The 127,854-nt window shown below is 43.0% G+C and overlaps 2 protein-coding genes across 2 annotated transcripts; one reads left to right on the top strand and one right to left on the bottom strand.

Annotated features, from left to right (window-relative positions):
• Positions 1-6,174: 6,174 nt before the first annotated feature.
• On the top strand, positions 6,175-77,004 carry rlf (RLF zinc finger). The gene is made up of 8 exons (XM_059949273.1): positions 6,175-6,359; positions 52,421-52,575; positions 53,568-53,649; positions 60,200-60,335; positions 62,941-63,143; positions 65,313-65,449; positions 66,693-66,834; positions 67,936-77,004. Exons 1-8 carry the CDS (start codon positions 6,231-6,233, stop codon positions 73,555-73,557), a joined length of 6,606 nt encoding a protein of 2,201 aa, XP_059805256.1. The 5' UTR covers positions 6,175-6,230; the 3' UTR covers positions 73,558-77,004.
• Positions 77,005-88,904: 11,900 nt separating this feature from the next.
• On the bottom strand, positions 88,905-107,257 carry LOC132380461 (dynein light chain Tctex-type 1). Its single transcript, XM_059949272.1, has 5 exons — positions 106,807-107,257; positions 105,302-105,343; positions 105,087-105,210; positions 97,647-97,724; positions 88,905-89,124 (listed from the first exon to the last, which is right to left on the bottom strand). The coding sequence occupies exons 1-5, from the start codon at positions 106,831-106,833 to the stop codon at positions 89,054-89,056; spliced, it is 342 nt and encodes a 113-aa protein (XP_059805255.1). The 5' UTR covers positions 106,834-107,257; the 3' UTR covers positions 88,905-89,053.
• Positions 107,258-127,854: the final 20,597 nt, after the last annotated feature.

The raw sequence follows: 127,854 nt of genomic DNA, 5'->3' as shown, positions 1-127,854 counted from the left end.
ATTTCTACCAAATCTAAAAATTGGATTGTGGTGTCCTGACCCACTAATCTCCCTCCTGGTACGTATCCCTGAAAGTGAGAGAAATGCTACACCTGCCCATTCAATTTTTCCCTCACCCAGACAGTCTTTCCAAGTAGGGCATCTGCTGGGGTCATCTATCCAGTGCTCCCAGTGTAGCCTCCTCTACACTGGTGAGCCCTGACAGACATTGGGGGATTGCTTCATTGGGTAGCTCCACTCCATCCACCAAAAACGCAACTTCCTGGTTGTCAACCATTTTAATTCTTATTCCCAATTCCCATTCCAACATGTTGGTCTGTGGCCTGCTCTTGTGCCAAGATGATGCCACCTTCAGGGTCGAGGAGCAACACATCATATTCCGCCTAGGTAGCCTCCAACCTGATGGCATGAATATCGGTTTCTTCTTAAGGTATTTTTTTCTCTTTTTTCTTCTTTAACCCTCTCCCTTCCCTTTTCTTCAATTGCCCACTCTGCTTCTTACCCCTTCTCCTCACCCTGGTGTCCCCTTCATCCTTTTTCCCTTTCTCCTCTGGCCAACCCTCCTCTCCTGTCAGATTCCTTCTTCTCCAGCGCTTTACCTTTCCCACCCACCTGGCTTTACCTATCATCTTCTAGTTTATCCTCCATTCCCGTCGACTGTTTATTCATTTCTATAAATGCTGCCTGACCTGAGATCCTCCTGTGTTTGAGTATGTTGTTGCGGTATGCAATGATCTTGTTAGTAATAATACTTACATATTATTCTGCTTGCAGAGCAGAAGTGTTTTGCCATTGCCTTGTTCTGGGCAGTGTCTTTACAAGATAGGTAACCCCAGCCATTCAGAGATTGTTTGCTTGGCGTCAGTGGTCGCATAACCAGGACTTGTGATATGCACCGGCTGCTCATTCGAGCATCAACCACCTGCTCCCATGATCACGTGACCCTGATCGGGGGCTAAGCAGGTGCTACACCTTGACCAAGGGTGACCTGCAGGCTAGCGGAGGGAAGGAGCCCCTTACACCTCCTTTGGTAGAGGTGCATCTCCACACCACCAACCAAATACTAGTATACTATTTTTAAATATACGTTCAGATGAATGTAAAAGACTTTTATGAGTTGCCTTGTTGTTCCAGCATCGGCAGAATCTCCTGGGTTTATGCCTTGCATTTGTTTTTTTCAAGATTTCTTTTTCAATCCTACACTAACAGTGCAGACACTGAAGTTAATGATCTTATACAGTGCCTATTCATGCCCCCCCAACTTGAAGGTTTTCATGTTTTATTGTTTTACAACATTGAATCACAGTGGATTTAATTTGGCTTTTTCTGACACTGATCAACAAAAAAAAGACTTCTGTGTCAAAGTGAAAGCAGATCTCTACAATGATCTAAATTAATTACAAATATAAAATGCAAAATAATTAATTGCTTAAATATTCACCCCCCCCCCCCTTTAATATGACATTCCAAATTGTCACTGGTGCAGCCAATTACTTTTCAAAGTCTTGTTATTAGTTAAATGGAGATCACCTGTGTGCAGTCAAGGTATTTCAACCGACTGTTACATCAAGAAGACAAAAGAACACTCCAAGCAACTCTATGAAAAGGTTATTGAAAAACACAAGTCAGGAGATAGATACAATAACATCCCCTTGGTGTACAGTTAATCATCAAGAAATGGAAAGAATATGGCACAACTGTAAATCTACCTAGAACAGACTGTCCTCAAAAAACTGAGTGAGCATGCAAGAAGGAGAGTAGTAAGGGAGGCCACCACGAGACCTATGACAACTCTGGAGGCACTATAAGCTTAAGTGGCTGAGATGGGAGAGACTGCACATATAACAACTGTTGCCTGGGTGCTTCACCAGTTGCAAGCTTTATGGGAGAGTGGCAAAGAGAAAGCCACTGTTGAAAAACATTCACATGAATTCTTGGCTAGAGTTTTCCAGAAGGCATATGGGAAACTCTGAAATCAGCAGGAAGAAGGTTCTATGGTCTGATGAAACCAAATTGAGCTTTTTGGCCATCAGACTAAATGGTATGTTTGGCATAAGCAAAACACCACACATCATCAAAAACATACCATCCCTGCCGTGAAGCATGGTGGTGGCTGTATCATGCTGCAGGGATGCTTCCCTGCAGCAGCCCTGGAAAGCTTGTGTAGAGGGTAAAATGAGTTCAGCAAAATACAGGGAAATCTTGGAGGAAAATCTGATGCGGTCTGCAAGAGAACTGTGACTTAGGAAAGATTTGTTTTCTGGCAAGACAATGACCCCTAGCATAAAGCCAAAGCTCCACAGGAATGGCTTAAAAACAGCAAAACCCATGTACTGGAGTGGCCAAGTCAGAGTCCAGACCTCAATCCAATTGAGAATTTGTGGCTGGACTTGAAAAGGGCTGTTCACTCACAATCCCCGTGCAATCTGACAGATCTTGGGCAGTTTGGTAAAGAAGAATGGGGGGAAAATTGCAGTGTCCAGATGTGCAAAGCTGCTAAAGACCTATCCACACAGACTCAAGGATGGAATTACTGCCAAAGGTACATCTACTAAATACTGACCTGAAGGGGGTGAATAATTATGCAATTATTTTGTGTTTCATAATTGTAATAAATTTAGACCAATTTGTAGAAGTTTGTTTTCGCTTTGACATGAAAGAGTCTTTTCTGTTGATCAGTGTCAAAAAAGCCAAATCCACTGTGATTCAGTGTTGTAAAACAATAAAACACAAAAACTTCCAAGGGACATGTAAAACTTTTTATAGGCACTATATTATCATAATTTGCATTGAATGAAATGCATCTTTTAAATTTATCAGAAACAGGTTTCAATGTACATGGGGCAAATAAATGAATCAGTTGTCACAGACACTTTTGCTATCCTAAGGAAAGCAATGCTTCACTATCCATTTACGTGTGTGTGTATGTGTGGAACAAAACAAAAATCAAAATAATTGCCACAGCCTGCTACCCTAGGGAGCTGTTATACTTGCATGACGCACACCCTGCTCCAATGATTGCTCCAAAAGGTGAATCCTTTATTAGTAACTCATTGTTTATCTCCACGGACTGTGGTGCATCAGGCTGCAAACTTTGCCGTTTCCTCAGCATTTGCCTGTCTTTTTAATGAGGCCAAGTTGCCAGCTCAACACTCATCCCACATGGATAGGAATCGTGCAAGGAGACAGCCAGATTCGAACTGGGGACCACTCTCCTTGAAGTCTGGAGCGCATGTCTCTACACCATCGACCAGCGAATTAGCAATGAGCAAACATACAATCTCGAAGTGATGGAGCTTAATTGTACCCAAGTGTAATCTAAGCGTAATTGAGCGATCAGCAAAAGATATGACATCCTCTGGTCCCACGCAGCAAACTATGACAAAGGCTGAATACGTGACTTATTCCCTTCACTTTTACCACGCCCCCACTCATGTGACTAGTTACCGTAATAAACATAATAAACGCACAATGCAATACAATGCAGATAGTGAATTGATCCATAGCTCCTACAGTACATATAGTGGATGGTAAAACCACATATAGTTCTCTAAGGACCAATCATACAACAGCTGTGTCTGAGAAGGTTTCTTTCAAAATAATTTTCAATCCCTTTGGTCGAGGTTTGTCTTTCTCAATGTGAAGGATGTATTCCATCTCCTGCAACGCTCACTAAAAGTAACGCTATAGGAGATAGCAAGTTCATCTCCACTGGCATTGTTGTTCAGGACCACTTGTGGTTTTACAGTGAGATGGCGTGGGAGGACAAGGGATGATTGGAAAGGCAAGGTGGTGTAATTGATTCCTTGACTTTAACCTCATATTTTGGTTTCACCTGTAGTGAAAAGACAACCATTACAGTAGTTCAGAAAGCAGAAAGATCAAGTTGGTTGGAGCAAATGGCTTTATTGTAGTGGGAGGAGTGATATCTCGCTCTCTCCCTCGTTAAGGAGAGTGAGGGAGCCAGTGGGACGTGGAAGTGTTGGGTTGAGCAGTAGTTTTGATGGACTCTAGATCATCTAGATAGTGGGGGGGTGTTGATGCTTTTGCTGCTGCTTGTGCATGGGAGAAGGGAGGAGGGCTCTCAGGTTCTAACATTTTCCTGTCATTTATTATTTGTTTTTTTTCTGTTTCATTGATGTCGGTGAAGAATAAGTATTTCAGGTTGTTTGCATGCACTGATATTCAATGGAACCATTGAACTATTGCAGTAATTAGTGGCTATCACTAATGACTGGTGACTAGGATAGGTTTTTATATGGATGGGATTTCAACTTGTCCTTCTGGGTCTTAAGTCTTGGCAGATGGATTACTAGTACAGTAACCTAACTGTACATCCCCTGATCAAGTTCACCAAGAAATAAGATTATATATCAGAATCAGGTTTAAAATCATCAGCCTATATCGTGAAATTTGTTAATTTTGTGGCTGCAGTACAATACAATACATAACAGAGAAAGAATAGAAATAAAAAAGTAGTCAAGTAGTGTTCATGGGTTCAATGTCCATTCAGAAATCTGATGGCAGAGGAGAAGAAGCTGTTTCTGAATCATTAAGCCTGGGCCTTCAGGCTTCTGTATCTCCTTCCAGTTGATAGCAATGAGAAGAGGGCATCCCTGGGTGATGGGGTCCTGAATGATGGATGCCACCTTTTTGAGACATTGCTCTTTAGCATCAGGAGGCAATACAGGATGGAAACAGGCCCTTTGGCCCAACTCAGCTATGCTAACCACAGTGCCCACTAAACTAGCTCCATTTGCCTCCTATCCATCTACTTATCTAAATGTTATTTATTGTAACTGCCTCAGTCACTTCCTCTGGCAACTCACTCAATAAAAGCAACAGCCTTTGTATGAAGAAGTTGCCTCTCTGGTCTCATTAAATTCTTAATCAAGAGAAAATTTGCAGATGCTGGAAATCCGGGCACTTTCACCTTTTACCTTAGACTTATACCCTCTAGATTTTGGTTTTCCATTTCCTCAGGAAAAAAGAAGCAAGCTTCCTGATTTTTTGTTTATGTCTGTACATCTTATGTTCCAAACAGCGCAGTCCCAGCCTGCCCTATGTCTCAGACTGGCAGCAGCTCTGTAAGTCTGAGCAACATTCTTTCCAATTTAATAATCTATTTCTTACCAAATCCCCCAAGATACTACCAATGGTTGCGAGAGGTGATGTAGAGGGCCAAGTTCGCTACTCAGCAACTTCTTATATTCTCATGCATTTGAATTGCTATATCCAAGCAGAGACGTTCAACAGTACATGCAATGACATTTGTTAGAGTGTTCAGAGATGCCAAACCTTTTAAAAAAGTAGATATGCTGACATGTGATTGCATTTTGGTGCTGAGCCTAGTAGTGGTCAATCATTGCATTAATGCCCCGTAAGTTTAAAGCTGCCTTAATTCTGGTTTAATTCCAATTCCCGTTCTGACGTGTCGGCCCATGGCTTCGTCTTGTGCCAAGATGAGGCTACCCTCCAATTGGAGGAGCAACACGTTATATTTCATCTGGGTAGCTTCTAACCTGATGGCATGAATATCAATTTCTCCTTCCTGTAAAACAATGCCCCTCTTCCCTCTTCTTCTATTCCCCACTCTGACTTTTTACATCTTCTTACCTGCCCTTCAACCCCCTCCTCCTAGTGTCCACTGTCTTCTCCTGTCAGATTTCTTCTTCTCCAGCTCTTACTCTTATCCAACCACCTTCTAACTTGACCTCCTTCCCCTTCCCTTTTTATTCTGGCGATTTCCCACTTAATTTCCAGTCCTGATGAAGGGTCTCAGCCCAAAACGAAGAATCTTCTCTAGATTTTGCAAAAAGAAATTCTACTTTCAATTGTTGCAGCGGAAAGTTGTAGGTGCTATGCAAATTCAAGTCCTCGTCCATGGATTTTGCAAAAAAAAATTGCGGCATATTAATTTCTAATTCCAACCGATGCAGCCTCAGGTATGCAAAGGCAAGTTGTCTTGGCAGCATTTTAAGTTTTAATTACAAATGGAATTCCGCCCTTGACGAACGTGCACCGGGTCTGACCCTGGGGGTCACCCAGGTTTGCTGAGGGGCATTGTGACGTCATAGGGGCGCGGGGGCGTTGCCGTACGTGTCGATGACGTCACAGGGGACGCATCCTTCCGCTCGGCGGGGGGGTGGTTGGGGAGAGAGAGAGAGAGAGGAGAGGTGAGGCGGGCTGGTCACGTGAGCAGTGTCTACGCGCAACAGTGGAGAGCGAAGATGGCGGACGGAGAGAGCGAGCAGGCCCCCGAGCCCTTAACCGAGCGGCTGCGGCTCCTCCACGGCGAGCTGCGGAGGTGCGGCGTGTCCCAGGAGTCTTCTGCGCACTACTGCCAGCGCTTCTGCGAGGTGAGCGGCTGCCTGCAGGGTGGGCGTGGGTGGGGAAGGGGGAGAGGGTGGTCGGAGGGGGTTTGCACAGAGGCTCGGCTCCGAGGAGGAGGGGATGTAGTGTGGTGGAGGGGGGCCTCCTGTCCTCGCTCTCTGCCTACTGCCCGTATCCCGGCCCTCGGCCTTCCGATCCTCAGCCGCCAGTCTGCAGCAACAGCCCTCCCTCGTTCCCGTCCCTCGCCATTTCCGATCCTGCTTTTTGCAAACTATAATCTGCGGGAAAACATCGCGCTGCAAAAGTTAACCGTTAAGTCAGCGCTTGTTTGCTGTGAGCTCTCGAGTACTAAATAGTTAAACGTGTTTTATTCCACCACCCCCCTCCTCCTCCTCCTTGCCCAGTGTTGCCTCCGTACTGAACAATAGCCTAAGCAATCAGGGGATAGTAGGGTGAAAAACAAGCAGTTAGAATTTTTACATTGGTTCTCTTTCGCCACTAGAACGAAACACTCGATTATCTAGAATGTTTTCCTTGTGTAGTATTCCAAGTGTAATAATTTAATATTGCAGGAATTGTGAAAATACTTGGTAGTTTTGCTGCAGCGACTGATCCCTTTTCTCACTGCTATCTGTTTAGGTCGGCAATTGATAGTATTTTCGGCGGCTGCAAATACAACATATCTGTTTAAATTTCAGTGGATTTTTTTTTGCTTCTGTATAATTGAACTTTTGGTAAATTGAGTATTTTTAAGTGTTTTTTTATATATAAAGCTTTCTTGAAAATGACAAAGCTGCAGTAGTTTGTTGATATTCTGTGGGGATAATGGTTGTGCGGTTTTGTATGTTGCTTGTTTAAGTGTTGTAAGACCTTGTGAAATCGCTCAAAATAAGCCTAAGATTTCTAATTAAAAGAAAATACAATTGTGACTTTTTATACCCCTTGTAACTTTTAAAATATAGATAAAAATACTTATCTGATGATTTGCATTTTCAGTACAATTTTTCTTTATAATTTCAGTGGACTGTCATGTTTCCTGCTAATGGAAGTTTAAGTATGCTTAAGTTTGAATATTAAGTATGGATCTGATATTGAATTTAGCTAGGTAGAAGCCACATCCTTCCTCATTGATCTTAATTGTTCTTTGGTAGAAATGCGAAGGTGATTAGTAGTATTGCTTTTTTAGCAAGGATAAAGCATTCCACCAGTGCAGTAGCTGTGTATGCTATGGTAGAATATAAGTGTAGTGATACTTTAATCAGAATCAGCTTTATTATTATCAGCATATGTCGTGAAATTTGTTGACTTTGCGACAGCGGCACAATGCAATATATAATATAGTGAAAAAACTGAATAACAGTCAGTATATATTAAATATTTAAATTAAATAAATAATGCAAAATTAGAAATAAAACGTGTGGTGAGGTCATTCATGGGTTCAGTGTCCGTTCGGAAATCAGATGGGAGAAGCAGCTGATCCTGAATCATTGAGTGTGCCTCCTTCCTGATGCTGGCAATGAGAACAGGGCATGACTTGGGTGATGAGGGTACATAATGATAGATACTGCCTTTTTGAGGCATTGCTCCTTGAAGATATCCTGGGTACTACAGAGGCTAATACCTAAGATGGAGCTGACAACTTTATAACTTACTGCAGTTTATTTTGATCCTGTACAGTAGCCCCCCCCCCCCCCCCCCCCAATACCGGATGGTGGCGCAGCCAGTTAGAATGCTCTCTATAGTGCATTTGTAGAAAACTTCAAATGTTTTTGGGAGACATACCCTATCTTCTCAAACTCTTAATGAAATATCGCCATTGTTGTATCGCCTTCTTTGTAGCTGCAGTGATATGTTGGGTCCAGGTTAGATCCTCAGAGGTACTGACACCTTGTAACTTGAAATTACTCACTCACTCCACTTCTGGTCCCTCTGTATTGTTGAGCTTTTGGAATGTCATATAGTGCATAATGTGACATTATATATGTCTTATTTTGCATATTTAAAAACCTTGCAAATACTATTCAACTCCAAGTAGCTTAATTTAGGTAACCATTTTGTTTTAAAAATTCCATGCAGTCTTTGGGCCCTCTGCTCTGGGATATGGGTTCAGTGAGCTCTCGGGAGCTTAGGATCTTATTTGGTCTGTTGTTTAAAAAAATACACATAATGTTGTAGATTAGTGGCATTCAACAGTGCTTGATCATGTTTTAATGAATTAATTTAGTTCACATTTAGTTAATGCTTCACCTGTGTTTAACACATATTTTATCCATTATTGTTTCCTATTCTGTTATGTCACCTTTCTCAAAGAAATTTCACAAAATTTTTATAGTTTCAGGTTGTATATTGAATTTTATTACAAATAAATACATGATAAGGTAACAGCTGTTTGCAAGCAATGAAAGGAATGCTTTACCCTCAGGGTGAAAAAGCACAAGCTTATATTCTGTCTGGGGAGCCTCCAACCTGATGGTATGAACATCAAACTTGGGTAATTGCTCATCCCACACCCATCATCACCATCAGTATTCCTCTCTTCACCTTATCTCCTTACCAGCCCATCATGGCCTTCTGTCCTATCAGATTCCCATTCTCCAGCCCTTTATCTCTTTCACCATCCAATTTCCGAGCTCTTAACTTCATCCCTTTCCCTCTCCCAGTTTCACCTATCACCTACTACCTTGTACTTCCTCTACTTCTCCCTCCCCCCCACCTTACTCTGACTTCTCGTCTCTCTTTTCCAGTCTTGATGAAGAGTCTCGGATTGAAACGTCAATTGTTTACTCTTTTCCATAGATGCTGCCTGGCCTGCTGAGTTCCTCCAGCATTTTTGTGTGTATTTGAACCTTTTGAGTTGTTTTGTAGAATGATTTCAACCTGAGGTTTTTGTTTGAGTAATTTGGTGCCTTTACAGTATTTTTAAGGTAGGACAAACCTGGTTATTGTGTTATGAGAAATGAGATCAGGCAACAATAATTACATATGATACAGCACTCTAATAAACTTGCTCTCCATGCTCTTTGAAAGTAAACATTGGTGTTTGAATGCTTTGGTCCCAATCAGATAAAAGTTTTGGTTGAATAATTGATTTCATCACAAAGCATGGTTTATCTCAATGATTTCCCATGTTCCAATGTCTCTTTCTCCAAAGGTTGTTTGTGAGGGATAATGCAGTTGTCTGCATAATTTCTGCTGGTGTTTCCTTTGTGGTTGCTTGGGAAATGTGTGATAAATTGTGTCTGATGTCACAGTGGTTGTCATGGTTCCTGGTGAATTGGAGAGGGAGTCGGGCAGAAAGGTGTTGAGTATTAGATGTTCAAACAGTGCAGATTTGTTTGGTCATTGATTTGTCATGCTTGGTTGAAAACAAACACACCAGATTCACTGAGCACCTTGGATTGTTAATGTATTTCACAAATGATATACAGATATCACAATATCTGATGCACCTCATGTCAAACCTTACTGTCACCTTTACTTGCTCTTGATTTTCTACCCAGCCTGACTGTCAAGTGTTTGGAAGATCAAAGCCATTTTCTTCAGTTTCCAAAATAGTCTGAACTTTGTTTCCATTGTGGTCCATTCTACCAACTCAGACTAACCAATACCGTTCACAACTGTGAAGTGAACTTTATCAAAATCTGCCACCAGAACTGCCTCCTTATAATATTCTCTGCAACTCTCACTCTGGATCTTTGTTATGGTTGGACTCTACTATTTCATTGCTTGCCTTGTTGACCTTCCTCCATCTCCCACCCCATACCTTATTTCCATACTCCATAATTTTCCTGAAGAACGGTCTCAGCCCAGAACTTCAACTGTTTATTCATTTCTGACTTGCTGAGTTCCTCCAGCATTTTGTCTGTGTGTGTTGTAACTACAATCATAAAGAATTAAATTCTCTTCTGACCTCTTGTGCTTCCTTGGTTTTATTTGCTTCACACGTGGCTACAGTGCATTCAGCTTCCTTGATCGCAGGATTGGGAATTACCTGCTACAAAACCCCTCTCTATTCTATTCTTTTATGATTCTGTTGAAAGCTTTCCCCATTGACTGAACGTTTCTGATTGTTGAATTCATTTTATTGTGTCCAGGTGTCTATTGTTAGATGGCTTCATTATTCTGTGTTCGAGGCAGCACACAAATGAATTTTGCTATTGCAATGCCATGGGAGTGGTGCCAATCCACAACTTGGTGCAGACTTACCTGTTTCAAAATGCCAGTGAAAGCATTGGGTTATTTCTTTTGCTTTGAAATTTAAAAGCATTGATAGAGTTTGCAAATCTATGTTTGGAACAAAATGTGTTATACAAGCTAGGAAAGGAAATCTAGTCAGGGTAACAGATCAGGATAGATGAAAGAAGATTGGCATCAAAGCCTTTTCTAATAACACAAAAAACCTGTACGTATAAAAGCACAAATTACATTTTGCAGTTGTGTTTGCATCTTGAAGTAGTAATCATTGGACTATCTTGATTTTAAAAAATAGCTTTTTGAATGGAAGATAATTTTTACTGTACTATTCGGGTAAGAGCTCACTGTCTCTCATGGCAAGACATGGTGTTTGTCATTTAATTGCCAGAATGTAATTGGTGTGGTTACGTGAAAATGATCAGTTGTGTGATGTCAAGTACAGACATTGAAATACTGAATGGGTTCTTTGTGACACAACTCATTTATCCAACGTTCTGCCTAGTGGCATGTCTTCAGTTCTAGTGTCCAAAAAGGTAACATCTTCTGTAAGCACACTAATGGCACTCACCTCTCTGCTATCTCTACAGACTGAATTGTCAGATTATTTTTCTTCCCTCCAAAAATGTATCCAAGCTACTGACTTGCTAACAACAGCTTGAGACTGAACCAAATAGTTTGCATGGTGGTGTCTGAACTGCCTTGCTAATACATGACACTCAATTTCTATCCCTCTAGTATTGTCTGTCTTTAGTGAGCATTATCAGAGGTGAAATCCTCTTTTAACATTGTACACCCAGCCTTCACAGGTCTGGTACATTCTTACCTGGCCAATTTCATCCTGCCTCTGAAGTGGATCAGCCAAACTGCAGGTGCTTTTGTTTGAAATAACTAATCAGAATTGGGTTTAATATCACAGGTATAGGTCTTGAAATTTGTGTCAGCAGTACATTGCAATATATAATAATAGAGAAAGCAGTATACTGTAAGTCATGGGTTTAATGTATATATTAAATAATTAGTGCAAAAATGGAAATAAAGTAGTGAGATAGTGTTCCTGGGTTCAATGTCCATTCAGAAATCAGATGGCAGAGGGGAAGGAGTTGTTCCTGAATCATTGAGTGTGTTTCTTCAGACTTCTGTGCCTCCTCCCTGATGGTTGCAATGAAAACAAGGCATGTCCTGGGTGTTGGCCACTTATTACTCCTTCAGCTCCTGGTTAAACATTCGTTTTAAGTTAACCTTATTTTCAAATGCCCTTTACAATCTCTAGCTCTGTGGTAATGTTTCTCCAGTTCTGGACATGTATCATCTTCCCGATTATTTTTTTTTCCTTTTAAGTTCTCCATCATTTGTAGCCACTCCATAAGCTGTCAAGGTCCTGTGGACTTCTGCTTGTTTCCTTAATAATTTCATTTGAATGTCATATTCTTTTGAATGTCAAATTTTGTTTGGTAATATCCCTGCAAAATATGTTAGTAGATTAAAGCAATGCAGGTGAAACTATTGAGGGTTTCAAGTACGTGCTAGCTTCCACTTCCTTCATTTGATGTGAAATTATCAAAAAGTTGGAATTAATTAGCCATCTATTGCAAGGATATTAATTAACACTGTTAACTCGTCTGCTCTTCAGATTGATGCACTAGAAACTCACTCACTGTAACAACCAACCAGTCTTTTTTCCATGTGGTCATTCTCTGCGATTGAATTGAAAATGTAGATTTTACATGTGGACACCATAACGAATATTGATCCGTAGCGTATTTTAATCTGTTAGTCAATGTTGCACTTGTTCCCTGGCAGAGGAGAAGCATATGAACTCATCAGTCATCTAGGACAACACGTGTTTTTTTAAATTCTTCTAACAAAGGATTACATAATGTGTTTCTATGTCTTTGCACAGAAGTCCACTTTACATAAAGACTGGTCGGCAGCAGCTTTTTTTTTTAACTCATTTTATCCACTCCCTCAATAAAATAGTTAGACTTTTTGTTGGAACATTGCTTCAGATATTCCTTTTAAATCATGTTAACTGTGAACGTCTTTGCTGGTTATATCTTTTCAAGACTGTAAAGAATAAGCATGCTCTGTTTCTCCTCATTGTCTGGTAAGATACCTCCATTAAGTGGTGACTCATTATGTACAGTTCCAACAGGAATCATCAAATATTTCTGTTTAGGGCTACAGCTGAAATCCACAGACACAGTTACTTCAGTAAGCAGAATTGTTTTAAGAAGTTTAAAAAAAATATCTATTGATACTCAAGATCAGTGAACCTTGGGCAGCAGACTCAATTTGAGAGTGCAGTTCCCTTTAAGAAAACAGAAGCACTTACAGGACTGCTTTGAGTCAGTGGATTGGGCAATATTCAGGGACTCATCTTCAATTCTGAATGAATACGCCACATATGTCATTGACTTCATCAAAACCTGTGCTTTCGAGAACTTACCGGATGTTCTCAAACCAAAAGCCATGGATAAACCAGGTGATTCATATTTTGCTGAGGGCTTAATCTGTGACATTCAAGGTCTTTGGTCCAGAACTATACAAGAAGTCCAGCTATGATTACGGAAAGCTACTTTAAGAGCAAAAAAACAATTCTGATTGAGGTTAGAGACAGAATTGGATGCATGTCAGCTCTGGCAGGGCTTGCAGGCCATTACTTCTTACAAAGCAAAACGTAATATGAATGTCTGTGATGTTTTCCTCTCAGATGAGCTTTTATGCATGCTTTGAAAGGGAGAATAAAACTAAACCTGTGTGAATCCCTGCAGCATTTGGAAACCCTGTGATCTCTGTCTCGGAGGCTACCATCAGATTATCTTTCAAAAGGGATGGATCCTTGCATGGCATCGGGCCCTGATGTTGTAACTGATAAGACTCTGAAAACTGTGCTAACCAATTGGAGGGAGCGCTCCAAGGATCTCTTCAATCTTTTGCTGTTACAGTTGGAGGTTCCCACCTCCTTCAAAAGGGAGACAATTGTACCAGTGCCCAAAAAGAAGAGGGTGAGCTGGTTGAGACTATTACCCAATGGCACTCACATCTGCTGTGAAGTGCTTTGAGAGCTTGGTCATAGCTAGAATCAACTCTTGCCTAAGCAAGGATTTGGATCTGCTGCAACTTGTCCGTCACCACATTAGGTCCACTATGGATGCAATCTCACTGGTGTTCCACTCAGTCTTGGATCATTAGACGTAGTAATACTTAATGCTGTTTATTAACTGCAGCACAGATTTCAACACAACTATACCCTCAGATCAAGCTCCAAAGCCCAGGCCTCTACCTCTATCTGCAGCTGGATATTTGACTTCCTGTAGTGCACCTCAGGGATGCGTGCTTGGCCCACTGCTCTCTTCTCTGCATCCAGGGTTGTGTGACTGGGCACAGCTCAAATGGCATCTATAAATTTGCCAATGACACATCTATTGTTGGCAGAATATCAGATGGTGATGAGAAGGCCTACAGGAGCAAGATAGATCAGCTGGTTGAATGGTGTCGCAGCAATAACCTTGTACTCAACATCAGTAAGACCAAATAATTGATTTGAGGACTTCAGGAAGGGGAAATTGTGGGAACACACATTGAAAGATCAGCAGTGGAAAGGATGAGCAATTTCAAGTTTCTGGATGTCAGCATCTCTGATTTATCTTGGGCTCAACATGTTGATCCAATTTCACATGACCTTATTTGATTTTGAGGAGATGCTCGCAGATTTCTTAGATATACTGTGTAGAACATTCTAACTGGTTGCATTAGTGTCTGATATGGAGGATTCACAGCATAGACAGGACACCTTCAAAAGACAGTGCCTCAAAATGACAGGAACTTGCCTTAACATTTCAGGAACAGCTTCTTCCCTCTGCCATCAGATTTCTGATTGAACAATGAACCTGTGTACTCTACCTCACTATTTTTTCTCCTTTCTGCTCTAATTTATTTATTATACTTTTTAGTTTTTATTATGTATTGCAATGTACTGTATGCCCATAAGAAAATGAATCTTAGTATTGTATATGGTCTCACACCACCAGGTTCAGGAACAGTTACTACCCTTCTACCATCAGGTTCTTGAACAAAAGGGGATAAGTAAATTTACTCAACTTCACTTGCTCCATCACTGTTGTTCCCACAACCTATGTACTCGCTTCCAAGGACTCTTCACCACAGGTCCTCTATTTGTTTATTATTTCTTTTTGTATTTGCAGTTTGTTGTCTTTTGCAGACAGGTTGAATGCCCAAGTTGGTGCGGTCTTTCATTGATTTCAATGATTATTCAATGGATTGAAGATGCCTGCAAGAAAATGAATTTCAGGATTCTATATGGTGACATGTGTGTACTTTAAACTTTGACACACATATATTTTGATAATAAATTGACTTTGAACTTTGACATAATTGTATTTTGACAATAAATTAGCTTTGAACTTTGACATAAATGTATTTTGGCAATAAATTTACTTTGAACATTGAACTTTTGAACCTCACACTGAAGTTCATTCATTCCAGCTATTTTCAGTACTTCTGGAGTTGAAACCCTGCTTAGAATCCTGATGACAGGACCTGGACTCAAATATGGACTTGATTTATTTAACCTGAACTATGAGGTAGAGTTTCTGTTTTAACTAGATAGATTATTCACAATTATATCCATTGATTTTGGTTTGAAGAAGTTGGACATATTGTGCTCATCCTTTGCTATTTTGCTGCTAGTCACATTGACTTCCTCTGTGAAGAATGAATTTCACAGTCAAGCTTCTATTTTTTAAATGTTGTATCAAAGTCATTTTATAGATCATCTGCACCTATCCTCACTGAGATGTATTTGGAAATTGCTTTTAGATACTTTGAAATTTACAGAATTAGTAATATTGATTGTTAACAGTGGAAATCCCACCATCATGGTGATCTGCACTTCTTTCCCTCTTCTGCTTCATTAATGTTTTTTAACATCTGTTAATTTCATATCTGTATCCCTGATGCTATCTTGAATTCCCCAATAATTTATTCTTTAGAAGCCTATTATGTGGATCATTGAAATTTTAAAGAAGTCATGCCAGCCTGGTAGTGGAATTCTGACTGATCCATTCACCATACTGGAGGAATCTGTTGTTCCGAAGCCAGTTTTATTTTCTTATTATTGTTTTAGTTAATTGAAGGGTGCTATTATTCATCAAGCTTTTGCAGGAATTCCAGGGTGCTAGAACTGTGCCTCTGGTATAACAAAAATGAGGAAGTGCTTCTAGTCTTGGATAGACATTGGAGGTTGAGTGGGGAAAAAAAAATCTGATGCTTTAAAGGTGAAGAGACTTAGTTTCAAAGAAAGAGTTTGAAGTTGCTGAAGGTTCTGTTTACCAGCACTCAGGTTAAATCTATGTTGTTTAAAAGGCAGTAGTGATAGAGTTCTGGGAGAGGTTCTCCTGATGTAGAGTTTCGATCTGAAATGTCTCCTCCGGCATTTGCTGCTGAAAGAGATGTTTGCTGTCAAGGTAGGTTGAGGCTTTTAGAGTTGATGATTTTAGATTTAATATTTTGGGATGAGGAGGGGTGGAAGTCCTTTGCAGAAGCAAAGAAGTAGGATTAATTTCCCCATAGTATTTGCTGCAGGGCCAGATATAAATGTGAGGTCACCAAGGGGGACTTGCTGAAATTGAGTCTGTCCTTCACTATTTTTCTGATTTCTATTCTTGTTGCAAGTCTCACTAATTTGGAGATGAGTGACTTTGAATTGTTCAGTGTTTTATGAGAAATCAAAATTGGGTTTAAAAACTACTCTGGTTTATATTGCAAATTAGTCAAAACATTAGTCTGCTTAACACTCAATAAATCGGTTGGCATAAATAATTTTTAAAATGTAATTACTAATTGTGACTGGGGTTTGATTCCAAGTTTTAATTCACATCTGAAGGTGTTGTGTCAAAAACCCAGGTTATCGTGAATTTGCTAAAACTAGAATGTGCATAATTGAACTGTGGAGAATTAGTGTTATCACTCTTTGAAATACCACACTGAAGTATGTTAGATTTATTAGTTACAATGATTTCATGTATACCATGGGATTGAAATATTGTCCGTAGACTTAGGGACGTTATTAGGGCACTTGGCTCATTGAGTCTTCTCAACCATTTGATCAGAGCTGTTTTATTGTCCTTCTCAACCCCATTTTCATGCTTTCTCCCTGTAACCTTTTGTTGTCCTTACTGCTCAAGAACTTATCAACTGTCACTAAGTATACACAATGACTGGGCCACCACAGCCATCTGTAGCAATGAAATTCACAGATTCACCACCCTTTGGCTAAAGATGTTCCTACTCAGCTCTATTCTAAAGGGAAACCATATTCTGAGGCTGTGCCCTAGACTCTCCCGCTATTGGGAATATCCTCTCTTATGTTCACTTTATCCAAGCCTTTCAATATTTGGTAGTTATGTTTTGTATGTTTTCATTCAAAGGAAAACAAAGGAGTCTAAATAAGAGTTTAACTTTCTATTTGCGTAAATCGAGGCAAATACATGTCATATGGCGGTGTGATGTATGCAATTTAAGTATTTTTACATGTAACCCATAATGAATTATTTAAGAAGGCTTAACATATTTACAATATTAGTCAAATATGAAATTCACAAGTTAGATTTCAATAAGATACTCCCTTAATATTTTGAACTCCAGTGAGTACAGAACAGAATCATCAAATGCTCCTCATGCATTAACCCTTTCATTTCCAGGATCATTCTTGTAAGCTTCGTCTGGACCCTTTCCAATGCCTGCCCCTCCACTTAGCTTTGTATTGTCTGCAAAGGTCAGAATCTGGTTCAGTGTCACTGGCTTATGTTGTGAAATTTGCTGTCTTTGTGGTAGCAGTACATGGTATTAGAAACAATTGTGAATTACAGTAATTATGTTTTTGTGTGTGTGTAAGTGAAAACAGATCTCTACAAAGTGATGTAAATTAATTACATATATAAAACACAAATAATTGCATGAATATTCACCCCCCCCTTAAAATGACAAGCCAAATCATAGGTGCAGCGAATTGGTTTTATAAGTCACATAATTAGTTAAATGGAGATCTGTTTTTGAAGACCTGTGTGCAGTCAAGTTATTTAGTTGTAATAAAAATACACCAGTATCTGGAAGGTCCAACTGTTGGCAAATCAGTATTCTGGCAAAACCTACACTACGAAGACAAAAGAACACTTCAAGCAACTCCATGGAAAAGATACTGAAAAGCACAAGTCAAGAGATAGATAGAAGAAAATTTCCAAGTCACTGGATATCCCATGGAGTACAGTTAAGTCGATCATCAAGAAATGAAAACAATATGACACAGCTGTAAAGCTGGAAGGCTTAAAATGAGTGCAGAAAAATACAGGGAAATCCTGGAGGAAAACCTGATGCATTCTGCAAGAAAACTACAACTTGGGAGAAGATTTGTTTTACAGCATGGCAGTGACAGCAAGCATAAAGCCAAATCTACACAGGAATGGCTTACAAAGAGCAAAGTGAATATACTGCAGTGGCTAAGTTAGAGTCCAGACCTCAGTCCAATTGAGAATTTGTGGCTGGACTTGAAAAGGGCTTGTCATTCATGATCCTCATGCAGTCTGACAGAACTTGAGCAGTTTTGTAAAGGATGGGAAAAATTGCAGTGTCCGAATGTACAAAGCTGATAGAAACCTACCCACACAGACCCAAGGCTGTAATTGCTGCTGAAGGTGTATCTGCTAAATAATGATCTGAAGGGTGTGAGCGGTCAATTATTTTGTATTTAATATTTCTAATTAATTTAGATCACTTTGTATTAATCTCACCTTGTAGAGATCTGTTTTCACTTTGACACAAAGGAGTCTTTTTCTGTTGATTCATGTCAAAGCCAAATTAAATCCACTGTGATTCCTTATTTTGAAACAATGAAACATGATACATTCCAAGGGCAGTGTATACTTTGTAGAGGCACTGTGTGTGTGTGAGAGAATCAAAAGTAGAAATAAAATGAAAAGTCGTGAGGTTGTGTTCATGGGTTCGGTGTCCATTCAGAAATTGGATTGACAGAGGGGAAGACACTTACTGAATTGTAGAGTGTGTGCCTTCAGTACTTCCTTCCTGATGGTAGCAATGTCAGCAAGGCATGATCTGTGTAATGGGGATCCTTGGTGATGGATGCCACCATTTTGAGGTATTGTTCCTTGAAGATGTCCTTGATACTATGGAGGCTAGTGCGTACGATGGAGCTGACTCTGTTTTACAACTCTCTGCTGCTTATTTTGATCCTGTACCATTGTCCCCTTTCTCCCATACCAGGTGACAATGCAGCCAGTTAGAATGCTCTCCATGGTATATCTGTAGAAATTTGAAAAGTTGGCCAGTAGGCTATCAGTTCTGTCACCCAGATCACTAATGTGAAAGGATTCTCAAGGATTCTTGTATACTCTGCAACATTTTTGAATTTATAAAATTTTGCTGAATTGCATGGTTATTTTTGCAAGTTATTTGTTGACAGTGCAATTTTGTTTGTAATATTTTGTTGATCCTTATGGAGAATGTGTATTGTGACCGTCTTCTGGAATAAGAGAATAGATCTTGTATGGGCTTTTTAATCTTTCCCTGATGTATCAAAACTGTATTCTTGAAGATGAATAATCCATTAAATGCCAGCTGAGATGCACCTGTTAAGTTTTCCATCATTGCGCAATTGCTGTAGAGCTTTACAAGGCTTTACTTTTAGAGGAGGAGGGAAGGCAATTTTCTGAACTTATGGTAGTATCTTAATAGGACCAATTTAAATAGAATTTTCCCAAAGTTAAAATTATGAATTTGAACCTTTCCATATACTTTTGTACTTGAAATATGCAACTGGTATGGAAGGTTGAATATGGAGAAGCAAAAGTTGAAAAGTTTTAGCGGGACATGAGAGGAAAGTTCTTCACTCAGAGGGATGTGAGAGTGTGGAACGAGCTGCCAACACAAGTGGTGCATGCAAGCCTGATTTCAACCTTTTCATAGAAGTTTGGATAGTACATGGATAGTAGGAGTAGGGAGAGCTATGGTTCGGATACAACTTGATGGGAGTAGTAGTTTAGATGGTTCAGCAAAGATTAGAAGGGCCTGTTTCTATGCTGTACTTTATGACAAAGTTAGACTGTGGTTTTAAATGTTTGTGAAGTTAGACAATAGGTAGAAAATTAAATGTGCATGCAACCCCTACGTTACTGGAGGAGGGAAAAGATGTGGGCGTTTGCATTCATGGAATCTACACATGTCAAGGAGATGTGGGTTGAGTGAATAAATTTTGATTTTTTTGTCATTTGTAATTTTTTTAGGATAAAATCCCATTATTGAACTATTGTAATACAGGGGGGTCACCTTGTAAGCCTTCTGCAGTTACCTGGTTTTCTACATTAGTCACTCATAAAATGTGGTGTGATCTTTATTTAAGTCACAATAATAGACAGTACTAGAACTAGGGGACATTGTCTTAAGATTCAGGGGAGAAGATTTAGGACGGAGATGAGAAAATGTTTTTCCCAGAGAGTGGTGAATTTGTGGATATCTCTGCCCAGGGAAGCAGTTGAGGCTTATTCACTAAATATTTTTAAGAAACAGGTTTTTACATAGTAAGGGAATTAAGGGTTATGGGGAAAAGGGAGGTAGATGGAACTGAGTTTACAGATCAGCCATGATCTTATTGAATGGCTGGCAGGCTTGATGGGCCAGATGACCTACTCCTGGTCCTATTTATGTTCTTATTTAAACTAACAACACATTGTTTAATCATTCACAGTCCAACAGGAAAAAGTATGTGAACCCTTGTATTTAATAACTGTTAGAACCTCCTTTAGCAGCAATAACCTCCACCAAACATTTCCTGTAACTGCTGATCAGACTTAGACAATGGCGAGGGGGATTTTAGATCATTCCTCCATACAAAACTGTCTCAGTTCATCAATATTTATGGTACCTTGCTTGAACAGCCGCCTTCGGGTCATGCCACTGCATCTCAATTGGGTTAAGAACTAGACTCTGACTTGGCCATTTCAAAACACAATTTTCTTTTTGAACTATTCTGTTGTTGATTTACTCTTGTGTTTTGGATCAATGTCTTGTTGCATCATCCAACTTAGTTGTATCAAATGGTTGCATCATTCAGCTTCGGGTGTCGGATTGCTACACTTGACATTCTTCTGTAAGACATAATGAGGCTGTTAACTTCATTGTTCCCTCAATGAATGCATGCTCTACAGACCCTGAGGCAAAAAGGAGCCCCAAACCATGATGCTCCTTCCACCATACTTCACAGTTGGGATAAGGTTTTGGTGTAAGTGTACAGAGCCTTTTTCCTCCAAACACAGCATGCATTTCTGTCAAAAAATTCAATTTTGTCTCATCTGTCCACAGAATATTGTCTCAGAAATGTTGTGGAACGTCCTTTTACAAGTTTGAGATGTACAACAATGTTTTTTTTTGAAGAGCAGTGATTTCCTCTGTGATGTCCTACCTATTAGCACCATTGTTCAGTGTTTTTCTTATAGTGGACTCATGATCAGAGACTTCAGCAAGTTCTAGAGATTTCTGCAGTTCTTTTGCTGTTACCCTTGGGTCTTTTTTTCACCTCCTTTGGCATTGCACTTTGTGCTCTTGGTCCGATCTTTGCAGGACGCCCACTTCTAAGGAAAGTAACAATAGTACTGAATTTCCTCCATTTGTAGGCAGTTGATTTTTACTATGGACTGATGGACACTTGGGTCTTTAGAAATGGTTTTGCATCTCTACAATTCTAAGATCCTCTGAAAATTGTTTTGATCAAGACATGGTGCATGTAAACAAATCTTTCAGAGAAGAGCAGGCTCTTTCAGTAACCTGACTTTGTATGTCTTTTTTATAGGACAGGGTACCTCAACAACCCACACCTCCAATCTCATCTCATTGATTGGAACACCTGATTCCAAATAGCTTTTGTGGAAGGCATTACTGCAGAGGTTCACATTTTTTTGAACCTAGACTGATTGTTTAAATGGTGTACTCAGTATTGATGAGAAGTACAATTGTTTGTGTGTTATTACTTTAGGTAGATTGTGTTTGCCTGTTATTAAGATTTAGATGAAGATCAGGCCATATTTTATGAGTAATTAATGCAGAAAACCAGTAATTGCAAAGGCTTCACAAACTTTTTCTTGCAACTGTTGATAATTGTAGCAATGCTGCCAGAATGTACCACTAAATGCTTTTTAATAGTACCAGCAATCAGGTCATGAATTCTGTCCTTTTATTTGAAATGAGAATGTTCAAAATATGTTGTGCTATTTCTAAAATGTTTTGTTGACAGGCACATCACCACCATTAAAACACTTCATTTCAACTACATTGCCCAGAATGTTGTTGGGTTTTTGACGTCCAAACCTGATTGCCCTTGAACTGAACAGTTGAATGGGTGCAACTGATCAGTGGGTCTGAAGTCAGAGACAGTACCCTCCTTGTAAGTGCTGATTGTTTGCTGTCCATAAAGGACATTGAATAAGGTGGGTTTCTATGACAATCCAGTGGCTTTGTGAGTTGTATTACTTCATGTAATTAAATATAAAGCTGTCATCTTGGCATTGAAATTCAAGGTCAGTCAATCTTTAACACAACCACACCACAATGGTAGTGCTTTTACCCCTTTCGCATTATGACAGTGATGCCAAGTTAATAAATGCAGAAGATCATCCTTCAAGGAAAGTTAATTTTTTTTTCTTGGTGTTATTTTCTATGACGCTAGAACATGTTTCATTCAATGAGGGTAAGTGTATACAAGACTTTGAAAACAAATTGCAAATCTGGAACACTATTTAGGCTGCAGTTCAACTATTAAGGCTGATACTTAGCACTGCCCTCAGAAAAACTCTGGCTAGGGCCACATATGGAATGTTGCGCGCTGTTCTGGTTGCCCCACCATAGGAAGGATGAAGAGGCTTCAGAGAGGGTGCAGAAGAGGTTTACCAGGATGCTGTGTGGTTTACCATGCATGTGCTATCATGAGAGACTGGATAAATTTGGGTAGTTTTCTCTGGAGTGCCGGAGGCTGAGGGGAAGATCTGGTAGAGGTTTACAAGACCTATGGGCATAGATGAAGTGGACAGAAAGTATCTGTTTCTCAGGTCTAATACCTGAGGACATGCATTGAAGGTGAGAGGGGACACGGTCAAAGGAGGAAGTGAGTGGTGTATTTCTTACTCGGAGTAGTTGATGCCTGGAATGCACTGCCTGGTATGGTGGTAGAGCAAATACATTAGAGGCCTTTAAGAGACATTTGGATACACACATGGATATTGAGGATATTTGGGCATTGTGTAGGTAGGAGGGATTAGTATTTAGGTGTTTCTGATTTGCTTTTTAGCTGGTTTGGTACAATATTATACGCCAAATGACCTGCTCTTGTATGTTGTAAAAAGGGCAAGCCTTTTGAGAAGGTGAAGGGTATTCTGGAGAGTGATACAGAGAAAACATTCTACAGAGCATCCCTTTAGAACAGAGGTGAAAATTTATGAATTTGTTTCCAGTAGCAGATGGGTTAATAGAGTGGCATGCAGTTAAAGAAGTTGACAAAAATTGAAAAGTGTTTTAAGAAGTTGTTTACAATCTGGAATGCACCTCCTGAATGGATGCTTGAAACAGGTTCAGTAATAACTTGCAGATGAGAACTGAATAGATACTTAGAGGAACATTCGGGGCACTATATGAAGTGGTCAGAGGAAAGGATTAATTGATTAAAATTGAAGAGCTAACACAGGCACATTGATCTGCATAACCACTTTTGTAATATTTAATGATTATAGAAATTGTTGTTCAGTGCCATGCAGTGTCTGTCATACTAGTAATTGAGATGCAAGGTTCTCTCCATAAGGACATTTATGGGCTGTGCTTGGCACTTTTATGTCACTCCTCATAGGACTTGGTGGAGATGCTTTTGAGAATTCTTGGAATAGAATTTGGAACAGTCAGTTGCTGTTGCTGTAGTCACTGTGTACATTTTTCACGCTTCTTCGCTGTTTTACTGAATATTGAGTTTGCCGAGATCTGTTGCCGTTGATGCTATTTTTAAGATTTCTGGAGGCAATGGATCTTTTTCAGATGAAATTCCCTTGACATCTGTGTTTATCGTCATTGAGCAAGTTGGCTGCTGAGATTGTACAGAATTCTTGGTGGGTGGGGGAAGGATTTACAGTGCTATTTGTGATTTCTCACCTAGTTTACCTGAGCTGATAGATCGCCCTGTAACCTCTTGGATTGTCCAGAGTAGGGGTTCCCTACCTGGGGTCCATAGACCCCTTACATAATGGTATTGGTCAATGGTATTAAAAAAGTTGGGAACTCCTGCTCTAAATGGCTTTATTGCAGAATCACCTGTGGCCTTAAAATGTTTATTAAATAATAGAACTTGCATACATTTAGAGAGAAGTAGTTTTGTGGCTTCTTGTCAACTATTACACTTGTAAAGAGAATGTGAACTTTAATGTTTGGCTGATCAAATCTTATCTCCTTTGAAACTTCATTGAAGATACTTAAGCCTGAAGAATTCTCCGATTTAATTTTGTATCTCCTTGAAGTTGAGGTACCAGTTTTTTTTTCAGTTTTTCTAGTTTCCTATCAACTGAAACCCAATGATGAGATGCTTTAGATTTCCACAGCATTGTTTTAAAGTTTCATCTGCTAAGAAGCCTTAGGCCATTAGGCTTCTGAGCTCCCTGCCTCATCACATTTGAAGTGTTACCAAATAATACCCTACAAAATTTATGCTCTTTATTTTGTTTCTCTATGCAGAATTCATTTGTAGATTTAATTCTTATTTTCCTAAGTTATTGTGTGTCATGTGTACTGCTGTGCTTTATGCCCTGGTCCAGAGAAATGCCTTGTTTGGCAGTATAGTTAAGGGACAATAAACTTGATTTGTTTCTTGTGTCACCTAATTTGCAGCTCTATCTGCATATTTACTTTTAATTTTTAATTTTGCTTCTCTTGAATGCCTTAAGGTTGACTCCGATATTTTGCCAAAGTGGTTGTTAACATGGTGAATATTACTAAATATTTGGTCACCAAGGTGTTTGGAGGTGGAGAGAAAATCACAAACACATCAACTATTGTCTTGTACATGCTTTCTTTTAGAGTTTGTGTTTGGTAGGAAGAATACAAAGCAGAATACTTTAAAAGGCAAGAAATATGCAACTGTTGGTATACAGGGGATTTGGGTACACTTGTATACAGATTGCTATGTTAATAGAGAACTTAGAATTGCATTGGCAGAAGTATACCGTAGATTGGCATACCCAAATTGTAGTTTTACTGAATTGTGCCATCTTAAGAGTCAAGATAGTTTCTTATTTCTTCCTTGGTTCCTTAGTTGGTCTTAGTAGGTAAGTGTCAGGTAGGACATTTTGCTCTGTTCTCTGAGGCTGGGACATCACTGATATCCATGTTGAGTATTTAATCTGATGAAAGCTGGTATTAACTTCCTGGTTTGCATAGTTCACATTATTACCAGGAGAAACACGTCATAGAAATGCCTGAAATTACATCAGTTGGGTACATCAGAAGGGTGAATGTGTATTTGTTTTGGTTTGAAAGTAGGAGATGTCCCAGTGTGTTCTGTTTCCTTACTTCTGTTAATGGCATATCACTTCTATTATATCTTTGGAGTTCAAACACCAGTATAGCTAAAATTACATTGATGCTTGTATTGAAATTTTTATTGGTAGCAAAAAAGCTTCAACTTGAGGATCTTTTAGTTTGTTATAGGCAGTCATAAAACTGGAATCTTGCAGTAGAAGTATGGGTGTGTAATTAAAACTTTATGTGAGCTGGTCTACAACAAATCTAAACTCAATTCAAGCCCATGGACAAATCTTTTTGGCATCTGACCCAACCTTGGCTTATCACTGGGTCCAGTTGAACTACTTCCTTTGCTGCCTTTCTTCTCTTGGGTATTAGCAGCCAATCAGTGTTTTCTTGGCCACCAGAATATAAGGAATTTAACCAGCTGGAGTCTGCCATCTAGCCCATGAAGCCTAGCGTGAAATTATTCCCTCCTGAAAGTCCTGATCGCAGGAGCTGCTGCCAAAATCAGCAGAGGGGTGCTTTCATCTCTAACCAATTACTTTGTTCCAGCCACATCATACTGTTTAAAATATAACCCTAGTTAGTATCATATCCTTGTAGTTCAGCTACTGTGGTGAGTCATTCTGGTAAATGTCCCTCAAGGTCATTGAATTCTCATTCAAGTTCAGAACTGTCCAGCTATTCTGGGGCTTTGTATAAGTACCAACTTTGCCTGCAATATGTACCTCTCTACCCAAATTTCTGCATTCTGTCAGCAATATTTTTTTGGACTGCAATTATTTCTAGCCTTTCATCATTTAAAGACCAGTTTTAAATATTGAAATCCATTCCTATGTGATGTAATTTAAAACTTTCATCCTTAGCTGTTTACTCTGCTGTGTTATTGACACAGAATTGACTATTGACTATACCTCTACCAAATCTCCTCTCAATCTCCTATGTTCCAATTGAATAATGTCCTAACCTATTCAAACTTTCCATATAACTGAGGTCCTCCAGACCCTGAGGTTTTGGCTTCCATAATCCTGTACACTTTTGCTAAGACTTATTTCAACTTCAATCTGATGCCCTGCTTGAGAAGGGGAAATCTAATAGAGAGTAGAAGACTGTGGAAGAAAGGGAAGGGGGAGAGCCCTCATCCTTCACCATTTCCTCATTCCTTTTTTCCACTCCTACCTCAACTCCTTACCTGTCCACCAATTCCTTCTGCTGCTGCTCCCCTTCCCTTTCTTCCATGGTCTTCTGTGCTTTCCTATCAGATTCCCCTTCTCTGGCCCTTTCAGCAATCAGCTCCCAGTTCTTTTCTTTACCCCTCCCCTTCTCCCAGATTCACCTGTCACCAACTACCTTGTACTACTCAAAATGTACAAAAAAGCTGGATGCACTCAGCAGGTCGGGCAGCATCTGTTGAAAGAAGCAGTCAACGTCTCGGGTCAAGACCCTTTGTCAGGACTGTTTCTTTCAACGGATGCTGCCCCACCGGCTGAGTTCATCCAGCTTTTTTGTATGTATTCATTTGACCACAGCATCTCCAGTGTACTTTGTGTTTACCTTGTACTACTTCCTTCTCTCCCCCCCCACCTTCTTGCTCTAACTTTTTATAGTTTTTTCCGGTCTCGATTTTGTCCCAAAATGTCGACTGTTTACTCTTTTCCATAGATGCTACCTGGCCTGCTGAATTCTTCCAGTGTTTTGTATGTGATTTTTTTTCTCTCTCTTGATAGTGAAAATAAAAGTAAGACAATGCAGAACTGTGTTGCTCTCTGCTGTTTCAAGCGTTCAGGTTTGGAGATCCTAGAAATGGCCAGGAGTGAGAGTTGGGAGCTACAAAGAATTTGAAGGTATTGACAATCATGAATGTTACAATGAAAGTTAAGGTTTGGAGGTTGCAGTCATTGAAAGCATTGTATGAAGGCAGTCTGCTATCTGCACTGATATTATTCATTTAGTTAATCGTAAGGAACACAGCATCAAGTGTTGAGTGGGACATCGATAGGATGCAAAACTGGGCTGAGAAGTGGCAGATGGAGTTCAACCCAGATAAGTGTGAGGTAGTTCATTATGATAGCAGAATGTAATATTAACGGTAAGACTCTTGGCAGTGTGGAGGATCAGAGGGATCTTGGGTCCAAGTCCATAGGACAGTCAAAACCGCTGTGCCGGTTGACTGTGTGGTTAAGAAGGCATATGGTGTGTTAGCCTCCATCAAGCATGGGATTGAGTTCAAGAGCTGAGAGGTAATGTTGCAGCTATGTAGGATCCTGGTCAGACCCCACTTGGAGTACTGTGCTCAGTTTTGGTCACCTCACTATAGGAAGGATGTGGAAACTACAGAAAGGGTGCAGAGGAGATTTACAAGGATATTGCCTGGATTGGGGAGCATGCCTTATGAGAATAAGTTGAGTGAACTTGGCCTTTTCTCTTTGGAGCGACGGAGGATGAGAGGTAACCTGTATAAGATGATGAGAGGCATGATCGTGTAGATAGGCAGAGGCTTTTTCCCCAGGGCTGAAGTGGCTAACACGAGAGGGCACAGTTTTAAGATGCTTGGAAGTAGGTTCAGAGGAGATGTCAGGGGCAAGTTTTTTTACACAGAGTGGTGAGTGCGTGGAATGGGCTGCTGGCAACGTTGGTGGAGGTGGATACGATATGGTCTTTTAAGAGACTCAGATAGGTACATAGAGCTTAGAAAAATAGAGGGCTATGGGTTACCCTAGGTAATTTCTAAAGTAAGTACATGTTCAGCACAGCATTGTAGGCTGAAGGACCTGTATTGTGCTGTATGTAGGTTTTCTATGTTTCTATGAATTCTCCCATCAATAACTTGGGAACCAATACATTTTTTATAGTTCTGTTTGTAGTATTGGTAGTGGTCTAATTTGTTCTGTATTTCATTTTCAAATATGTAATTTGTTACTCAGTTAAACGGTATAGTGGCAAAAACTAATCCAAAATCAAAGTAATTGCCGCTAGCCTGTGACTGCCCTGGGGTTGTTATTCTTGCATGACACACCCTTAGCCCCAATGAACCGATTGTTCCAAAGAGTCGAATTCCTTCCTTTGATCCTTCTTAAGCAATCATACAATCTTGAAGCGATATTGTTATCTCAAGGGTCAGCAAAGATATGAACTCCATTGGCCCCAAGCTACAAACTGTCATGAAATAGGCATAAATAAGTAACTTAGTCCCTTTGTTTTTACCACGCCCCCACTAATGTGACTAGTTACCATAATAAACGTGCATCACAGAATGCAAAGTGGATAGAGAGCAGATCATGGCTCCTATAGGCGTTTTATCTTTTCTTTAGACTTTTTAAACGCTTTTCATGAAAGATTGGCTTATTGGGCCAGAATGTACTGGTCCTGATATGTGCCAATTAACTAGAATCCACTGTATATGTGATAGAGTGACAGCTGGCACGTTCTAGCTTTTTATACTTGTATTTAAAAGATAATATTGCTGAGCTATTGATAGAATCACAAGCAGACTTTACTATGAGATGTCTTGTTTTATAAATAATTACAGCTGTAGACTGCTTTTGTGGGTGGGCTAAGCAGATGACATCTGTGAGTTCCCATCCACTTCCCATCTGAGTCTGTTTCACAGGATTCCCTTGAGACAGTGGTGTATTGTTAGCTCATAACATCTGCATCTATGAGCCTAAATCTATGTTAAACTTGATGCGAATAACCTCAATATCCTTCACTCAGAATGAGACTTGCTCCAAAAGTTGTGAAGAATCCAGGTCATATTGTGGCAAATTCTGATACAATGTACTGGGGGGGGGGGGGCACAGTTGCTGTAGCACAATGCTTTACAGTATCAGCAACACAGGTTCAATTCCCAGCGCTGCTTGTAAGGAGTTTGTACATTCCCCCCCCCACCCCCCCATGACCATGTGGGTTTCCCTTGGGTGTTCCAGTTCCCTCCCACAGTCCAAAGACGTACTGGTTGTCAAGTTAATTAGGTATTATAACTTGTCCCGTGATTAGGCTAGGGTTAAATCAAGATTGCTGGGCGGCACTGCTCAAAAGGCCAATTCTGCGCTGTATTTCAGTAAATAAATTGATTTTTTACAACTAAAAAGCATGTGGGATCCTAGACTTCATAAACAAAGGCTAAAAGGGCAAGGAAGTCATGTTGAACATTTATGAAGCCTCATTTAGAGAATTGTGTTCAATTATTGTCTCCACATTTGGAGATGGAATAGAAGACATATCAAAATGATTCCATGATTAGGTATTTTGGTTATCTGGATAGACTGGTAAAGTTGGAGCTCGTCTTGATACAGAAGTAATCCATAATTAGTTGATGGGGACCTTTAAAATCCTGCAGAGTATAGATAGTGTGAAATAGCTCCTCCTGAACAGGAAGTCAAGACCTTTTTTTTGGTTGGGTTGAATTGTTCTCAGATCTTGACAATTTACTTGCAAATGTTTTATCACCATACAAAGAGACATCATCAGTGTAACAGCACACTGACTATCACTCCTTGTATGGTGACGAAATGTTTGTAAGTAAATTGAAGATTGGAGAACTCAACCTAACCATCAAATACCCAAGCTACACATCTTCCCAATTCTTTCCAATCTTTTTCTTCAGACGGAGGGGTTGTGTCGTAGAATGTAGATGATTGACAGAGATACCAAAGGTGATGTGAATACTTCAGCAATTCTTCAGTGATTCTCCACTTTATAAATACAAAGGATCCTGTATTGGTTCTGAAATCCTACATTAAGAGTTCCTTGCTGCATCTTCAAGCTGAAGTTAGTGGGAGGTAAAGAACAACATGAAAACAGGACATATACGCCCCGCTGAATATCGATGGCTCCTTGGTAGAGATCATAAAGAGCATTAAATTTCTTGGTGTTCACCTGATGGAGAATCTCACCAGGTCCTTCAACACCAGCTCCATAGCAAAGAAAGCCCAGCAGCGTCTCAACTTTTCGCGAAGGCTGAGGAAAGTCCATCTCCCCCCCCCCCCCCCATCCTCATCACATTCTACAGGGGTTGTACTGAGAGTATACTGAGCAGCTGCATCACTGCCTGGTTCGGAAATTGCACTATCTCGGGTCGCAAGACCCTGCAGCGGATAGTGAGGTCAGCTGAGAAGATCATCGGGCTCTCTCTTCCCGCCATCACGGACATTTACACTACACGCTGCATCTGCAAAGCAAACAGCATTATGAAGGACCCCATGCACCCCTCATACAATCTCTTCTCCCTCCTGCTGTCTGGGAAAAGGCTCCGAAGCATTTGGGCCCTCACGACCAGACAATGTAACAGTTTCTTCCCCCAAGCTATCAGACTCCTCAATACCTGAAGCCTGGACTGACACCTTGCCCTACTGTCCTGTATTATTTATTGTAATGCCTGCACTGTTTTTGTGCACTTCATGCAGTCCAGTGTAGGTCTGTAGTCCAGTGTAGCTTTCTCTGTGTTTTTTTTTATTACGCAGTTCAGTCTAGTTTTTTTGTACTGTGTCAAGTAAACCATGGTCCTGAAAAACGTTGTCTCAGTTTTACTATGCACTGTGCCAGCAGTTATGGTCGAAATGACAATAAAAGTTGACTTGACTTGTGTCTACACTGACAATGGACATCTATTTGTATCTTCCAGTACTGGGCCATAGCCTCTGGGCCTAATTGATTCAGGTACTCATCATGACACTTACTAATTGCTGAGAACAACTTGCTTCACCCTTCTCAAGCAGTGTATTCTGGATGGAAACGGTTCAAAGTACATTTTATTAAAGTACATATGTCCCATATACAACCCTCAGATTCATTTTCCAGTGGGCGTACTCTACAAATCTGTAGAATAGTACCTATAACAGGATCAATGAAAGATCAACCAGAGTGTGGTCTACATACTGTGCAAATACAGATATAAATAAATAGCAATAAATAATGAGAACAGGAGATGAGGACTCCTTGAAAGTGAGTCCATTGAATGTGGGAAGATCTCAATGATGGGGCAAGTGAAACTATCCCCATTTGTTCAAGAGCTTGATGATTGAGGGGTAGTAACTGTTCTTGAACCTGGTGGTGTGAGTTCTGGGGCTTTTGTACCTTCCACCTGATGGCAGCAGCAAGAAGACAGCATGAACAAACAAATTTCATATGATATGCCAATGTTATTAAACCTGATTCTGACCTCAGTGGTGGGGATCTCTGATGTACGCTTCCCTCCTATGACAGTTCTTCGTGTAAATGTGCTGAATGTTTTTTTTTGAGGGGGGCTTTACCTATGATGCACTGGGCCAAATCTACTACTTTTTGTTTGATATTCTGTTTAAGTATACTCTCCACTACACATCTTCAGCAGTTTGTCAAAGTTTTAGATGTCATGCTGAATCTCAGCAAACTCCTAAGGAAGTAAAGACACTGCTGCACTTTCTTTGTAATTACACTCCTGTGCTGGGCCCAGGACAGGTCCTCTGAAATGATAACACTGGGAGGAATTTAAATTTGCTGACCCTCTCCACCTCTGATCCTCCAGTGAGGTCTGGCTCATTGACCTGTGGCTTCCCTCTCCTGAAGTCTACAATCAGTTCCTTGGTCTCCCTGAGATTCCCCTTTAAACCCCTTAGCTCTATCCTGCTTGGTGGTGCAATAATATCAGCGCCGGACTCTGGAGCGAAGGTTCCCAAGTTCGAATCCAAGTCGGGTTGAGTGTCGAGCTAGCAACTCAGCCTCGTAAAAACAAGAATAGCTTGCTACGGAAACACCGTCATGACTTCACTGCTGAGTTGTTCTTCTTCTTCCCCTTAGCTCTAATTGATGACCCCTAGTTTTATCTTCCTCTGATATGGGTGGAAAGGTTTTCTGCAGTCTGCCTTATCTGTACTCCCTCAGTTTTTATATACCTCAACTATTTCCTCTTAATCATTCTCTGCTCCAAAGAAAACACAGCCTGCCTTGTGTATTTCTTCATAACTGAAATGCTTCATCCCAGGCAAAGTATACTGGTAAATACGTGCAGATCAGAGACATGAGAGATTCTGAAGATGCTGGAAATCTTGCTCAACAAAATATGCTGGAGGAACTCAGGCAGCATCCATGAATTGAAGTTAACAGTTGACATTGTGGGCCGAGGCACTTCAGTGGGACTGCAAAGTACAAGCTGGCCTTCCCTTCCCCTACCTTATTCTGACTTCAGTGCCTTTCCACCCCCGTGAAGCGTCTCGGCCTGAAATGTCAACTGCTTACTTCTCTCCATAGATGCTGCCTGACTTGCTGTGTGCATCCTGCATTTTGTGTGTTACTCTCTCCAGCAACTCATCGTGCTGTTAAAACACAGAAGCAGGTGCAACTTGAGTTTAAGTAGTAATTTTTATTACCCTGGGATATCCTAAAACACTATAACAGCAATACAGAAAACTGCTGCAGGTTTGTGCTTAGCATCTTTACATCAATAGCAGTTTGACAGTAAACAATCTGGCCTAAGCAGTGTTGATTAAGGAAGGACAAGGTCACTATTTTCTCCTGCTCTTCTTCAAAAATTGTGATGCTGTTTTCTGGGCTTGGAAAGGCCATTTAAAGTCTCAGCTGAAAGTCACAGTACAAGATTGGTTTGAATTTTTGTGCCGGAATCTAATGTGGGCTGAACATTTTGAAAAGATGCATTACATTGCAAGAATGCAGAACTGTTAGCTTGTTTATGATATAAAAAATGCAGTGGAGGGGGAATGACCTTCAGTTAGTATTTCTAAAAATTGAACACAGTTGGTAAAGTAGTCATATTTTTTGGGCTGTTAGAGGAACAGAGAGATCCACATAACAACTACAGAAGGTGAGAAGTTTGTCATTGTGTAAGTTTCCAAAAAAAAGATGCTGTCTATAAAATAGTACCAAAATTTTAAAATTCGAAGTCTGTATTAGCAAAAAGAAAAATACTGAAATTAATAGTTTATTAAAATGGTACTAATCTAGTGTACAATATGAACACCAATGCCCTTGAACAGAAAATCCTGCAGAAAAGTAGTGGATACAGTCCAGTCCATCATGGGAAAGCCCATTGAACAGATCTGCACAAAATGCTCTCACAGGAAACCAGGGAGCCCCACCACCCAGGACATGCTTTCTTCTCACTGCTGCCATCAAGAAGAAGCTACAGGAGCCTCAGAATTCTCACCACCAGGTTCAGGAACAGTTTAACCATCAGGCTCTTGAACTAAAGGGGCTAACTTCACTTGCTCCATCATTTGAAATGTTCCTACAACCTATGGACTAACTTTCAAGGACTGTTCATTTCATGTTCTCTATATTTATTATTTTTTTGTATTTGCACAATTGTCTTTTGAGCATTGGTTGAATGCTCAAGTTAGTATGGTCTTTATCATTGATTCTATTACGATTATCCTGTTTGGCTAAGTATGCTGGCAAGAAAATGAATCTTGAGGTTGTATATGGTGATGTATGTACTTCGATAATAAGTCTGTAGTAAACGTAAAACTTGAGGAAAACCTGGCAAATTTAGTCAATGAAACTTGCATTTGTGTCGACCCTATCATAAAAGAAAATCCCATTGACACTTAAGTGATTTTATTAAAACCTCAAGATACTTGGAATCTTTGGCTATTTCAGAATGCCCAGTTTAAAGTTTCTAACACATTTTAGAAAATATTGAGAAAAAGGCACTGTCCAAGCAATTGTGTTCATTCCAAGTCAGGCAGGTGGAATCAACTAATGTGCATCTTGAATATGGCAAGGCAGGTTGTGACAAGAACAAAGCCATGGGTGACTAGGAGACTTTCCATAGCTCTGTTTTATTAATAAATAGTAGTACAGACAGTAGTCCAGATATGGAGCCAAATATCAATTGTGAAGACTAAACACGGACCCAGTGTGAATTAACAACCCATAGGGTACCTGAAATGTTGTCTTAGTGAGTCAGTTAATGGATCACTTGTTGATGACTTGAATACCATTTGTGCTTAATTCTGGTATATTCAGCTTTGCAAATCAAAATCACTTTCTGAAGGAGAAGCTTTGATTAAAATTGATTCGTGGTCCAAGATTACTAATCTAACATTTTGGAAAGTGCTTATAAATGCTAGAAAATACAAAATCGATTAACTGTAATTCGCATAAAAAATATATATAAATCACTTTAGCCATTGAAGTTTATAAGAATTGCTGACATTTTTCATAATTTAGTCATTTGTGGCATGTGAATGACCTTGGCAATCCCAAGAGTCTTCATCACAAACGCCCTGATTTGAGGAAACAGTTACAAGTCAGTTTCATTGGTAGGCGTGAAGTCATATATAGGTCAGATTACGTAAGCATGGCAGATTTCCTTCCTTGAAGCATGCTAGCAACTTAAAAAGTGACACTCTTTTCTCCCTCTATCTGCAAGATGGAAAGGACCACAGTCTCAGCTTCCATGGTCAGATGAATGATTTCTGAGTTAATTGTGTCAAGTTGATGCATGTTAACTGGTTTGTTGCTGTAACTGATTCTGCCTTTAGCTTGATGTTCATCTATTGATATTAAAGAGCAAACTTCCACACTAGTTTATTGCAGATTCTTCAGTAAAGGCAGCAGCTGGGATTTAGATCTGAACAAGGGCAAAGTGTTCAATTTCACCATTTTGTTTTTTATTACTGGTAACCCGATGGATGTTACAGTGAGAAGCTATCTTTTCACTGAATGTAAAGTAAGATGTAATGAAATCTGTGAGGGGGAAAATATATCTTGTAAAACTTGCAATCAGTAAAACAATCTTCACTGGAACATGATTCAGTGAATGTGATGTATTGTGTAAGTACCGTATTTGAGTTTGACAAAAGTATGAATCAGATTCAATTCTTTGCATTATGGAAGTGTTACGGGTTGTACAGCTTTTTCGCTGACTTGCGAATTTTGAAGAAGTTTGAAGTGTGTCACTCTTGAGTAGGAACAGATGTGAAAGCATATCATGTCCTGTTTCCTCTGTTATTAAACTTAAGATTTGGGAAAATAAGTGTTTTAATTCCTTTCTAAATCCTTTTGGTGTCTACCTTGGATGACGATTGTAATAGGCCAACAGCATTCTGGATCTGTGCTTGTGTGGTAGCAAATGTAGCTTGTTATATTTGCTTTGCACAGGTCATTTGAGTTGAAGATGCAATACAATAACTGAGGCAAAAGTTACTTAAAAATACATTTTCTATACACCTATTTCCATTCTGTCTATAATTTTCCCTATGATGGATAATTCAGTTTAAATAAATGGATCAGAAAAGATCATAAGAATTAGGAACAGAATCAGGCCATTCAGCCTGTTGGCTCTGCTCTGTCATTCCATCATGGTGGATTTGTTATCCCTTTCAGTCCCATTCTCCTGCCTTCTCCCCTGACTGATCAAGATCCAATCAACCTCTGCTTTAAACATACTCAAACATTTGGCCCCACAGCCATCTGACAATGAATTCCACAGACTTACTACCCTCTGGCTAAAGAAATTCCTCTTCATCCCTGTTCTAAGTGGATATCCCTCTATTCTGAGGCTGTGCCCTCTCATCCGAGACTCATCCACTACAAAAACATCCCAGTGCCAGCACATCTTTTAGATAAGGGGCCCGAAGCTGCTCTCAAGACCTCCAAGGAAGCCCTAACCAATGCCTTATAAACCCTCATCATTATGTCCTTGCTTTTATTTTATAAGGGGGGAGCAGGTGGATGTTGTATACTTGGATTTCCAGAAGGTGTTCGATAAGGTGCCGCACAAGAGACTTATAAATAAGATGCGGATGCATGGAGTCAGAATTGTATTGGCATGGATAGTGGATTGGTTAACCAATAGATTTGGTATAAATGGGTGTTTCTCCAGTTGACAGTCTGTGGTGAGTGGGGTGCAGCAGCGGTCAGTGCTGGGCCCGCAGCTGTTTACCATTTACATTGATGATTTGGAAGAGGAGACTGAGTGTAGCGTAGCAAAATTTGCTGATGACACTAAACTGAGTGGAAAAGTGCACTGGACAGAGAATGTGGAGAGTCTGCAGAGGGATATAGATAGGTTAAGTGAGTGGGCCAAGGTCTGGCAGATGGAATACAACATTGGTAAATGCGAGATCATGCACTTTGGAAGGAATAATAGAAGTGCATACTATTTAAATGGTGAAAGATTGTAGCATGCTGTTGTGCAGAAGGACTCGGGAGTGCTTGTGCATGAATTGCAAAAGTTGGCTTGCAGGTGTGACAGGTTATTAAGAAGGCAAACGGAATGTTGGTCTTCATTGTTAGAGGGATCGAATTCAAGAGCAGGGAGGTCATGCTGCAACTATATAGGGTACTGGTGAGGCCGCACCTGGAGTACTGTGTGCAGTTCTGGTCTCCATACTGGGGGATATACTGGCTTTGGAGGCAGTGCAGAGGAGGTTCACCAGGTTGATTCTAAAGCCTGTTACATGCTGTATCTCAATAAATAAATAAATTTGAGAATGTGTTTCTTTTGAATTGCCACTTCATTAATGTTTTGTAATATTGGCTGATTTAAATATTCTGCTAAAAAATTTGTTTGCCATTAGCTCAGTTCTGGATCTGCGATTGGAATGTGAACAACGTCAGTATTCTTGCAACCCAGTAGTGACATTCTTGGCAGTTGACTGCATGAAATATTCTGGATAATGTTTAATTCTGATAAAAGGTTTTGAAGCATTTGTGTATTAGAATGCAGTTTCCCTGAAAATACATGGTACAGATCTTTGCTCTTTCGTGGTATCTCTGTGTCTAGCACCCAGTGAATGACTTGGAAGTTGGAAAACGTGTAAAATTTTATCTGGATGCTGTGCCAAAAGTATGATGGTGAATAGGAAGGAAGTTCAGATCTTGGCTCTGAAGAGAAGTTTGTGCTGCGCACGTATGAACGTACTTGCTAAAATGGCAGCGGGACAATTATTTGGATAAATGTCAATAATATCTGATTTAATATTGATTTTGATAGGAAATTCCTAGCTCTCTTTGAAGTCAGCAGATTAAAAACTTGAAAATTCATCCTTTGGAATTCCAATCCCTCAGGTTAATCTGACAATTTAATTGTATTATTTCAATAGGAGAAATATGAAACTGTTTTCTGGGTTTGTGTTAATATTGTGTTGCAGTTCCAGGAATTTTACCAATTGCATGGATTGTTTATCCATCCTGACATAAAACTTTTACTAAGTGCCCATTACACTGCAGGTGTCTAAGGTAGTAATGAAAGACCTCCATCTCTGTCCTTGGCTACACTCAGATGCAAAGGATTCCTCATTGCTGTTTTTATAAGTTTTGTTTGATCAGTAAGGGTTGTTAGCCCTGAGCTGAACCCCAAACCTGGAGCAGACCAGTGGGCCACTCTTAGTTTGGCCTCTACCCTTTGACCTATTTGGCATGGGTGAGCCCACCAAGAACCAAAGCGTAAAGCCCTGACTCCAGCCAACATAACTCTCCTGGCCATTGAGGCACGTAAGCCTCCAGAGCATGACAAGGCCTTACATAAAAAGATATTCCAGTAATACTCAACAGGAGTTGATTGCCACCTGCAGCTCGCTTGATAGGAATTGCAACAGGATAACAACTACAAATCACAAATTTTAGTCTGCTGCTGGATATCTTTATGATTATTATTATTTCTGACTCAAGCATGCGTCAAGTTTGTTGTCATTTGGTTTCTCCGAACCAGCAAGTAAAGCACAGTAGTACACATAACACATGAAAGTAAGGATAAAATCTACAGATGAATTACACATAAATAGCAGACTGGAGTGCATGAATAAATTATTGTATGATACAGATCAGATTAACTTTGAATGCGATGCAGCAGGGAGTTCAGAAGCCCGATGGCCTGAGGGAAGAAACTGTTTCCCATCCTGACCGATCTTGTCTTTATGCATCAGAGTCTCTAGCTTGATGGTAGAAATTCAAAGAGGATGCTGGATGGGTGGGTGGGATCCTTAATAATACCAAGGGCCCTGTGTATGCCCTGATATATGTCCCTGATGGATGGTAGGGAGATCCCTGTGATCCTCTCAGCTGTTCTCACACTTTTGTAGGCACTTCTGGTCCGATGTTGAGCTCCTTCCATACCAGGTGGAGATGCAGCTTGTCAGGAAGCTCTTAATGATGCTCCTGTAAAACACCTCAATCTCCTCAGGAAGTGGAGGAACTGCTGTGCCAGTTTGTTCAGGGAAGTGATAGTAAAGAACCAGGTGAGGTCATCCATAATGTGAACTCCCTGGAGTTAACTCTCCAGGAATCCTGTTGCTCTGCATGTGGCCCCAGACTAAATCTGCCCGTTTGCCACATTGGTGTATGATGCAGTTTCCTGCAAAATGATCTAGTTCCTCTTAGGCTTTGATTCTGCACAAGAGGTAACCTTTAGACTTGCACAACTTCCTTTGGACAGTGAGAGCAGCAGGGGAATTGGAGAATAACCTGTGTTTTGTGGATATTGAGTGGAAGTCAATTTTCTTGTATGCCTCAGTGGCTTAGAGTTTGACATCTGAATACAGGCATATCCGACCACAGGCTCAGTTAGAGGTTTGGACATCCTGGTTCTGGATGCAGTCGCTGTAGGTTAAAATATTTCTGATTAGCCCTGTAGGTTACTTGGACAAATATTAATTGGTTATTTGCTTTTATTGATTTTAAATGTCATTACACTAAGATAAATGAAATGATTGTAACTTTCATTCAGGCAATGATTTGAAAATTAGTTGGCATTCATTAGGACATCAGTTAGCATTCAACATCAATAGGATAGCTAGGCAACTTGTTAAAAGTAAGGATAGTACTGTGGTTTAAAAAAATTGGGGGAGAAATGTTACCAAGTGGTGATTTGCTATCCACAGAGATTGAGTCTATTTTAGATGCTGTGGTTTAATCTACGTCTTGCACACTATCATAAAGCAAATACGAGATGATCCAGATTTACAGAGTGAATGGCCTTACAGGGGTTAGGGAAAAAAGCTATCTGTGTGTGTGTGTGTGTGTGTGTGTGTGTTGCAGTTCCTTAGATTTATTTTGTTAGATTTTTAGATTGTTAGATTGTTCAGTTTTTTTCCTGGTCAAGTTAGGTGACAAAATGCTAACAGGAATTCTGATTCTACAGCTCAAAGTAAGTGCTCAGTCCATGGTGCATCTGTTTTTAAAAATTCTAATTAGAATTGTTGACTCAGGCTACAAGAAGATTTACGTTAAGTTGTTATTCTTGAACATCTGGTTTGAAACTTGGTGATCCAGGTGGCTTTCTGACATTTGGCTGGTGGAAGACTGTAAGTTATAAGTGTTTACTGAAACACTTCGAAAATCTCTTTAACAAACCATATAATTAATTTTCTATGCTGGATACGTCTTTGGACGAAATGAAAAGTATTGTACGGTGATCAAAAACGAGAAGATCTGCGGATGCTGGAAATCCAAGCAACACACACAAAATGCTGGAGGAACTCAGCAGGCCAGGCAGCATCAATGGAAAAGAGTGAACAGTTGATGTTTCGGCCCAAAACATTGACTATGCTTTTTGCCATAGTTGCTGCATGGCCTGCTGAGTTTCTGCAGCATTTTGTGTGTATGGTACAATAATAATTGATTTTCCATTGTATTTATTGATATATAGCACGGAATAGGCCCTTCTGGCCCTCGAGCCACACTGCCCAGCAACCCCTCAATAGAACTCGAGCTGAATCACAGAAGAATTTACAGAGACCAATTAACCTATGAACTGGTAGATCTTTGGACTGTGGGAGGAAGCTGGAGCACCCAGAGGAAACCCACATGGTCACAGGGAGAATGTGCAAACTCTTTACAGACAGCAGCAGGAATTGTACCGGGGTTGCTGGTACTGTAATAAAGCACTGTGCTAACCATCTCATATTGTGATGGAAATCAGCTTTTTGTAACCTTTGAACACTGTTCTCACTTGTATTATTAGTAGCTGTGGAGACCCGATCATTGAGGGTGTTTAAGGAGGAGATTAATACCCTGACTAATTAGATAGCTATCAAGGAATATGGGAAAAGGCCGGAAATTGGAACTAGATGGGAGAATAGTTTAGCTCATGGTGGAATGGCGGAGCAGACTCAATGGGCCGAATGACCTGCTTCAGCTCCTTTGTCTTGTGATCTAGTCTTCTCCGTTTGCAGTCTTGGTGCTATGTGCTGTAAGATCCGCTCATGAAATGTATTGATTTTGTGTATTCTGTGTACAGATGTTTCTGTGTAAAAGCTCGACAATCACAATTTTGCTCTTAAGTAGTTGTCTATCATCTTTATCATTCCTTCCATTTTGATCCTTAAATATGAGTCCAGTCTCCCTTTCTACTTGGATAAAGAGCTGGTGATCTTTACTTTTATTCCGCTTTGGTACTCTGGGCGTTGTCAGGTTAACTTGAAAATAAACATGCATCCTCTGTGCGATAGAGTGAACCACATTGAATTTTGGCATTCTGACCAAACATGAGAAAACCACATACTGTTTAAGCCAAGCAGCTGCTATTGTTGTCTTGGCTGAAATCTGCTGATAATGAAGAAACACTAGTGTATGTGCCGTAAGCTTTCTGATTTTGTGCATTTATTTTATCCAGAATTTCTGCCCAAGCATTTTCTGCAGCTGAGCATTTCTTGGGGGGGGGGGGGGGGGAGAGAGACCTAATGTGTTTATTGTGCAATTACAATGGAATCTTTTGTTGCTGTGGAGGTGAATGGGTTGATTAATCAGAAACTGGTAGCTGTGTTCTTTTTATAAACATACAAAGCAATGTTTGCAACTTTTAAATCAAGTAATTGTGATTTTTTTTAAAAACTAGAGGATTAATAAATTTAAACAGACTTGTCCCCAGTGTTCTATAATTTTCTGATTTAATTGAAACATCAGTATTAAAGAGCAGTGTTACTGCTCACTCAGCTTACAAATGCACCTCTTACATTTTGTGAGGAAAATGTCATGGGCGAAGTTCATCTGGAATGAAGTATTGAATGCTGATATTAACTGCTTTTCATGCCAGTTTTTATATATACAGTGGATTCCAGTTTGGGACCCATCCGGACCAGTATATTTTGGCCTTATTAAATGGCTGTCCTAATTAGCCAAGGTGGCATGGTAGCATAGTGGTTAGCACAACGCTTTACAGTGCCAGTAACCTGGGTTCAATTCCTGCCACTGCCTGTAAAGAGTTTGTATGTTCTTCCTGTGACTGCGCTTGTTTCCTTTGACTTCCACACTCCCACTGTCCAATATCTACTGGTTAGTAGATTAATTGGTCATCATAAATTATCCAATGATTAATTATCCTAGGATTAATAGACAATAGGTGCAGAAGTTGACCGTTCGGCCCTTCGAGCCTGCACCGCCATTCTGAGATCATGGCTGATCATCTACTATCAATACCCGGTTCCTGCCTTGTCCCCATATCCCTTGATTCCCCTATCGATAAGATACCTAACCAGCTCCTTCTTGAAAGCATCCAGAGAATTGGCTTGCACTGCCTTCTGAGGCAGTGCATTCCAGACCCCCACAACTCTCTGGGAGAAGAAGTTTTTCCTTAACTCTGTCCTAAGTGACCTACCCCTTATTCTCAAACCATGCCCTCTGGTACTGGACTCTCCCAGCATCTGGAACATATTTCCTGCCTCTATCTTGTCCAATCCCTTAATAATCGTATATGTTGCAATCAGATCCCTTCTCAATCTCCTTAATTCCAGCGTGTACAAGCCCAGTCTCTCTAACCCCTCTGCATAAGACAGTCCGGACATCCCAGGAATTAACCTTGTGAATCTATGCTGCACTTCCTCTCAAGCCAGATGTCCTTCCTTAACCCTGGAGATCAAAACTGTACACAATACTCCAGGTGTGGTCTCACCAGGGCTCTGTACAAATGCAAAAGGATTTCCTTGCTCTTGTACTCAATTCCCTTTGTAATAAAGGCCAACATTCTATTAGCCTTCTTCACTGCCTGCTGCACTTGCTCATTCACCTTCAGTGACTGATGAACAAGGACTCCTAGATCTCTTTGTATTTCTCACTTACCTAACTCTACATTGTTCAGATAATAATCTGCCTTCCTGTTCTTACTCCCAAAGTGGATAATCTCACACTTACTCACATTAAACGTCATCTGCCAAGTATATGCCCACTCACTCAGCCCATCCAAGTCACCCTGAATTCTCCTAACATCCTCATCACGTCACACTGCCACCCAGCTTAGTATCATCAGCAAACTTGCTGATGTTATTCTCAATGCCTTCATCTAAATTGTTGATGTAAATTGTAAACAGCTGTGGTCCCAATACCGAGCCCTGTGGCACCCCACTAGTCACCACCTGCCATTCCGAGAAACACCCATTCACCGCTACCATTTGCTTTCTATCTGCCAACCAGTTTTCTATCCATGTCAATATCTTCCCCCTCAATGCCATGAGCTCTGATTTTACCCACCAATCTCCTATGTGGGACCTTATCAAATGCTTTCTGAAAATCGAGTTACACTACATTAATCTCGATTGCTGGGCGGAAGGGCCTATTCAGTGCTGAATCTCGATAAATAAATAATAGTTAAAAAGGTATAGAAAAGACTAATTACCAAATAACTGAGCACCAAATTGTGCATTTCAATCAAAATGCAGGACACATTAGAACAGTGCCAATACTACTGGTGGTTGTAGTTGTATCTGGCGATGACAGGAAACCTGTGTGGGAGAGTTTTTAAAGTGGAAAAGCTGTTGTGCTGGGGCAGTTCCACTCTCAAATCTCAGAGGTCTATGTCCAGTGGGAAGAGTGGCCATTACAACTGGGGCCTTGCCTCACTGCAGTGCCCCATCATGCCCTTTGCTCTCCATGAAGTGCTGTAGATCTCATCAAGTCAGTCTGCTTTGGCTGGCTTTGCTTGATAGGACAGGCATGTCCCTGTCTCACCAGGGTATGAGCCCCGCTGGTTACCCTCATCTGGTTTAGCTTGCCTGTCGAGCAGTGTACCAAGATATGGCCGCAGTCGCATGGAAATATCTGATTGGAGCAACAGTTGAGATTTGAGTACCCAGTGAAGACAAAGTGATTGTTGATACCTTAAAACTCTTCTTTGTAGGTCTTAACTTGTTGAAATAGTGAAATGTTTAATTTTCACTTCTGGCCTATTCTGACATTTCTAAGTCTGAATGCTTGAAACTGCAGTGAGCAAAACAGTCTTGAATTGTCTTACTGCTTATAAACCATCAGTGACAAAAATCACTGTTTTATGAATATGTGCACGCAACTGACACTATTTTAAAAACTTTTCACTCTAGGTACAGTGTATTGTCTAATAGCCAACTGACTTGCATGTGACTGATGCTAGTTGGAAGATGTTCAGAACAGGCTCCATGTCCCATTAAGCAATGTGTTGTCCCAAGTAAACAGCTGTCTTGATTTGACCGATGTTCCAATTATTTGGAATCCACTGTATTATGATCTGCTTGAGTAGTCTAATTAAAGGAGTTAAGTTGAATTTATTATGCACTATCATTTACTTCTGTGACAATTACCCAAGCAGTTTGCTTTCAAGCATGTTAGGTGTATACTGTGTAAGGGACAGAAATGCAAGGTACTGAAAATCTGAAATCAAAACGAAGTATTGGAAATGCTCTGCAGGTCAGGCAGCATCTGTGGAAAGAGTCGAGTAGAGAAAGTAATCTGAAATACAAACAATAAACTATCCAGTTCCTTGGTAATTTCCAGGGGAAATGAGAAGCAATCATGAACTAATCCGTAGTGAGATAACCAAGCTGTCAAAGGAGGCAGTCATGTCACGTGCTTGCCCTCTTTGACAGCTTGGTTATCTCACTGCAGATTAGTTCACGGTTGCTTCCCATTTCCCCCGGAAATTACCGAGGATCTAAATAGTTTGTTGTTTGTTACTTTCTCCATTCAGTAGCTTCTTCCTTACATTGAAAGGAACTATGCCTCTGCTGTCTTGAGCAGTATTTTTAATACACATCTAAGTATTTACAGACATCGCAATGCAGCTGGGAAACATATGATACAAGTGGAAAAGAGACTACAGTAGTGAACAGTGAAAGTGCTGAATCACTTCAATGCCTATAATAACAGCATTTTAAATAATGAACTTGGATAAAAGTATATCTGTCTCTGCTGAAAATGAAGTTAGTTATCCAGTACCAGTTACCAATCCTGCAAATGAGTAAATGTCATGATTACAGTCGTAGAAATCTACATGCTTGCTGTTGACTCTGTCTTATTTATCTGATAGATGCTTGGGGAATGTGAGAATGTGCTCATTGTAATGTTGTATCTTCAGTTTGGAAAATCGTTAGAAATAATCAGTCTTTTTATAATTAGTGCTGTCCAGTTCACTGCAGAGGATACAAGTAACAGTTTGTGTTCAGTTCTGCCGCCTTATTATAGGAAGGACATGGAAGCTTTAGGCAATGGGGAGGAGATCAACCAGGATGCTGCCTGGATGAGAGAGCATGTCTTATGAGGATAGTTTGAATGAGCTAGTGCTTCCTTCTTTGTACTGAGGGAGGATGAGAGGCAAATTGATAGAGGTGTGTAAGATGATAAGAGGCATAGATAGAAGTGGTTAGTGAGATAATTGACATACTGGTTTTAATTTTCCAAAATTCTTAGCTTTGTGGCAGGTCCTATTTGATGGGAGTAACACCTCTATTTGAAAAACAAGGAAGGAAGCAGAAAGCTTACTAAAGCTAGTAAGCATCATGTAGGGAAAATGTTAGAAGGAATTCATAAAGATTTTAATGACACACTGTAATTTCAAGGTGTCGTCTTTGTTTTTGCAAAAGGAAAATTGTTTTGACTAATTTCATGGAGTTCACAGAAGAAGTAAGATGTTGTGTTAATAAGGTGGATACACTATGCTTGGGTTCCCTGAAGTCCTTTTAAAGTATGGAAACCCAGGATTATTGGAAGCAATGAAACCTCATGGTTTAGGGGTAACACATTGGCTTAACTATCCAATTTATTTTCTTGTTGGCAAGACTTAATGGAATCAGTGCTAGGCTCTCAACTTTTGAAGTTTTCTATCAGTGAATTAGATGAAGATGCTGAAACTTAAATTTACTGATGACACAAATAGGTCAGAAAACAATTTTGAGGAGGACGTAAAGAAGCTGTGTTAACTGATGGACAGAGATTGTGGCAGTAGAATATATTGTGGAAAAACTGAACTTGTCCGTTTTGGCAAGAAAGTAACGAGAGATCTCAGAGCTCTTGGGTGCAGAGAGATCCAGAGTCCAGTATGTTATTCACAAAGGTGGTATGTAGGTCAAGCAAGTAATTAGAATCAGTATATCAGTATGATATTTTATTGCAAAGGGAATTGAACACAAGTTAGGAGGGTGTGCTTCCATTATGTAGGTCATTGATGGGAGCTCATCTGAAATAGAGTAGGTTTTGTTGTTGAACAAAACATGTTAAAGTGCTGGAAGTCGTTCAGCTATGACTGTAGGTTTGGAAAGTAAGGGTTGTTCTGAGAATAGTTGGACAGGTTCAGTTTGTGTCCACTCAGGTAGTCAGTAGAAGAGTGAAAAAGTGTATTGTCTCACAGCTTCAGTAATCTGAAGCAGTGTGTATGGGGTTTGCATGCTTTTTTCCCAGATAAAAATATCTTCCACATTAAGACTTAGAGTTGGCAGGAGTTGCAGCAAATAGCCCGTGGTGTATAGGTAGAATCTAGGGGAGGGGGTAAATTGATGTGAATGTGGGGAGGGCAAAATAGGATTAATGTTAATAGGTGTTGGTCAGCATGGACTCAGTGGCCTGTTTTCATGATGTGACTCATGACAAATCTAAATTCAGATCGTCAGAATCCAGTTTAATATCTCTAGCATATGTCGTGAAATTTGTTGTCTTTGCAGCAGCAGTGCATTACAATGCATAATAAAAACGGAATTACAGTAAGTATATCTATAAAATAGTTAAATAAGTGCAAGAAAAGTGTTCACGGGTTCAAAGTCCATTCAGAAATCTGATGGCACAGAGGATGAAGCCGTTCCTCAACAGTTGAGTGTGTGCCTTCAGTTTTATGTACCTACTTCCTGATGATAGCAGTGAGAAGAGGTCATGTCTTGGTTAAAAGTAACAGAACAGCCCTTTTGAGGTGTGAGGTGAAGATACCGACTGCAGATGCTGAAGTGTGGAGATAAAAATGAGCTGCTGGAGGATTTGGGTTAGGCAGCATCTGTGGAAGGAACAGAGAATATTTCAGGTTGAGACCCATCACCTGGACAGGTAATGAGAGATTTTAAAAAATCTGTGGACTTTGTGTCTGCAACACATTTCATCGAATGTGGAACTATTTGAAAGACAGGTGGATTCTTGATAACCCAGGGGAAGGTTATGATAGATAGATAGGAAATCAGATTGAGTTGAGATTGGAACGGATCAGCCTTGATCATTTTAAATGCTGCCTTCACAGACTTGGGTCTTTACGCACATATGGTCATATATTTGTACTTTGTGCTTGATCATTTATATACTGCCATGACTAGGAATATGGTTTGGTATGTGGCTGAAGCCTTGGACCAGAGATAGTTTTAGATCAGAGATTCCCAACCTGGGGGCCCACGGACCCCTCAGTTAATGGAGGGGTCAATGGCATAAAAAAGGTTGGAAACTCTCGTTTTAGACAATGCCTGAAAAGAGAAGGTAACTACCTGGCTGACCAAAAGCGAACTAATGATACGGGACTGTAGCGGCAAAACTAAAACCAAACAGTTGCCACCAGCCAGCGACCGCTCTGGATACACTTGCATGATGCATCCCCAGCTCCGATGCTGGTTCCAAAGGTCAAATCCTTTGAACAATGAGCAAACATTACAGTCCTGAAGTGATGAAACTAAAGCATACCCAAGTGTAAACTAAGCAGTATTTTGTGGTCAGCAAAAGATGCGATCTCCACTGGTCCCAAGCTACAAACTGCCACGAAATAAGCATGAATGCACATTGTATCCCCTTTGCTTTTACCACGTCCCTGCTCATTTGGCTAGTTACCATAATAAACATAATAGATGCACAACACAGAGTACAAAGCAGGTAGAGAACAGATACATGGCTCCTACATGTTTCCAAATTATAATCATTTTTAATACACTAATCTGATGTGATGCAAGCATTATTTCAGAAATGTGGGGCAGGAAATGGGTTGATCACATGGAAATTTTATTTGAAAAGAGGAAACTGTATTTTGCACAGATTTTTACCCTGTAGAAAGGGGAACTAATTTGAGTTTGTATAGGCTATAATTTTCTAGCCTATTCTGAATTATATATTATATTGGAGAATTAGCTCATTCTGTACTGCTGCTTTTTGCAAAGCAGAAATTGGATCCGTTCTGATCTGTTTGCAGTTCAAGAAACTTGAGAAATTACTGACTCCTCAAATACAATCCACAAACCTTGTAGCATTGTGATTATAATATTCAAAGGTCTTGTAAATTGCGTTAACAAAGCATGCATTTATGCTTTACTTTGTATCGAGAAGTTGAAAGGTAAAGGCAACTTCAATACCAGATCTCTCTACTTGGGAGTGTTTGTATCTGTTAGGAGTCATTTCAGATTTTGTTGTCCTGAAGTTACTGTGAGAGAATATGGCAATCACTGTCTAGACTCATATTCATAGAAAAGTACAGGAACAGGCCAGTTGGCCCATCTAGTCCATGCTGAACCACTTTAACTGCCTAATCCCTTCAACCTGCACTGGGACAATAGCCCTTTATACCTCTGTTGTCCGTGCACCAATCCAAATGTCGCTTAAATGTTGAAATCAAGCTCATGTGCACCACTTGCACTGGTAGTTCATTCCACCCTCTCACTGGCCTCTGAGTGAAAAAATTTCTCCACGGGTTCCCCGTAAACTTTTCACCTTTCACTTTAACCCATGACCCAGCCAACCTCAGAAAAAAGCCTGCTTGCATCTACCGTATCTATACCCCTCAATTTTCTACATTCCAAAGAATCAAGTTCTAATCTATTCAGTTTTTCCCTGTAACTCAGGTCCTCCAGTCCTGGCAACATCTTTGTAAATTTTCTCTGTACTCTTTTAACCTTGTTTACATCTTTGCTATAGGTAGGTGACTCAGAATTAGACATCACCCCAACATCTTGTAAACTTCAACACCACATATCATCTCCTGTATTCAGTACATTGATTTATGAAGACCAATGTGCCAAGGTTTTCTTTATGACCCTATATACCTGTGTTACCAGTTACAATGAATTATGGACCTGTATTCTTAGATCCCTTTGTACCACACTCCTTAGTGCCACACTGTTCACTGTGTAAGACCAACTGGTCCTGCTGAAGTCAATACCTTGTTTTTGATTGTTCTGAATTCTTTTGTCCTTTAGATTTCATTCTGGGAAGTCTTGTGAAATGTAAACTTGAAAATAGTTGTTTTCTTTTTAATCTCCAGTAAAAATGTTCTACTTTGCCTCATGATCCAAATGTACTTAGAAAAACTAAAAGCTATCTATTCCAGGATGATTGCCCTGTCAATGAGACAGGAACTTCCAGATCTGTGTTTGCCAGTATGATAAGTGTCAACTAAACCTGCTGATCTGCATTTAACAGTCCATTAAAGTAAATTAAAACTTATTGCTCAAGTTTTGTATGGGAGGGGGCACTCACCATTCCTAAATGACAGTGTTGTTTTCAAGCAAAAACAAAAATGTTGGAAGACCTCGACCAGTGAATCAGCATCTGTAGAAAGAGAAATCAGTTTATATTTCAAGTCAAAGACCCTGCATTAGAACTGAGAAGGATAGAAAGCAAGTGGTTCAAAATAGCAGAGGAGGACATGGATGAAACAGTGAATATCTTTAGATTTAATAAAATTAAGTAGCAGTTGAATTGTAGTGTGAAAGTCCTTTCTTTCTGTGAAGTGTTGCTTATGTATACAGTTCTGGTTGCCCCAGTATAGGAAGGATGTTGAAGCTTTGGAGAGGGTGTAGAAGAGAGTTACCAGAATGCTGCCTGGTTTAGAGAACAGGTACTAACATGAAAGGCTGGATAAACTTATGTTGTTTTCTCTGAAGTGCTAGAGGCTGAGGGGAGATCTGTTAGGGGTTTACAAAATTATGAGAGGCATAGGTAGAGTAGACAGGGAGTATCTGTTTCCCAGGGTTGAAATGTCTAATACCTGAGGGCATTCATTGAAGGTTCAAGGGTAATGTGAGGGGTAAGATTTTACTCAGATTCATGGATGTCTGGAATACACTGCCTGGTCTGATTTGCTTTGTACCTGGTTAGGTACAACATTGTGGGCTGAATCGCGTGTTCATGGACTTTGGGTTAGGAACCCCTGTTGCAGCGTCTGACCTATAGGAATGTGATGAACAGGCCAGAATATATAAATGAAGGGAAAAATAGAGGGAGAGAGGAATATAAGACACAAATGGCCAGTTGCTGATACAAACAGAATAGAATTTATCTGAAGTTGGATAATTGAATATTGAGTCCTTGAGGCTGCATCATGTGTAGATGTTAAGTGTGTTGAGCTTGCGTTGGATATTGCAGTGCAGAGTGATCAGTGGGAATGGAATGGTAGATTAAAATGATAGGCGATCAGTAGGCAGAGTCTGGGTCTCTGGTGTTCATCCTGTCTGTTTGGTTTCCCCTGTATAGAGGAGGCCACATTGTGAAAACTGAATGCAGTACACTGGATTGAAAGATATATACAAGTGAATTGCTCCTTTTACCTGAAAAGAAGTTCTATTTTTACTTCTCTTCCAGAGTTAACAACCAAAAGTTCAAAATACATTTAATCAATCAAAGTATGTATACACTATACAACCTTGAGATTTGTCTCCTTACTGGGAGCCATAAAACCAAGAAACCCGGTAGAATCCATTATCAAAGATCCTCGAGCACTGACTTGTGGGGGATAAAAATTAAATCGTACAAAATAAAAGTAAGCAATTAGCATTTAGAACTGAAGTTTATGAAAGTGAGTCGACAGTCGATTCAGGAGCTCAGTCTGTGAGCTGAACTGACCCATCCCTTGCTTCTGGCCCCAACATCCTGACCTTTTCAATCTGTTCCAGCACTTAAACCATCCCAGCCTCCTCAATTCAGCCCATACCCAAACTTTCCAATTTGGCTCAGTGCTTAAACCTCCGGTCTTTACTCTCTCTCGGGGTTCAGGTTCCATCTTAACTCTGCCTCATTCTCAACCCAGGAGCCCCAGCTGTATACCCATGACTGTGTCACCACACACAGCTCTAATCTGCTAATTAAATTTGCCGACGACACTACATTGATCAGCCTAATCTCAAACAATAATGAAGTGGCCTACAGGGAAGGAGACATCTCTGACACAGTGGGATCAAAAAAACAACCCCTCCCTCAAAGTTGCAAAAACAAAGGAGCTAGTTGCGGATTACAGGAGGAATGGAGATGGGCTAACCCCTATTGACATCAATGGATCTGGGGGTTAGAGGGTAAACAGCTTCAAGTTCCTAGGCATCCACATCACCGAGGACCTCACATGGTCTGTACACACCAGCTGTGTGGTGAAAAAGGCACAACAGTGCCTCTTTCACCTCAGACAGTTGAGTAAGTTTGGTATGGCCTCCCAAATCCTAAGAACTTTCTACAAGGGCACAACTGAGAGCATCCTGACTGGCTGCATCACTGCCTGGTATGTGAACTGTACCTCCCTTAATCACAAGATTCTGCAGAGAGTGGTGCGGACAGCCCAGCGCATCTGTAGTTGCGAACTTCCCATGATTCAAGATAATTACATAGAAGTGTGAAAAAGGGCATGAAGGATCATCGGAACCTGAGCCACCCCAACCACAATCTATTCCAGCTGCTACCATCTGGGAAATGGTACCACAGCATAAAAGCCAGGACCAACAGGCTCCTGAACAGCTTCTTCCACCAGGACATCAGACTGATGAACTCATGCTGATTCGAGTGTATTTCTGTTACATTGATGTTTTATTTATTATAAACTTCTATGATTGCACATTTAGAGGGAGGCATAATGTAAATATTTTTTACTTATGTATATGAAGGATGTAAACAAAAAAAGTCAATTCAATTCTTCTGCAGCATCGTACACTACAAGTTCACTCCAGCGATGGCTAGGTGTTGCCTCATTCACTATCCTTGTGCCTGGGCCAAGCTCCCTCAATTCACCCCCGCACGCCCTGCTGCAATCATCCTGCACCTTCAGTCTTTAGTTCACACTGCAATAATGTAGGGTCATATGGGCAGTTCAAAAGCTTAACTCCAAAAAGGAAGTTACAGGTTATTGATTGCAGTGATTGTTTACCAGAAAGTGTGATTAATAAAGTAATTAGTAGTTTTCTTTGTTTCATTTGCTGCCAGCAGGTAGTGTACTTACGTACTTATGGTAATTTTCATCTTGCATAATTAAAGAGGAGCTCCAGTCTGTTACAGAAGTAGGTCCTTAAACTTCGAGTAGAAAAGACAAAAAGGACTGAATGTTATTTGTAAATGGCAATACCAGCTGCCTTCCCACTAAGTTAACTGCTGCAAGGATGTGCTCAAATATTGTGTCCTATTTTCCTACAACTGCAAGTTTTTCCAGCAGTGTTGGTCTGAATCTGCAGTCCCAGCATATGGCAGACAAAAAGTTTTACATAAATCTACTGCGTGAAGCACACATTAAATAGAGTACATCTATGGAAAGGAGTAACTTGCCATTTCTGGGCTGAAACCCTTCAGCAGGACTGGAAAGAAATAGAAGTCAGTAAGAAGCTGGGGGGGAAGGGAGGAGGAAGTACAGATTGGTAGATGATAGGTGAATCAGGTGAGGGGTAGAAGTAAAGAGCTGGGAAATTGATTGGTGAAAGAGATAAAGGGTTGGAGAAGGGGGAATCTGACAAGAGAGGACAGAAGACCATGGGAGAAAGTGGGGGGGGGGGGAGGGGCGAGGAGCACCAGAGGAAGATGATGGGCAGGGAAGGAGATAAGGTGGAGAGAAACAGGAATGGGGAAAGGTGAAGGAGAGTGGGAATTACCGGAAATTTGAGTAATCGATGTTCATGCCATCAAGATGGAGGCCAATCAGACGGAATATAAGGTGCTGCTCCTCTAACTTGAATGTGGCCTGATCGCAGCAGTAGAGGAGGCCATGGACTAACATTTTGGAATGGGAAATAGAATTGAGATGGGCCATGTTGACTGTTCCATTAGATGCTGCCTGACCTGCTGAGTTCCTCCAGCATTTTTTGTGTGTTTGGGTTTCCAGTATTTGCAGATTGTCTCCCATTTGTGAAATTGTTTACATATCTATGAGTATAGGATTTAAATTTGTTTTGGAATCTCTAGTAACCACATTTTTTTCTCTCCTCCACTGCAGCTCTTGGTACAATATGGTGAAAAATACAAAGCTACTGAAGAACTCCTGCCTTTATTGGAAGTCTATCGGATTTCTATCCAAAGCTACACAAGTGCACGGCCTTACTTAACTACAGAATGTGCTCACATTAATTTTGTACTTGGTCAATTAGCAGTGTAAGTGTCTCCTCACTTTTTATTTTATTTAAGAAGTTGCATCTGTAAGAATTGTTAAATTTGGGGTTTAGGATGGTGATGACTGTTGGTAGCTCAGGTTGAGGCATTTGATGTGGTGCTTGCTGAGCTTGGCAATGATCTTGCACACATTTCATCGCCAGTTGCGGTGACATCCTCAGTGCAGACCTAGAAGGACACCACTTTTAACTGAGAGACCGCAGAGATTCTGGCGCAGGCAAACACAAGGTAGGGATGAAAATTTTTAGAAGCATGGTTCTCTTCTGATAACTCTGTAAGCAAACATTCTGAACTTGATGCCATCTACAAACCCCTAGGGGCCAAAGAAATCTGAGCCAATAAAATTCAAAGGGAAACTGAAGGGGTAGCTAATCAGGATTGAGGCAAGCGAATGGCGGCCTATTTCAACGTGAGGTCTCCCAGAGGGAAACACCAACAACTGTGCACTGATGATGTCACCTCAACTGGCAATGAAACGTCTGCAAACTAATTGCCAAGCTTAGTGAACACTGCAGCATCAAATGTGGGTTTTCGTGATCTTAATTAACTCCTTCTGTGACCTGTAATGGGGTGTGGCTTGTAAAATGTTTGTTGCAGGTGCATTTGATCAGTACTCCTCATTTATTTTAGTGACAATTAAAGACATATCAGGTTATCATTAAATCTGGATTTGACCAGATTAAAGAAGTTAATTACTTTTGTGAAAAAAATCTAACCACTAGATTACATTACATGGAGTCATTAAGACCGGTGTTTTGTCAGCAAAGCAATTTTCAGAAACTTTGCAAAAATTTTTGACCACTTCCGTGGGTGACTACTATCTAACTGATAATTGCCATTTAATTGGAAACTGCATTTACTCAGAGGGAGCTTGAATCATTGGTGTCTGATGGGATGGTGTGATATATTCAGTAAAATGGTTCTAGAGCTTCTTGAAAGTGAGCCAGATTACTTATGTCCTGTAACAATTTTAGGAGCTGTTTTGAACTACTGCTTTCACTTCCTGACAACAAGGTTCCCCAAGACATTTGGCAGCAGCTTCAACAGACATTACAGGTAAGGGAATGGTTCAGAAACTTGTTTTAATGTCTGATACTTAACAACAAAGAATTACGATTTGAGATGTGAACTAGTTTTGAGTTATCTAAAGGTGCAATTCTATTTTTAGTGTTTTCAAAAAGTGATCTCTGTATTTTGAATGTTTGGATATTCATATATTCTACAATTGTTAGGAAAAATAACATTCTGAATCTTCAAATTTTAATAATTATTTAATGATTGAAAGTCAAGCTTGTATTGGAATGACCTTGCATTTTTATCACTGTGTGGCATACCATGTTGATCCTCAATGGAATAATTTTTGCATTGGCCCGTGGAGAAAAGCGAAACCTCAACCTAATTGTATTAGTTATGATTAATTAAAGGGAATATTTTGTTTTAACAATTTTAGTGTGTGGGCTTTGCTTGCAAGGCCAATGTTTACTGATGAGTATTTCCTAGTTGCTTTGGGATGCAGCCCTCCTGGTAGTAAGGGTGCTCCCTTAGACTGTTCAGTAATGACTTCAGGATTTGACCCAATGAGAAGACATGAGGTTCCTCACACATTAACCCTTTCATTCCCAGAATCATTCTCGTGAACCTCCTCTGGACCTTCTCCAATGCCAGAGCTGCTCTCAGTATTCCCAAGTGTGGTCTGACCAATATCATATAAAGCCTTAGCATTATATCCTTGCTCTTGTATTTTAGTCCTCTCAATAAATGCTAGCATTGTATTTGCCTTCCTTACCACTGACTGAACTTGCGAGTGAACCTGTAGGGAATTCTGCACAAGGACTGCCAAGTCCCTTTACACCTGATTTTTGAATGCTGTCCTTGTTTAGAAAGTGGAATGTGACTTCATTCCTTCTACTATAGAGCACGATCATATACTTCCCTACACTATATTTCATCTGCTGTTTCTTTGTCCATTCTTCCTATTGGTCTTAGTCCTGCAGAATCCCTTCTTTTTCTTTAGCATCGCCTGGACCCCTTCTCTCTCCTCTCCCCCCCCCATATCTCGGTATTGTCTTCAAACTCCCCTCTTTCCCTCCCCCCTTCCACCCACCCAAACGAGACTTGTTCATTTCAAATCTTGATAGTTAAGTAGCCTGCAATCAGATTGCACAACCTTGTGATAAGGAGAGTCTTAAATGTTACGGTGATCATTTGCTGTTTTTTTTGCCTGGTGGCAAAGACTGAGAAGTCTTGGCTGTGGCAAGTAACTATATTTTGTGGATTTTGTATTATGTTGGGTTAATGATGTGCAGTCTAGGGGTTGAATGCCCAATCAAACAGACTGCTTTGTTTGTTGAATTTGTCTTTCTCATGTAGAACTTAAGTGTATTGCAGCTATAGTTATCTGGGCAAGTGGAAAGTACCCCAATGTTTATTCCTATGTGCCATTATGATGATGAGCGACAGGCAAGGTCTCAGTCAGAGGACTTGAGAATAGCCAGTGTCATTCCTCCCATTAAAGAAAGGCTGTAGGGGCCAACTAGGAAATTATAGGCCTTAGTGGTAGAGAAATTGTTGGAGCGGATTCTTGTGCATAGGATCTTATTTGAGATGGCCATCAAGGCTTTTTTCAGGGAGGTGATAGGGTGATGTCTTGCAATCCTGATTGAGTTTTTTGAGGTGAGTGTAGATCAGTGGATGTTGCATTTATGGACATCAGTAAAGCTTTGATAAGGTCTCTAGTGTTGGGCTGACTCAGGAGATTAAGCCACATGGGATCCATGGACATAGTACATTGGATTCAAAATTGGAGTGACTATGGAAGTCAGGATGGTAGTTGAAGAGTATTAATCTGACTGAGTTGTGTTCAGCAAAGATCAGTGTTGAGCTGCTGTTTATGATTATTTGGATGAAAATGTAGTTGGGCTGATTATAAAATTTGCAGATGACACCAACATTGGCAGAGTTGTGGATAGTGAGGAAGGTTGCTAAAGGATTCAGCAGGATATAAACCAGTTGGAATGTGGGCAGAGAAATGGCAGATGGAGTTTAATCCCGGCAAGTGTGAGGTATTGCAGTTTGGGACATGTAATGCAAAGTAAAGTGTTTATTAGGTAGCAGGACCTGAGGAGCATTGATGTAATGAGGGATCTTGGGTTCTAAGTACATTGCTCCCTGAAAGTGGCAACACAAATAGGGTGGTTTTTAAAAAAAGGCTTACAGCATGATTGCCTTCTCTGATCAGCACACCTCGGTGAGTGCAAAACTTGGGAAGTTGTACTGCAGCTGTATTAAACTTTGGTTTTGCCATAGTTGAGTACTGTGTGCAGTTCTGGTCTCTGCGTTACAAGAAGGGTGTGAAGGCTTTATTACTTTACAAGAGGATGCATTAAAGTGCCACCGGGATGTTACATAGATAAGAGAGTATAAATGAGAGATGAGAGACTTGGATGAGAGAAGTTGGGCACGATACAACAGCAATGTTGAAGAGTCATAGGAACAGACTGGTTAGGGAGAGAATATGGATCATGTGCAGTTTACGTTGGCAACATAGTTGAAACGGAACACGACAGAAGAGCCTGTTTCTGTGCTCTGCTGCTCTCTAGTCGCAAGTTGAAATACTTAGAGCAAGGTATCCAGCCTGAACCGCGGTGTATGTAGTTAGCGTCTGGGTGGCACTGACAGGAAATCAAAAACTTTCAGCACAGTAGGCCCAACAACAAAAAACAACTGCCCGCATTTCATTACTAGGTTTGTAGCCATGGAGGTCGTGGCTCTTTAGTGTATATCCAGGCATGTATTAAACATGAAATGGCTTCCCGCCTCGAGGACTCTTTCTGTCATCTGGGCCTCCCAACCACTCAGTTCTCCTTTAATTCTTCCATCAGAGCTTAAATCTGTACCCCTTCCCTCCAGGGTTTTCACCCTACTAATGGAAAAGAATCCTTACTATTAATAATACCAAGACATTCATTTACTGTCTCTTCTGCAGCTGCCCTCTTCCAGTTTTTAAAAAAAATTCTTATTCAGTCTTATCTCAGCTGCATTTGTCCAGCCTGGCAACATCTTTGTAAATCTCCTTTATGCGTTCTGCAGCATAGTCATATTTTCCAGAGATACGATGACTCGAGTTGCATGCATTAATCCAGCTGGTGGAACATCCAGTTTAGCCGAACTTCTACTCTCACATTCTGTTCTTGACCAATAAAGGAAAGCTTCCATGCATTTTAATACACCTTGACTGACTCTACTACATTAAAGTTACAGCCTGAGGTTCCTTCATTATCCATACAATTCACTATCTACCTATTTCTTAAATATTCTCTGCTCTTATTGCACCCCAGGCCATCAACTAGTGCCGTTCAAAGGTTCATTTATTATCAATGTGTCCATATACAAGTCTGAAATTTGTTTTCTCTGGATAGCCACGAAACAAAGAACATGAAAGTTGTTCAGAGAGAAACATCAAACCACACCCCCCACCCCACACACAAAAAACAGCATCCTCACCATCAATCCCCAAAACTCCTCCCTTTGCACAAAACGGAACAAGAATATCAACCCCTTAAAACCCCTCCCCTGCGCTAAAAAAACTAGCAGAATATAAATCCATGAAGCCCCTCCCCTCCCACAGCAAAGCAGAAAAGGAACAGGCGATTTAAAAAAAAACAAAATAAAAACCATAAGTCTGAGAAAGCCCACAGTCCATAAACACAGAAGCAAAATACCATCCTCTGATATCACTGACATTTATTGATAGAGGGGGACACCACACATGGCAGAGGCCTACCTGCCTTCCACAGTGAGCCACACAGCAATAGGCTACTCACAGGCTCTTCCTCGACATCGATCAAAAGAAAGACAGTTGACACTGAACCCTCAGTCGATGTCTGCGTTCGCCTCAGCGCCTTCATCTGTGATTAATCAGCGAAATGGAGTTGAACTTCCGCTTGCACCCCGTCTCTCTTCTCGGAGGCAGCAAAGCGCTGGATCACTCAAACTGTAAATCGCAGGTTCTTACAGTCCCAGAAACACACTTAAGGTGAAAAACAGATGTAAAGTAGACATTTCTTGGGTTATTTGGAAGATGTTGACCGAGGGAGCGTTGTATGAGCGTTGTCTTGATTGGAAGTTCAGTTCTGTGTTCCATTTGCCCCATTCTTGCCCAGCTGGCTTCCAGCAGTATATAGCTTTCCTATTCATTGTTAATCACGTCATTTTGATAATCAGCTTCACGGCTCCTATATTTAAGTTATCGTCATTAGTGTAGGCGCTGAGTCCTGTGAAGCCCCGCTAGTGTATGACCTTCAAGTCACAGACATTTCTTTTTGCTTCCTAACACACAGGCAATTCTAGATCTAGGTTCCACTGTCCCTTGGATTCCATGAGCTTTTTATTTTGACCCAGATTGCCCAGTGGGGCTTTAATGATAACTTTGCTTAACTTGGAAGTTATCACTAAAGTAGGTGAGAGTTTCTCTATTAGAATTAACCATTGCCCAAGTCTTGTGTAGCATGAATATTGCTCGTTTTTGTCATCGTTTATGTGAATGTTGTCAATATCCTTGATGTACAAGATGCAGGCAACTTTATTTTAAGAGGAGTTCAGTTGGAAAATCTAATAATGGTGGGTGTAGAAGCTGAAAGTAGTTAGCTAAAGGCACTTCTCCAGAGAGCTTGTGCACCACTGTCCCTGGACCAACCACAGCCACTTCACCTTGCAAAAGGTATGTTACTTGTTAATGGACAATTTCCCCCTTGTTTCCCATTGACCTGTTTTATTATGGCTCTTTGATGCCATGGTTGAACTCTGCCTTGAAATCACCCACCTGGCCTCTAGAATTGTGTTCTTTAGCCACATGAGCCAAGTGTTATGTAATAAAGGCTGGAGCTAAGTGGTTTTGATGTAATGTGTGTTGAACTGTCTGACCCATTCTGCTGATTATGATGACCAACAGGCAAACAATAATAATTTGTCCTACTTTTTATGTAGTTTCCAGATTAAGTAGATGGAAGTGCTGGAACAGATTGGTTAGAGGCACAGACAGCTAGCTATTCTTTAAGTCTCTGCACCAAAATTGGAATGTTGCCATGGCACGAAATCTTCATTGTTTTCAGTGCCTTCAGCCATTTGATATCAAGTGAATTAAATTAGGTGGAGATACGCTTCTGTGTCATTGAGGATCATAAGAGTAAGTCTGTGGGTCATCATCCATTTGATGTTTCTGACTGAGGTTTTGAATGTTTTCACAGTGTCTTTTGGCACTCTTGTGTTCTGACATGTTCTTGTGAAGTGCGTGTTCAGGCAGAAATAATAGTTTCCTTTCTATAACCTATCTAGGAAACAGCAGGGAAACTACAATGGGATGTCCTGAAGTTTGCTACTCTTGTTTGCATAATTCAATAGCTTTGCTGTTCAGTATTGCACTCAGAGTGATTAGCAAAGGCTAATTGTTACCCTTGAGAATATGTCCTACCACCTTCAGGAAATTACTGCCAGAAGCAGGCAGGATAAAACTGGAGAAATGCTTTATTTCTCTCAGATATAAATTATGGTGCAAAATGTAAAGACTGAACAGATTCCATACACTCTTAAAAAATCCAGTTTTCATTCTCAAAGCAGCTGCCCTTCAGATTTTCATCTGCTCGATCATTTTTCTTCCTGGGTTTAATACACGAAAATATACATGCAATGAGCGTTTTTGACGCGAAAGTGTTCCCAAATATCTATACTGCTTGGAATGAAATAACCGTGAAAGAACAAATACTTTTCCCAGTCATCAAGCTATCAGGCTGGATAAATTTTCTACTCCTGACTTGTTGCTGCACTTAAAAGAATAAATATTTAACAGTGTAGCTTACTATGAAACACCTGGTCTAAATTAGTCTGTATGGAATTGCTACTTCTGTTACTTTGATCTATGACCAAATCATTCAGATTTGCCTGCTTTAGATCTGTGAATGTCTGTATACAAATTCAGTTTGAGTGAGTGAGGCCTCCATCAGTCAGGGTCGACCATGGATGTTGCATCCTAGCTGTCTAGATACGCAAGCCAGGGCAGTACAATATGGAGAGCAAACTGTTGTCCATGCAGCAAGTTCATCCTCTCCATGCTTCTGATAAACCCAAAGGAACAGCAGAGACCAATACAATTTGGTACCAGCAGCGTGGCAGGAGTTGCCAATCAACGTTGAACTCAGTGTAGGACCTCCAGCTCCAGCGTTTTCCCCGGGGGTTTACTCCCAAAGCCTTCCCCTTGAGTGGGTATAGCTGCAAGGCAACAGAGGTTTGAGATCAGTGTTTTCCTTCTCAATGAGATGCTAGCCACGGCTGATGAGCCCCCACCCCCTCCACCCGATCAAAGTGATTGCTTTAAATCAGTAGTAATCTGCCTTTACCCTTTCTCCTGTCAGTAGAAACGGTTCTACTGGGCTTAGTAGCTAAGCCATACGTGAGAGCCAAAGCTGAACATTGCAGAAAATAGTGTCTTTTTAAAAATTATCTAATAGTTTATTGGGACAATTCCTTTTTAATTCTGAACTCTTGTTATAATTCACTAATGAATAACTCTGCAGCGTCTTTATTCTGGAATTGTCATTGTTTTATTTGATAGGATTCCCACAGTGCATTACTGGAATATGGAAATAATGAATTGCAGCCACTTCTTACTATTTCTAGAGAGGGTGGAGCTTGGAAAAATTCAGTTCTACAGTGTATTCTCTCCAAGCAGACAGCACCTATTGAAGAGGGTAAGTATTATATATCCTTTATACATGAAAGTAAGGTGTTGGCCCTTTAGAACAGAAATGAAAAAATTCTTCATGTGATGAAGGATGAATGTTGAACGCTGTTTACCACAGAGGGCTGTAGAAGTTTTTGCATTCAGACAAAGCCAGCCGGACTTGGAGACGAATGGCCCGGGGTTCGAATCCAGCTGACTCCTTGCATACTTCCCAGCCATGCTGGGTTGAGCATCAGCCTAGCAACTCTGGCTGATGAACAAATGCTAAAGAAGTGTCAGCATTGCTGCCTGATGCACCACAAGGTGCGGAGAGGAACAACAGTATTCAAAATAGCCTGCTTGATTTCTGGATATTGAAAAGAAATAATGAATACGAGGATAGGGAAAGTAAATGGTGCTGGAGGTTGAATAATGGAGCAGGCTCAGTGGTGCACTAGTATATGGTTAGCGCAACGCTTTACAGTACTGGATACCCAGGTTTAATTCCCATTGCTGCCTGTACGAAGGTTGTACATTCTCCCGGTGACCGCGTGTGTTTCCTCCGGGTGCTGTGGTTTCTTCTCGCAGTTCAAAAACATACCAGTTGGTAGGTTAATTGGTCATTGTAAATTGTTCTTTGATTAGGTTAGGACAAAATCTGGGGGTTGCTGGGCTGTGCAGCTCAAAGGGCCAGAGGGCCTATTCCGCACTGTATCTAAATAAATAAACCCGTTCTTTTAATGCTTTGTACATTGAAATCATCATTGTGGGATATTTTTCTCTACGGATATTCTAGTCTGGAAACCGTAGGAGTAATACTCAATGATGATAATTGCAGTCTTGGAAGACTGTTATGTTGATATTCTCAGATTGGCCTCAGGAATAATTGAGTGATTGGGTCAAAACCTCTTTCTTGCATAAATTAGGAATGTTTTTTCCCCCCAGCATCGATCCAAAATAAATTTGGTTTACAGAGCAGAGGTCCAAGTTTTAATGTGAAGCCACTAACAGGTTGTTTTAAAAATAAGCCAACCTATAAGTTGGACCTGTTACATAAAGAGTACATGTTATAAAATATAGCTTTAAAGAGACAAAATAGTTTCTGGTTAATCTGGTAATAACAGTGCTTTCTCACAAAGGATACAAAAGTGGACAGGTGAATCAGGAATAAAACCTACATCAGGAATTGCCTATGGAAGATCCAACTAACAGAATTTCCTGCAAACTGTGCTTAAAAGTTTAATTTCCAGCATGACTAATTTTTTTAATCAATTTCAATTAAGCAATTTTACTTTTATTGGAGTGGTGATGAGATGTGGGAGAAAGTGACTTTTCTCTTTTCTCCTTACTGTTATTATTTTGAATACATCAACATTTCATTTGACTTCCAGCAGAAATTTTGCATCTGGACGCTTTGAAATTTATGTACCTTATCTTCCCAGGAGGTTATATTTCTGAATTATTGGTGCATAAACCTCTGGCAGCTATAACATGCTATCCTGCATTTCAAGGTGTGGTCTCTAAAATTAACTTACTGACCTGTTGCATCACTGGCATTTAGGGCAGCAATGAAGATCCTGGGAGTGTTCAGGGCTTCCTTCACCATGTCAGCAGCTTCCTCTTGATTTTCAGTACTGTCAGTCATGCATGTCCCAGGTGGATACTATAGCACTCAGATGCAGAAGGATTCTTAATTGCTTTTTCCATAACAATTTTGTTCTACCAGCCCTAAGCTGAACCTTCAAAACTGGAGGGCTGGTGGACCACTCTTAGTCTGGCCCTCTACCCTTTGATGTGTTTGGCATGGGTGACCCTATTAAAACCCTAGCCGACTTAGTTCCCTGGGTCATTGAGGAGCACAAGCCTTCAAACCACGATAACGCTGGTGATCCTCTTGGAGGAGACTCTGAGATTGTCCTTACTCTCACTGATGTTATCTAAGGAATGCAAGTAATTTTAAATTAGAAAAGATAATTTTAGTGATTTTGTGGTAACATTCGGTATTGTGCAAAAATCTTTGGTGCGTATACATAGCTGGGACGTCTTAAACTTTCGCACAGTACTGTAGTAATTTTATGTATTGCACTGTACTGGTGCCGCAAAAAAAAACACATTTTATGACGTGATGTTAGACCTGATTTTGATATGGGTCTCAATTGCAGACTGAGTGGGAATAGGGCAGGGAAAGGGGAATCATGGTTGGGAAAAGGGGAAAGGAGTGGGGAGGAGGTGGAAAGCACTCTTGTCAATCCCAGTATCCTTTGCTCCTACCAGAGTTAGTGTGCATATGTTTGTATACATATGTGTGGGTGTGTGTAAATAGAAAGAGATAAAGACTTGCACAATAATGTATTTGTCAACGTGAAACAGAGCAAGTGTGTGTATGTACTGAGATAGGTAGAAAAATAGTACACAGATTATTGCATGGTACTGTAATACTGATAATTCTGAATGTTGCGGGATGTTAACTACTGTGCTTGCATCTTCAAGTCTTGGCAGCAAGTGTAATTACAAATTCATATATACAGTATTTTTTCAAAACCTACTAAAGCTAATATGCGGCACAGTTAACGTCAGATAAGCTATAACTATATTTGTGGAATGTGGTCTAACAGTCTTTTCTGTTCATACAGTGAACAATTATTTGATGCAGGAGGGACCTACGTTTCTTGAGATTCGCATTAAACATCTGATGAAGACAGATCGCAAGTTTGAAGCAGCACTCCTTGCAAAGTGTTGTGCAGAAAATGCAGAATTTAACAGCAAAGGTGCTTTTCGACAAATCTACCTCACTTGTCTCTGCACTATGGGACCCAATGAAGAGGCAGCGAAAGAGGTTAATGACTTTCTGTAATTGTGTTTAACAGCAGTAGCTCTTTGGCATTTTCAGTTGGAGGGCTAATCAATCCAGTGTCCAGTCTTGTGTAATTCAATGCTACGCCAGTGGTCGATCCCTCCATAATTGGCTTTATTTTAATGTCATGGAAAATAATAGATCCTTCACTGAGGTAACAGGTTAAAATGTACCCACACTGATGTGTATTACTTCAAACCTGATGGAAGTTCTGAGAAGCCACGTGACTCTTCTCTGGTCTCGGCATTCAGTACTTAACAGGAAATAAAGGACCCTGAACTTGAATATTTCCTGGTGCATGTGTAACCAGATGTAAAAAGGCATGTTGGGAGCTAGAGTAAGAGCCATCGGGCAGCAACCTTGCTGTTTCTTTAACGTTTGTCTGTTTCACGAGGCTACATTGCTTGCTTGGTGCTCAAACTCATGGTGGGTTGGGAGCTAAACTCGGTTCAAATTCATGAGTGAAGATCTTGGAACTATTGTCTGGATCTTAAGAAAAATCAGTACCTGGGAAAGACACGTTCAAATGGAGACTTGTATATGGGAAAGACAGGTTCAAATTTTTTTTAATTCATGTACGGGATGTGGGCATCGCCAGCTAAGCCAGCATTTATTGCCCATCCCTGGTTGCCCTTGAGAAAGTGATGATGAGCTACCTTCTTGAACCGCTGCAGTCCCTGAGGTGTAGGTACACCCACGGTGCTGTTACGAAGGGTAATTCCATGATTTTGACCCAGCAACATTGAAGGAATGGCGATACAGTATGTTTCCAATTCAGGATGGTGAGTGACATGGAGGGGGATTTCCAAGTGATGGTGTTCCCAGGTATCTGCTGTTCTCATCCTTCTAGACGGTAGCGGTCGTGGGTCTGGAAGGTGCATCTGTAGAAGTTATTTTATTCTCTGCTAACGTAGTCTTTCAGGAGAAATGAAATGAAACATCCTTCTGGAAGACTGATCAAAGTTTGAAGAAAATTTATTATCAAAGTATGTATATGTTACCATATAGTACTTTGAGATTCATTTTCTTGAAGGCTTTTACTTAAAAATAAAAGAAATACAGTAGAACTTATGAAAAACCAAGACTGAGAAACAACCAATTGCAACAGAAGGCAAACTGTGCAAATTAAAAAAAACAATGAGTCCATTAAAGTGAGTGCAGATTGTAGCATCAGTTCAGAGTAGCAGTGATTGAACTTATCCACAATGGTTCAGGAGCCTGATGGTTCTAGGATAATAACTGTTCCTGATCTTGGTAGTGTGGGACCTCCTGCCCAACGGTATTAGTGAGAAAACTGCTTGCATTAACTTCCCATATATTTTGTAATGGGCAGATTAGAAGCAGGAGGGATGCTTAGGGGTGGCAGTCTAAATATAAGTTATTAAAGACAGAAGAAGTTTCTTTTCTCAGCCTGTGGGGTACTTTACCACAGAAATCAGTTGAAGCTAAATCATGGAATACTTGTGTGATGTTTTTGGAGCTAACAAGAGTGTGGTGCCAAAACCAGAACAATTGCCGCTGCCAGTTACCCTATGGATTTGTTATACTTGCATGGTGTGCCCCCCACCCCAGCTCCAATAATGTTCTAAGAGTCGAGGATATGTAGTCGATCCTTTATTTGCAATTAGGAAAGATACAGTCTTGAAGCGATGAAACTTAAGTGTACTCAAGTGTAAGCTGAGCATAACTGAGTGATATTGAGCGGTCAGCAGAGATATCCCAAACTACAAACTGCCACGAACGAAGCATGAATACGCAACTTACTCCTTTTACCACGCCCCCCACTTGTGACTAGTTACCATAAAAAGCAAGCAATACAGAATACAGTGCAGACAGAGCAGGTACCTGGCTCCTACAATAGGGAGGTGAAATATAGACGTAGCTGGAACAGGCCACTGAAGTTGGAGGATCAGCCATGATCTTACTGAACGACACCAGACGCAGCAGGTCAACTGGCTTGCTGCCCTGATTTTCAATCTTTTTGCATGATTCTTTAGTGGATCAGAATGCAACATGAGTTTGGAGATTTGGCTGGTTTTGGTAAAATTGAGAGAACTGTATTGAAATATAAAATACCTTTGAGAGTCAGCATGAGCAAATGGTCTATTTAAAAACTGTCTTTCCTAAAATCTGAAGCATTCTTCCTTGTAGATTGCACGTGTTGACTGCAAGGAAGTGCTGGATATTATCTGCAACTTGGAGTCTGATGGCCAGGACAATGCTGCATTTGTCCTGTGTACAACGTTCCTAACCCATCAACTGCAACAGGAGAGTGTCTATTGTTCTTGGTAAGTTAGTGCACTGGTGTTTGTTCCGCCAAACAGCAGCTCTGTATTGCACACATTGTTCACACTTGTTACTAGTGTGGGTGGCTTATCTGGCAGGTGAAGTACTTGTTCCAAATTAAAATATTTTGCTGTTTTTCACAGTCCCGTACTTAAGGGGGTAGGGAAGAGAAAGGTAACAAAGATAGATCTGGATTGATTAAACCTGTAATCGACACACAAAATACTGGAGGAACTCAGCAGGTCACATAACATCTGTGGAAATTAATCAGCAGTTAATGAATTGGACCGGGACCCTTCTTCAGGACATAAAATATAAACCTTTTAAATTTTGTGCCATTAATTTTGAAGGAGAAACTGTAGTTAATTGCCGCCAGTATTGTCTTGAAGATGCAAATTATATTTTGAGTGTGCCAGTCATTTTTAGTTTTTTACTGAAATCGTATTCCTTGTTTCTTAGTGTATACACTTTTTGTGAGTTTCTTGTTGTATGATTGTCGGGCCAGCGTTTATTATCCATTCTGAATTGCCCTGAAGATGGTGATCTATCCATAGTAAGAAGTCCTTCAGGTGGAGGTATTCCCTCCATGTGTTGCACAGGGAGTTTCAACAATTATGCTCAGTAGCAATGATGAACACTATTTTCAAGCCAAGATGATGCCTGACTTAGAAAGGAGATGCATGTGATGGTGTTCCCATGAGAGGCAATCTTGGCACAGAGTCTGAATACTAACCATACTTGAATGCAGAGCTAAATTTTGATGCTGTTGTCATCTAGTGTCTCCCTGGATAGCAAATAGCAATGGGAAATCTGGTTGACTTTAATCCAGGGAATTCCAATTCTAATGAGTTTCTAATTCCCATAGCTTGGGTTAGATCAGTATAGAGCAGAAATCCTGTCTGATACTTACTGATATATTTTTAAGCTTCTTGCTTATTTTTGCTCTAGATGATCTCAGGGTAGTCAAAGATTTGTCGTGTTATGTTTAATATTAGTGTTTGGTTCCTGTTCAAAGTATATGGTGTTCTTGTAAATCAAGATAAGTTGTATCCCAAAAACATATGCCCTCTATAACCACTAGTGAAGTTGCTCTTCTGCAGTGTGGTTTGGTGGCAGCCTAAAATCTATAGATGCACACTGTCACTCTCGGAGAAATGAACTGGGTACACCATTAAGTTACGAAGTCAGGGCTTAAAAAATCTGCCAAGATGTACTTGAACAGAACGTGCTGTTTTTCCTCCAAAGGGAGCTCACCCTATTCTGGAGCAAGTTGCAGCGGAGAATGGATCCATCTTTGGATTCCTTCCTGGAGCGCTGTCGCCAGCTTGGAATTATTGCAAGAACCGTGTACCACATATTCTTCCTTATAAAAGTTATCCAATCTGAAGTAAGTAAAATGTTTTTGGAGTTAAACTTTAAATGTAGCTTTTTACAGTATTTTCCTTAGATAGTTTTTAACTATAATCTCGAAACTTAATTCAATGCTTACAATTTCTGTTCTTCATTTTAAAAAAAAAATGTGAAACGTGAATTATATTGTCTAATTATATTGGCTTTTGTTTGAATTTTTCTAGTCTCAAAAGCTTTTCAACTTGTGCTTTATTACTAGACCAACTTGGATAGTATGTGAGTGCAATAATTAGCAACTCCAATGATTAATCATCCTCATGAAATTGGAAAGTAAGTCCCAGCCAGTCAAGATATTGCCTGTTATACTTCTGGTATCTAGGGCAGCAATGAAGGTTCTCCATCTCTGGCGATGTTCAGTGTTTCCTTCATCATGTCAGTAGCTCGGTTATCACTACTGTCAGTCATGCAAGTCCCTGGTGGAGACTCGTGAATATTGTTGCACACAGGTGTGGAAGGGTTCCTCGTTGTTGTTTCCATAACAGTTTTGTTTTGTTCAGCTCAGGGTTGCTAGCCCTGAGCTGAACCCCCAAACCTGGAGGACTAGTGGACCACTCTTAGTCTGGTCTTTTACCTGTTTGGCATGGGTGACCCGAGCAAGCGCCAAAACACAAAGCCGTGGTGACTCCAGTCAACCTAGCTCTCCAGGTCATTGAGGTACACAAGCCTCCAAACCATGACAAGGTTATGGTTCACTTGGAAGGTTGTGTAATTTATCAAAGTTAATTAACCTTACGATAGCTGGCTAAGTTTTGAAGATATTCTGTGGTACTCTTTTGAGGTGTACTTTCAGAATGTCTCTTTCCAGCTCATATCCGTTTGTCACATTTCAGAGTACACCTGTGTGCTCTGTGGATAGGTTTCAGCTACTATAAGACTTGTTTCCTTTGTGAAAATAGTTGTAATATTTTTCATTGTGTTATAAATTCTGCCCCATTAGGTGTTGATGCATGCACTTTTGTGGATTTTGCTCAGTAAAGTCACTTAACTTTGGTTTTATTCAGGGATCACCAGGAGATCCTAAAATAGTATTTTTTTTCTATAAGAAAAAAAATTAACCTTCCCTTCATTTACTTCGCAGGCAGAAGGAGCTGGTCTCCCAATTTCAATCGAGCTTTGTGTAGGAGCCCTCCGTATTCAGTCCAATGAAAATGCAGAGATGAAGATCTCCATTTGCAAAACCATCGCCTGCTTGATGCCAGATGATCTCGAAGTGAGACGTGCTTGTCAGCTCACCCAGTTCCTGCTGGAGCCCACAGTGGATGCATACCGTGAAGTGGAAAGGCTGTACAAGCAACCTGATCAGAAATATGATGAGGAGAACGGCCCAATTCCTAATTCATTGCACTGTGAACTCTTGTTGGTTTTAAAAGCCCACTGGCCTTTTGATCCTGAGTTTTGGGATTGGAAAACTCTGAAACGACACTGTCGGGGACATTTGGGAGAGAAGGCAGATGCCATTTCAGAAGATGAACTCAGTGAAGACGAAGTAGATGGTAGTAATGAGCTCTTTGATCAAATGAGTAAAATGCCAGAGACGATAAAGAATGAAAGGGAGAAGGATGGAGAAGTTGTCAAAAAGAAGGAGAAAGTGATGTCTGAAAGGTATTACAGGTGGCTTCAAAATATGTTCTTCTGTGTGCTGTGCAAGAAAGATTATGTTGTCGCCAGAATGGTGCACCATGCGAAGACGCACGTTAGAGATGGGATATTTTCTTGCCCTGTTTGTGCAAAAAAGTTCAAGAGAAAAGAGCAGTTTACGCCGCATGTAAAAGAACACATCAAGAAACCGAAGAGAGAGAAGAAACAGAAAAAGAAATCAGAAGCAGCTGAGAAACCTCTGCCGCTGGCATCAAGTGTGAATACTCCCACTAAGCCACCAGCTCGTTTAGATGATGCAAAGAATTCTGTTAAAAAAGAGATAGAAGAAAATGATTACATAATCTTCAGCGGAGCAGACTCTGTGGACGAAGAGCAAGGTGATGTGCCCAAGCCTGAAGTGAGTGAGGCTGTCGTTACACACTGGACGGAAAGTTATCCGTGCCCAGGCACAGCCTGCTCAAGATCCTTTAAATACTATAAGAATCTCACTGCCCACTTGAAGAATGATCACTTGGACAATGACGAAAATGTAAAACACTTCCTGGAGATGAATAACAGAAAGGCCCTGTGTAAATACTGCCGACGCCATTTTGTCAGCGATTACCACCTGAAAGCTCATCTGAAGGTCCATTCCGGATTGCAGCCCTACATTTGCATTCAGATGAACTGTAATGCAAGCTTTCAGGCCTTCGCTGACCTAGTGAAGCACAGAAAACAACACAAGGAGTTCCGATCCAAGTGCACGTTCAAAGGTTGCAACAAAGTTTTCAGTGGTTCCTGCTTACTCTATCACCATGAAGCTCAGCATTACAGGGAAGCAGCCTACTCCTGCAATTTATCGGGCTGCAAGAAATTCTACTTCTCCAAGAGTGAGTTCCAAAGTCATTTGCAGACGCATGGCTTATCGAGTCTTGAAGAATTTGAGGCCAGGATTCTGAAAAAAGGCGCCTCCACAGAGGGTGTGGTGGACGTTGGGTCTAAGCATGTGACCGCAGAGGAGAAGCAATGTCGTGTGGTTGATAGCAGTGCAGAAACCGTAAATGAGAAAGTGCGTGAAAGTGCTGAAAACCCTTCACAAAGCTGCAGCTACTCAGTGCCTCAAGATGTGGTAAAAAATGAAGAGTATAATCCAGGTGGTTCTTACTGTCCTACAAGTCTGGGTGCTGACAGGACAGATTCAGCCAACAAGGGTAAGCCTGAATATCCTAATCTCCAGGGTGTTTACTCTGAAAACTTGCTTGTGCCGTTAGAAAAGTTGGCATCATTTAAAGAGCTGAGTGACATTGAGGATATGATGAAGGCAGCCACACTTCATCCTGAACTTAATAGGAGCTTAGCCAAGCATAGAGTCACCCCTAATGGTGCAGACAGCTTGCCGACTGTAAATCAGCATTCTTGCAGTATCGACGGATGTATGATGATGTATGCCTCGACAAAGGACCTGAAGAAACACATTAAGGTAGCTCATCCAAATTACTACAAAGCTAAGAAAAGGATTGATAAACAGAGCAGAAGTGTTGTGAAAGTTTCTGCTACAGATCAGGGCAAAGTTAAAGCTGAGGTGGAACAGCAACCTTTAACGGCACAGCTGCTCTCATCGCAGGGGCAAGAGGGCCAGTCAGCGACATCCGCAGATGAACTTTGCGAAAATAAGAATGTGTTGCTCAAGTCTCAGAGAGTTAAAAAGCCCAAGAATAACAGGAATGCCAAGTGGCCAGCTATTTTTAAGGATGGTAAGTTTGTGTGCTCTCGATGCTTCAAGGAATTTTCAAATCCCAAATCACTTGGTGGCCACCTCGCTCGCAAAATAAAATGCCCGTTGCTGTCAGAGAGCGCTTCAGGCGTGAATCCAGTAAAGAAGCGTTATGAAGGGCGCCCTCCAGGTCGGCCTGCTCGCGTTCCCGAAGTACCAACTCTGGAGGACCTGGTAAGGGCCCTGCAAAAGCTGCAGCTGAATAAATCAGAAGCAGGTCCCAATGAAGTGATGGTGTGTAGCTCTACCTTGTCGTCACCTTTGATAGAGCCACTGCCGCCCCCGCCAATCTCTGCCACCAACTCTGTTTCCAAGCCTTTAGCTAATGCTTCCCAATCACAGGCGCGCTCACGCGAGCTCTTCCAAACCGATCCATCTAAAGAGGACCCGGGGGTCATTAAGCCTTTTGTTTGTGATTACGAAGGTTGTGCCTTTAAGGCGATGACCAAAGATGGCCTCATTAACCATTATGTTAAAACCCACAAGTACTCCAAGGACAAGGTGCTTCAGTTAAGCCGGTTTCAACTCAGGTTCGCACCATTCAAATGCCACATCTGCCTAAGAACATTCACAAGAAAAACGAATCTCAGAACTCATTATAAACAAATGCATAGGTTCAGTAAAGAGGACATGCAGAAAGGAAAGTTCCCCTATATAAACTGTGTTTCTGTTCCTAGCAATACAACTCCACAGCTGGCTGTGCCAAATATATTAATTAAAACTGAGAATGACAGTCCCCGCCTAACTGAAGAGAAATTATGCAGCTCCCAGAATGTCTCTGAAAGGCTGAGCTTGTCTCAGGATACTGCAACAATTAAGATAGAAAAGGGCTCTCTTTACCCTGTGACTGTTCCTTACCAGACTAAAGACTTTAATTTATTTGGGGACGATGAGCATGCACAACTTGGCACCGTGAGCGGAAGCTGGCGCCAGACTGGAAGCGATTCCGAAAACACAATGAATGAGTCCTTCACGACAGAAGTTGAATGTTCTGAATCTGCAGAATCTTTGAAATCTGAGGAGATGCATATGAATGGCAGCATGGAATCCAGCTGCATGATGCCTGACAGCGCAGACGATTCTGAATCCAAGGAAGAAGGTAGAGGAAGTCGGAGAATTGGCACTAAAAGTAATCTGTGTTACATGCTGAACAAGTACCACAAACCTTACCACTGCATTCACAAGGGCTGCTCCGCGGCATTCACTGGGCAGCCAAACTTGATACGCCACTACCAGACGGTGCATCAGTATAACCGAGAGCAAATGTGTTTGGAAGAAGATCAAGGAAACGCCAAGAAAGACAATACCAAAGTGAAGAAAATCTTCAAGTGCAAGTTTGAAGGTTGCACCAAACGCTTCCAATATCCTAGAGTGCTGTTGAGGCACTACAGTGAGATTCACAAACTTGCAGGCAGTGAAACAGCAAAGTACCCTTGTAATCAGCCAGATTGTGTGTCCTCTTTTAACATGTATAGTAACCTTAGACGCCAGCCTGCTGACTTGCAGTTTAAGTGCAGCATAGATGGTTGCAGCCGTACTTACACTATCCGTTCCAGTTACCTGCGCCACGTCCAAAGACAGCACAAGGCCCATTACAAGTCGATACTGCTGAAGCCTCGCAAAAACAGTAACTATGACCGTAAGCTGAACTTGGAAAGGTGCAATCAGGACTGCTTTATCGACGGCGAGGCCAATGGCTCAGCCTCAGCTGACAAGCCCAGTTTGAGGCTGTTCAAGCAGGAACGGCTCACCGACGAAGATAGCTGCGGCTCCGCGTTACCGCGTGCGCCTAACTTGGGCAGGATCGGCGGAGAACATCTGTCCGACGAAGGAGGCTGCGATTCTGAATCCGAAGCTGAGCCAAATTTTGAAAATTATAAGAATCTTGACCCGTATGGTTCGGCACTGAAAGCTGAGTTGAACTTGGAAGGTCACAGCCACGGAGATCTTAAAAGTGAGGCTTGCAGCAGAAAAGCAAAATTAGAACCGGAAATAAAGAGGAGTCTATCAGATAATCATTCTGATGACTCAAATGACTCGTCGCCACAGGATGAAGACTGTGAGAGAAATGCATCCTCTATGACTTACGGTGGTTCCTCAGTGGATGAGTATGATAAGGAAGGAAGAAAATCAGGCCGGTGTCGGGATTATTCGTTGAAGAGTACAGACCACGGATTTGCAATGTGTAAAAATGAGGTTTTAAGAGATCAATTTCCATGCATGGTCGATGACTGTCAGACTGTTGTTCTGAGCCGGCGCAGTGTCTTGAGGCACTATAAGATACTTCACAAAATGACTGCTAAATATATTGAGCAGAATTGTAATACACTTCTGGTGTGCAAGAAATATTCTGATACGTCGCGTGAGAAGGTGGGGTCTGATTCTCCGGCTCCTCCCAAAAAAGTGTTCTCTGAGCAGGTTGAGGACGCTCCAGGTTGCAGTGTTCTCCGGCAACAAAATGGTGAGGTGCAGTTGAAAACGGAGTTCAAAATTGAACCTGATCAAGTTGGATCAGGGCAGCAGTTACAGAACTGTAGTGTGGCGAACGGCAACGATGCTTTCCCTGGCGGTGGGAATGTTCTCTTTCCTGGGAAGTCGGTAAACAGCAGCCTCGCCCTGGGGATGGCAAACAGAGGTCCAAGCTTCAAGGAAAATGATGCGAATCGGGCCTTTCTGCCGAAGAACGGAGGAGTAATTCCAAACATCGTGAAGCAAAGTGGCACCCAAAATGGCTCCCTGTTTCCCAAACTGAAGCAGCCTTTGAAAAGAAAATTTGAAATGGACGGACAGTCGCAGAGAACTGACTCCATGTATTTGCCTCAGGGCTCGCTTTTCGGCACCAAGGAGAGCCAGCAGAGCCAAAACGCTCAGCAGAAACCATTTGACTTAACCACGTACAAACCTATAGGCTTTGAAGCCTCATTCTTGAAGTTTATTCAAGAAAGTGAAGACACTGAGAATGACGTTGAAGAGTCGTGGCATTGGGATACCCCGAAGCGATGCAAAAAATTCGCTTCACACCAGAGGGAGTCGGGCGTTAACACTGGATCAAATGAATCAGCAGTGGAGAACTGTACAGGGTGCAATGCAGACTGTGACAAAAGTGACTCTGCTGTGCATAACAGCTTCACAGCTATCGAGCCCCTAATTTCACAAGGGTCAACTCCATCTTTGGAGAACTTACGAACGATATTGGATAAGGCGTTGACAGACTGTGGGGATCTTGCCTTAAAGCAGCTTCATTTCCTTCGACCTGTGGTAGTGCTGGAAAGGTCTGAGTTTTCCACTCCCCTACTAGAACTGTTTCCAACAAAAAAGAATGATGAACTCTGTGTGGGAAGTTCATAGGACTATTTGTATCTATTTTGCAAACTTAAATCACCATACTGTAACCTATGTAGAGTGATAAAAACAGTACTGCAGAGAATAAAAAAGGAACGAGTACACCTGGGGCTTCCATTTGGGAAATGAAACCTTGGTTTGTTCTGGTTTTGTGCATGATTGTGTGTGTGTGTGTGTATACGAACAAGTATTAGGGTACTTATCGGGGATTAGTAGTTCTCACTAAGAACTTGAATGTGCACATACTGGTGCTTTTCTGTAATATACTGTACACTACATCTCCTTTATGTATGGGTTTTGAGATAGTACGCTGTCAATTAAATGGCAATTTTTCACAAAAATCATTGTACTGATGGATTTGTACTATAAATCAAATTGTATTGATGCTTTTCAAAAGCATCACTTGCCTAATTTGTGGGCATCAAAACAGTTATCAATAAACGAAAGGAAACTACTTTTATTGCAGCAGGGCTTTAGCTATAACCCATTATGGTTTTCTCTGAAATATTCTTGTAATTATGTACGAAATCTATAATTGGAACAATTACTGTGGCTGATTTAATTTTTGATGAACTAACTCCACTTCAGCGTGACCTTCTTCACAAGTTGACTGAAATGTGATCTTAAAATTGGCTCCAGGAAGATTTTTTTTGCTGTCAACGGAATCCTCCCTTTGAGTGTACGACTATGTAGCATACCTTCTGTTCTGGATTTTGTTTCAAACAAAGGACCAAATCATGGCAATATGTTCCTGTGTATATTTTATTTACTTAATCCATCCTAATAATATAGATTTTAACCTAGAAGGTAAATGATAACTTGGTGTATGTATTTGGAGATGGTGAAATAGGAAAAGAAAACATTGTTTTAGATATTTTGAAATAATGCGTTACTCATATAACAAAGTTTTTGAAAAGAAATTTGGAATGTCTGTTTCAGCCTGAATAAACCTAGAACATTTTGGCCGATTATGCTACCTTTCTAGTAAGGTTTATCAGTGACACTTGACTGACACTACTGAGTGCATAGTCATAGCAAAACATACTTGAATGGGCCCTGGGAAGCACCAAAGAGGGCTTAGTGACATAGCATTACAAGTATCTAATCAAGTTTTGATAGTTTCTGCAATAGTCCACGTACTATTTACCATAAGGCTTACTAAGGTAGGTTCACCGTGTGGACCCTTGAGTCAAAGTGTTATTTGTTATATAGAAATTTGTTGCTTTTAGAATCTTATCTGTGTTTTGTGATTTCAAAAGACACTGGAAATCCACATTTAGACCAGTTTAGTACTGCCTGTAGGCATAAGTATTTCCTGTGCATATGCAAGAATTTTCATTCAGCAACAGTGGGGATGGTGAAGGAGAGGGCCCCTGGGAGTACCTTCAGTTCCTTATTAAAAGCAAGATGTCAACTAGATATCCCCAAGAGACACTTAGTCCAAGATTTATAGCCCATGTTTACTCTTAAAAATTAAGATGAAAGGAAAATGCATATTTTCCTTCAAAGAGATAACATAAACTGAAGATTTGGACAAAGGCTTTTTGTTTCTTGGTTATAATGTGGTATTCATTTTGCAATTAGACAAATTTACTTTTTTTAAGTACAAGTTTGACCGTGGAATTCCATTTTTATCCTCGTTTGTAATAACTTGTCAATTGAGCTGGTAAATTTCTGTTCATTTGGTAAGGCAGTTGCGGGGTTGCATTGAATCATGGTTTAAAATCCATTTTAATACAATGCAGTTCAAAAGGAAAAAAATATACACACACTTAAGTTTTGATGAGCATAACTAATAGACCTGATAGTATCTGTCCTAACATGCTTGTTCTGTTCGCATTTTTATAGCCTGCTTGTAATGAATTGTAGAAAGTTTTAACTGAATGTATTCATGTCTGTGCCGCAAAGTTTCATCCAAAATGTAAATGGAAAGTTAAACCTCGCAGTGAAGAGTAAAACAGTTTAAACAAGATTTTTCATTCTATGTGAAAACTGAACCAAGCTCTTTATTTTACAGCGCTTTAAATAACATTGTGACTTGCTTTAGGCTGACCTCTCTTCGGCTTTCCCCATCAAATAGTTGATTGCTGGGAACTTGTCAATTTTAGCAAATTTGCTGTTAATAAATGCCATGTAAAGTTCAACAAATCTGTTGTACAAAATAGAGTGCAGCAGCGGTTGGATATCTGACTGTAACCTTTTTGGGTTAATTCAGCTGGTGGTACATTGCTTTCAACAACTTGAGCTTGTTGTGAAGAAGCACAAGGGGAATTAAGGACAGAAGGTACTGCAGATGCTGGAAATCTAGAGTAAAACACACAATGTGCTGGAGGAGCTCAGCAGGTCAGGCAGCATCTATGGATGGGAATGAACAGTCGACGTTTCAGGCCGAGACCCTTCATCGGGATTCGAAGCATCACCCATAGATACTGCCTCACCTGCTGAGCTCCTCCAGCACATTGTGTGTATTTCATAAGGGAAATGAGCAGTAACCATAGCATTTAATAAGATCCAAATGCTGAAATTATTCTCCACCCATCTACTGAAGTTTTCCAAAGGAATTAGTTATAGAGCTGTGCCTTGTTGCAAATTTAAGTAACAAATCTCTGGAATTCATTGCTAGCGGGCTGTGGAGACCAAGTTAAGGGTTAAAGGGAGAAGGATGAAGCATAGGTTTGAGCTGGTGAGGAGAGGATCAGCAAAGAGTGAATGATGGAGCAGACTGGGAGGGGATGAATGGGAAAGAGATGGAGGGCTATGGTTTGGGTGCAGATTGATGAGAATAGACAATTTAAGTGGTTTGGCCCAGACTAGATGGACCAAATGGCCTGTTTCTGTGCTGTATTTTCTATGACTGGATGGGCTGAATGTCCTAATTCTGCTCTGTCTTTTTGCCTCCTTAGTTCACAATCCAACTTGGGAATAAGTTCTCATGTAAGAATAACAACAGGTTAATTGTGTGTGTGCCTTCCTGTCTTACCTCACTTCTGTTTTTTCTCACTTTTTATCTTGTGAATGGTGGTGGATTATACAGCCATTGGCTACAAAATGAGAGCATACACTGGCTCCATAACTTCTGTCCCTCCTTGGTTTCCACTGCTTCCCTTTCTGACGAAAGATGGAATTGCTTTTCCTGCCTCCTGCACCAACCTTTATATACATGTCTCACAGTGATTCCAGTCTTTAATTCTGTAAAGTTTGTACAGCCCAAGACCAAAGCTGCAAAAGTGTTTCTTTGCTATCCTCTGCATTACATTATAGGGTTAGCTATACCTTAGAGTTTTTAAGCAGTATTTTTTGTCTGTCATCTGTGTGTTGTGGAAGGCAAAATATGCCAATTTAAAGTTCTCTTGATAGATATTTATTTTAGAAAGATCTTTGTGGAGAATCCAGCTATTATTACAAACTTAGCTATTCTGTGTATTAATTAACAAATAAAACTTATTGACACTCTTTGGGATTTGGGGACTTAATTTTTTTTTTATTTTTGAAAACCCCTGAGTGGTATTTAATGCCTTCATTTGAGATGCCAGTTTCAGAGAGAGACTGGAAAGAAATAGCACAGGTTGTAAGCATGGAATTTCATTGCACCCTGGTGAACGTGACGATCTGCTTTGTTAGCTTGCAGTCACTTTTACCAAGGTACAGTGAAAGACACTTCTGCATGCCAGTATCAATCCATCACATCAGTACATTGAGGTAGTTCAAAGGGGAAAAACAATAGGCATCAGTTAATCTTGAGAGACCATGGATCTGCGCCTTGGAAAGTTTCCAGGGCACAGGCCTGACAAGGTTGTATGGGAGACTGGCAGTTGCCCGTGCAGCAAGTCTGCCCTCTCCACGCCACCGATGTCCAAGGGAAGGGCAAGGGCCGGGGCCGATACAGCTTGGCACCGGTGTTGTTGCAGAGCAATGTGTTGTAAAGTGCCTTGCTCAAGGACATAACATGCTGCCTCAGCTGAGGCTCGAACCAGTGACCTTCAGATCACTAGACCAACACCTTAACCACTTGGCCATGTGCCAACAATAATGCAATCACTCCTGATGAAGAGTTTCAGCTGGAAGCATCGTCACTACCTCCTCCTGGTTCTGTCTGGCCTGCTGAGTTCTGCCAGCATTTTGTGTTTTTAATGCTATGTTGAACATAGTTTTGCAGTTAAGGAAATTGCAGTACAGGCAGACAAGGAAGCCAAAGCTAGTGAGAAGATAGAGGTTTGGAAAACTTTCAAAAGCTTGCAGAAGAAAACTAAGAAGGTCATTAGGAAGGAAAAGATGAATTATGTAAGGAAGCTGGTAACTAATATTGAAGATACTAAAAACTTTTTTAAGTATATAAAGGGTTGAGGGTAGATACAGGACCAATAGAAAATAAAGCTGAAAATAGTGTAATCAGAGATGGCAGAGGGACTGTATGCATATTTTGCATCAGTCTTCACAATAGAAGACATCAGCAGTATACCGGACACTCAAAGAGTGTCAGGGAACTGAAGTATGTGCAGTGAAAATTACAACTGAGAAGGTGCTCAGGAAGTGTAATGGTCTGAGGGTGTATAAATCTCCTGGACCTGATGGAATGCACCCTCGGGTTCTGAAGGAAGTAGCTGGGGAGATTGCAGAGGCATTAACAATGATCTTTCAAGAATTGATAGATTCTGGCATTGTACCGGATGACTGGAAAATTGCAAATGTTACTCTGCTATTTAAGAAGGGTGGGAGTCTGCAGAAAGGAAACTATAGACCTGTGAGCCAGACATCAGTGGTTGGGAAGTTGTTGGATTCGATGGTTAGGGATGAGATTACAAAGTACCTGGAGGCACATGACAAGATAGGCTAAAGCCAGCATGGTTTCCTGAAAGGAAAATCCTGCCTGACTAACCTACTGCAATTTTGAGGAAATTACAAGCAGGGTAGACAAAGGAGATGCAGTGGATGTGTACTTGGATTTTCAGAGGGCCTTTGACAAGGTGCCACAAATGAGGCTGCTTAGCAAGGTAAGATCCCATAGAATTACAGGGAAGTTACTAGCATGGGTGGAGCATTGGCTGACCGGCAGAAAAAAGAAAGTGGGAATAAAGGGATCCTATTCTGACTGGCTGCTGGTTACCGGTGGAGTTCCACAGGGGTCGGTGTTGGGACTGCTGCTTTTTACAGTGTATGTCAATGATTTGGACTACGGGATTAATGGATTTGTGGCTAAATTTGCTGATGATACAAAGATAAGGAGGAGTGGGTAGTGTTGAGGAAACAGCCTGCAGAGAAACTTAGTTTAGGGGAATGGGCAAAGAAGTGGCAGATGAAATGCAATGTTGGAAAGTGTATGGTCATGCACTTGGGTGGAAGAAATAAATGGGCAGACTATCATTTAGATGGGGAGAGATCTCAAAATGCAGAAATGCAAAGGGACTTGGGAGTCCTTGTGCAGGACACCCTAAAGGTTAACCTCCAGGTTGCAACAGTGGTGAAGAAGGCAAATGCAATGTAGGCATTCATTTTTAGGGGTATAGAATATAAGACCAGGGATGTGATGTTGAGGCTCTATAAGGCACTCGTGAGACCGCACTTGGAATATTGTGTGCAGTTTTCAGCTCCTAGAAAGAATATACTGATACTGGAGAGGGCTCAGAGAAAATTCATGAGAATGATTCCAGGAATGAAAGGGTTACCCTATGAGGAACATCTGGCAGCTCTTGGGCTGTATCCCTGGAGTTCAGGAGAATGAGGGGGATCTTATAGAAACATTACAAATGTTAAAGGACCTGAATAGATTAGATGTGGCAAAATTATTTCCCCTCATAGGAGAATTCAAGATGAGAGCACAACTTCAGGATTGAAGGACGTCCATTTAGAACAGAGATGCAGAGAAATTACTACCTCAGAGGGTGGTAAATCTGTGGAATTTGTTGCCACAAGCAGCTGTTGATGCCAACTGGGTGCAGTTAAGGCAGAGATAGGTTCTTGATTAGCCAGGGCATCAAAACGTATGGGAAGAAGGCAGGAGGGTGGAGATGACTGGAAGAATTGGATCAGCCCGTGCGTGATTGAATGGCGGAGGAGATCGATGGGCCGAATGGGCCTATATCTTATGATCAGACAATAAGGTACAAGACCATGATATGGTAGATCTGAATAAATGTTGTAGGTTGACAATACATTGCTGCCATTAGTATTTTTCCCAAGAATGTGGCAAGAGGGATGTTCAGGTAGTTGAAATGCAGCTTAGGTATCCACTGGTTTTCATTTACTGGCTGGTCTATTTGTGGGCTTGGAATCATGATCTTTTTTGAGTTTTTCAAACAGCTTTTAAGGATTCAAACTTCCAGTCTGTTTTCCATAAAACTGTAGGGATTGAATTTAATACTTGCTATGGACCCTAATTCCAGAATTTGCCCCAACAGCAAATATAAACTTAATTTATGCTGTTCACCCTTGTTTGACCATTTTAACATTGTGATCTCTGGGTGAGTTTGCATTGTGTCACTCTCCTGATTCATAGCGCAGATGTTGCAATGTGAATCAACAATCTGCTGTACAACTTCAGTGGAAGAGGAAGGAATTGTTGATGTTTCTGTTGAAACCCAATCCTGAATCAGGGCTTCAAACTGAAGCATTGACATGCTTGCCCTACATGTGCACAGAATCCAAACATCATTGATGAAGGTGGAAATAGTTGTCAGGGTGAAGTGTTGGTTGCGAATCGAAAATTCATGAGAAATGGCTGCCAATTCCATTTGTGCTGGCTGACTTGAGTCACCTTTGAAATAAAAGGCATCTAATTCATCCTGAACCACTAGAGGTTCTGCAGGTACTGGAAATCTAGAACAACACACACACTCAGCAAGTCGGGCAGTATCTGTGCAGGGAAATAAACAGTTGATGTTTCAGCCTGAAATCCTTCATTGGGATGGGACAGAGTAAGGTGGGGGAAGGGGACAGAGTACATAGGTGATATGTGGAAGAGGTAAAAGGCTGATGAAGAAAGAATATGATAGGAGACGGTAGTGAGCCATGGGAGAAAGGGAAGGAGACAGGTGAGAGAGGGGATCCGGAGTGGGAAATGGGGGGTGGGGGGGGTGGTATCAGTTAATCTGATTTGGCTACCAGAATTGCTCTGATACATGCCCAAGCATTGAAGTTTAAATCTGGATTTGCGGAGTTTGAGAAAGCAAATCCAGTTCACACGTGCTGGCACATCGTAAAATATTATTGAATTACTTTCAGGCTGGAATCCCCAGCCTGTAGAGTAAACTTTTTTTTACAAAATAAGTTATGTTGACACTCATCATACAAGTGTTTGGCATGCAGATTCTGGGAAATATGCGTTTGTATTTGATCTCCATGGCTTGAGGCCTTCCTGCTGTTCGAAGTATTTGGCTCGCTTTAATATGCTCAGGCACAGACATCCTATAAATTTTCAATTTAGTTCTCATGACTAGACCAGAAACTGCAGGAAGTAAGCCTGCTGTATTTTTCATGTTACAGGGTACACTTGAGTTTATATCTACTGAGCTCTTGGAAGTTTAATCCTTTATATCAATCAACCTCTTCGTCCTTTTGTCATTTAAAATTATTTCACATTCTGGGTGCGTGGCGAGCCATCATAATATTTACTACGTCATATGTTTTTCCTGTTTGTTACACTGCCCATTTGGGATCATTTATCTACATTATGCAGTGGACGATTGATAATGCTTCCCTACTTATATTAAGAAGCAGAGGGATCCATGTGATGAGGCAGAAAGCTGGTTATTACAGACTCTTACACTGCATTAAACCATACTCTGTTTCCTGGGATTGTCAAATGACCCTCAAAGCCACAAAGTAGCTGAGCAGGAAACTGCAAAAGTTGGGCATTTCTCCACCCCCCCCCCAAAAAAAAAGATCTATAAAACTAACTTCTAGAACTTGAAGTAATTGCAAACGAAAAGCAGAAGTAGGCAATTCAGTCCCTGGATTGTGTTCTGCCATTCAATAAAATGGAGGTGGGTATTGATGTTTCTCTCTACACTGTCTTACTGCACTCTCCACATATCCCTTGACTCCCAATTTAAATGTCTGTCAACCTCAAACCTTGAATATAGAAGTCTGACATGGAGAATTCTGAAGGGACTCTGCCCCTCTGAGAAGAACATCCTTCTCTCTGTCTTAAATGGGTAACTTTCTTACTTTAAGTCCACTAATTCTAATTGTGTCATCTCGGTGTTCAGGTTGTCAGTTCTGTAGAAAATCTAAAATCACCTCTTGTTCTTCTAAATTGCAATGACCAAAGGCAACCATTTCACATGCTAACCCTTTTTACCTGGTAAACAACCAAGGAGACACTGCCATTAATGTGAGTATGTCCTTTAAGTGTGAAGAACAAAACTGTGTCGTACTCACCATTGGCCTCTGAATTTGTGTCAGATCATTCATTTTATACTATATATCCTTTGCAATATTATCTAATCATTGTACCTGAGTGCCAATCTTTTGTCTGGAAGCCTGTCTTTGAACTTGCTGGAAATGAGAATGCTGGGAAGGCTGGTGTATGATTTACACTTGTGTTGTGCAGGGTTCATTTAGTTTTGGAAAGATCACCCTCACAAAAATAAAGTTTTACATATTTGAGGTGGTGGTCATTTAACTTTAGAAATAACCATAAGCAATGAGCAGGATTTATGTATAGCCCAGACTGGATATGAATGCAGGTCACCATTGTATTTGTGGATAAATTTGGGTTTTTTTTGTGATAGTAATAATGATCATAAAACTGTCTTTTTAAACCTAGACTTTTAAAGAAACACACACAACTTTGTGCAACTCAGCAGGTCAGGTGGTATCCATGGAAATGAACAAACAGTCGACACTTTGGGTCGAAACTCTTCTGCAGGACCGGGAAGGGAGAAGTTGCCAGAATAAAAAAGTGGGAGGGAGAATAGATGAAGCCAGTGGGTTGTAGAGATAAAGGGCTGGAAAGGAAGGAATCTGAGAGGGGAGGGGAGGAGGGTGGACCATAGGAGAAAAGGAAGGAGGAGGGGCACCAGGAGGGTGTGATAGGCAGTGAGGAAAGGGGAGGGGGAAGAATTTATTTTACCAGAAGAAGTTATCTATGTTCATGCCATCAGGTTGGAGGCTACCCAGACAGAAATCAAGTTGTTGCTCCTTCTCGTGGTACGAGGCCATGGACCGACATGTCGGAATGGGAATGGGAATCTGAATTAAAATGTTTGGCCACCGGGAAGTTCCACTTTTGGCAGATGGAGCAGAGGTGCTCGACAAAGCGGTCCCCCAGTTTTCGATGGATCTCACCAATGTAGAGAAGGCAGCATCAGGAGCAGCGGATACAACAGATGGCCCCAGCAGATTTGCAGGTGAAATGTTGCCTCACCTGGAAGAACACTCTGAGGTGCAGTTCTTTAATTGAGAAAGGTGTTTTAAAACTTGTAGGAGACTTAAATTTGTGTGACTGCACCATTCTTTCAAGACTCCAGACTACTAATCTGATAATCTAACAACTGTACTAGTGACTCATGCCGCAGAATTTTAAAATTCCATTGATCTATGGATTCTTTCTTGTATCCCCTGAACTATCTTCCTGGTAAGGGTCTACCTTTACCTTTTATTGTTTTAATTTCAATCTCCAGATTTACCAATTCCAATGTCTTCTTGGTGCGTAAAAATAATTTGGCTGTTTCATTTTAAGATTGGGGAGATTGTTCCCTTTCAACACACATCTTGCACATTATGAATCAAAAGAAAATATATGTCCTTCAGTTGTATACACGTAATGACTTGGGTTTAGAGTGCTAAATATCCCCCTCCATGTGTTTTATCTCATTGCACTGAAATAATCCCAGTAGGGCACAAAGTTGGTGTTTTAATGGCTCTAGTGGAAGTCGGTCATTTTCTGAAATACAAAGTAAATTTATTATCAAACTATGTGTGTTACCACACTTTGAGACTCATTGTGTCCATGCCTGACAACCATGGATTTTGTATTCTTATTTCCCAACCTTTCGTCCATTGCCTTGTCGATATGTTTAAATATGTTGAGGATTTCTGGACATATCTCACTCTGTCAGATAATGGGACTTGGATGGTATCTTGAAGTAAAGAAAAATTGCTCAACCCACCCCTAATTATTAGTTCTTGCTGCCATGTTCCCCATATCCAGCCCTTTCCTAATTATACTATATACCTTATTAAATCTCCTCTCTGCTCCTAAAGGGAACAAGTATGTAGATTATGGATATATTTTGATTGAAGGTGCATTTGGAAAAACTGGAACACCAGCCAATTATCTTTGCCTTTGATCACTGTGAATTTCACTTAAGACCATAATTTCTGTTAATGATGAACCACAAATATTACATGTTCATGTAGGATCAAGATAACTGGCCAAATTTAAAGGAGCCCATCAGACTGACCAACCTGTACCAGAGGATCTGATGAGGTATCATCTTCATGAGAAGAGTAATCCTCACTAGAACCTTGACTATAAGGATGGGGGAGGTTGCTGAGTAGAACAGCCACGAACATATGGATTGTAATTCAAAGTGAATTTATTATCAAAGTACACACGTCACCATATACATCCTTGATATTCATTTTCTTGCCGGCAACCTCAATAAATCCATAATTAGATAATAACCATAATAGAATCAATCAAAGACTGCTCCAATTTGGGTGTTCCAACAAGCAGGCAAAAGACAAAAAGCTGTGCAAGTATAAAAAGAAATAGTAACAATAAGCAATAAATATTGAGAACATGAGATGAAGAGTCCTTGAAAGTGAGTCCATAGGTTGTGAGAACATTTCAGTGACGGGGCAAGTGAAGTTATCCCCCTTGGTTCAATGGCCTGATGGTTGAGGGGTGGTAACTGTTCCTGAACCTGGTGGTGCAAGTCTCGAGGCTCCTGCACCACTTTCCTAATGGCAGCCATGAAAAGAGAGCGCGGCCTGGATGTTGGGGGTCATTGATAATGGATGCTGCTTTCCTGTGACAGTGTTTGATGTAGGTATGCTCAATTGTGAGAAGGGCTTTACGGGTGATGGACTGGGCCGTGTCCATTACCTTTTGTAAGATTTTCCTTTCAAGTGCATTGGTATTTCCACTCCAGTCTGTGATGCAGCCAGTCAATATGCTCTCCACTACATGCCTCTAGAAGTTTTTTTCAAAGTTTTAGATGTCATGCTGAATCTTCACAAACTCCTAAGGAACCAGAGAAGCTGCCTTGTTTCCTTCATAATTGCACTTGCGTGCTGGGCCCAGGATCATCCTGCAGCATAATAACAATGGAGGAAAAGTTGCTGACCTTCTCCATCTCTGATCCTCCGATGAGGGCAGGCTCAGGACCTCTGGTTTCCTCCTCCTGAAGTGAATAATCAGCTCCTTGGTCTTGCTGACATTGAGTAATGGGTTGTTGTTATGGTACAACTTGGCCAGATTTTCAAAGCACAGGGACTCTAAACCATGGGAATTTGTGCATAAGATAGCGGGGTAGATGGTAATCTGTTCATTATCTGGGTGACTATTAGGTAATAGCTATCAAATCGTTGTATGCAAGTTACATAAAACACTTTGTAATCTGCTTCTCAAGTTTTTTATTTGTATATCATGCTGGTAGCAATTGTGTGAAGGTTGATTTCAGCTGCAGCTCTAAATAGTTTTAACCCCTCAATAGCCTCAAGGTAAGTCATGCCAGCCTAGCCGGTCTTATCTCATAGCTATAACTTTCCAGTTCTGGCAATTTCTGTGTATATCTCTGTTCCCTTTCTAGCACTATCCTCCTGTAGCGTGATGACAACTGTACACAGTATGCCAGCTGTGGTCTGATGAATGCATTGCAGTTTCAGCAGAACATCTTGGCTCTGATTTCCTATATCTTGGTCATAAAGGCAAGGATCCCTTTGCCTATATATTCTGTGGCCAGTTAAGTTTTGTTCAAAAAGTTCAAAGGAAATTTAGTAACAAAGTACACATACAACCCTAAGATTCATTTTCCTGCGGGCATACCCAGCAAATCTATAGAATAGTAACTATAACAGGATCGATGAAAGATCTACCAGAGTGCAGAAGACAACAAACTGTGCCAATGCACAAATGCAAATAAATAGTGATAAATAACAAGAGCATGGGATAAAGAGTCCTTCAGACTGAGTTAATTGGTTGTGGGAACATCTCATTGATGGGGCAAGTGAGTGTAGTCATCCCCTTTTGTTCTAGAACTTGATGGTTGAGGGGTGGTAACTGTTCTCGAACCTGGTGGTGTGAGTTCTGAGGCTCTTGTACCTTCTACCTGATGGCAACAGTGTGAAGAGCGCATGGCCTGGGTGGTGGTGATCTCTGATGATGGATGCTGCCTTCTTGCAACAATGTTTCATGTAGATGTGCTCAATTGGGAGGGATTTATCTGTGGTGTACTGGGCAGAATCTGCCACTTTTTGTAGGAAGATGGTTGTTGAGTCAGGAGATCAGTGATGTCTGAACTGCAACCCAAGGACGTCGCAGAACAATTTCAGTGCTTCCTGCCTCTCATTTGTATCTGTGGCCACACTGAAGTTGCTGGACAGTGATTAAAGCAATCATTATCAGCAGGAGTACTGCGATCTTCAGTAAGGTCGGGTCCGCTGTGATCTTGCCTGCAATAGTTGCTTTGGCAAATCCCCAAACCTTAGATGATGTCAGGCCTGAATATATTTAATCCTTTACAGCTTTCTGAGTGAAGCATTGGAAATAATTCTAAACTTGAGATATGAAAAAAATACTCAAAGTCTTTTAATAAGTCACCCTTTAATCCTGATTCTGCTCCCTAATGTATGTTCTCCTACCAGAAAAAAACCCTCATGCTATCTAGGGTGTGAAGCTCCTCAGAATTTTGTACATTACAAAGAAATCCTCAAGAAAACTCTCTTCTTAACTCCACACCCTAAATTTGCTTTCTGTGTTATCTGCTAAGTCCAGGGATAAGATTAGACAGACCGTTATTCAGTGGAACTTGAAACGGCTCCGTGGCTGCATTCTCTCGCGTCTGATTGGCTGCCTGTACTTCTGCCGTCTAGCTCCCCCTACCTTTTTACTCGGGCATCTGCTCCCTTCCTCCATGGTCCTGGAGAAGGGCCTCAGCCTGAACATCGACTGTTTACTCTTTTCCACAGATGCTGCCTGACTTGCTGAGTTCCTCCAGCATTCTTTTGTGTGTGTGTGTGTGTCTGTCTGTCTGTCTGTCTCTCTCTTTGGATTTCCAGCATTTGCAGGCTTTCTCATGTTTTGAGATTTTCTTCAAATAAAAATGTTTTTCAAAACTAATCTTCAATGTGAGTTTGTTCAGAAAGATAATTGGCTCATGTGATTCTGAGGTTGAACTCGCTCTGCTTTTGTCGATTCATTGGAATCAATTTCGTGTCCTCTAGCTGCACATTTGCCATGCAGAAGGTTCTTGCATTTGGGTAAATCAATTGAATGATCTCACACAAAAGAAACAAAGAAAACAAGGTAGCAGATCCTGCAACCACTGTAACTCAAAGTAACTGGTCATACAGCACAGAAGCAGGACCTTCGGCCCAGCCGGTCCATGCCGAGAACGATGCCCGTCCAAGTTTGACCCATTTGCTCGTGTTTAGCCCATCTCCCCAAAGCTTTTCCTGTCTGTGTACCCACCTCAACTACCTCCTCTTGCAACTCAGCTGGGATGGCGTGGAAGCATAGCAATCAGCCTAACTTTAAAATCAGCTCGTCACGTGAGGAGCGTTGATGGCTCTGGTCCTGTACACACTGGCATTTAGAAGATTGGGGGTGGGGGGAACCTCACTGAAATATACTGAATGTTGAAAGGCCTCATTAGAGTGGATATGGAGAGCATGTTTCCAATGATGGAGGGGAGGTACTTCTTTAGCCAGAGGGTGGTGAATCTGTGGAATTTGTTGCCTCAGGTGGCTGTGGAGGCCAAATCATTGGGTATCGTTAAGGCAGATGTTGATGTATTCTTGATTGGTCAGGGCATGAAGGGATACGGGGAGAAGGCAGGACATTAGGGTTGAGAGGGAAAATGGATCAGTCGTGATGAAATGGTGGAGCAGACTCAATGGGCCAAATGGCCTGACTGCTCCTATACCTTATGGTAATGGTATTACACCACCAGCGAACTGGGTTCAATTCCACTGCTGTCTGTGGAGAGTCCCTGTGATCGTGCGGATTCCCTCCATATCTGGTGTCCTCCCACATTCCAAAGATGTACGGTTCATCAGTCACATGGGTCTGATTGGATGGCGTGAACACATTGGGCTGGAAAGGCCTGTTGATGTGCTGGATCTCCCAATAAAAATAAAATGCCACATGTACCATCTTCTGTGTGGGAATAAAAGTTATTCCTCCAGTTCCTACCCTTTCCCCTCTCACTATGGTTAGTTTTAACAACTAGTTCAGTATTTATTTATTATTTTTGTTTTGTTTTTGTATCTGCACAATTTGTCTTTTGCACTTTGGTTTCTTGTCAGTTTTTGTAGTTTTTCATTGATTCTGTTGTGTATTTGTATGTTCTACTGTGAATGCCCACAAGAAAGCAAATTTCATAGTAGTAGATAGTGACATATGTAGAATTTGATATTTACTTTGAACTTTGGGGAAAAAGACTATCTTCATTAACCCTATCTGTGCCCATCAGGATTTTGTACACTTCTGAGATCCTACACTCCTACATTCTAAGGAATAAAGTTCTTGGGTGTTCACCTCTCCCCACAGTACTGTGCAAAAGCCTTAGGCACATACATATAATGAGGGTGCCTAACTATTATGCACAGTACTGCTACAAAACTAAAACTCCAAGTTTTATGATACTGATATGGGTCTCTATTGTGGAGTGAGAGGGGGAAGGGGGCAGGAAGAGGGGAATCGTGGTTGGGAAAAGGGGAGGGAGAGGGAAGCACCAGAGAGACTTTCTGAAATGATCAATAAACCAACTGTTTGGAATCAAATGGCCTTGCCTGGTGTCTCAGGGCTGGGTGTGTCTGTACACGTGCCGCCACCTCCCCCCACCCCACCCCACCTGTCACTCCTCCCGTGGCACTATTCAAAACCACCTTTGCCCCTCTAGATTTACAAACTCATTCCTTGCTCCACATTGATGAATACAGCACTGTACAAAAGTCTCAGTCACCCTAGCTATAAACCTACGTGCCTAAGACTTCAGCACAGTGCTGTATAACTCTAACCCCCGAATCCTGGTAACACCTTGTAAGATTTTCTGCATTATCTCCATTTTAACAACATCCTTCCTATAGCAGGGTGACCACAAGCCTGTGCACATCACGTAATATTTCCCAATAATGTTTTTTAAAAGTAGTGTAATAAGTGTATGACAATGATTTCCACTAAGTCATTAAGTTACATCCACTTTATATGATAATTGTGTTTTCCACTTCAACAAAGTGTTTGACTGAGATCATTTAATAGGACACTGGGAAGAAAATTCTGAAAATAGTTTTGGAAGTGGTCCACACGTGACATGGAGTGTTGCTGAAGCCAGTTCTAGATACCAAGGCCAAAGATGCTAACGATGCAGTACATGGTCTTGTTCTCCCACCGGACGGTGCAACTTCCTAAAAATGAGAACAGCAGTCAGTGGAGCACATGACAAATTGAAGAACAAAAGATCCACATTGGCTTCAAAACTGCTTCCTGTAGGATGGCAGTCGGGAACACTGAGGGGGAGCAGTGAGAGAGGGTTTCACTTAACTCCCATCGAAGGGAAGATTTAAACTTCTTCAGGGTAGGCGTCCCTGGAAGAGACTTCCCAGAACAGTAATTCAATCATAAGAAAGAGAAAATCCGCTGATGCTGGAATTCCAAGCAGCACACACAATGCTAGAGGAACTCAACGGGCCAGGCAGCATCTATGGAAAAGTGTAAACAGTCGACCTTTAGGGCCAAAATGTTAACTGTACTTTTTCCCATAGATGCTGCCTGGCCTGCTGAGTTCCTCCAGCATGGATTGTGTGTGTGGCTCGGATTTCCAGCATCTCAAGTCAAATCAAGTCACTTTTATTGTCATTTCGATCATAACTGCTGGTACAGTACATAGTACAAATGAGACGTTTTTTCAGGACCATGGTGTTACATGACACAGTACAAAGACTAGACTGGACTACGTAAAAAAACAGAAAAAAACTACACTAGACTACAGACCTACCCAGGACTGTAAAAGGTGCACAAAACAGTGCAGGCATTACAATAAATAATAAACAAGACAATAGGGCAGTAAGGTGTCAGTCCAGGCTCTGAAAATTTTCTTGTTTCTGTAGGTGTGTGTCTCACCTGGTCCCTCAATACCAGCTCCATAGCAAAGAAAGCCCAGCAGCGTCTCTACTTTCTGCGAAGTCTGAGGAAAGTCTATCTCCCCCCGCCCCCCCTCCCCCCATCCTCATCACATTCTACAGGGGTTGTATTGAGAGCATCCTGAGCAGCTGCATCACTGCCTGGTTCAGGAATTGTACCATCTCGGATCGCAAGATCCTGCAGCGGATAGTGAGGTCAGCTGAGAAGATCATCCCGCTCTTCCCGCTATTACAGACATTTACACCACACGCTGCACCCACAAAGCTAACAGTATTGTGAAGGACCTCCCCTGCACCCCTCATACAAACTCTTCTCCCTCCTGCCATCTGGCAAAAGGCACCGAAGCATTCGGGCTCTCACGACCGGACTGTGCAGCAGTTTCTTCCCCCAAGCCATCAGACTCCTCAATACCCAGAGTCTAGACTGACAACTACATCATTTATTATTATATTGTAATTTGTCCTCTACTGTGCCTATTGTCTTATTAATTATTGTACTGCCCTGCACTGTTTTGTGCACGTTATGTAGTCCTGTGCAGGTCTGTAGTCTAGTGTAGTTTTTTATGTTGTTTTACATAGTCTAGTGTAGCCTTGTGCTGTTTCACATAGTCGAGTGTAGTTTTGTGTTGTTTCATGTAGCACCAGGGTCCGGGAGGAACGTTGTTTCGTTTTTACTGTGTACTGGACCAGCAGTTTATGGTCGAAATGACAATAAACTTCACTAGGATGTTTATTTTCTTTGCTCTGTCACCCTTTGACGTAAGGTGTTCAGCTGGCAGCCTCCTCAAATGTTCAATGTGGACTCTCTCACTGGAGAGCAAACCATCAGTAACACACACAAAACGTTGGAGGAATGTGGCAAGCCAGGCAGTGTCTATGGAGGGGGATAAACAGCGGACATTTCGGGCAGAGACCCTTCATCAGGACTGCAAAGGAAGGGGGCAGAAGCCAGAATGAGAGGGGGAGGAAGAAGTTCAAGGTGAGGAGGGGGTGAAGTGAGAAGCTGAGGGATGAATGGTGATAAAGGTCAAGGGCTTGAGAAGAAGGAATCTGATAGGAGGGGACAATGGAGCATGGGGAAAAAGGAAGAGGGGCACCAGAGGGAGGTGATAGGCAGGTTGAGGGGAAGAGAAGGGGTAAAAGGGGGAGCCAGAAAAAGAAAAAAGTGGGAGGGGAGAAATTGGAGAAACCGATGCTCGTGCCATCAGGTTGGAGGTTACCCAGACGGAAAATGAGGTATTCCTCCAGTCTGAGAGTGATCTTCTTGTGGCAGTACATGTTGGAATGGGAATTGGAAGTAGAGATAAAATCTCTATTGGCCACCAGAGATCCCGTCTGTTGCAGACAGAGCGAAGGTACTTAGCAAAGTGGTCCCCCGATCTCTTTCGCTCAGCACCGATGTTGAGCGGGCTCTGCTGGGAGCACCAGATACAGAAGACGACGACTCCTCCTGACCTGCTGAGTTAATCCTGCATTTTGTGTTTGTTCCCCAAGATTCCAGCATCTGCAGAATTTCTTGTGTTTATGGAGCTGCGCGTAATGATAATTCCATTTGAGTGAGAAGGGAGTGCCACAATTTCAGCTGAAACTTGAAACCCAGGCCCTGACTGGAGGACTGCTGGGGAGTTTTTCCTGGCAGGCGTTTATCTGCCAACAACTGAAGAACATGATCAGAGCCTGCCCGTGCTCTGGTGTTGTGTTTCAGGCATAATGACTACTTCAGCAGTCAGGAAGATAGGAATGCCCTGCAGTCACAGTGCTACATTGCAGCAAGACAGGTTATTTGACCTACTATACACTTGCCCACCTGCCCCAATCCCATCTGCCTGCATCTGCGATCTACTTCTCCAAGATGGCGCAGAGCTGTGACCTCCCTTGAGCCGCAGTGCGGAGGTCGAGGCCCACCGGCCAGAGAGGGGTCTGCGAAACTCTGCAGACTCGTTCCGGGAGCTCGAAGTCCGGCGTCTGTGGGCCCCGCTCCACCTGATGGTCTTCAAGTGTATGTGCGTGGGGGAGGGGAGAACCGGGCCCGTTTCTGCCACTGTTGTTTCGGGGCTTGATCTGTTCTGCTGAGCCTTGTGGGCACACACTATGTTGGCAGTGGGTGCCCCCATCAAATCCTTGGGCATGTTGGTTGTTAACACAAGCAATACATTTCACTCAACAACACACAGGAAATGCTGGTGGAACACAGCAGGCCAGGCAGCATCTATAAGGAGAAGCACTGTCGACATTTCGGGCTGAGACAGTATTTCTCCTATAGATGCTGCCTGGCCTGCTGTGATCCACCAGCATTTTGTGTGTGTTGTTGTTTGAATTTCCAGCATCTGCAGATTTCCTCATGTTTGCTCGACACATTTCACTGTATGTTTCGACAGACAATTGACAAGCAAACTTCAACCTCAAATCTTGACTGTATCTCGAAAGGCAAAGGTTTTACTGACGAGGCAGGCGGGACTCGTGTGTGTGTGTGTGTGTGTGTGTGTGTGTGTGTGTGTGTGTGTGTGTGTGTGTGTGTGTGTGTGTGTGTGTGTGTGTGTGTGTGTGTGTGTGTGTGTGTGTGTGTGTGTGTGTGATTGGCTACAGTCAGTCAATCTCTGAAGCCCCCACTTCTACACCGTTTAGTGAAGGGCTTTGTCGCACATCCAGACGATGTTGGGTTAGATGGAATAGTGCGTATCTCTACAATCTGGAGCTGGCGAGGAACCAATAAAGCAACCAGACTCCGAGTCCTAATGATCTGACAGTGCACCCTACTGGAGCAAGGCAGGGTGGGTGTGATACAACTAAGTTTACAAAGTTATTAGGGGTCATTTCCATCATCATGTACCCAGTCATATGACGTGGGTGATCATGGTCTCTTGACCATGATTGCTCTCGGCAAATTTTTCTACAGAAGCGGTTTGCCACTGCCTTCTTCTGGGCAGTGAGCCTTGACAAGACGGGTGACCCCGGCCATTATCAATACTCTTCACAGAGATTGTCTGCCTGGTGTCAGTGGTCAGGTAACCAGGACTTGTGATATACACTGGCTGCTCGTACGACCGTCCTCCACCTGCTCCCGTGACCCTGATTAGTGGGGAGGGGTCTAAGCAGGTACCACACCTTGCCCAAGGGAGACCTGCATCCGGAACAGTATCTGATTGAAATAGGCATACAAAATTATTAGGGTATAGAATGCAAAAAAAAAGATTTTTTTTTCATTGAGGTTGGGTGAGATTTGAACTAGAGGTCAGAATCAGAATCAGGTTTAATATCACCGGCATATCTAGTGAAATTTCTTCACATTGCGGCAACAGTAAAACGCAATACGTGATAAATATAGAAAATAACTGAATTAAAGATACGTATATTAAATAATTAACTTAAAATAAGTAGTGCAAAAACAGAAATTTTTGAAAAAGTAGTGAGGTATTGTTCATGGGTGCAACATCCATTAGAAATCAGATGGCAGAGGGGAAGAAGCTGTCCCTGAATCACTGAGTGTGTGTCTTCAGGCTTCTGTACCTCCTCCCTGATGGTAGCAATGAGAAGAGGGAATGTCCTGGGTGATGGGGGTTCTTAATGATGGAATGCCACCTTTCTGAGGCATCGCTCCTTGAAGTTGTCCTGGATACTACGGAGGTTGGTGCCCATGATGGAGCTGAGGATTTTACAACTCTCTGCAGCTTGCTTCAATCCTGTGCAGTAGCCACCTCACCACCACCTCCCCCCCCCCCCCCCGAACATACCAGACAGTGATGCAGCCTACAACACACACAAAACGCTGGTGGAACACAGCAGGCCAGGCAGCATCTACAGGGAGAAGCGCTGTCGACGTTTTGGGCCGAGACCCTTCGTCAGGACTAACCGAAAGGAAAGATAGTGATGCAGCCTGTCAGAATGCTCTTCGTGGTACATCTGTAGAAGTTTTCGAGTGTTTCAGGTGACAACCAAATCACTTCAAACTCCTAATAAATATAGCCTTTGTAGCTGCAGTGATGTGTTGGGTCCGGGTGAGATCCTCAGAGATACTGAAACCCAGGAACATGAAACTGCTCACTCACTCCACTCCTGATCCCTGTATGAGGATTGGTGTGTGTTCAACTCCTTACCCTTTCTGAAGACAACCAGCTCCTTGGTCTCAGGAAGGTTGAGTGCAAGGTTGTTGCTACGACAGATGCAGGTCATAGGTTAAGGGTGAAAGGTGTGGAATGAGCTGCCACTGGAAGTGGTGGATGCAGGTTGGTTTGCAGCATTTAGGAGCAGTTTGTGTTTCTATGTGAATGGGAGTGGGTCGGAACGCTGTGCGTCGATGGGACTCGGGACAGTAACACTTCTGCGTGGACTAGATGGGCCAAAGGGCATGTCTCTGCACTGCAGTACTCTATGCCTCCAATATGATTTGGCATTAAGCAGCACTCTGCTGTGCCTCACCACCGCAGAGAATGACAATTCGGAACAGGCTGCCCATGGTGGATCTGTATTGGCGAGCTGCTGCTGTAATAGAGGGTCACAAGGGCGAGTGGACACGGCATGTAATGATGTAATAGAGGGTTACAAGGGCAAGTGGACACAGCACGTAATGATGTAATAGAGGGTTACAAGGGCAAGTGGACACGGCATGTAATGATGTAATAGAGGGTTACAAGGGCAAGTGGACATGGCACGTAATGATGTAATAGAGGGTTACAAGGGCGAGTGGACACGGCATGTAATGATGTAATAGAGGGTTACAAGGGCAAGTGGACATGGCACGTAATGATGTAATAGAGGGTTACAAGGGCGAGTGGACACGGCACGTAATGATGTAATAGAGGGTTACAAGGGCGAGTGGACACGGCACGTAATGATGTAATAGAGGGTTACAAGGGCAAGTGGACACGGCACGTAATGATGTAATAGAGGGTTACAAGGGCAAGTGGACACAGCACGTAATGATGTAATAGAGGGTAACAAAGGTGAGTGGACACGGCATGTAATGATGTAATGGGGGTAACAAAGGAGAGTGGACACGGCATGTAATGATGTAATAGAGGGTTACAAGGGTGAGTGGACACGGCATGTAATGATGTAATAGAGGGTAACAAAGGTGAGTGGACACGGCATGAAATGATGTAATAGAGGGTTACAAGGGCGAGTGGACACAGCATGTAATGATGTAATAGAGGGTAACAAAGGTGAGTGGACACGGCATGAAATGATGTAATAGAGGGTTACAAGGGTGAGTGGACACGGCACGTAATGATGTAATAGAGGGTTACAAGGGTGAGTGGACATGGCACGTAATGATGTAATAGAGGGTTACAAAGGTGAGTGGACACGGCATGTAATGATGTAATAGAGGGTAACAAAGGTGAGTGGACACGGCATGAAATGATGTAATAGAGGGTAACAAAGGTGAGTGGACACAGCACGTAATGATGTAATAGAGGGTTACAAGGGCAAGTGGACATGACACCTAATGATGTAATAGAGGGTAACAAAGATGAGTGGACACGGCACGTAATGATGTAATAGAGGGTTACAAGGGCAAGTGTACACAGCACGTAATGATGTAATAGAGGGTTACAAGGGCAAGTGTACACAGCACGTAATGATGTAATAGAGGGTTACAAGGACGAGTGGACACAGCACGTAATGATGTAATAGAGGGTTACAAGGGTGAGTGGACACAGCACGTAATGATGTAATAGAGGGTTACAAGGACGAGTGGACACGGCACGTAATGATGTAATAGAGGGTTACAAGGGTGAGTGGACACAGCACGTAATGATGTAATAGAGGGTTACAAGGGCAAGTGGACACGGCACGTAATGATGTAATAGAGGGTTACAAGGACGAGTGGACACAGCACGTAATGATGTAATAGAGGGTTACAAGGACGAGTGGACACAGCACGTAATGATGTAATAGAGGGTTACAAGGGTGAGTGGACACAGCACGTAATGATGTAATAGAGGGTTACAAGGGCAAGTGGACACGGCACGTAATGATGTAATAGAGGGTAACAAAGACGAGTGGACATGGTTGTGAGGGTGAGAGAGGGAGGGAGGGTCTTTTGGATATCTTGTTCAAGTGGAGCACAGTTGCTCCCACTGGATGGTCTTCAAGCTTTTAACAGAATGCACCTCCAGGCCCAAGGACAGCTTCCCACTATTAGCAGACTCTTAAACAAGCGTTCGTGTCTGATAAGATTGACCCTTGACCTCACAATCTACCTGGCCACGGCCCTCCCACCTGCCTGCACTGCACTCTCTCTGGAACACTTTACGCCGCACCCTGGTGTCCATCCTTCCCTCAGTGTGCTTGCGTTTGTAACGATCTATCTGCATACATGCACGACGATGCTTTTCCACTCGACCTCAGTATGCGTGACAATTAAATAGAAGTTTACCAATTCCAAAGTTCTGGGCAAAGCATAATGCAACTGTGGTGGCTGAATATTAATGCTTATTCTCGTCAAGGTCCAGGTCCTGAGAAGCAGCAAAGTCTTCCTTTGGTTAATACTTCATCAGTAACCTCCTACACTGGGGTCAACTCTTATCAATCCGTCTCCCACTGCCTGTCGAAAACTGAAGTTCTTAACCTTTTTTACACCTTGGATCCCTTTGGCAGTCCAAAGAAGCCTATGGACTCTTCTGGAAATAAAGTATTTAAATATTGAAAATAAAATATAGAGGATTACTAAAGAAACAGATTATATTGTGAAAGTTATCAAATTATTTTTTAAAACTAATTTGTGATTATAGTAATACAGTATATGTGCTTTCAGTTAGAGATTAGTAAAATTAAGATGTAAATTTTTTCCCCGTCAAATCAAGGACCCCCTGGAATCTGTTGATAGACCCCCCCCCACCCCAGCCTAAGAATCCCTGATTGGAGAGATTACCTTTTATTTAACACACGCACATTTCTATCTTGCGTCAGCAACCATCACACAGTCCAACGCCAACGTAGCTTGCCCATAGGTAACCAACCCTAGCCCATACCTATTTGGAATGTGGCCTTGTAACTGGCTGCATCACCATCTGGCATGGAGAGAGGTGCACTACTGCACAGGATCAAAATAAGCTGCAGAGAGTCAACTTAGTCAGTTAACATGGGCACTGGCCTCTGTAGTATCCAGGACATCTTCAAGGAGTGGTGCCTCAAAAAGGCGGCGTCCATCATTAAGGACCCCCACCACCCAGGACATGTCCTGTTCTCATTGCTACCATCAGGAAGGAGGTACAGGAGCCTGAAGGCACACATTCAATGATTCAGGAACAGTTTCTTCCCCTCTGGAGTTTGAGCCCATGAAAACTACCTGACTACTTTTTTTATTTCTATTTTTCACATTACTTATGTAGTTTAACTATTTAATGTATACTCTTATTGTAATTCAGTTTTTTTCCTATCATCATGTATTGCATTGTATTGCTGCCACAAAGACAACAAATTTCACAACTATGTTGGTGATACTAAACTGGAGCACCCGGACATAATCCACATAGACATGGGGTGAACAGACAAGTGTCTTACAGGCAACGGTGGGAACTAAACCCGGATCACTGGCGCTGTAAAACGTTACGCTAAACACTACATCTGTCAGGATGCTGCCTTGCATTGTCATTGGCCAAAGTCCAGCACTAATTGAAAAAGCATGTTCAGCAGGTTATAAATTTAGTTTAAAGTGTAGCAGGGGCTTCTCATAAACGTGCCGCAGAGCTCAAAGCGACCTGCAAGTTGGTACTGAACCGTCAGCACGCCCACACGTTGTTCCGTGCACAGATCGCCAACAGCAAAGGCACTTCAGTCTTCCTTACCGTCAATGGAATTGTCCCAGAAGCAGGAGCTGGCAGTGTGCAGCCCGGCTCCATTCTTCTGCATAATAACACAGGTCACTGAAATTGGAAAGAGAAGAATAGTGAATGACAGAAACCGCTGCAGTCATGGACAATCGGGAATTAAAGCGACGCGTGAAATGCTCAGCCAGTCAGGCATTATCTGGGGACAGAGAAAAATCACAGCCTGTTTCAAATCAATGAAGTTTTATCGATTTCAGGAATGCATTTATATTTTGAGGTACTGTGTGGAATAGTATCCCCTGATTTAACCCTAGCCTAATCACGGGACAATTTACAACGACAAATTAACCTACCGACCAGTAGGTCTTTGGACTGTGGGAGGAAACCCACTCATTCACGGGGAGAATGTGCAAACTCCTTACAGACAGCACCAGGAATTGAACCTGGGTCACTGGCGCTATAACAGCGTTACGCTATGGTTCCTGTTGTAACTACTCTGAGCTTATACTGACATCATGTTTTGACTTATTGAAGGCAGTGTGTCAGATTCACTTGTTTATCAGAGATACATCAAAGCGTACAGTGGGAAGGACAGCTGGTGATTCCACCAAGGTCAGATATTTTGCTACAATCAAAAGGTCTGTTTTTAAATTCCTTAAAGTTGGGCCTTCAAAACGGTCAATGTCAAGCATTGAATAGTTTGAAAGCCAAAGTAAGGGTCTAAGGCTTTGGGATGGGAGAGAATTCAGCTGCTGGTTAAAACAAAGAAAGAACATCCAGAAAATTTACATTGGATGAAAAGATTGAACTGTTTAACTCATCATCATCATTATGCGCCATTTCGTATGACATCGTCATTATGTGACGTGCCGTATGATGAGGACAATCATGGTCTGTCCACGATTGTTCTTGGCATATGTTTTTACAGAAATGGTTTTCCATTGCCTTCTTCTGGGCAGTGTCTTCACAACTCAGACAAAATGCTGTTGGAACTTATTGGAGAATAAAGTTGCATTGATTGCTGTGTAACCAAAACTATGTAACCAGCCTTATATTTACTATGTATCCAACTTATTAGCCAGAATGTAATCTCTGTATTGTCTCTGTACTATTGAACACATCAGTGCCTTGAGAAAGTAGCTAACAGTGAAAAACCAGCCTTATATTTACTATGTATCCAACTTATTAGCCAGAATGTAATCTCTGTATTGTCTCTGTACTATTGAACACATCAGTGCCTTGAGAAAGTAGCTAACAGTGAAAAACCAGCCTTATATTTACTATGTATCCAACTTATTAGCCAGAATGTAATCTCTGTATTGTCTCTGTACTATTGAACACATCAGTGCCTTAAGAATGTAGCTAACAGTGAAAGTAAGCATGTAGAGATAACAGTGGTAGACGGGATCATGGAGTGGTGTGATGGTATGGGGACCAGTCAAGGCCGGGAAGGGGGACACGTGTTCCAGGGAGTAGACCAGTGCAAGCATGGGCTACTGAGCAGAAATATTGGTGGCGAATCGAGAAGCTAATGTGCTGGTGATAAGCGTTGCAAGCGGATAGAGTATGCTAATGTGACTGAGATAGGAGACGAGGGTATGCTAACGTAACTGAGATAAGAGACGAGGGTATGCTAACGTAACTGAGGTAGGAGACGAGGGTATGCTAACATAACTGAGATAGGAGACGAGGGTATGCTAACGCAACTGAGATAGGAGACGAGGGTATGCTAACATAACTGAGATAGGAGACGAAGGTATGCTAACGCAACTGAGATAGGAGACGAGGGTATGCTAACACAACTGAGATAGGAGACGGGGTATGCTAACGTAACTGAGATAGGAGACGGCGTATGCTAACGTAACTGAGATAGGAGACGGCATATGCTAACGTAACTGAGATAGGAGACAGCGTATGCTAATGTCACTGAGATAGGAGACGGCGTATGCTAATATGACTGAGATAGGAGATGGGGTATGCTAACGTAACTGAGATAGGAGACGGGGTATGCTAATATGACTGAGATAGGAGATGGGGTATGCTAACGTAACTGAGATAGGAGACGAGGGTATGCTAACGCAACTGAGATAGGAGACGAGGGTATGCTAATGTAACTGAGATAGGAGACGAGGGTATGCTAATGTAATTGAGATAGGAGACGAGGGTATGCTAATGTAACTGAGATAGGAGACGGGGTATGCTAACGTAACTGAGATACGAGACGGAGTATGCTAACGTGACTGAGATAGGAGATGGGTATGCTAATGTAACTGAGATAGGAGATGAGGGTATGCTAACGTAACTGAGATAGGAGACGGGGTATGCTAACATAACTGAGATAGGAGATGGGGTATGCTAACGTGACTGAGATAGGAGACGGGTATGCTAATGTAACTGAGATAGGAGACAGGGTATGCTAACGTAACTGAGATAGGAGATGGGGTTTGCTAATGTAACTGAGATAGGAGACGAGGGTATGCTAATGTGACTGAGATAGGAGATGGGGTATGCTAACGTAATTGAGATAGGAGATGAGGGTATGCTAACGTAACTGAGATAGGAGATGAGGGTATGCTAACGTAACTGAGATAGGAGACGGGGTATGCTAACGTAACTGAGATAGGAGATGGGGTATGCTAACGTGACTGAGATAGGAGACGGGTATGCTAATGTAACTGAGATAGGAAATGAGGGTATGCTAACGTAACTGAGATAGGAGACAGGGTATGCTAACGTAACTGAGATAGGAGATGGGGTATGCTAATGTAACTGAGATAGGAGACGAGGGTATGCTAATGTGACTGAGATAGGAGATGGGGTATGCTAACGTAATTGAGATAGGAGATGAGGGTATGCTAACGTAACTGAGATAGGAGATGAGGGTATGCTAACGTAACTGAGATAGGAGACGGGGTATGCTAACGTAACTGAGATAGGAGATGGGGTATGCTAACGTGACTGAGATAGGAGACGGGTATGCTAATGTAACTGAGATAGGAAATGAGGGTATGCTAACGTAACTGAGATAGGAGACAGGGTATGCTAACGTAACTGAGATAGGAGATGGGGTATGCTAATGTAACTGAGATAGGAGACGAGGGTATGCTAATGTGACTGAGATAGGAGATGGGGTATGCTAACGTAATTGAGATAGGAGACGAGGGTATGCTAACGTAACTGAGATAGGAGACGAGGGTATGCTAATGTAACTGAGATAGGAGATGGCGTATGCTAATACAACTAAGATAAGAAATTACTATAAAGAATACTGTGAACTAGGGCTCGGCGGACAATTAGTGACACGCTCATTAATTGTCTCAGCTTTTGTTTGCAAATAAAGGCTTAAACTTCTCGAAGAACCTTCTGCGTCTCCTGGTTATTTCAAGAAACCACAACAAAATCAACAGGCTTTCATCAGGACTCCCGGAACATTGACGACTTATTCCCCCTTCTTTTCCAGTCCTGGTGGTGGGTCTCATTCCGAAACGTCAGCTGTACTCTTTTCCATCTATGCTGCCTGGCCTGCTGAGCTCCTCCAGCCTTTTGAGTGTGTTGCTCGGGTTTCCAGCGTCTGTAGATTTTCTCTTGTTGGTATCTTTACAAGACAGGTGACTCCCAGCCATTGTCAATACCCTTCAGAGATTGTCTGCCTGGGGTCAGTGGTCACATCACCAGGATTTGTGATCTGCACCAGATGCTCAGACGACCATCAGCCACCTGCTCCCATGGCTTCATGTGACCCTGATCAGGGGCTGAGCAGGTGTGACACCTTGCCCAAGGGTGACCTGCGGGAGTGCCTTACACCTCTTTTGGTAGACCCTGCCACCCCATACCATTAAACGATCTCAAGTAAATAATTTGAATCAACATAGAGATGAGATCAGAGCTACTACCCCTCTGATACTCTTTTGCCTTGTACAAATTAAATTGTTCATAGAAGACAGGGTGGTGGTCAAAGGGATTTATTCTAGCTGGAGGCCTATGATTAGTGTTGTCCCACAGGGTTCCGTACTGGGACGTCTGCTGTTTCTGACGACCTCGATGAAAATGTAGATGAGATGGGTTAGTAAGTTTGCAAATGATATGAAAGTTGGTTCAAAGTTCAACGTAAATTCAAAGTGAGTTCATCATCTTGTACAACCCTGAGATTCATTTTCTTGAAAGCATTCACAGAAAATACAAAAAAACAGAATATAATCAATGAAAAGTTGCACTTAGCAGGACAGAACCAACGTGCAAAAGACAACAAACGGAAAATATATGTACAAAAAGGAAAAAAAAGTGATAATATTAATAAATAAACAATAACTATCAAAAACATGAAATGCAGAGTCCTTGAAAGTGACTCCATAGCTTGTGGGAACAGATCGGTGATGAGGTGAGTGAAGTTATCCTCTCTTGTTCATGAAGCCCAATGGTTGAGGGGTGATAACTGTTCCTGAACCTGGTGGTGTGGGTCCTGAGGCTCCTGTACCTTCGTACTGATAGCAGCAGTGCGAAGAGACCATGGCCTGGGTGATGGGGGTCATTGATGTTGCTTTTCTGTAACAGCACTCCGCATAGATGTGCTCAATGGTGGGAGGGCTTTATCAATAATGGACTGGGCTATATCTACTACTTTTTGTAGCCTTTTCTGCTCAAGGGCATTGGTGACTCCAATCCAGGCAAGACCCTTAGCAACACTGAGGAGCAGATGGATCTTGAGGCCCAGGTTCATAGCTCTCTGAAAGTGGCTACGCGGTTTGATAGGGTGGTTAAGGGGGCAAAGGGAAAGCTTGCCTGTATTAGTCCAGGATTTGAATTCAAAAGTCAGGAAGATATCTTGCAGTTTTATAAAATTCTAGTTAGGCTGCATCTGGAGTATTGAATACACCTCTGGTCATCCCATTATAGGAAAGATGTCAAGGCTTTGGAGAGAGTGCGGAGGAGAATGCTACCTGGACTGGAAAGCATGGGCTATAACGAGAGGTTTGACAATCCTGGAGCGCCAGAGGCTGAGGGGAGATCTGGTAGAGGTTTATGAGAGGCAGAGATAAGAGTGGACAGAGAGTATCTGTTTCCCAGGGTTGAGATATCTAATACCAGAGGTCACGCATTAAAGGTGAGAGGGGTTGTTCAAGGGGGATATGAGGGGCTAATGTTGGTGTCTGGGGTGGTGGTAGAGGCAGATATGTTTGGGACTTTTAAGACACGTTCAGACAGGCACATGAAAGAGGAAAATGGAGGGATATGGACCTTGTGTAGGCAGAAGGGATTAGTCTGGTTGGGCCACTTGGTTGCTAATTTGTCAAAATGAATCCAAACTCAGGTTGGAGGAACAACACCTTATATACCGGCTGGGTAGCCTCCAACCTGATGGCATGAACATTGACTTCTCTAACTTCCGTTAATGCCCCTCCTCCCCTCTTACCCCATCCCTGACATATTTAGTTGTTTGCCCTTTCTCCATCTCCCTCTGGTGCTCCCCCCCCACTTTCTTTCTCCCGAGGCCTCCCGTCCCATGATCCTTTCCCTTCTCCAGCTCTGTATCACTTTCGCCAATCACCTTTCCAGCTCTTAACTTCATCCCACCCCCTCCGGTCTTCTATCATTTCGCATTTCCCCCTCCCCCCACTACTTTCAAATCTCTTACTATCTTTCCTTTCGGTTAGTCCTGATGAAGGGTCTCGGCCCGAAACGTCGACAGCGCTTCTCCCTATAGATGCTGCCTGGCCCGCTGTGTTCCACCAGCATTTTGTGTGTGTTGCTAATTTGACTGGTTCAGCACAACATTGTGGGCTGAATGGCCTATTCCTGTGCTGTACTGTTCTATGTTCTAAATGGTAGTAATTAGTAATCATCAAATTTGAGAGTACTATCTATATTTCTATACCTGAGGTAATTTCTAAATTAAGTACATGTTCGGTACAGCATGGTGGGCCAAAGGGCCTGTATTGCCCTGTAGGGTTTCTATGTAATCATCAACAACGTATAGAGTGTTAGCCTGACTAGAATCAAAGATCAAAGAAATTGTGGTGATTGGCTATACCTCACAAGGATCTTCTGAACAGATGGCAGGAGTTTGATGGAACCCGCTTTCCCACACGTATACACTGTTAACAATGTTGGGAGGTTGACACCTCAACCACCAGGAACGGTATGGAGGTAGAGATTACCTGTTACACAAGGCATTGGAGCAACCCGCTATGACTTCTTCAACAGTGCCTCACATTATCCGGGACCTCTAACACCAAGGAGGGCAAAACAACATGGGCAAGATGATGTCCCCATAAGCTTTCCTTCAAAGTTAACGGCAGAATTCTTAGCATTGTGGAGGAACAGAGAAATCTTGGGGTGCACATCCATAGATTCCTCAATGTGGCTGCACAAGTCAAGGGGGTGGTTAAGAAGGCACCTGGTGTATTGTCTTCATTAGTCCAGAGTCTGAGTTCATGATAACGGTGCAGCTCTATAAAACTCTGGTCAGACCACACTTGGAGTTTCGAGTTTGGTTCTGGTCGTCTCATTATAGGAAGGATGTGGAAGCTTTAGAAAGGGTGAAGAGGAGATTTACCAGAATGCTGCCTGGATAACAGAGCATGTCTTATGAGGGTAAGTTGAGCAAGCTGGGGCTTTTCTCTGGAGTAAGGGGGTGGGGGATAGGAAGTGACCTGATAGAGGTGTACGAGATGATAAGAGGCATAGATAGAGTGGACAGCCAGAGACTCTTTCCCACAGCAGAAATGGCTAATATGAGGGGCAAAATTTGGAGGAGAGTACAGGGGTGTTGTCAGAAGTGGGTTTTGTACACAGAGGTTGGTAAGTGCTTAGAATGCAGTGCCAGTGGTATTGGTAGAGCCATATACATTAAAGACAGACTCATAGATAGGCTAATGGGAGAAAGAAAAATAGGGGAACCATATGGGTGGGACAGTTGGCGGGGTGGAGATACACCACCAAAGGTAAGGTGCCCCTTCCCTCCGATAGCCTGCAGGTCACCCTTGGGCAAGGGGTAGTATTTGCATAGCCCCCAGATCAGGGTCAGATGAAGCCACGGGAGCAGGTAGTGGATGGTCGTACGAGCAGCTGGTGCAGATCGCAAGTCCTGGTGATGTGACCACTGACACCAGACAGACAATCTCTGAAGGGTGTTGATCATGGCTGGGGTCACCTGTCTTGTCCAGAAGGCAGCAATGGCAAGCTGCTTCTGTAGGAAAAAAAATTGCCGAGAACAATCATGGTGATGGATAGAGTAAAGAATAAGAACCACAGATAGAAGACCACGATCACCCTTGTCATACAATATGGCACGTAATGATGATGTGGGAGCGAAGGGTTAGATCCATCTTGGTTAAAGGGTTGGCACAATAGGATGGGCCAAAGGAGCTATACTGTTGGAATAAAATTCTAAAAAACGCCTCTTACCATCCCGACTTGGAAATATGTCCACAAACCAAGAGAGAGAAAATGAAAACTCACCGATGTATTTAAAAGGCTTGGCCAATTTGGTGAGCTGGATCAGACACTGCTCTACCACGGAGGCTGTCCACTGGTTCACTTTGTTGTGTTGGTAGGCATTCCCTCCAACGGTGTTTTCCACTGCCTGGAGGTACCAACCGGGAAACCATCAGCCAACCGTGAAGCACCAGCCGCGCGTGGAAAAAGCGACTCAGAAATAGAATCGAAACACTCACCTCTTTGATGATAGTGCTCACATCATCAACAACAAAGGCAGCCTGGAAAATGGGAAATGAAACGGATTATCACAATGCACGTTTAATGAGTTTGGGAACAATGCGAATCCTCTTTTTGGGGGCGCAGACCCCTCCACTGCGATGCTTGCTGTACAGGAACATTTGTACCACCGTGAAGGTGCACATCTCAACGTACAATGAAGGTCATTGTTTTACAACCTTGAGAAGGTACAGGAAGGCGTTTTATTATCCATTCCCGTCAATGTGGACGTTAAAGGTGAGGTGAGCCCCAACTCTCCATGCAACATAGGCCATTCAGCCCATCAGGTCTGCTCTGCCATTTCATCATGGCTTATTTATTTTTCCCTCCCAACCCCAGTCCCCTGCCTTCTCGTATCTTGAAAATCTTGCTCGTCATCAGCCTCCACTTTGAATATGCCCAACAGCTTGGCCTCCGCAGATGCACACACTCTGGCTAAAGAGTTTCCCATCCAAGTTCACGGACCCCGGGTTGGGAACCCCTGGTTTAGAGGGACATGAACCCAAAGGCGGGCAAAGGTGACTAGCTCAGATCAGCATGGACGATGTCAAAGCGGAGTATGCTCATAGGTCCATGTTTGCACAGGCGGAAAGAAAAACTTCCAGAAAATTCTATCATGCTAATTATTCTATGGATTTATTGAGTATGCCTGGAAGAAAATGAATCTCAATCTGTATATGGTGACATATATGCAGTTGGATTTTAAAAATTTACTTTGAAACAGGCCCATCATGTAAGCAGTATTCAGAAGCAAAACTTAAAAGCTCTTTTTTTCTCCCACAAGAAAACATACCTGGAGCAAAAGGAATGTCCTTGTTAGTGCAAGGAGGTCCCAGGTTTTGCTAAAATCTGTAGTGATTTGGGTTTTGCGGTTTGTTCAAAGGGAAGGAGCATTACTTGAATCTGGCCTGCTGTCTGACAGCAAGCCCCCAGCCCCCCGCCCCGCATGGAGGTTGGCAAGTTCTGGGTTAGTCCGGTTACAGGGAGAACACAAAAGAATGGGGTTGAGAGACTTAACAAAGCAGCCATTGTGGGTGTGAAAGGGTGCGGGCCATGACTGACCATCCCCATCAGCCTGCTCTCCCGTCCGGGTCACCATCACCCTCGAGGGTCTGCCTACCCGAGGAGAACACAAAGACCGTATTATCGCACGGAACAGGGCGGCGGAGGCCCGGGCGCAAGTTCAATCCCCACCGCCGCCGCTCCAATCCCAAGAAGGGAGTAATTTTGCGGAGACGATAAAAGTACTTCCCCCCTCCTCTCACCGTGGAGCCAGTCCCGCCGGTTGCCCCCGCGGTATTTCAGCCCGGGCCGGACGAAGCGGATCGCCCCGGAACAACGCCCGTCCCTCTCTCCCTCCCTCTAAAAAGCAGCCTTTGTGCTCCGAGGCCGACACGCGTTAAAGTTCCATGGGGAAAAAAACACACACACACACATTATAAATCTTTTTTTTCTGTTTCTTTACCTCCTCCGCCTGCTGAAAGTCATCCATAGCTGGTCCTGCCCGGGAGCCGCCGCCGTTGTCACAACAAACCGGATCGCTAAGGACGGGGGGAGGGGGTCCGCCGACTCCTCCCGGCCAGAGCGGGGCCGTCGGGCCGCAACCTGTTGGCGGTGGGGGGATTCGGGAGTGAAAAAACGTATCATCCTGCACTTAACCGAGCTGAAGGAGGGACCTTATCAAACAATGTGCCATGACAGACAAAAGGCTAGGACTCTGCGGCGGAGGGGGGCGACCTGACAGGCATACATAGATGGAGATTTCCCCCACCACCCGGGTGGAAATGCCGAATAATATAGCGCAAAACTTTGAAGTGAGGGGGGGGAAGTTTAAGATGAGTATTTTATGCAGAGTTCTGTTAACACAGAGGACGTTCCTGTCCTGGGGGGGCTCGGCCCGGAACGTCGATGGGTTGTTCCTCCCCAACTCTGGCTGACCTGCTGAGCTCCCGCTTCGCTTTGCTGAAGATCGCCAGCACCGGCAGAACTTCTTGTGTTTACAGTTTACACGGTGGCAGGGGCTTGGATCGAGCTGCCAGGGATGGTGGTGGGAACAGAGACAACGGTGTTTTCGACAGGAATGTCGGCAGACACACAAACAAGCAGGGTATGGAGAGATACCCACCCATCTACAGACAGGGTACGGAGAGATACCCACCCCATGTACAGTCAGGGTACGGAGAGTTACCACCCCATATACAAGCAGGGTATGGAGTGATATGCAGAGATACCCACCCATATACAGACAGGATACGAAGAGATACCCACCCATCTACAGACAGGGTACGGAGAGATACCCACCCATATACAGGCAGGGTACGGAGAGATAGTCACCACACATACAAGCAGGGTATGGAGAGATACCCACCCCATATACAAGCAGGGTATGGTGAGATACCATTCCATATACAGGCAGGTTCTGAGAGACAACCACACCATGTACAGCCAGGTATGGAGAGATACCCACCCCATATACAGGCAGGATATGGAGAGATACCCACCCCATATAGAGACAGGTACGGAGAGATACCCACCCCATATACAGGTAGTTACTGAGAGATACCCACCCCATATACAGCCAGTACGGATAGATACGCACCCCATATACATCCAGGTATGGAGAGATACCCACTCCATATACAGGCAGGATATGGAGAGATACCCACCCCATATAGAGACAGGTACGGAGAGATACCCACCCCATATACAGGTAGTTACTGAGAGATACCCACCCCATATACAGCCAGGTACGGAGAGATACCCACCCCATATACAACCAGGTATGGAGAGATATCCACCCATATACAGGTAGGTTCTGAGAGACACCCAGACCATATACAGGGAGGGCATGGAGAGATACACACACCATATACAGGTAGGTACAGAGAGATACCCACCCCATGTAAAGCCAGGTATGGAGAGATACCCAACCCAGATACAGGTAGGTACGGAGAGATAACCACCCCATTTACAGCCAGTTACGGACAGATACCCACCCCATCTACAGCCAGGTATGGAGAGATACCCAACCCATATATAGCCAGGTATGGAGAGATATCCACCCATATACAGGCAGGTTCTGAGAAACACGCACACAATAAACAGGGAAGGCATGGGAGAGATAAACACACCATATACACAAACAGGGAGAGATAAACACACCATATACAGCCAGGTACAAAGCGATACTCACCCCATGTAGAGCCAGGTATGGAGAGAGACCCACCCCATATACAGGCAGGTACGGATAGATAAGCACCCGATATACATCCAGGTATGGAAAGATACCCACCCCATATACAGGCAGGGTATGGAGAGATACCCACCCAATATACAGGCAGGGTATGGAGAGACACCCATTCCAGATACAGGCAGGGCATGGAGACATACCCACCCCATATACAGCCAGGTATGGAGAGATAACCACTCCATATACAGGTAGGGTATTGAGAGATACCCACCCCATATACAGGCAGGTATGGAGAGATACCCACCCTATATACAGGCAGGTATGGAGATATACCCAACCCATATACAGCCAGGTACGGAGAGATAACCACTCCATATACAGGTAGGGTATTGAGAGATACCCACCCCATATACAGGCAGGTATGGAGAGATATCCACCCATAGACAGGTAAGTACGGAGAGATACCAACACCATATGCAGGCGGGGTATGGAGAGATACCCACCCCATATACAGGCAGGAGTGGAGAGATACCCACTACATAAACAGCCAGGGTACGGAGAGATACCCACCCCATATACAGGCAGGAATGGAGAGATATCCAGCCCATATACATGCAGGGTATTGAAAGATACCACACCCATATACAGGCAGGGTATGGAGAGATACCCATTCCAGATACAGGCAGGGCATGGAGAGATACCCACTCCATATACAGGCAGGGTATGGAGAGATACAGACCCCATGTACAGGCAGGGTCTGGAGAGATACCCACCGCATATACAGGCAGGGTATAGAGAGATACCCACCCCATGTACAGCCAGATACGGAGAGATTTCAGCCCCATATACAACCAGGTATGGAGAGATACCCAACCCATATAGAGCCAGGTACGGAGAGATACCCACCGCATATAACAGGAAGTTACGGAGAGATACCCACCCAATATACAGCGAGGTACGGAGAGATACCCACCTCATATTAGCCAGGTATGGAGAGATATCCACCCATATGCAGGCATGTTCTGAGACACACCCACACAATAAACGGGGAGGGCATGGAGAGATACACACACCATATACTGCCAGGTACAAAGTGATACCCACCCCATGTAGAGCCAGGTATGGAGAGATACCCACCCCATATACAGGCAGGGTATGGAGAGATACCCACCCAATATGCAGGCAGGGTATGGAGAGGTACCCACTCCAAATACAGGCCAGTTATGGAGATATACCCAACCCATATACAGCCAGGTATGGAGAGATAACCACTCCATATACAGATAGGGTATGGAGAGATATCAACCCCATATACAGGAAGGTACGGAGAGATACCCAACCCATATAGAGCCAGGTATGTATAGATATGCAATCCATTTACATCCAGATATGGAAAGATACCCACCCCATATACAGGCAGGGTATGGAGAGATACCCATTCCATAAACAGGCAGGGTACGGAGAGATACCCACCCCATGTACAGGCAGGAATGGAGAGATATCCAGCCCATATACATGCAGGGTATTGAGAGATACCCCACCCATATACAGGCAGGGTATGGAGAGATTCCCATTCCAGATACAGGCAGGGCATGGAGAGATACCCACTCATTAAACAGGCAGGGTACGGAGAGATACAGACCCCATGTACAGGCAGGGTCTGGAGAGATACCCACCCCATATACAGGCAGGGTATTGAGAGACACCCACCACATGTACAGCCAGATACGGAGAGATACCAACCCCATATACAACCAGGTATGGAGAGATACCCACCCCATATACGAGTAGTTACAGAGAGATACCCACCCCATATACAGTCAGGTACGGGGAGATACCCACCCCATATACAGCCAGGTATGGAGAGAAATCCACCCATATACAGGCAGGTTCTGAGAGACACCCACACTATATACAGGGAGGGTATGGAGAGATACACACCATATACAGCCAGGTACCAAGAGATACCTGCCCCATGTACAGCCAGGTATAGAGAGAAATCCACCCATATACAGGCAGGTTCTGAGAGACACCCACACTATATACAGGGAGGGTATGGAGAGATACACACCATATACAGCCAGGTACCAAGAGATACCTGCCCCATGTACAGGCAGGTATGGAGATATACCCAACCCATATACAGCCAGGTACAGAGAGATAACCACTCCATATACAGGTAGGGTATTGAGAGATACCCACCCCATATACAGGCAGGTATGGAGAGATATCCACCCATAGACAGGGAAGTATGGAGAGATACCAACACCATATGCAGGCGGGGTATGGAGACATACCCACCCCATATACAGGCAGGAGTGGAGAGATACCCACTACATAAACAGCCAGGGTACGGAGAGATACCCACCCCATATACAGGCAGGAGTGGAGAGATACCCACCCCATATACAGTCAGGTACGGGGAGATACCCACCCCATATACAGCCAGATACGGAGAGATACCAACTCCATATAGAGGCAGGGTACAGAGAGATACCCACCCCATATACGGGCAGGAATGGAGAGATATCCAGCCCATATACATGCAGGGTATTGAGAGATACCCCACCCATATAGAGGCAGGGAATGGAGAGATACCCACCCCATATACAGGCAGGGTATGGATAGATACCCACTACATAAACAGGCAGGGTACGGAGAGATACCCACCCATATACAGGCAGGTATAGAGAGATATCCACACCATATAAAGCCAAGTATTGAGAGATACCCAACCCAGATACAGGTAGGTACGGAGAGATAACCACCCCATTTACAGCCAGTTACGGACAGATACCCACCCCATCTACAGCCAGGTACGGAGAGATACCAACCGCATATAACAGGAAGTCACGGAGAGATATCCACCCAATATACAGTGAGGTACGGAGAGGTACCCACCCCATATATAGCCAGGTATGGAGGGATATCCACCCATATACAGGCAGGTTCTGAGAGACACCCACACAATAAACAGGGAGGGCATGGAGAGATACACACTCCATATACAACCAGGTACAAAGCGATACCCACCCCATGTAGAGCCAGGTATGGAGAGATACCCACCCCATATACAGGCAGGGTATGGAGAGATACCCACCCAATATGCAGGCAGGGTATGGAGAGGTACCCACTCCAAATACAGGCCAGTTATGGAGATATACCCAACCCATATACAGCCAGGTATGGAGAGATAACCACTCCATATACAGATAGGGTATGCAGAGATGCCCACCCCATATGCAGGCGGGGTATGGAGAGATACACACCCCATATACAGGCAGGGTATGGAGAGATATCAACCCCATATACAGGAAGGTACGGAGAGATACCCAACCCATATAGAGCCAGGTATGTATAGATATGCAACCCATTTACATCCAGATATGGAAAGATACCCACCCCATATACAGGCAGGGTATGGAGAGATACCCATTCCATAAACAGGCAGGGTACGGAGAGATACCCACCCCATGTACAGGCAGGAATGGAGAGATATCCAGCCCATATACATGCAGGGTATTGAGAGATACCACACCCATATACAGGCAGGGTATGGAGAGATACCCATTCCAGATACAGGCAGGGCATGGAGAGATACCCACTCATTAAACAGGCAGGGTACGGAGAGATACAGACCCCATGTACAGGCAGGGTCTGGAGAGATACCCACCCCATATACAGGCAGGGTATTGAGAGACACCCACCACATGTACAGCCAGATACGGAGAGATACCAACCCCATATACAACCAGGTATGGAGAGATACCCACCCCATATACGAGTAGTTACAGAGAGATACCCACCCCATATACAGTCAGGTACGGGGAGATACCCACCCCATATACAGCCAGGCATGGAGAGAAATCCACCCATATACAGGCAGGTTCTGAGAGACACCCACACTATATACAGGGAGGGTATGGAGAGATACACACCATATACAGCCAGGTACCAAGAGATACCTGCCCCATGTACAGCCAGGTATAGAGAGAAATCCACCCATATACAGGCAGGTTCTGAGAGACACCCACACTATATACAGGGAGGGTATGGAGAGATACACACCATATACAGCCAGGTACCAAGAGATACCTGCCCCATGTACAGGCAGGTATGGAGATATACCCAACCCATATACAGCCAGGTACGGAGAGATAACCACTCCATATACAGGTAGGGTATTGAGAGATACCCACCCCATATACAGGCAGGTATGGAGAGATATCCACCCATAGACAGGGAAGTACGGAGAGATACCAACACCATATGCAGGCGGGGTATGGAGAGATACCCACCCCATATACAGGCAGGAGTGGAGAGATACCCACTACATAAACAGCCAGGGTACGGAGAGATACCCACCCCATATACAGGCAGGAATGGAGAGATATCCAGCCCATATACATGCAGGGTATTGAAAGATACCACACCCATATACAGGCAGGGTATGGAGAGATACCCATTCCAGATACAGGCAGGGCATGGAGAGATACCCACTCCATATACAGGCAGGGTATGGAGAGATACAGACCCCATGTACAGGCAGGGTCTGGAGAGATACCCACCCCATATACAGCCAGGTATGGAGAGAAATCCACCCATATACAGGCAGGTTCTGAAGACACCCACACTATATACAGGGAGGGTATGGAGAGATACACACCATATACAGCCAGGTACCAAGAGATACCTGCCCCATGTACAGGCAGGTATGGAGAGATACCCACCCCATATACAGGTCGGTAGAGACAGATACCCAACCCATATAGAGCCAGGTATGTATAGATATGCAACCCATTTACATCCAGGTATGGAAAGATACCCACCCCACATACAGGCTGGGTATGGAGAGATACCCACCCCATATACAGGCAGGGTATGCAGAGATGCCCACCCCATATGCAGGCGGGGTATGGAGAGATACCCACCCCATATACAGGCAGGGTATGGAGAGATATCAACCCCATATACAGGAAGGTACGGAGAGATACCCAACCCATATAGAGCCAGGTATGTATAGATATGCAACCCATTTACATCCAGATATGGAAAGCTACCGACCCCATATACAGCCAGGTACGGAGAGATACCAACTCCATATAGAGGCAGGGTACAGAGAGATACCCACCCCATATACGGGCAGGAATGGAGAGATATCCAGCCCATATACATGCAGGGTATTGAGAGATACCCCACCCATATAGAGGCAGGGAATGGAGAGATACCCACCCCACATACAGGCTGGGTATGGAGAGATACCCACTACATAAACAGGCAGGGTACGGAGAGATACCCACCCATATACAGGCAGGTATAGAGAGATATCCACCCCATATAAAGCCAAGTATAGAGAGATACCCAACCCAGATACAGGTAGGTACAGAGAGATAACCACCACATTTACAGCCAGTTACGGACTGATACCCACCCCATCTACAGCCAGGTATGGAGAGATACCAACCGCATATAACAGGAATTTACGGAGAGATACCCACCCAATATACAGCGAGGTACGGAGAGGTACCCACCCCATATATAGCCAGGTATGGAGGGATATCCACCCATATACAGGCAGGTTCTGAGAGTCACCCACACAATAAACAGGGAGTTCATGGAGAGATACACGCACCATATACAGCCAGGTACAAAGCGATACCCACCCCATGTAGAGCCAGGTATGGAGAGATACCCACCCCATATACAGGCAGGGTATGGAGAGATACCCACCCAATATACAGGCAGGGTATGGAGAGACACCCATTCCAGATACAGGCAGGGCATGGAGACATACCCACCCCATATACAGGCAAGGAATGGAGAGATGACCACACCATATTCCGGCAGTGTATGGAGAGATACTCACTCCGCATACAGGCAGGGTATGGAGAGGAACCCACTCCATATACAGGTCAGTTATGGAGATATACCCAACTCATATACAGCCAGGTATGGAGAGATAACCACTCCATATACAGGTAGGGTATGGACAGATACCCACCCCATATACAGGCAGGGTATGGAGAGATACCCACCGAATATACAGGCAGGGTATGGAGAGACACCCATTCCAGATACAGGCAGGGCATGGAGACATACCCACCCCATATACAGGCAGGGTATGCAGAGATGCCCACCCCATATGCAGGCGGGGTATGGAGAGATACCCACCCCATATACAGGCAGGGTATGGAGAGATATCAACCCCATATACAGGAAGGTACGGAGAGATACCCAACCCATATAGAGCCAGGTATGTATAGATATGCAACCCATTTACATCCAGATATGGAAAGATACCGACCCCATATACAGCCAGGTACGGAGAGATACCAACTCCATATAGAGGCAGGGTACAGAGAGATACTCACCCCATATACAGGCAGGAATGGAGAGATATCCAGCCCATATACATGCAGGGTATTGAGAGATACCCCACCCATATAGAGGCAGGGAATGGAGAGATACCCACCCCATATACAGGCAGGGTATGGATAGATACCCACTACATAAACAGGCAGGGTATTGAGAGATACCCAACCCAGATACAGGTAGGTACGGAGAGATAACCACCCCATTTACAGCCAGTTACGGACAGATACCCACCCCATCTACAGCCAGGTACGGAGAGATACCAACCGCATATAACAGGAAGTCACGGAGAGATATCCACCCAATATACAGTGAGGTACGGAGAGGTACCCACCCCATATATAGCCAGGTATGGAGGGATATCCACCCATATACAGGCAGGTTCTGAGAGACACCCACACAATAAACAGGGAGGGCATGGAGAGATACACACTCCATATACAACCAGGTACAAAGCGATACCCACCCCATGTAGAGCCAGGTATGGAGAGATACCCACCCCATATACAGGCAGGGTATGGAGAGATACCCACCCAATATGCAGGCAGGGTATGGAGAGGTACCCACTCCAAATACAGGCCAGTTATGGAGATATACCCAACCCATATACAGCCAGGTATGGAGAGATAACCACTCCATATACAGATAGGGTATGCAGAGATGCCCACCCCATATGCAGGCGGGGTATGGAGAGATACACACCCCATATACAGGCAGGGTATGGAGAGATATCAACCCCATATACAGGAAGGTACGGAGAGATACCCAACCCATATAGAGCCAGGTATGTATAGATATGCAACCCATTTACATCCAGATATGGAAAGATACCCACCCCATATACAGGCAGGGTATGGAGAGATACCCATTCCATAAACAGGCAGGGTACGGAGAGATACCCACCCCATGTACAGGCAGGAATGGAGAGATATCCAGCCCATATACATGCAGGGTATTGAGAGATACCACACCCATATACAGGCAGGGTATGGAGAGATACCCATTCCAGATACAGGCAGGGCATGGAGAGATACCCACTCATTAAACAGGCAGGGTACGGAGAGATACAGACCCCATGTACAGGCAGGGTCTGGAGAGATACCCACCCCATATACAGGCAGGGTATTGAGAGACACCCACCACATGTACAGCCAGATACGGAGAGATACCAACCCCATATACAACCAGGTATGGAGAGATACCCACCCCATATACGAGTAGTTACAGAGAGATACCCACCCCATATACAGTCAGGTACGGGGAGATACCCACCCCATATACAGCCAGGCATGGAGAGAAATCCACCCATATACAGGCAGGTTCTGAGAGACACCCACACTATATACAGGGAGGGTATGGAGAGATACACACCATATACAGCCAGGTACCAAGAGATACCTGCCCCATGTACAGCCAGGTATAGAGAGAAATCCACCCATATACAGGCAGGTTCTGAGAGACACCCACACTATATACAGGGAGGGTATGGAGAGATACACACCATATACAGCCAGGTACCAAGAGATACCTGCCCCATGTACAGGCAGGTATGGAGATATACCCAACCCATATACAGCCAGGTACGGAGAGATAACCACTCCATATACAGGTAGGGTATTGAGAGATACCCACCCCATATACAGGCAGGTATGGAGAGATATCCACCCATAGACAGGGAAGTACGGAGAGATACCAACACCATATGCAGGCGGGGTATGGAGAGATACCCACCCCATATACAGGCAGGAGTGGAGAGATACCCACTACATAAACAGCCAGGGTACGGAGAGATACCCACCCCATATACAGGCAGGAATGGAGAGATATCCAGCCCATATACATGCAGGGTATTGAAAGATACCACACCCATATACAGGCAGGGTATGGAGAGATACCCATTCCAGATACAGGCAGGGCATGGAGAGATACCCACTCCATATACAGGCAGGGTATGGAGAGATACAGACCCCATGTACAGGCAGGGTCTGGAGAGATACCCACCCCATATACAGGCTGGGTATTGTGAGACACCCACCACATGTACAACCAGATACGGAGAGATACCAACCCCATATACAACCAGGTATGGAGAGATACCCACCCCATATACAAGTAGTTACAGAGAGATACCCACCCCATATACAGTCAGGTACGGGGAGATACCCACCCCATATACAGCCAGGTATGGAGAGAAATCCACCCATATACAGGCAGGTTCTGAAGACACCCACACTATATACAGGGAGGGTATGGAGAGATACACACCATATACAGCCAGGTACCAAGAGATACCTGCCCCATGTACAGGCAGGTATGGAGAGATACCCACCCCATATACAGGTCGGTAGAGACAGATACCCAACCCATATAGAGCCAGGTATGTATAGATATGCAACCCATTTACATCCAGGTATGGAAAGATACCCACCCCACATACAGGCTGGGTATGGAGAGATACCCACCCCATATACAGGCAGGGTATGCAGAGATGCCCACCCCATATGCAGGCGGGGTATGGAGAGATACCCACCCCATATACAGGCAGGGTATGGAGAGATATCAACCCCATATACAGGAAGGTACGGAGAGATACCCAACCCATATAGAGCCAGGTATGTATAGATATGCAACCCATTTACATCCAGATATGGAAAGCTACCGACCCCATATACAGCCAGGTACGGAGAGATACCAACTCCATATAGAGGCAGGGTACAGAGAGATACCCACCCCATATACGGGCAGGAATGGAGAGATATCCAGCCCATATACATGCAGGGTATTGAGAGATACCCCACCCATATAGAGGCAGGGAATGGAGAGATACCCACCCCACATACAGGCTGGGTATGGAGAGATACCCACTACATAAACAGGCAGGGTACGGAGAGATACCCACCCATATACAGGCAGGTATAGAGAGATATCCACCCCATATAAAGCCAAGTATAGAGAGATACCCAACCCAGATACAGGTAGGTACAGAGAGATAACCACCACATTTACAGCCAGTTACGGACTGATACCCACCCCATCTACAGCCAGGTATGGAGAGATACCAACCGCATATAACAGGAATTTACGGAGAGATACCCACCCAATATACAGCGAGGTACGGAGAGGTACCCACCCCATATATAGCCAGGTATGGAGGGATATCCACCCATATACAGGCAGGTTCTGAGAGTCACCCACACAATAAACAGGGAGTTCATGGAGAGATACACGCACCATATACAGCCAGGTACAAAGCGATACCCACCCCATGTAGAGCCAGGTATGGAGAGATACCCACCCCATATACAGGCAGGGTATGGAGAGATACCCACCCAATATACAGGCAGGGTATGGAGAGACACCCATTCCAGATACAGGCAGGGCATGGAGACATACCCACCCCATATACAGGCAAGGAATGGAGAGATGACCACACCATATTCCGGCAGTGTATGGAGAGATACTCACTCCGCATACAGGCAGGGTATGGAGAGGAACCCACTCCATATACAGGTCAGTTATGGAGATATACCCAACTCATATACAGCCAGGTATGGAGAGATAACCACTCCATATACAGGTAGGGTATGGACAGATACCCACCCCATATACAGGCAGGGTATGGAGAGATACCCACCGAATATACAGGCAGGGTATGGAGAGACACCCATTCCAGATACAGGCAGGGCATGGAGACATACCCACCCCATATACAGGCAGGGTATGCAGAGATGCCCACCCCATATGCAGGCGGGGTATGGAGAGATACCCACCCCATATACAGGCAGGGTATGGAGAGATATCAACCCCATATACAGGAAGGTACGGAGAGATACCCAACCCATATAGAGCCAGGTATGTATAGATATGCAACCCATTTACATCCAGATATGGAAAGATACCGACCCCATATACAGCCAGGTACGGAGAGATACCAACTCCATATAGAGGCAGGGTACAGAGAGATACTCACCCCATATACAGGCAGGAATGGAGAGATATCCAGCCCATATACATGCAGGGTATTGAGAGATACCCCACCCATATAGAGGCAGGGAATGGAGAGATACCCACCCCATATACAGGCAGGGTATGGATAGATACCCACTACATAAACAGGCAGGGTATTGAGAGATACCCAACCCAGATACAGGTAGGTACGGAGAGATAACCACCCCATTTACAGCCAGGTATGGAGGGATATCCACCCATATACAGGCAGGTTCTGAGAGACACCCACACAATAAAGAAGGAGGGCATGGAGAGATACACACTCCATATACAACCAGGTACAAAGCGATACCCACCCCATGTAGAGCCAGGTATGGAGAGATACCCACCCCATATACAGGCAGGGTATGGAGAGATACCCACCCCATATGCAGGCAGGGTATGGAGAGGTACCCACTCCAAATACAGGCCAGTTATGGAGATATACCCAACCCATATACAGCCAGGTATGGAGAGATAACCACTCCATATACAGATAGGGTATGCAGAGATGCCCACCCCATATGCAGGCGGGGTATGGAGAGATACACACCCCATATACAGGCAGGGTATGGAGAGATATCAACCCCATATACAGGAAGGTACGGAGAGATACCCAACCCATATAGAGCCAGGTATGTATAGATATGCAACCCATTTACATCCAGATATGGAAAGATACCCACCCCATATACAGGCAGGGTATGGAGAGATACCCATTCCATAAACAGGCAGGGTACGGAGAGATACCCACCCCATGTACAGGCAGGAATGGAGAGATATCCAGCCCATATACATGCAGGGTATTGAGAGATACCACACCCATATACAGGCAGGGTATGGAGAGATACCCATTCCAGATACAGGCAGGGCATGGAGAGATACCCACTCATTAAACAGGCAGGGTACGGAGAGATACAGTCCCCATGTACAGGCAGGGTCTGGAGAGATACCCACCCCATATACAGGCAGGGTATTGAGAGACACCCACCACATGTACAGCCAGATACGGAGAGATACCAACCCCATATACAACCAGGTATGGAGAGATACCCACCCCATATACAAGTAGTTACAGAGAGATACCCACCCCATATACAGTCAGGTACGGGGAGATACCCACCCCATATACAGCCAGGCATGGAGAGAAATCCACCCATATACAGGCAGGTTCTGAGAGACACCCACACTATATACAGGGAGGGTATGGAGAGATACACACCATATACAGCCAGGTACCAAGAGATACCTGCCCCATGTACAGCCAGGTATAGAGAGAAATCCACCCATATACAGGCAGGTTCTGAGAGACACCCACACTATATACAGGGAGGGTATGGAGAGATACACACCATATACAGCCAGGTACCAAGAGATACCTGCCCCATGTACAGGCAGGTATGGAGATATACCCAACCCATATACAGCCAGGTACGGAGAGATAATCACTCCATATACAGGTAGGGTATTGAGAGATACCCACCCCATATACAGGCAGGTATGGAGAGATATCCACCCATAGACAGGGAAGTACGGAGAGATACCAACACCATATGCAGGCGGGGTATGGAGAGATACCCACCCCATATACAGGCAGGAGTGGAGAGATACCCACTACATAAACAGCCAGGGTACGGAGAGATACCCACCCCATATACAGGCAGGAATGGAGAGATATCCAGCCCATATACATGCAGGGTATTGAAAGATACCACACCCATATACAGGCAGGGTATGGAGAGATACCCATTCCAGATACAGGCAGGGCATGGAGAGATACCCACTCCATATACAGGCAGGGTATGGAGAGATACAGACCCCATGTACAGGCAGGGTCTGGAGAGATACCCACCCCATATACAGGCAGGGTATTGAGAGACACCCACCACATGTACAGCCAGATACGGAGAGATACCAACCCCATATACAACCAGGTATGGAGAGATACCCACCCCATATACAAGTAGTTACAGAGAGATACCCACCCCATATACAGTCAGGTACGGGGAGATACCCACCCCATATACAGCCAGGTATGGAGAGAAATCCACCCATATACAGGCAGGTATAGAGAGATATCCACCCCATATAAAGCCAAGTATAGAGAGATACCCAACCCAGATACAGGTAGGTACAGAGAGATAACCACCACATTTACAGCCAGTTACGGACTGATACCCACCCCATCTACAGCCAGGTATGGAGAGATACCAACCGCATATAACAGGAATTTACGGAGAGATACCCACCCAATATACAGCGAGGTACGGAGAGGTACCCACCCCATATATAGCCAGGTATGGAGGGATATCCACCCATATACAGGCAGGTTCTGAGAGTCACCCACACAATATACAGGGAGTTCATGGAGAGATACACACACCATATACAGCCAGGTACAAAGCGATACCCACCCCATGTAGAGCCAGGTATGGAGAGATACCCACCCCATATACAGGCAGGGTATGGAGAGATACCCACCCAATATACAGGCAGGGTATGGAGAGACACCCATTCCAGATACAGGCAGGGCATGGAGACATACCCACCCCATATACAGGCAAGGAATGGAGAGATGACCACACCATATTCCGGCAGTGTATGGAGAGATACTCACTCCGCATACAGGCAGGGTATGGAGAGGAACCCACTCCATATACAGGTCAGTTATGGAGATATACCCAACTCATATACAGCCAGGTATGGAGAGACACCCATTCCAGATACAGGCAGGGCATGGAGACATACCCACCCCATATACAGGCAGGGTATGCAGAGATGCCCACCCCATATGCAGGCGGGGTATGGAGAGATACCCATCCCATATACAGGCAGGGTATGGAGAGATATCAACCCCATATACAGGAAGGTACGGAGAGATACCCAACCCATATAGAGCCAGGTATGTATAGATATGCAACCCATTTACATCCAGATATGGAAAGATACCGACCCCATTTACAGCCAGGTACGGAGAGATACCAACTCCATATAGAGGCAGGGTACAGAGAGATACCCACCCCATATACAGGCAGGAATGGAGAGATATCCAGCCCATATACATGCAGGGTATTGAGAGATACCCCACCCATATAGAGGCAGGGAATGGAGAGATACCCACCCCATATACAGGCAGGGTATGGATAGATACCCACTACATAAACAGGCAGAGTACAGAGAGATACCCACCCATATACAGGCAGGAATGGAGAGATATCCAGCCCATATACATGCAGGGTATTGAGAGATACCCAACCCAGATACAGGTAGGTACGGAGAGATAACCACCCCATTTACAGCCAGGTACGGAGAGATACCAACCGCATATAACAGGAAGTCACGGAGAGATATCCACCCAATATACAGTGAGGTACGGAGAGGTACCCACCCCATATATAGCCAGGTATGGAGGGATATCCACCCATATACAGGCAGGTTCTGAGAGACACCCACACAATAAACAGGGAGGGCATGGAGAGATACACACTCCATATACAACCAGGTACAAAGCGATACCCACCCCATGTAGAGCCAGGTATGGAGAGATACCCACCACATATACAGGTAGGTACAGAGAGATACTCACCCCATATACAGGCAGGTACGGATAGATAAGCACCCGATATACATCCAGGTATGGAAAGATACCCACCCCATATACAGGCAAGGTATGGAGAGATACCCACCCAATATGCAGGCAGGGTATGGAGAGATACCCACCCCATATACAGGCAGGGAATGGAGAGATGACCACACCATATTCCGGCAGTGTATGGAGAGATACTCACTCCACATACAGGCAGGGTATGGAGAGGAACCCACTCCATATACAGGCCAGTTATGGAGATATACCCAACCCATATACAGCCAGGTATGGGGAGATAACCACTCCATATACAGGTAGGGTATTGAGAGATACCCACCCCATATACAGGCAGGTATGGAGAGATACCCACCCTATATACAGGCAGGTATGGAGATATACCCAACCCATATACAGCCAGGTACGGAGAGATAACTACTCCATATACAGGTAGGGTATTGAGAGATACCCACCCCATATACAGGCAGGTATGGAGAGATATCCACCCATAGACAGGTAAGTACGGAGAGATACCAACACCATATGCAGTACGGTACGGAGAGATACCCAGTACACATACAGGCAGAGTTTGGAGAGATACGAACCACATATACAGACTGGTATGGAGAGATACACACTCCATATACAGGCAGGGTATGGGCAGATACCCACCCCATATAGAGCCAGGTATGGAGAGATACCCAACCCATATACAGGTAGATACGGAGAGATGGAGAGATAGTTACTCCATATACAGGCAGCGTATGGAGAAGTACCCACTCCATATACAGGCCAGTTATGGAGATATACCCAACCCATATACAGTCAGGTACGGAGAAATACCCACTCCATTTATAGGCAGGGTATGGACAGATACCCACCCCATATAAAGCCAGGTACGGAAAGATACACACTCCATATTCAGGCAGGGTATGCAGAGATGCCCACCCCATATGCAGGCAGGGTATGGAGAGATACCCACCCCATATACAGGCAGGAGTGGAGAGATACCCACTACATAAACAGCCAGGGTACGGAGAGATACCCACCCCATATACAGGCAGGAATGGAGAGATATCCAGCCCATATACATGCAGGGTATTGAAAGATACCACACCCATATACAGGCAGGGTATGGAGAAATACTCACTCCACATACAGGCAGGGTATGGAGAGGTACCCACTCCATATACAGGCCAGTTATGGAGATATACCCAACCCATATACAGCTAGGTATGGAGAGATAACCACTCCATATACAGGTAGGGTAGTGAGAGATAACCACCCCATATACAGGCAGGTATGGAGAGGTACCCACCCTATATACTGGCAAGTATGGAGAGATACCCACCCCATTTACAGGCAGGTATGCAGAGATATCCACCCATAGACAGGGAAGTCGGAGGTAGGGTAGTGAGAGATACCATCAGCATATGCAGTACGGTACGGAGAGATACCCAGTACACATACAGGCAGAGTATGGAGAGATACCCACTGCATATACAGGTTGGTACGGAGAGATACACATTCCATATACAGGCAGGGTATGGAGAGGTACCCACCCATATACAGGCAGGTATAGAGAGATATCCACCCCATATAAAGCCAAGTATAGAGAGATACCCAACCCAGATACAGGTAGGTACAGAGAGATAACCACCACATTTACAGCCAGTTACGGACTGATACCCACCCCATCTACAGCCAGGTATGGAGAGATACCAACCGCATATAACAGGAATTTACGGAGAGATACCCACCCAATATACAGCGAGGTACGGAGAGGTACCCACCCCATATATAGCCAGGTATGGAGGGATATCCACCCATATACAGGCAGGTTCTGAGAGTCACCCACACAATAAACAGGGAGTTCATGGAGAGATACACGCACCATATACAGCCAGGTACAAAGCGATACCCACCCCATGTAGAGCCAGGTATGGAGAGATACCCACCCCATATACAGGCAGGGTATGGAGAGATACCCACCCAATATACAGGCAGGGTATGGAGAGACACCCATTCCAGATACAGGCAGGGCATGGAGACATACCCACCCCATATACAGGCAAGGAATGGAGAGATGACCACACCATATTCCGGCAGTGTATGGAGAGATACTCACTCCGCATACAGGCAGGGTATGGAGAGGAACCCACTCCATATACAGGTCAGTTATGGAGATATACCCAACTCATATACAGCCAGGTATGGAGAGATAACCACTCCATATACAGGTAGGGTATGGACAGATACCCACCCCATATACAGGCAGGGTATGGAGAGATACCCACCGAATATACAGGCAGGGTATGGAGAGACACCCATTCCAGATACAGGCAGGGCATGGAGACATACCCACCCCATATACAGGCAGGGTATGCAGAGATGCCCACCCCATATGCAGGCGGGGTATGGAGAGATACCCACCCCATATACAGGCAGGGTATGGAGAGATATCAACCCCATATACAGGAAGGTACGGAGAGATACCCAACCCATATAGAGCCAGGTATGTATAGATATGCAACCCATTTACATCCAGATATGGAAAGATACCGACCCCATATACAGCCAGGTACGGAGAGATACCAACTCCATATAGAGGCAGGGTACAGAGAGATACTCACCCCATATACAGGCAGGAATGGAGAGATATCCAGCCCATATACATGCAGGGTATTGAGAGATACCCCACCCATATAGAGGCAGGGAATGGAGAGATACCCACCCCATATACAGGCAGGGTATGGATAGATACCCACTACATAAACAGGCAGGGTATTGAGAGATACCCAACCCAGATACAGGTAGGTACGGAGAGATAACCACCCCATTTACAGCCAGTTACGGACAGATACCCACCCCATCTACAGCCAGGTACGGAGAGATACCAACCGCATATAACAGGAAGTCACGGAGAGATATCCACCCAATATACAGTGAGGTACGGAGAGGTACCCACCCCATATATAGCCAGGTATGGAGGGATATCCACCCATATACAGGCAGGTTCTGAGAGACACCCACACAATAAAGAAGGAGGGCATGGAGAGATACACACTCCATATACAACCAGGTACAAAGCGATACCCACCCCATGTAGAGCCAGGTATGGAGAGATACCCACCCCATATACAGGCAGGGTATGGAGAGATACCCACCCCATATGCAGGCAGGGTATGGAGAGGTACCCACTCCAAATACAGGCCAGTTATGGAGATATACCCAACCCATATACAGCCAGGTATGGAGAGATAACCACTCCATATACAGATAGGGTATGCAGAGATGCCCACCCCATATGCAGGCGGGGTATGGAGAGATACACACCCCATATACAGGCAGGGTATGGAGAGATATCAACCCCATATACAGGAAGGTACGGAGAGATACCCAACCCATATAGAGCCAGGTATGTATAGATATGCAACCCATTTACATCCAGATATGGAAAGATACCCACCCCATATACAGGCAGGGTATGGAGAGATACCCATTCCATAAACAGGCAGGGTACGGAGAGATACCCACCCCATGTACAGGCAGGAATGGAGAGATATCCAGCCCATATACATGCAGGGTATTGAGAGATACCACACCCATATACAGGCAGGGTATGGAGAGATACCCATTCCAGATACAGGCAGGGCATGGAGAGATACCCACTCATTAAACAGGCAGGGTACGGAGAGATACAGTCCCCATGTACAGGCAGGGTCTGGAGAGATACCCACCCCATATACAGGCAGGGTATTGAGAGACACCCACCACATGTACAGCCAGATACGGAGAGATACCAACCCCATATACAACCAGGTATGGAGAGATACCCACCCCATATACAAGTAGTTACAGAGAGATACCCACCCCATATACAGTCAGGTACGGGGAGATACCCACCCCATATACAGCCAGGCATGGAGAGAAATCCACCCATATACAGGCAGGTTCTGAGAGACACCCACACTATATACAGGGAGGGTATGGAGAGATACACACCATATACAGCCAGGTACCAAGAGATACCTGCCCCATGTACAGCCAGGTATAGAGAGAAATCCACCCATATACAGGCAGGTTCTGAGAGACACCCACACTATATACAGGGAGGGTATGGAGAGATACACACCATATACAGCCAGGTACCAAGAGATACCTGCCCCATGTACAGGCAGGTATGGAGATATACCCAACCCATATACAGCCAGGTACGGAGAGATAATCACTCCATATACAGGTAGGGTATTGAGAGATACCCACCCCATATACAGGCAGGTATGGAGAGATATCCACCCATAGACAGGGAAGTACGGAGAGATACCAACACCATATGCAGGCGGGGTATGGAGAGATACCCACCCCATATACAGGCAGGAGTGGAGAGATACCCACTACATAAACAGCCAGGGTACGGAGAGATACCCACCCCATATACAGGCAGGAATGGAGAGATATCCAGCCCATATACATGCAGGGTATTGAAAGATACCACACCCATATACAGGCAGGGTATGGAGAGATACCCATTCCAGATACAGGCAGGGCATGGAGAGATACCCACTCCATATACAGGCAGGGTATGGAGAGATACAGACCCCATGTACAGGCAGGGTCTGGAGAGATACCCACCCCATATACAGGCAGGGTATTGAGAGACACCCACCACATGTACAGCCAGATACGGAGAGATACCAACCCCATATACAACCAGGTATGGAGAGATACCCACCCCATATACAAGTAGTTACAGAGAGATACCCACCCCATATACAGTCAGGTACGGGGAGATACCCACCCCATATACAGCCAGGTATGGAGAGAAATCCACCCATATACAGGCAGGTATAGAGAGATATCCACCCCATATAAAGCCAAGTATAGAGAGATACCCAACCCAGATACAGGTAGGTACAGAGAGATAACCACCACATTTACAGCCAGTTACGGACTGATACCCACCCCATCTACAGCCAGGTATGGAGAGATACCAACCGCATATAACAGGAATTTACGGAGAGATACCCACCCAATATACAGCGAGGTACGGAGAGGTACCCACCCCATATATAGCCAGGTATGGAGGGATATCCACCCATATACAGGCAGGTTCTGAGAGTCACCCACACAATATACAGGGAGTTCATGGAGAGATACACACACCATATACAGCCAGGTACAAAGCGATACCCACCCCATGTAGAGCCAGGTATGGAGAGATACCCACCCCATATACAGGCAGGGTATGGAGAGATACCCACCCAATATACAGGCAGGGTATGGAGAGACACCCATTCCAGATACAGGCAGGGCATGGAGACATACCCACCCCATATACAGGCAAGGAATGGAGAGATGACCACACCATATTCCGGCAG

Source organism: Hypanus sabinus, chromosome 24 (genome assembly GCF_030144855.1).
Source record: "Hypanus sabinus isolate sHypSab1 chromosome 24, sHypSab1.hap1, whole genome shotgun sequence".
Lineage (NCBI taxonomy): Eukaryota > Metazoa > Chordata > Chondrichthyes > Myliobatiformes > Dasyatidae > Hypanus > Hypanus sabinus.
This window is presented reverse-complemented; position numbering and strand designations above follow the sequence as displayed.

What these genes read in the sequence shown, in the direction of transcription:
- rlf (XM_059949273.1), top strand. Translation starts at nt 6,231, where the DNA reads ATGGCGGACGGAGAGAGCGAGCAGGCCCCCGAGCCCTTAACCGAGCGG. An exon ending in GTACTTGGTCAATTAGCAGT is followed by an intron (nt 52,576 to 53,567) that starts GTAAGTGTCTCC and finishes TAACAATTTTAG; the next exon opens with GAGCTGTTTTGAACTACTGC. An exon ending in AGCTTCAACAGACATTACAG is followed by an intron (nt 53,650 to 60,199) that starts GTAAGGGAATGG and finishes TTTATTTGATAG; the next exon opens with GATTCCCACAGTGCATTACT.
- LOC132380461 (XM_059949272.1), bottom strand. Translation starts at nt 106,833, where the DNA reads ATGGATGACTTTCAGCAGGCGGAGGAG. An exon ending in ACTTTCAGCAGGCGGAGGAG is followed by an intron (nt 105,344 to 106,806) that starts GTAAAGAAACAG and finishes CCCATTTTCCAG; the next exon opens with GCTGCCTTTGTTGTTGATGA. An exon ending in CTGGGACAATTCCATTGACG is followed by an intron (nt 89,125 to 97,646) that starts GTAAGGAAGACT and finishes TCTCATTTTTAG; the next exon opens with GAAGTTGCACCGTCCGGTGG.